Here is a 144179-nt window from a genome sequence, read left to right on the forward strand (position 1 = left end):
GTAAACTTAGGAATGAAACTAAATTTCTCTAGATCTCTTAAGTGAAATTAGAATGCATTATCTTTACAGTCCTTGGTTAATATAACTAAAAAATTAGTCCATGCACCAGGAAAGCTTCCACAGAATCACTGCAAGTTTTCCTCATGGTAACACCCATGAACCTCATCTTGGAAGCGAGGAGACAAACAAATTTGGTGTGCTATATGCTCAGTCTCTAGTTTGCGTTAAATGTCAAACATGGAAATTTGTGCTTAATTAAAACAAAATGATAATAGACAAGGCATTTACTGGGTATCTACCAGAATTTTAACATGTTTCAGTCGCTCAGGATTTCAGTTTTCAGTTACTTTGTCCAGCTGTAAAACAGTTGGCTGAACATGAACCAGCAGTGTGCCAAGAAGGCCAGTGGCATCCTGGTCTGTATCAGGAATAGTGTGCCCAGCAGGAGCAGGGAAGTTATTCTGCCCCTGGACTCAACACTGGTTAGGCCACACCTTGAGTCCTGTGTCCAGTTCTGGACTCCTCAGTTTAGGAAAGATGTTGAGTTGCTGGAAGGTGTCCAGAGAAGGGCAACAGAGCTGGGGAGGGGTTTGGAGCACAGCCCTGTGAGGAGAGGCTGAGGGAGCTGGGGTTGCTTAGCCTGGAGAAGAGGAGGCTCAGGGGAGACCTTCTTGCTCTCTCCAACTACCTGAAGGGAAGTCGTAGCCAGGAAGGGGTTGGTCTCTTCTCCCAAGCAACCAGCACCAGAACAAGAGGACACAGTTTTAAGCTGCACCAGGGGAGGTTTAGGCTGGATGTTAGGAAAAAGTTCTTCATAGAAAGAGTGATTGGCCATTGGAATGTGCTGCCCAGGGAGGTGGTGGAGTCACCATCACTGGAGGTGTTTAGGAGGAGACTGGATGAGGCACTTGATGCCATGGTTTAGTTGATTAGATGGTGTTGGGTGACAGGTTGGACTCGATGATCTCAAAGGTCTTTTCCAACCTGGTTAATTCTATTCTATTCTAATACTGAATGTGAAACAACATTTTACTCTCCAAGTATTCGACAGAGGTACAGTTTACAGCAATGGGTAAACTAAAGTGGTGCTCTAATAAATTGGGCAGATAGTTTGGATTAAATGGTTACCTAAAAAAGGATGATGATGCACAGTTACATTCTTTTATATACAGGCGTATATAAAATCATAGGATGGTAGGGGTTGGAAGTAATCTCTGAAGGTTCTATCCCCCTGCCAAAGCAGGATCACTTCAATAATCTCACCCTACAGTGGCAGAGATACCATGGGTACAACCAAGGGAAAGGGCTACACAGCATGTGGGAGATGACTGAGCGTAGGTTTTAAATGCCTCAGCTTCTGACCCGGGCTCACTAAGCAATGCAGATGGGTTGCAAGATTCACAGCAATATATGTTATGAGGGGACTACCTAGGACAAGTCTTAGAGTGAGCAGTGCAGGGACACTAGTGTCAATGCTAGCGCAATGAGGACACTGTGAAAATCCACCTGATTGCAGGGCTTTTATGCTTACAGTATGCTCTTGCATTGGTATGCGGATCGCACCAGAGGGAGGTTTCCTCCTACTGAATGTGAACAAACTATTATTACTGTTAAAACCTTAGTATTTTGGTACCTACCTATGTAGAGTCCCAAGTGAAATCCTTCTGCCTTCAAGTGGCTTTAAGGGTGAACACTTTCAGAAGAACAGACTACTACTAAAATAAAAAGGGAGATGAATACATATCTCCATGTCACCCAGTCACACAACCACTTCACGCGACTTTACAGGCAGCATGGTCTATAATTAAGGTCATTCAAGACTTGGCATCATAAAATTCTAACAACTTTGATGAATTCTTATTGTTGAGGCAGAAATGCACTGTACCAAGTGTCTGCCTTTGTTGGTACTTCCATTTTTAAGAGAACACTTCAACTGTAACAGCTTAGTTGTTTCAGAAAACATGATTAACAACAAAAATTCATAATTTCTTTCCTCAGTCTGTCATTATTTAAATAGTTTTTAAAATTCAAATACTCCTAGACATCTAAAAGCTCTGAAGAAATTAAACCAACCTTTGCTTGTTCTCTGGTAGTTCAATCAACTAAAGTAAGCAGAACAAATTCACATAAACTAAACTGAACTATCCTGTACAGTCATTAAGAGCATATCCTGACTTCCTGATTGAATAATTCAACATTATTAAGTGCTTTGTAGTCAATAGGTAATGGGATTCAACAATATCCTAGGCTTTAAAAGTGCTGACACAGCATAACTTCAGTCTATTCATTGGCCCAACTCAGCCAGTACAATTTATCCTTTTCTCTGCTTTTCTCTTTTCTAAGTAGGCTACCATGACCCCTTGTCACAGGCACATGTAATCCAGTGGTAGACATGAGGCTGAGATGTAGCAATAAGTATTAGGAAAAAGCTGAGGTACTTAATTACCTTCTTTGCTTCAGTTTTCAGTAATAAGAGCAGTTGTTTGCTAGATACTCAGCCCCCTGAGATGGAAGATAGGGATGGGGAGCAGAATGAAGCCCCCATACTCCAAGAGAAGATGGTTGGTGACCTGCTGGCCCACTTACACATACAGAGGTCTATGGGTCCATATGTCATATACCGAGGGGTACTGAGGGAGCTGGCAGAAGTGCTCACCAAGCCACTTTCCATCATTTACCAGCATTCCTGGCTAACTGGGGATGTCCCAGCTGACTGGAGATTGGCAAACATGACAGTCATCTCCAGGAAGGGCCAGAAAGAGGACCTGGGAAATGACAGACCAGTCAGCCTGACTTTGGTACCAGGGAGGGTCATGGAACAGGTCATCTTGAGTGCCACTATGCAGCATGTGTAGGGCAACCAGACAATCAAGCCCAGTCAGCACAGGTTCATGAAGGGCAGGTCCTGCTTAGCAAACCTGATCTCCTACTATGACAAGGTGACCCACATAATGGATGAAGGAAGGGCTGTGGATGTTGTTTATCTGGACTTCAGTAAAGCCATTGACACTACGTTTCCTGGGGAAACTGGCTGCTCATGGCTTGGATAGGTGAATGATTCGCTGGCTTAAGAACTCGATGAATGGCTGGGCTCAAAGAGTGGTGGGAAATGGAGTTAAATCCAGTTCGCAGCCAGTTACTAGAGTGGTGTTCCCCAGGGCTCAGTACTGGGGCCAGTTCTCTTATCTTTATCAACGTTCAGGACAAGGGGATTGAGTAAGTTTGCAGATGACACTAAACTAGGTGGGAAGGCTCTGCAAGAAGATCTTGACAGGCTTGATTGATGGACCAAGGTCAGTTGTATGAGGTTCATCAAAGGTAAGTGCTGGGTGCTGCACTTGGGTCACAGCCTGGGGCAAAGTGCCTGGAAAGTTGCCTGGTGGAAAAAAAACTGGGGGGGTTGGTGCCATCTGAACATGAGTCAGCAGTGTGCTCAGGTGGCCAAGGTAGACTACAGCACTCTGGCCAGTATCGAGAATAGTGTGGCCAGGAAGAGCAGGGAAGTGATTGTGCCCCTGTACTCGGCACTGGTGAGGCCACACATCAAATACTGTGTTCAGTTTTGGGCCCCTCACTACAAGAAGGGCATTGAGTTGCTGGATCATGTCCAGAGAAGGGTTACAAAGCTGATGAATGGCCTAATGAACGTGTCTTATGAAGAACAGCTGAGGGAACTGGGGTTGTTCAGTCTGCAGTAGCAGAGGCTGAGGGGAGATGTCATTGCTCTCTACAACTACCTGAACGGAGGCGGGTGTCAGTCTCTTCTCTCTAGTATCAGATGATACAACAAGAAGAAATTATCTGAAATTGTATCAGGGAAGTTTGGATTGGATATTAGGAAAAATTTCCTTACAAAAAGAGTGGTCAGGCATTGGTACAGCTTGCCCAGGGAGGTGGTGGAGTCATCATCCCTGGAAGTGTTCAAGAAATATGTGGATGTGGCACTGTGGGACACAGTTTAATGGCCACAGTGGTGCTAGCTCGATGGTTGGAGTCAATGACCTTAGAGGTCTTCTCCAGCTCATTCTATGATTTTATAATAGCCATACTGGGGTTAAGTTCTGTTACCAGTTACATGTCAGCATTGCCAGTCCTAGAAAAAAGGTAGCACAGATCTAAGGCAGCAAAAACCCTGCTGCAAGGGTTGTCATGCCCAGTGAGGGAAGGAGCAAGTATGCCTGTCATCCAATTTAGAAGAGCTACAATGACTGTCTGTTCACTTTAGCCTTTGCTTAAGAATATCACCCCTGTCATGGAAGTGAAGCAAAGAGCAAGACCTTGCCTCCACCACTCACAATTCAGAGCCAGCTTTACCTGCTCTGGTAGGATTCACTGCCTCCAGCTATCTACACCACCCTGCCACTCAACATATCTGCTTGGCAGCAGACACAGTAGTAAGAGGAACACATTCACCTTCCACCATCACAGGTCACAGATTAGCATCTTTATTCAAACTTCTGGGAGCAGCTAAAAATTGGCCACATGCCGCCTTCTTGCCACCTTGACTAGAGGGCAGCAAGACATGGCAGAGGAGGAGTTCAGACTGGTGGTGCTCTCTCTTATCTAGGCAGCAGTTTTGTACCTGCCTGGGGCAGTGGAAGAACCTTGCTCTGGCCCTGCAGATAGGCACTGTACGAGGTGATACACTGCAGCAGTGACATGAATTATTTTAGCAGCTCTTAGCGAAAATGTAAACTTTTTGCAACAGCCTCTAGTGACAAGGAAATTATTTTGCTACAAAAGCAATGACAGCCAGAAGTAACTATGCAATAGAGCCATCCTACTTCCGCAGAAAGGAAATGTGACACTGAAAGTGCACGTATAGCTAGAGGTTATAAACACAACCCTACTAGTATCATTCCCTGACATTTCTTGATTCTTTCTTCTCAGTACCATCCTACTGATTAGAAGATATTTATCATAAGCTAAGGAACAGAAAAATAAGCCCTTTGAAAATGCTTTCAGGAATAATTTCTCTGCACCATTTAAAAAAATTACTAAAATTGTGATTTTGCCCAAATGGGAAGCACTTGCACTGAGAACAGGTCAGACATTAAGTTTGCACTTGCTCCTCCTTCAGTGCCTCAGCTGAACCCAGAGCCCACCTTCGATACCAGGACTGCTCACTACAGAGCTGGTAGGCAGAAGACAGCAGGGGAGCAGGAGGCTGCAAGATTCATAGAATCATAGAATCAATAAGGTTGGAAAAGACTTCAAAGATCATCAAGTCCAACCTGTCACCCAACACCTCATGACTATTAAACCATAGCACCAAGTGCCATGTCCAGTCCCCTCTTGAACACCTCCAGGGAGAGTGACTCCACCACTTCCATTGGCCGCACATTCCAATGGCTAACAACTCTCTCTGTGAAGAACTTTCTCCTCACCTCCAGCCTAAACCTCCCTTGGCACAGCTTGAGACTGTGTCCTCTTGTTCTGGTGCTAGTTGCCTGGGAGAAGAGATCAACCCCTTCCTGGCTACAACCTCCCTTCAGGGAGTTGTAGAGAGCAAGAAGGTCTCCCCTGAGACTCCTCCAGGCTAAGCAACCCCAGCTCGCTCAGCCACTCCTTGTAGGGCTTGTGCTCGAGACCTCTCCCCAGCCTCGTTGCCCTTCTCTGGACATGTTCAAGAGTCTCAATGTCCTTCTTAAATTGAGGGGCCCAGAACTGGACACAGGACTCAAGGTGTGGCCTAATGAGTGCTGAGTCCAGGGGCACAATGACTTCCCTGCTCCTGCTGGCCACACTATTCCTGATGCAGGCCAGGATGCTGTTGGCCTTCTTGGCCACCTGGGCACACTGCTGGCTTATGTTCAGCTGCTGTCAGCCACTACCCCCAGGTCCCTTTCTGCCTGGCTCCTCTCCAGCCACTCTGACCCCAGTCTGTAGCTCTGCATGGGGTTGTTGTGGCCAAAGTGCAGCACCTGGCATTTGGACTTGTTGAATGTCATCATGTTGGACTCTGCCCATCTGTCCAGCCGGTCCAGGTCCCACTGCAGAGCTCTCCTATCCTCTAACAGATCAACTCCTGCTCCCAGCTTGGTGTCATATGAAAATTTACTGATGACTGACTCAATTCCCTTGTCCAGATCATCAATAAAGATATTGAACAGGATGGGGCAGAGTTCCTGGGAATTCAGGGTATCTCATGAATTTTGAACAAGTTATCCACCTTTAAGATCAAGGTGTGGGTGTTTGTGGTTTGGTTTTTTAGTTTTTAAGTTTTTTATTTAAATTATACTTTTATGCTATATATTTAATGTATATTTTTATATTGACACATCTCTGTGTGTATAATGTATAATCTGCTTGGGAGAAGTTTTGTGTCTTAAGTTACAAAGAACATTTTTTACATTGTTAAATCAAGGTTCAGTTTCGTCTCTTTGAGGATCCCCCTCTAAAGGGTTCAGGAAGTCAATCAGGAACTGTAACCTCTCCAGCCAACACAACTACACCTAGCACAGTATTTGCCTTTGCTCTTTACACCTGCTCTAAGGCTGCACCAATGCTGCAGACTAACATAAAGGTCAGTAGAAGGTGCACATTTTAGATTCCTGACTCTGGGCATACCTCCCTCCCTGTTGCAACACTGCTTGCAAAACTTTCCTGTTGGACTGCTAAAATAACATCTCCTCAGCTCTCACTCAATTGTCCACCTTTGCTAAGAACCATCCAATTTCGTTTGATGTTCAAAGCTTTTTTTTGATTTTATTTAATTAATAGACAAACCAGGAGGAATGCTAATCATAATCTCTCATCACTCTTCTTGAGGGACTGCTACACCTCTTCCTCTACTCACTATCTGCCTTTGGGCAATGATTTTTGACACAGACGTTAAGGATTCCTAAATCTGCACAGCAACAAGTTTATCACTGATTTCATACACATACCATCTTTTCATGAGCCCACAAAACCCTCTTCCTTGACAGAAAGCAGTAACCATTCCCAGATGCTACTCCACTCACATATCAGCCAACAGCATGAGCATAACATTCAGCATGAACACATCCCGGGATCATCTGCCTTCAAGTCAGGCTTGTGACAAGACTTCCCATATGTTGATGGGCCTACAGATTTTAAATGCACCTAAACTCTTCAGTGAAGAAGCTACAATTAACTGCCCACAAGCCTTATGGATGCATATTGTTGACTGGTACAGAGGCAGATGCAACTTAGGAAAACTGCTGCTATACTCTGAAGAAAAAGAACAAGCAACCAGATCAATCACCCCTGGTTGAAGGTAATGCTCTCACAGGAAGGAGCCTTCTACAAAGAGGGATGTGCACAAGTATAACCAATACCTGGTCAAGAAAGCAGTGGAAATTGACCAAGAGAGCACACAGGAATGGTAAGCAGCACACCACCTACATACTCCTACACAGGGCTTTGCTGCATACCAGCACAGATAAAATGCAAGTGAGCTTACTGTTATGTACACAATACATGCCACAACATTAAGCTGCCCCTGCTCAGGTGAGTTAAAAAATCCCACAACACACCTCACTATTATTTGTCTAAAAACACTAGCTTGACCATTGAGGGGAAGAAGGCAAGGGTGCATGCTCAGTTTCCCAGCTGCATCACACCTGTGTGGTAACCCCTGCCCTGTGAAGGAAACATGAAAGCAGGACTTGCCACCATCACCCTGTGTAGTGTCTAAGCAGGCACTTCAGCAGGCAGCCCCACAGCAGGGAAGCTGGCCTGGGAGTGAGGAGAAGCTGCAGCATGTAATCGTCTACAGACACATACTTGGAAGAAAAGTGTTTACTTTGCAGCTTTCGCTGGCAATGAGACACTTGCGATAAGAGGGACATACAAGACTCCTTTGTCTTCAGGAGGAGACAGAGAAGGAATCCCGGGGGCTGAGGGAGAGGTTTGAGAGGCGGGTGGAATAAAAAAAAAACCCAAAAGTATCCAGAAAAAATCCCCTATCTATTTCACCTGACACATTCAATGTCTTTAGTACAAATTGCTTTCAGATGTGTGAGACTGATAGACAAGGAAACAATGGCACATTCAATGCAAACATCTTGTCCATGAAATAGTCACCAAAACCCTTGTCTTTTGTGTCTCTGCATGCTGTGGGGACACTGTATAAATGTGGTATTTTGCATGCCTTGGCCACTTTAGTTCCAGTCTTCAGTCCTGTATGAAATGCAATTGTGAGCAAGCCATGTTTGACTGCTGTGAAATGCAGACTTTCCTACTGGTTTGATTTTCTAAACATTTCTCACAAGATAATGCAGATCGGAAGGCTTCCCATTAAGGTTTCTTGTCTCAATTTCCCACTCAAAGCAAGCTTCTCTGTAAGGTGTCAGATCACCTTGCTCAGGGGTTTATCTAGCCTACTCTTTACAGCCCCCAAGGACAGAGCCTGTACAGTCACCCTGGGCACCAGTCCACTGCCTGTCTGTTTTCATGGGGGAAAAAGTCTGAACCTCTTTTTTCAGTTTACACCTGCTGTTGCTCACCCTCCCATCACACAGTGCTGTGCATAGCCTAGCCCCATTAATAACCCCAGGCACTGAAGGACTGCTGTGCATCCCTCACAAAGCCACTTCTCCAGGCTGAGCAAGCCCAGATCTCTCAGCCTATTCCCACTTTCAGTTTCTTGTAAGCAGGAGCCCAAACTAGGAGGTAGCTCTTGACTGTGATCTAGCAAGTGCTGAGTAGTGAATAATCACTTTCCTTGATCTCCTGATTATGTGCCTGGTGATACAGCACAGGATGCTGCTGGCTTGCTTTGCTGCCAAAGCTCCTTTTCAGTCTTCACTCTACATGCAGAACACCTCACAGTGATCTTGCAAAACAGTTCTTCATAGGGCAAGCAAAAAAGTGATTATTTTTATCCTTTCTGAAAACTTCATATTCTTGAATCTCTTACAAGTCTGGGAAGGTGGAACTCACTCGAAAATAAGGTCCTGGTAAACACACATGGTCACAGCCTGGCTGGACCACAGCCCTGAATGAGCTCTTTCATTTCCAGCATGTTTGGTAACTTGGGTTAAACAGCAAATGGGGGTTTTGATAGAACATTTCAAACACAGAATAATGAGGCTGTAACCTTTACCTAAAAGAAATTCATACAATAATAACTGTATTTTCAAAGCATTCTTCTCCATACCTCCTAAAGTAAGCAAATGTGCTTCAAAAAACACTGGGAGCAGTGATACAGTTCAATCTGTCTAGGTACAAAGTTGAAAACAAGTGGGGGAAAAAAAGAGAGGTTCGCAGCAGATCAAGCAGAACAATTCATACATGAATCTGCAAGTGAAAAGATGTATTCATTTTCTGATTTCTCTCTATAAATCACAACATCACATTGTTGTTGGGCAAAACGGGAAGCACCTACTCCCAACCTGCATGAGATTGTAGACTGATGACCTTTATAAAGAGTCCTCTGTAAATTTAAAGATAATCAAGCTGCTCTTGGGTGTTTGGTCACAACAACCCCATGTAGCGCTACAGGCTGGGGTCAGAGTGGCTGGAGAGCAGGCAGGCAGAGAGGGACCTGGGGGTACTGGTTGATAGTAGGCTGAACATGAGCCAGCAGTGTGCCCGGCAATGTGGCCAAGAAGGCCAATGGCATCCTGGCCTGTATCAGGAATAGCATGGCCAGCAGTTAGGCCACACCTTGAGTCCTATGTCCAGTTCAGGGCCCCCTGGTTTAGGAAAGATGTTGAGTTGCTGGAATGTGTCCAGAGAAGGGCAACAAAGCTGGGGAGGGGTTTGGAGCACAGCCCTGTGAGGAGAGACTGAGGGAGCTGGGGTTGCTTAGCCTGAAGACAAGGCTCAAGGGAGACCTTATTGCTGTCTACAACTACCTGAAGGGACATTGCAGCCAGGTGGGGGTTGGTCTCTTCTCCCAGGCAATCAGCATCAGAACAAGAGGACGCAGTCTCAAGATGTGCCAGGGGAAGTTTAGGCTGGAGGTGAGGAGAAAGTTCTTCACAGAGAGAGTTGTTAGCCATTGGAATGTGCTGCCTAGGGAGGTGGTGGAGTCCCCGTTCCTGGAGGTGTTCAAGAGGGGATTGGACATGGCACTTGGTGCCATGGTCTAGTCATGAGGTCTGTGGTGATAGGTTAGACTCAATGATCTTTGAGGTCTCTTCCAATCTTGGTGATACTGTGATACTGTGATACTTGGTGCCATGGTTTAGTAGTCATGAGGTGTTGGGTGACAGGTTGGACCTGATGATCTTTGAGGTCTTTTCCAACCTTACTGATTCTATAATTCTATGATTCTAAGAATGCAGTTGTAGCATTGGTGTCTATATTCAGAAAAAATTGTAATGTAAGAAACATATGAAGTGATAAAATGCTACAGACTGCAAATCAAGCTGTCTGATCTCATCCTGAGAATGTGCTGATGGCAAGCCTACAGAAGTGAGGGATTCAGGAGTGTTTGTGGAATAACACACAGCAGAAAACCTCCATCCCCATCAAAGGCCAAACATTCAGAAAAGATTTGCAGGCACAAACTGGTGATTCCCATCCTTGAGGGAATACCTTGGAGCACCATTTGGAGGACAGCCTCCTAAATTTGAAGATGGACAAATTAAATCTGGCCTTAAAGAGCCTGCAAGGGAAACTCACACAGTAAGAGCTGAAAGTCAGCCCATCTGCTCTGTAATCCGAACAGAAAGAAATAGTATTTACTGAAAAGTATAAGCACGACTTGCAGCATGAAGCTGTTGGTGTGCAGGATCACGTTACATATTCCTCTTTACAGAATATTTTTCTCCTAGCCTCAACTGTATTTCTACAATTAAAAAAGTATTGCACAGTAAATCTTGGGTCAGCTGTTTAAACTATCACATATCTAACCAGAGCTTAAACAGGAAGTAAATGGGGAACACGAGGTGAATTTAACCTTTTCTGGCAATCCCAGGTAATTTTTTCCCAGAATGTCAAAGCCAGGGAAGACTATTAATAATTTAGCACCAATATTCCATCATAACTGTTTATTCTGGACAGATAAACCCACGTTTGGTGGAAAAACATCAATTTCCTTTCAGCATCATAGACTCGAACAGCACAAGCTTTATTTATAAAATGTCAGATAGCTTCTTCTCTCCAGCATGCCCACTTGGTTTACAAACAACAACTCTTGCTGCAGGTGACAGAATGACCATTTACATTCAATTGCAGACCATCCAATTTCTGCAATTAAGCTACACCCCAAAAAGCTTGACTTATACTGGATAAAGATTATCAAGGCTTCAGCATTCTTTTTCCTTCTAACATGAACTAAGTAGATTATTGACTTAAAAAAAACATTTGCTGTATTTATGGGAAGATGCTTTCATGAGATAGCTCAGAGAAACATTTTTGTTGTTGTGCAAAAGGCAATCTATATACAAGAGAGTCACTGGAGCTGGGGCAAGACCAGCTGCCAGGCATCTGGCAGGGTTGTCAGCATTGGCACACATGCTGGATATCTGCCATTTAGCTTTCGCATCTGTTAGTTTCAGCAACAGCCATGGCTACATCAGTAGCCACAAAGGCATGTCCTGGTTATTTTTCATGGTGTCTGCATTGATCTAACACATTCTAGGTGTGAAATAAGAGGGCAAGTACTGGCAGAGAACTGGAAGAGGTCCACCGTTAATATACATGGGCTTTGTATATAGATAGAATAATAGAATCATAGAATCAATAAGGTTGGAAAAGACCTCAAAGATCATCAAGTCCAACCTGTCACCCAACACCTCATGACTACTAAACCATGGCACCAAGTGCCACGTCCAATCCCCTCTTGAACACCTCCAGGGACCATATCCCTGGGCAGCACATTCTAATGTGAAGAACTTTCTCCTCACCTCCAGCCTAAACTTCCCCTGGTGTAGTTTGAGACTGTGTCCTCTTGTTCTGGTGCTAGTTGCCTGGGAGAAGAGACCAACCCCCTCCTGGCTACAACCTCCCTTCAGGTAGTTGTAGACAGCAAGAAGGTCCCCCCTGAGCCGCCTCTTCTCCAGGCTAAACAATCCCAACTCCCTCAGCCTCTCCTCACAGGGCTGTGCTCAAGGCCTCTCCCCAGCCTTGTTGCCCTTCTCTGGACACGTTCAAGAGTCTGAATGTCTATCTTAAACTGAGGGGCCCGGAACTGGACACAGGAGTCAAGGTGTGGCCTAATGAGTGCTGAGTCCAGGGGCATAATGACTTCCCTGCTCCTGCTGGCCACACTATGCCTGATGCAGGCCAGGATGCCATTGGCCTTCTTAGCCACCTTCTTGGGCACACTGCTGGCTCATGTTCAGCCAGCTGTCAATCAGTACCCCCAGGTTCCTTTCTGTTTGATGTATATTTATATGTGCATTTGTCAATGTCCTCTAGACACTAGAATGACTGTATTCAGAGGCAGCACTCCCCCAAAAAAAAAAACAACCAAAAAAGAGAGAGACAGAGAGAGGAAAACCAATTGTAATTATATAATTCTGTGTGGTTTATCTTGCCAACTTTTAGGGACAATTTTACCCTCCATTAGTGTTTAATAAACCTGTAGGCTTAGTACTGTGATGAAAGTTGCTGACTAGCCTAGAGCCACAAATGCTATTCCTTGAATACCGAAGAAGAAATTGAAGACTTCTGTATAAAACAGGAAACCACATTTTAGCAAATCTAAAGTCTAGGTTTGTGAGCATCTCGAGGGCAGTATAAGGCCATATTAATCCTGAATGCACAGTCTGACCCTGTCTGCCTGCTCACCCCTTGTTGAGACCAGCACAAACAGCCAGGAGGCTGCACAGCAAACCCAGAACTGGGAAGTTAATCTCAGAAAAAGCTAACTATGAGGACTGTATTTGCTGAGCTGGTTTCATTTGGATCAGTTTCCCAAGCTGGCTTCCAAGTATGTCTGTACCAGCACACACTGGGGATGTGTTTGGGGAAGGGAGAGGCTGGGAGTGCTTCTGGCAGTGGGTGCAGCTCAGGTGTCAAAGCACAGAACAGAACCACCTGAGGCTACAAGAGAGATATTTAGCCCTGTAAGCTTTGCAGACATGCTAAGGACCGCCCTGCTAGCACTTGCTGGTAGCTTCACATTGTGCTGTCTCCCCGCTTGTATCTCAGTCCAAAGGGAAGGTAGTGCCATGGCTCAAATCACACGAGCTGCACCTCTAAGCAACTGATGGCTGTGCATTTTCACTAGTGCAAATCCCAAATTCACCACTTCTTTGGGCTTTATGCTCAGGCACTCTCAGACTGAATAGTCCTCATGCTGCAACCTGTGCCATGGCTGGAGCAGACCAGGTCATAATCAGGTAGGGTGTAAATTATCCAAGGCTGAGACTTACTTTTGTGCCAAGGCAAAGTGCTGCACTGCCTATCTCCTGTACAAGTCTTGCGTGCAGAAAAGAGACTACCAGGAGATGTGGACAGCAGTTGTCCATCTACCTGCACCAGGTGTTCAAAATGCATGCAAAAGTTACTTTTCCAGTTATAGGCTGTTTTCAGAATCACAGACTGTTAACAATACTGCCTCAGCATACATCATCTGTCAAAGTTAAGGTTTAGGGGGTTTTTACATCTTTGCCAATACATCTTTGTCACTCATCTTATGAATTCTGCAATATTTTCACACTGACCCACTACAGGCTGGTATCTAGGGTGATTTGATTATGATGATACTGCATTGCTTATCATCACTATACTGCAAGGAAGTCTATTATGGCCAAATCTATGCTAAGAAAAGTGAAGTTATTATTGTTTGGTGTTGGATCATTAGGAAAATATATAACAGATTTAATATTTGCACAGAACTTGGAGAATATCTGGGAGTTAAAGTCAGAGGTGTACCCTCCCTGGTAATATTGGAGGATTAATATAGGCAGGGAAAAAAATAAAGATATGTAGTTCTTTTTTATCTTTAAAAAAACAAAACAACCCTAAACAAACACCAAAACCATCAACAAAAACCAACTACCAAACAAATATAATTAAAAACTAGTTTTCTATTTTTCTCTCATGGGAATCTGAAGCTCTTTGCTTCATGTATCTCTCACCCATTTCTCCCTCTTTATGACCGCCTTCCAATTCCCAGAGTTTGGACCATAGTGATGCTCCCTCTGACTGCCTGGCCCACTAAAGTGCCTCAGCAAGAATGGATGTTTTTTGCCTCATCCTGATGGTTCTGCCATATATCATAATCACCATCCTCCAACCAGCATCAGCCTGGGAACTGGGGAAAAGTGGCTCAAACCTTAAGTCAGACAACAGATAGCATTCAAGGATAGCTGTTTATACCAGCTAGAGCCTTCCAGCTGCAAGGGAATGAGTGTCAGGCAAGGAAAGCAAGGCTTTTAACAGCCACAGCAAGATCACACTCAACAGCTCAGGATTCAAAACCTGCTCCTCCAAAATTGTGTGCACAGGCATTCACTGCAGGTGTCTCACCATTTAACACCTGCAGTGGTGCCACTGGCACCACCTCAAAAACAGCTACTGCATTCATTTTATTCTCAGGCTTGTGGAGGATTCAAGGTCTGTCCGCCTATAAACACACAATGCCAGGTTTCAACAAACTGGTTTTGGCATCATGGATGGTTATAAACAAGCCATGCCAAACAATGTAAGTAGCTGAGAGACATTTCATTGACATGTTGCCACTTTTCATCTGTCTCTTCAGTGGCATACAGTTAATCACACCAACACCCCTTCCTTCTGTGACACAATCACAAGAAAGAAGTAGGCACTGTACATCCTTCTCACTATTCTCTTGCAAATAGAGCCACAGCAGAATTCAAAAGTAGTGTACAGAGGCCAACTAAATTATGCATTTGGCTCCTCTCAAAAGCCAAGGAAAAGCTCAAATGCCAGATTTTCTTAAAAGCAAAGCATCCCATCAACAAAATGACACTTACTGTCTGTACTGGGGGCAGGGGGATTTTTCTTTTCAGAGATAGCAGCCATTCATCTGTTGTTGGGTTTTTTCCCAATTAGAAAGAGTGATAAATACAAAACCAATGGGGGAAAACAAACACAAAAATAACAAAGACATTTATCTGCAAACAGGAAGTGGCAAAGAGCAGCTGTCCTTTAATGATCACCAGGATTGTGAAATTAATCCACATCTTTATTACAAATTTAAATAAAAAAAGTAAATTAAAACTCAAGTCAGGCCAGGAACCCAGGTAGGGGAGGAATAAGCAAAGCTCAGTTTGGAGGAAGGAATAAGCAAAGCTTAGCCTGGCCAGCTGTCTCTGCAAAAATAAGTACTTTTGTCTGCTGCCACCACAATTATTTTCTCATCACCATTGCTGAAGATGAGATAGGAAAGCCGCTGCCCTCTTCTGAACAAGGGGTACTTTACACCAGTGCAGTAAATGAATACCCCTAATTATTCATAGAGGCTACAGATATATGTGGTGTAGAAGTTTAGTTTTTAAATTTCCATTAAATACATACACTTAAATACAGCAGAGAGAACAAGAAACACCGAAGGACTTGGGACTTTTTAGCTTGGGGAAGAGAAGACTGAGGAAGTATCTTACTAATGCTTATAAAGGCTGGGTGTCAGGAGGATGGGGCCAGTCTTTTTTCAGTGGTACCCAGTGAGAGGACAAGAGGTAATGGGCACAAACCTGAACACAGGAAGTTCCATCTAAAGATGAAGAACTTCTTTACTTTGAGGGTGGTAGGACACTGGAACAGGCTGCCCAGAGAGGTGGTGGATTTTTAATCTCTGGCATAATTCAAATCCTGTCGGGATGCTATCCTGTGTAACCTGCTGTAGGTGAATCTGCTCTGGAAGGAGGGTTGGACTAGATGATCTCCAGAGGTCCCTTCCAACCCCTATAATTCTGTGATCTAGTACTTCCTCAGACTAAGTCTTTTCCATTAGTGGGATCCATTCTTGCACTGTCAAAATTCCCATCAAGTCCAGGGAGCTTTGTAAAAGGGAATACTGCATTGTCTAGCTACTTATCCCTCTCTGCTGTGTGCTCAGGAGACAGACCAAGGAGCTAAGGTGCTAAACAAGGCCCAAAACAAAGAAGTCACTGGTTGTACTGAGTGAAGGAAGGGAACAGCCTCTTCCTTGTTTCCAGTAGTACTGCCCTGCAGATAGAGATCACCCAAAAATGCTTCAGGGAGATTGGGGTGCTCTAGGGCTACAGCTGCTTCTACACCTTGTGCTCTAGGCTGCACCTACAGCCTAGCTTCTCCTTCTGCAATCATCCATACATCAAGGATCAGTCCATTTTTTTTCACTCTCTGACTGACTGATGACATTTAATACACTTAGCAAAATAATACAGGCTGTTTGAATACCATCCTGACAGGACTACCACAGGATTTTATTACTTTTGAGTTTCTTGGTTTTCAAACATTGGCAAAAGAAGCTTCCCAAAGTTTTTTATTACAGATGCCATTTGTGCACAGAACTCAGATGAACAATAAAAAAGGCAATATATTTGGGTACAGTCAGCATGGTTTCACCAAGGGCAAATCCTGCCTGACAAACCTGGTGGCCTTCTATGAACGGGTGACAACATGAATAGATGAGGGGCGAGCAACTGATGTCGTTTACCTGGACCTGAGCAAAGCCTTCGACACTGTCCCGCACCACATCCTGGTCTCCAAACTGATGACACATGGGTTTGATGGGTGGACCACTAGATGGATAAAGAACTGGCTTGATGGCTGCACCCAAAGAGTGGCTGTCAATGGGTCCATGTCCCAATGGAGGCCAGGGACAAGCACAGTCCCTCAGGGATCAGTCCTGGGACCAGTCTTGTTCGACATCTTTGTCGGTGCCATGGACAGTGGCATTGAGTGCACCCTCAGCAAGTTTGCTGGTGACACCAAGCTGTGTGGTGCAGCAGACACGCTGGAGGGAAGGGATGCCATCCAGATGGAGCTTGACAGGCTGGAGAGGTGGGCACAAGCCAACCTCATGAGCTTCAACAAGACCAAGTACAGGGTCAAGACAATCCCAGGCACAAATCCAGGCAGGACAGTGACTGGCTGGAAAGCAGGCCAGAGGAGAGAGACTTGGGGGTGCTGGTGGACGAGAAGCTCAACATGAGCTCTCAATGTGCACTTGCAGCCCAGAAGGCCAATCAGATCCTGGGCTGCATCAAGAGAAGTGTGGCCAGCAGGTGAAGGGAGGTGATTCTCCCCCTCTACTCAGCTCTGCTGAGACCCCACCTGGAGTACTGCATCCAGTTCTGGAGCCCCTATTACAAGAGGGATATGGACATGCTGGAACATGTCCAGAGAAGGATCACAAGGATGATCAGAGGGCTGGAGCACCTCGCCTATGAGGACAGCCTGAAGGAGTTAAGGCTGTTCAGTCTGGAGAAAAGAAGGCTCCAAGGAGACCTAATTGTGGCCTTCCAGTATCTGAAGGGGGCTACAAGAAGGCTGGGGAGGGACTTCTCAGGATATCAGGTAGTGATAGGACTCGGGGGAATGGAATGAAGCTGGAGGAGGGAAGATTCAGGCTGCACGTGGAAGAGGAAGTTCTTCACCATGAGAGTGGTGAAGCCCTGGAATGGGTTGTCCAGGGAGGTGGTTAAGGCCCCATCCATCGCGGTGTTTAAGCCCAGGCTGGATGAGGCTCTGGCCAGCCTCATCTAGTGTGGGGTGTCCCTGCCCATGGCAGGGGGGTTGGAACTAGATGATCCTTGTGGTCCCTTCCAACCCTGACTGATACTATGATTCTATGATATATGTCTCTCAATTCAGAATTAGCTGTGGCAGGAAGAGGAGTAGGATTACCTTTATTTTGTGAAACAACAGACATTCACACACCCAGATGTTTTTGTTCTTTGCAATAAATAAATAAATACATAAATAAATAAATAAATAAATAAATAAAAATAGGATAATTTTACCCTGTAAAAAAGTCTTTATTAAAACCTAGAATGTACCTGGCACAAGGGTCAGTTGTATAGAGTGGCAATTTTAATACACTAAAAAAAAAAAAAATCAACAGTAGAAAAGTCCTAGAGGAGTCTCTTCTATTTAAAAAAAAAAAGAAAAAGTTTTCCTAAAACTTAAGAATTCAGCACAAGAATTTGTATTTCATTACAAAAGCTCTGAATTTTATTATAGTCGGAATGAGATTTGTAACCTCCAGCTCATGTTTTTTGCATAAGCACAGCTGAAGGCAGCAGGACATGTTTGCATACGTAGAGTGAATGAGGCAATGGGAGGCAGCAATTAACATCCAACGGATCAAATGCCATTCCGTCCCCCTCATAATTTGTCTTGAACTGAAAATATCCACCCCCAGCCAATACATATTTTGTGTATGCTGCAATACTCCCAGATCCTAATCAAAATTAAGATCTCTTATGCTCAGCACAGTAGAATAGAATAGAATAGAATAGAATAGAATAGAATAGAATAGAATAGAATAGAATAGAATAGAATAATCAACTAAGCCATTGCACCAAGTGCCTCATCCAGTCTCTTCCTAAACACCTTCAGTGATGGTGACTCCACCACCTCCCTGGGCAGCACATTCCAATGGCCAATCTCTCTTTCTATGAAGAATTTCATCCTAATATGCAGCCTAAACCTCCCCTGGCACAGCTTGAGACTGTGTCCTCTTGTTCTGGTTCTGGGTGCCTGGAAGAAGAGACCAACCCCCACCTGGCTACAACCTCCCTTCAGGTAGTTGTAGACAGCAAGAAGGTCTTGCCTGAGCCGCCTCTTCTTCAGGCTAAGCAACCCCAGCTCCCTCAGCCTCTCCTCACAAGGCTGTGCTCCAAACCCCTCCCCAGCTTTGCTGCCCTTCTCTGGACGCGCTCCAGCAAGTCAACATCTTTCCTAAACTGAGGGGCCCAGAACTGGACACAGGACTCAAGGTGTGGCCTAACCAGTGCTGAGCACAGGGCACAATGACTTCCTTGCTCCTGCTGCCCACATTATTCCTGATGCAGGCCAGGATGCCATTGGCCTTCTTGGTAGAAGCACAAAAGAGCAAAACCCCAACAATGAGAAGTTAATCTCTGTTCTGGTGGGGTTGCAATATAAATTGAAGTTAGAAGATGACACCATTACTCCATTTCACATGAGCAGAGCCGAAAACCAGAGATTAAGGGTTTGTATACAGCAAGTCATTTCACAGTTTTGCTTTCTTCCAGGCTTTGTGTTGCTTGTTTATTTAGATTGCAATTAATTAAAACAGGATTATGTCTCACTTGTGTTTATACACTGTCTAACACAAAACAGCCATGAATAACTACAGAAAAGTTGCTTTTTGGATAGTCATAGCTACAGGTGATTAATAATGATGCAACTCCAAGCACGTAGCTGTGATACTGTGTTTTCTTTTCTGGGTTACAGAGATAAATACTTTGAGTCATTATCCATCAATACTTAGATAAACAATCTGCACAGAAGGGGACAAGACATAGTACATCTCTGCTCCTGGGAGGTGTGGGAGGACTGAACTACCTGACATACCTATTTTTGAGAAAATAAAGCAATAGGTCAGATGAAATGCCTTTCTGGAAGAAGGATAGAATACAGTAGAATTAACCAGGTTGGAAAAGACCTTTGAGATCATCGAGTCCAACCTGTTACCCAACACCATCTAATCAACTAAACCATGGCACCAAGTGCCTCATCCAGGCTCTTCATAAACACCTTCAGTGATGGTGACTCCACCACCTCCCTGGGCAGCACATTGCAATGGCCAATCTCTCTTTCTGTGAAGAACTTCTTCCTAATATCCACCCTAAACCTCCCCTGGTGCAGCTTGAGACTGTGTCCTCTTGTTCTGGTGCTGGTTGCTTGGGAGAAGAGACCAACCCCACCTGGCGACAACCTATGCACCTACCAACTTTTCCTTCTAGACTTATTAATCAGAGATATTAGAACAGGAAAGCAAAAGAAACAGGAAGGGAACTAATACTTAATTAACTAACACACATTAGCCATGAAGCATAGAGGACTACTGATATGCCGTCTTTACAATGCATGCTTACGTTGACATAGTAGGTAGCTTTTAGACTCTGTTTTCTACCAAACACACTGCCTGTACAAAAGACCAAAATGCATGCGTTCAGTGTCATTTGAGCTGCTCTGGGGTGTTGGGACATTTGCACAAGGCTAAGAGATACACCGTAGGAGCAAGCCTTTCTGGAGAAGCAACAGCAAACCAGCGCTACTAGGTTTGGCTGTTCTTACCCCAAGAGAGAGAAATGGCATTGCATGTTTGCACTCAGGAAGCTGTGCTGCATCCCCACCGTGAAGTCTGGGTTCTGGCTATGCAGTGCATGCCAAGAAATGTGGTCTCAGGTACGAGTCCACAGAAAAGAAAAAGCTACCTGCCAGGATGGTTTATCCAGCCTTGGTCCTTCCCACCCTGGGACATCCTGAGGACAGGGGTCCACAGAGAGTAGGCAGCACATTGGGGCAACACTTCTGCCAGCCTGGAACTAGCCCACAGGCCATATAGTTCTCACTGTGACCACTACTGTGAGCCCTGCAAAGATTCAAAAGCCTTTGACCCACTTAAAATCATAGAATCATAGAATTGTTAGGGTTGGAAGGGACCTCAAGGATCATCTAGTTCCAAGCCCCCTGCCATGGGCAGAGATCCCTCACACTAAATTAGGTTGCTCAGAGCTACATCCAGCCTGGTCTTAGAAGCCTCCAGGGATGATGCTTCTACCACCTCCCTGAGCAACCTGTTCCAGTGTCTCACCACCCTCATGGGGAAGAACTTCTTCCTAACATCAAATCTGAATCTACCCATTTCTATTTTTTTGCCCTTCCCCCTGCTCCTCTCATTACATGACACCCTAAAAAGTCCCTCCCCAGCTTTCCTGTAGGCCCAAATGCACAAAATGAACACTCAGAATGAGAAGGATCTCTTCTGCAAAGCTCTTGCAGTGCCAGCAAAGCAGCATTTAAAGTGGAAACTTGTAAGAAATGCAGATTATTAATCAGATTTAAAAGGGTAACTACACAGGGCACAAAAACACATATGATGTTCATTATGCAACTGGACTCAAAAACACTGTAGCATGATCTCTGCTATGATTTGTGGCTCAAACTCCCAGTCTCTACAAGCAAAAAGCTTCAAAAGAAGTTATTTATATAAGAATTGAGATTATAGACAAAGGGAATACATTAAAGAATGCTATTTCTTATTTATGACCAAGAGATCGTTTACTTTGAAATCAGGATTTGGGGAAGATATTTCACCATGAGCACAGCCCTGAGGAATGTTGAAATCATCCATCAATAACTCTTTTCACAAGACAAGCTCCCTGAGGGCAGAAGGATAATACCAAGCTGGGTGGTAGTTTTTAAGCAGCTGGACACAAATTGGGGCTTGTCAGTTGTTGTTCCCAGGCACTGCATGTCAAATTGGAATAACCTGTTGTGCTCCCTCTTTTTTTTTTCTGTTTCTTTTTTTTCCCATGACTGGCTGTAGAATGCAAAAGAGGCACCTGTTGACTCCTGGATTAGTCTCCCTGTGATGAACAGCTCTTATCAATCATCAGTCAATGAGAGATTTCAAAATAATAGTTTCTTCTCATTCTCCCCACAGTGCAAATGGCTGCCCAGCTGCAATCTGCTTTTCTGATATCTGAGCTTGGCTGAGAAAGTTTCTTCACGAACTGGTTTTGGAGGTCTTCTGCTGTTTTCCAGTATGATTTAAAGAAGCCATTCCAGCAGCCAAGTTCGGGAAGCTGCCTAGACAGAGTGTAGCAGCACAAGGCATGCTAACATTGGAAATATCCATGATATATCTAGTCCCCTAGTAGCATGCAGTAGAGAAGATGCAGGAAACTCACTAAAGCAATCTGTGGAGAGTGCTGTGCTCAATGTCGTGTGACAGAACACAGGTTGCCTTAGCCAATGGCTCACCTCATCACCCCTCACTTGGTGATATCTTTGATTTAGTTTTTTTGTAGCTAAAAGCTCCCTAGGACAGATGAGGACTAGGTGGCACCTTGAGCTCCAGTGCTGCCAACATGAGCTAACCTCAAGGTACCCTACATACACTCCAGCAGTCACATTTCTAATTGACCTGTGCACATACCAGCAACACAACCCAAAGAGTCCAAGCCCAGCATCTGCCCCTCTTCAATCGTTTAGGGTCTTTCATCTATCAAGAATGGACTTGCCCTTCCCTCTTTGCAACCCAGATCCACTTTCAACTTGGTCCTTGTGTCTTGTTCAGCACTTCCAAAACTCCTTCACTCAAAACAGGCTCAGTGTCTTCTTCATTTGCTTGGATCTCCTGGAGCTCCAAGATGTCTTGATAGGCAGCTGCTAAAATGATTTTCCCAAGTCCACTGTCAGCAATTTCTCAATTATGTGTTTTACATTTGGCATTATAAACACCTTAAGAAATGCTACGAAGCACAAGTTTCCAAAGTAACTTGGAAGAGATTTTAGCTGTTCTGGTTGTGTGTTGCAAAGCACTGCTGACTCTATATTGGCTGCAGAGCATGTAAGTCAAATTGCTGCCTGTCTGCCCGATTTAGTAAACAACTTAACCGCTGCCGAGAGAGCAAAAAAATGTGAACCAGCCTTTAGCATCTGGAAGTATAATACATAATACATCTCCAAAAGGCTACAAGAACTCTCCACTGAGAGGAAAACTTTAAAAAAAAAAGGTAAAAAAAAAATAATTTAAATTTACTGCAACAGCAAAATCTCTCTCAGAATGTTGACCCCTCGTATTTATTCAGCTACTACACAAACATTTCTCCTAAGATGAAAATTCTTCTCTGGTGACAAATTAGGAAGCTCTGCATGATTATGTAACTCTATCTAAAAGACAGCAATATTGCTGTATGAGGAGCCAACAGACAGTCTGACAGAATCTACCCTCCTTTGAGGATGGAGAGACTCTTTGAGGATTCAAGGGAAGAGTTTTGTGGCAGAAACAACCCATAGATGGAAACTGCCCAGCAAGACAGAGAACATGTACTGCTCAGTGATCCATTTCTCAGTATGAGCAAATTCATCTACAATTTGCATAGGTGCAACGGTTGGACTTGATGATCTTAAAAGTCTTTTTCAACCATGGTGATTCTGTGAATCTATACCTCCTTGACACTGAAGTAAGCTCTGTCAGATGAAGGTGAGCTCAAATGAGACCAAGTTAAATACCCACTGTGGCCTTAGCAAATAGGAGGAGAACAGCCACTCCCTTTTTTAATCCTCCAGAATCTCACATATAAAATATAAACTTTAATTAAGAAATTTCAAGGATGGTAAAATACTATTTGAAACTTTAAAAAGGACCAATCACTAAACACAGCTTGCAGTTTAAGTGCAAATTTCTGGGTGGTCTGCAAAGCTCTACGCTTGCTGTGCAGAAAGGAGCACTTTAAGAACAAATCGGTGGGGTACCTGAGTGTCAGAAAAAATGAATTTATGTTAGAAAAACACTTTGTGAAGTCATACATGGCATGCAAATGTTGAAAAAATAAATAGCAGCTTCCCTTACCTATTTATTTTCATTTCTTATGCCAAGGTCATAATTCCTTTTTATGTATTTTGAGGCTAAATATTAAGATGAATAGAACATCAACATTACGAAGGCTTAGTCTCTGGGACACAAGGTCATTGGGAAGTGAAGACCTAGTCCCTAAACAGAGTAATAATAAAAGCCAAGAACTCAACAAGTTGCTTTCTTTTGCCTTGGTTCCCAGAGGTTTGAAAGACTCTCACCAAGGCTTTGTAAATCAGGCTTACTTTCTGCATTAGTGGGTGCTTATGTAGATCAATTTAGCAACACTGAATGAAAGAAATAAATCTAAAAAAGAAATAAAAATCAGAGATATTTTTCTACATCATTGTCACTCCAGATCTACATGAGGCTTTCTCTCTCAAAACTACACTACATGCCTTTCCTCTCTCTCAGCAGAGTTGTCTCCAGCAACCACAGCTGGCTACTCCTACCTGAAAATGCAGTTCACAAGGTTTAGTTAGGCAAGGCAGTGCTGGAGGTGTATGCCTTTAAGAGCTGTACTAAGTGAATACACCAAATACAGAAGAGTGATTTGCCATGCCAAAAGCATTCCTTTGGTCTGTAGCTTTCAAAAAAAACCCCAACTTTGCAAAGGTCTTTATTGGGTCATTGACACTGAAGGGAATAAACACAAGGAAGGGCAAGTCTGTGCAAGACAACAACAACAACAAAAAGAAAGTAAAGAATTAGCAGCCTATAGTGAGAGCACCTGAATTCTAACACCATTCTCCTCTCTCCTAGACACAGAGTACAAATTCTGAGGAGGTGCAGATTCTCACCAGAATTGGCATTAGAAATACTGAGGCAGAAAATGAGAACATGAGCTCTTGTTGTTCCTCACTCTTGCACTAAATAACATCCAATGCTTTTGAAGACGATGCCCGTCAGGCAGAGGTTGGTCTCTTTTCCCAGGCAACCAGTACCAGAACAAGAGGACACAGTCTCAGGCTGCGCCAGGGGAGGTTTAGGCTGGAGGTTAGGAGGAAGTTTTACACAGAGAGAGTGATTGCCCATTGGAATGGGCTGCCCGAGGAGGTGGTGGGGTCACTGTCGCTGGGGGTGTTCAGGGCGAGGCTTGACAGGATGCTTGATTGCATGGTTTAGTTGATTAGGTGGTGTTGGATGATAGGTTGGACACGATGATCTTGAAGGTCTCTTCCAACCTGGTTTATTCTATTCTATTCTATTCTATTCTATTCTATTCTATTCTATTCTATTCTATTCTATTCTATTCTATTCTATTCTATTCTATTCTAACACAGCCTTCATAACTACAGACCGAAAGCAACTTCTGGTACAATTCTGATGGACAGATGCACCTCCTCTATGCTAAGGCAAATTACCATCTATGGAGTCCCAAAGCACCCCACACATGCTAATTGCTCCTGGAAGCAGCGAGAGTTTCCAGTCAGATGCAAATTTTAACAATTAAAATAAAGAGAAGGGTTTTTTTCCTTTAGCATGCCAGAACAAAGTCCAGCACCCATCACAAGTCATCCAGCCCAACACTAGCACACAGGCCACAGATGTGTTCAAATCAGAAAAGTAGGCTCCCTCATACATTAAGTTCCCAATAGCAAAGAAGAAACATGCATGATGGTCTCTGTATAGCCTAATAAATGACTGTACTCCCAAAACATACACCAGCTGAGTAACCCCTTACTAGAACTGACAATAACACCTGCAAGTCTCTCCACAACCAAGTAAATAATCATTGACAAACCACACTCCAATTATAGCCACCAAGCATACGAGATCTAACCATCCTCAGGTGCCAGAGATGAGGAATTTTGGATGGGAAGGGAGCTGAAGAGGAGAAACAGTGTAGTATCTTCTTTAGCTAACCTTGCTGAGTATAGCACTTCAGACCAACAGATGAATATTGTAACCTTGCCTGTGGATACTGGCTCCGTCACAGCCATCTAGGAATTAAGAGGCACAACAATGTCACCTCATCTCAGAAATGACACAGGAGCAACTGAATGTTGACCACGTCAACCACCACAGCTTATCCAAATAGAAACACACCTAAATCTAAGCCTACACCCAGTCTTTCTGATTTTTTCAACAGAACTTAACAAAAAATAAGGATGTAGCCTACCTGCTGTCTAATAGGAAAAATCCTATTATAAACTCATATATAAAGCTGCCTTCTGATGAAGGAAACCTTCATATTTGAACAAAGTAGTTTTCAGCTTCCTACACTGATGAAAGAAGAAAGAAAAGAGGAAAGAAGAAAGTCAGGACTGAAACCCTTGGACTCTCTGACACAGGACAGAACAAGGCAGAAAACTGATTCCTTAAGAGCTGTACCATGCCAAGCAAAGCCTAACTCCTCAGATAAGGTCATGATATTAATAATTTTGGGGCATGGCATGCATAAGTTCAACTATCCTAGGAACAAATTGCCTCAAGAATAACAAAGCTGCCACTCTAAATGACACCTGGGCAAACAGATATTTTTCTGGGGAGCAGAATCAGATGGCTGGCAATTACCAAATTGTTAATATACATTAATAGACAATCTCTTCTCTATGAAAATCCAGGATGTATGTACAGGATCTGCTGTCACTGAAATGCTTTTCAGTCACGGAAAGTTTGCCTTGCAGCTGTCAAGTATCTTCCCTACTTCTTCACAAATGATGCAGGATGGCAGGATTCTGATCTTGCTATTACAAAATACATATAAATTATAAATACACAATAAATATTGACCTGTAATTAAATATATAAAATATAAATAACACACATATGCATGTGCAAAGGTACACAGGCACACATACCACACATCAGCACAGCTAAAACACAGGCAATTCTTTCGTTTCTGCCATCACAAGATCAACAAACAGCTTTGCACAGCTTGGAACAGGGGGTGCGGCTTGCCCACTACCAAAATTTGCCGCTCCTGTAACTAACGCCAGGCTACACATTTTCCATGAGGGAAGAGGTAGAAAGACAAAGAACTAAGAACAACACATCGAGGAAGCTGATGGATATTAAATGGGAAGCCAGAGCAAAGACCCCATAAACTGCAGCAACTGCATTCTCTTTTCTAGCAACCAAATCTAATTCTGGTATGAGAAAGTTCAGTCAGTACGGGCAAAGACATACAGCTAGGAAGAGTCAGTGCACTTATGTGCATAGCTTAAGGCAAATCAAGTGAAAACAAAAAATGCTCCCATCTACATAGCAGATTATTTTTAACTAAAACAGGGCATTTACTCTATGGATATACCACAGCCATTACCTAGCTAACATTTGCTGAAGCAGTTTTGCTGTCATGCAGAGAAATTCACAAGGCTCTTTGGAGATATGAAAGTCACAGTTCAATGTATTCAGTGATGGATGGCAAGTGACCACTGAAGCTGCCGATTAAAGATACAATTAATTTAAAGATACAATTAATTTATTCCCATAAACAAGCCTGGATGGGAATATGCAGGAACAAAGCATAGTGGCACACATGAATGAAGGAAACCAGACAGCACGGGACTCCTATAGCATATGGGATCCAAGGACAACAGCAGGCTGTGCACTTGCTTGGAGGAAAAATACATAGTAGTGGTAGCATGCCACGAGAAACAGCATCTGGAGACTGTACTATCTATTGGAAGATGTACTTTGTGTGAGAGGGGGAATAATGCACCTTTCTCTATATTGCTTCCTGCCTTGGTGCTACCAGCTTGACACAATCCCTGCATAACAGAATATTTCTTCCCAGGCCCACCAGAAGAAGTTACAGCTTCCTGTGCAGCCACCAGCATGGCTCAGAACAGAGCAGCAGCTATGTAGAGGTGACATTTTTCCAGGACTGACAATCTCTGACCACAGGTAGCATCAAAAAACTGGGGTGGGAGAGGAGGACAAAGTCAGCAAAGAAGTTTGCCTGCTCAAAGGAATTTATTACTTTTAATTGCAAATTACCTTTCCCTTTTACTTCATACTTGGAGAGATTCTGTAAATAGTCCAGCAACACCAGAGAGAAAAAAGAATTGAGCATGTTTGAAGAAGATACCTCTACCAACAGAGCAAAATCTAGCATGACCAGATACAGGCAGCAAGTACCATGAACAAGGATGGAAAGCCCAAGCAGCATTCCCAGGCAGGGAGAGCTGAGTTACACAGAATTAGAGGTTCAGCTTAGATAAAAGTTTGGTGTTATGCAGCCTTGCTCATTTGCTTCAGTTTGGCTGGGAGCAGGGTGGGGAAAGGCAATAAAAATCTCAGAACAACAAAAACTTAACAAAGATCGAGTTTCTCCAGGATTTCCAGAATCTTCCAGTTCCCAAATGACTGCAGCCTACAGGGGCCCCTCCCATTCAGGTACATGGCAAACTAGAAAATAAATTAATGTCAGAAAAGTTAACCAGGGCAGGGCAGGCAGGGAGGGCCGGGGAAGTAGGGGAGAATGGCCAAAATGTACAGGTTTGTGTTCTCTCAGGGCTGGGTCTGAGTCCCTGTCAGTGTTCTCAGGGAAGTGCCAGCAAAGTGCTTGGGACTTCAACACAACTCCTGGCTCATTCTTTGAAAGCAGATTTTTCTCTCATTCCACTGAAGCAATCTTATTATCAGGTGTCATCAAATAAATCGGGAGTTCTCGTTCTTACTTTTCTTAGCCAAATAACCAGCTGCATACTTCTCATGCTGAGAAACCTTTACAGTAGGACTTCAGGCTGAAGAAGAAAACTTTTCTCTAAACTCAGATCAATCACTCCAGCACAGCTCCCTGTCCTCCACACCAGAATGCAAACTCAAATTCAAGAAGCCAGATGCACAGCTGACATTATGAAACACTGATGATGAGATAAGAGAGCATCATTGTCATGGTGCCAGTGCTCCCCTAACCTCATCCCAGTTACTACCAAGGTTTGTTCATAAAATCAAAACTTCCATTCCTCAGAATACATAAAATTCCTTAGAAAAGAACTACTGAAGAATCACATACTTACATATTTTACTGAAAAGCACAGCAGCACCTGGGGCTCATAGAGACAGGGCTCTGCATAAACATGAGGGTCACAAAGCAGGTTTCAGGAAGAACCTGACCTATGTTTCACCTAAAGCTCACTAGGACTTCTGGGCCTCTGCAAGCGATGCTGAAGCAGAAGTGTTTCCACTTAGACGTAACTGTCCTCATTAAGAGAACTGAAACCAAACTAACTCAGTGAGGTGGTTTCAGAATTGGATTCTGTTAGAGTATTTTAGTTCCTGGGAACTGTCCAAATCATAAAATAATGGACCATTTGCATGGTAAAAGCTAGCTCTGCTAACAGGTCATGGGATATTGAATGCTTTAGTGAGCTATTTCTTTCATGCTGGCTGCAGCACAAGGGGAAGTTGTATACAACAGAATTTACAGGTTTTTACTCTTCTCCACATGTACAATTTCTTTTACTCTTGTTCACACAGCCACAGCAACAAGGCTACCTACATGCTGTGGCTTCTAACTGACAAGATTCCCTCCTTTGCTTGCATAATGCTGCTACAATCATGAAATATTAAGTTCTTTGTTTTTCTATGTAATTGTAATCCTAACTGGCTGATTTTCACCCTCACTGGTTTCCCTTTTCCACTACTAGTTCTGGAGTTACAGAAAGTAATGGCAATGCCAATGACACACTTAGCATTTACTTTTCCATCAGGATAACACTATCTGCTCAGTCTCCATGAATTCCACACCACTTGAAAAGTTGCTCTTTCCAATCAATTTTTAGAGTTGTAAGCTGAAAACACTCCATGTTCTAACATGCTAGTTAACAAAACTTCAAAGAAACTCAGACAGGTTCTTCCCCCTTCTTACCTCCTGAATCAGCAGACGACTAAGAGCTTCACCTCACTGATGTTGTCACAATAATCATGCTCCTGCTGAGGTACCAAATTACAGCCCAGGAAACATCTTGACACAAGGGAAACATCCTACCTAGAACCAATGGTCACTCCTTTTAGGGCAGAGGGGTGAGCAGGACAGCCACCTGCACCCGGCAGGTTACCAGCTCTTCCAGGCTTTAAGGTGCACATTGGAGACGCCTCCGACACATCATGGTAAAGACCATGGCCAGCTGAGCTCCCAGAGCCCCTGCTAAATATCTGAGGCAATAAAATGGTTAAGTACTGGATTGAGATCCTCATGTCAGTGGTTTCAGGAGTAGTCTGTGCAAGGTTAAATCACATTTCTGAATAAAACAATTAAAAATCAGTCCAACCATATCAGTCTCTGACATGCTAGACTAACATTCACTCATCTTCTGCAAGGGACTGAGCAGGATCCTGCCCATCTTGGATTTATTGTCTCAAAAGGGTCACTCCAGATAAAATCCTAGCTATCCTGAGGCCAACTATTCCCAGTTTCAGGTGGCGAAAACAAGCTGGGAGCACAAACACAACCACTGCTCTCCAGCAAAGGCTGCAGTCCTTCTGCCAACAGGCTGTACCACTGTGAGAGCAAGGGCTTGAGGGTATGAAGACACAAACCTGAACACTGGTTTTGAGGATATAAAACATGCACCGATATTTCTGTGCTCTGAAAGGTTTTGGTAACATATTTTAACACATAAATCTCATCTCAGCTGACCATCTCTGCAGTTACTAACAGTGAATCCATAAAAATTCATTATCACATTTTGTGTGTTCCAATCAACATAACAGAACCTATTTTATATGAAACTACAAGTGACTGTTCCCCAGATCATTAGTTTAGGATTGCCTATTGCATATGGTGTTCACATTACCTCTTTGAGAACAGGTATTTACCAGTGCCTTGAAAGAATTCCTTTTTAAATTCCTCACCAATAGCCATGTAATAGCAGCTTGTACTTAGTAGTCAGGCTGGATTTCTGTAATTAAGAACATCGGTTCTTTCCACCAGATTCTAGTAATTCCCCAGGTGCTGAAGTTTGGGACATTCATTTTGGTCATACCAACCCAATCCACAGTTGTCTCCGATTGTGTACCCATAGCTACTATTACATGGGAAAATGGAGAAAAACTTCTTAATGAGCTGTGATCATCTAGAGATTTCAGGTCTATCATTCCTTCAAGTTGCTATGATTGCTCATTTGTGAAAGTCAAATAGTTCTGTTACTGGAAATATTCACTGGCCCCATGCTTTGTTCACATTGATCAAAACCCATTTATTGCAAATTTGACAGCCATTAAATGACAGCCTTACACTTTGGCTTGCCTTCTATTTGCAGATGGAGACAGACCCCATAAAATGAGATGCTTCTTACTTGCTTTACAACGTTCTTGCAGCCAAGAGTTTAATATTGACTTTTGTGCTATGAATTCTAAATTCCATCTTGTATTTCATGTTAAGATACAGGTTATTATAAGAAACATTTTGAGTAGACTTTGTGTTCATGTTGACACTATCCCAGAGCTGTGCACCACTTCCAGGCAAGGCAGCTTTTCCAGGCTTCCAGGCTTCTTCTTTGACACCATCTCGCCAGTCTCCCTAGGTGTACTTCCTCAAATGCAAACCAGCCAAACTGAAGCAAAATATTTTAGTTCGGCTCTAGAAAGCTCAACAGAGTTTGCTGAATGAGGCTTTGCCTACCCTGTGCCCTGGACATCATTTAGTACATCTTGGAATTTCAACCCTGTATGAAATAAAAAACCCACATAATATCATCTAGGCTGTGGTTTCACAAGCAGTTGCAATCAATATAAAGCAGCACCAATGCTGAAAGTGTGGAGGTCCAAGCCCCACATCACACACAAACTTATCCCTTGCTCATGCTTTCGTTCTAGGTCCACAAGGCCATGATATAAGTCCAGATCAGAGCACTAATCCAGTATAAAACAAATACTTGCCTTTTTAGAGATAGTGTTCATTTGGATTGGCAAATGGCTGCATTCCTCATACAACCTTCAAAAAAAAAAGGGGGGGGGGGGGGGGGGTTGTATTTGTTAGCACTGAATTAACCTCTAAAGATTTACAGCATGCTGCTCAGCATTCATAGCACGACAGCAGCAGATTCTCCCTGATTAGGCTGCTGTGCCACTTGTGCAACCTAGCCAAATGGCATCCAATGCAAGAAATAATTTGCCCTCATCTAGGTGCAGGCACACAACAGGCACAAACCGACCCACGGCTCTGATGCCCCAGAAGGAGATATCTGGGTCTTCCCTTTGACACATGTCCACCATTTCCATTTCCACTGCACTGCTGGCCAGCAGCAAAGTGCCAGAGCAGATACAAACCCTCTCAAAGAAGGTAGCTGCCTGGGACAGATTTCTCATCTCCCTTCCAATGCTTGCTCACTCCTGAGAAGAGTAAACCAACACATAGTGCCATTAGCTGGACAACAGCCCCCTACTTAGAAATTTGACAGTATTTGGGAGAGTCAGTGCTTCACGTGCACCTTCCAAAGCCAGCAAGAGCTCTGAAATCACTGCAGGGGCCACAGCTACCTATCATCCACAGCCAGCAAAGCCAGAATTTAAAATAAGTGAAAATTAGGGTGAAAAATGGCCAGCCATGGAAGAGTCAGAAGGTCCACAATATATACATGTGGATACAAGAAAGCCTTAATAATCACAAAAGCCAGTTGTTACTGCTCCTCTGCAATGAGGGAATGGTTTGCATGCTGCTATTCAGCTCCCTTTACATACAGTACTTGGAATTCATTGCAGACTTTTAGGCACAGTTGAAAGCTAATCAAGATCTCATAAGTTACCAGGCCTCTTACTGTTACTGAATTTTCCTCCATTTCTTATCCTGAGTAGCTATTACGATTCCAGGTATTCAAGTGAATGTCATTCAGAAGAGATAAGGTAATAATCCATTGATATAGGACCCTCGTATTTAGATTTCAGCATATCCAACTCCCTTGGTTATTAACCATAGCAGAAAAAAAGTGGGGTTAAATTACCCTGTATTTCCTTCTCCGATGGTGTATAGAATAGAAATTACTCAGCAAATGTCATCTATCCCTCTTCAACAACAGAGGGGATGTTTGTCAGGGTAATTTTGCCTGCTTTCCTCAGGAATACCAATTTTGAGGGAAGTTCACCCCAAAATGCCTCTATTAACACATCCATCATACCTCTTTGAAAGCATAGATGGAACCACTGGTATCTGTTTGACTAAGCATTGAGATAAAAAGGTCTTTTTTAAAGACGGGGTCCTCTAGACCTCAAAGGAAGAATCTCATTCCACTGCTCTTCCCATCAATATTAAATTCCTACTAGTAATAAAGGAATTAGACCTACAAATCAATGTTCTGCAGCGCATATGCTGCAAAAATTAGAGATACTGCTAAATCTATGCCAGCTGATAATAACTGTTTCCTTTCTCATACACAACTTCTCAGAAGATGCAGAGTTTTGCTACCCTGTCACTATTTGATTGCCAGTAAAACAGACAAAATACCTAGGCGATGCATCCACATTAACTAAGCCCTACCTTGATGCAAGTCTTCCTTTAAACATCAGTATTTTTTCAAACAGCAAAAGGACACATGTAAAGGAGGAGAAGTAGCAAGGCAGAAACTGTAGTAAGACAGTTATTGATCTTTCATAGCATAGCATAGCATCACTAAGGTTGGAAAAGACCTCAAAGATCATCAAGTCCAACCTGTCTTTCTGAATATCCACTAACAGATACCAAGTTTAAAGGGCACTTACCCAAATACCCAAGGTCTGTGTGAGTCATTCATAATCACCAATGCAGAAAAGCAGTTTTAACATTGACATACCATACCAAGAATTCCCAAAGAACTGTGAAGGAAACAATGTTTCTTCAAAATGAACAAAACCCACGCAGGAGGTATAGGCCAACCTAGCAGCTGGGTTGGGAGATCCCTTATCCTCTGGTCACTCCTATAACCTCTTGAACATGCAGGGCTATACTTCCTCCTCCTCCATTTAAGCAGCTCTGAAACCTGTCAGACTCCACTAATCTGCTTCAACTAAGCCAACTAAATCCTCCATTTCCCCCCTTTCTGCCTGGTTAATAAAATGCATAGACTCCAAGGCAAATGTGAATGCCAGAGCTGGCAGGGGGAAAGTGGACCAAGCACCCACCCACAGCTGTGTGGTGGAAACTGCAAGCAGGGTGCTGGGGTGCTCAGCTGGATCTGTGACCCAAACAGGCTCAGGGAGTGGGTCAGAAAGGGCCAGGGAGCAGAGTTGAGAAACTGCTGTCTTCTGGTTGGAGGCAACCTGCTACACGGGTTAGCTGTTTGGGTGGGTTGGACTGGTTGGATGCGATGATCTTGAAGGTCTCTTCCAACCTGGTTTATTCTATATGTATTCTATATGTATTTTCATTCCAAACCTGCACTGAGTTCTTTAGCAGATGAACACTTAAGAGGTCTGGCTGTGGTCACTCAGGATAGAATAGAATAGAATAGAATAGAATAGAATAGAATAGAATAGAATAGAATAGAATAGAATAGAAAATAATAGAATAAACCAGGTTGGAAAATACCTTCAAGATCATCGTCTCCAACCTATCACCCAACACCATCTAATCAACTAAACCATGGCACCAAGTGCCTCATCTAGTCTCCTCCTAAACACCTCCAGTGATGGTGACTCCACCACCTCCCTGGGCAGCACATTCCAATGGCAAAGCACTCTCTCTATGAAGATTTTCTTCCTAACATCCAGTCTAAACCTCCCCTGGCACAGCTTGAGACTGTGTCCTTTAGTTCTGCTGCTGGTTGCCTGGGAGAAGAGACCAACCCCCACCTGGCTACAACCTCCCTTCAGGTAGTTGGGAGACAGCAATAAGGTCTCCCCTGAGCCTCCTCTTCTCCAGGATAAGCAACCCCAGCTCCCTCAGCCTCTCCTTATAGGGTTGTGCTCCAAACCCCTCCCCAGCTTTGTTGCCCTTCTCTGGACACCTTCCAGCAACTCAACATCTTTCCTAAACTGAGGGGCCCAGAACTGGACACAGGATTCAAGGTGTGGCCTAACCAGTGCTGAGTACAGGGCAGAATGACTTCCCTGCTCCTGCTGGCCACACTATTCCTGATGCAGGCCAGGATGCCATTGGCCTTCTTGGCCACATTGCTGGGCACACTGCTGGCTCATGTTCAGCCTACTATCAACCAGTACCCCCAGGTCCCTTTCTACCTGGCTGCTCTCCAGCCACTCTGACCCCAGCCTGTAGGGCTGCACGGGGTTGTTGTGATACTCTCTGCCCCTCTGTGAGTGGGTACAAGACAGCTGCAAGGCTGGCAGAAGGGACAATGTAACTATACATCTGATGCAATAGAAGTGGGAAGCCTTCTCCTTAAAGCACTGAGGAAGTGATTTTAAGCTAAAGGGTCAGAAAGTCAAGTTTCCTTTCTCAGGGCTAATGTGCTGCTAAGGCCTGCAGGCTCAGCAGGCAAAACCTGAAATGTCCTACTTTACTGATGACAGGGCACCCCTGCCTGAAGCTCTGTCAAATAAGAGTCACACTCAAGGTGCAAGAAAAGACAGACCATGCAATTTTAAAAAGTAATGCAAGTTCCTTATCTTTGGTGCTATACTAGCAAAATGAGAAAAAAGAAAGTACACTTTAATCATAGCCCAAAGTGAGAACCTGAGCCCTCTTTGAAAATGAGGCTGTCAGATGCACACTTAAAAAAAAATAATAATCCAAGCTGCAGAGCTAAGGATGGGGTGGGGGCAGCAAACAGGAGTGCAATAATTTATTTTGGAAAATAATGTAAGCATAGCTCTGGACATTTTATTAGACATTGGACATGACACCACAGAAAAGGCCACATCCCTTAACAAGGTGTTTACCCACTGGGGTACTGGTTTGCTGCATTCTGCGATTTAGCAGCCCAGCAGAGAGGATCTGGCAGCTCCTCCACTGGTGATGTGCCTCTTCCACAAGTGACAGACTGTGCCCTAATTCCAGCTCCTACACTTGAACTGGAGGTGAATCTGGGGGTATGGTGAAATCAGCTCATGATGCACTAAGCAAACAGCAGCATTCCTGTGCCACATGGTGCACTGCTGGGAATGTTTTTGGTGGTGTGCAAGCTGTTCAGTTGTGTGCTGAATTGGGTTTAGCTTTTGTAATTAGCTTGGGTTAGTCAGCGAGCCCCAAAGCCCAGAGGAAGAAAAGGCTGTGAGAGTCACAGCACACCCACTCTACCTGAAGAAGGCAAACCCAAACAGATAAAAAGCCCCTAAGAAACTGAGAGGACTAAGGAGTAAAAATTAGAACTGCTGGTTTGATATGTTTGAAAACCCCCTAAGGATCATACCAAGATGCATTAAATCAATTCCCATTTTAAGATCTATTCCATTGTACCTGTTTCTACAAATGTAAGGATTTGCTACAATTTCTTTCAGATTATCAACTGAAGCAAGCATCTAAGACTCAGTCTTAACTAACAATTAGTAAAATCCTCATTTTCCATATTCCCCACCTCATTTTAAGTGCCCCCACAACTATTAAGAGAAATACCACACCCATAACAGGCAACAGCAGAGACTATAGTGCTCCTACTCAACCCCAAGCTCTTGAAGAAAAAGTTTGGGTTTTATGCAGGGTTTTATCAATTTATTGCAAGGCATCAGGAAATTTCTGAATGGCCTGACTAGCTTTACATGCTTAGTTGAATTTTGAAAGTAAAACAAAGAGTGCATGTGCTTAAATCAACATGTCACTGGTTTAAAGGTTAAGACTTGATTGTGCAGTGCAAGAAACAGGCACTTATCTTCCCAGTTCAAGGACTTCTGATGAACAGCAGAAGCACATAACACCGTAACAGGCTGTTCTGCAGTACACTTTTGCAGAGATACAAACAGAGCAGCGCACAGGAGGAGAGGCCTTAAGAGCATCACTTGCTTGGTCCAGGACAGAGGGTGGCTCAGGCCCCATTCTGCCCACACATTGGCACACCACTAGCCCATTGGGAGAAACTCATAGGCTGTCACCCATCCTGTCCTGGCAGTCTTTTCCACACAAAATGCTGGCGCTGATACCAGCAGGGTTGTATTTCACATGGGGCAGCTGCTATAAAGCTCCCAGAGCTCTTCCAGCCAGGAGACACCAAAGCCAGCCCTGGCACCCTCACCCAGATCCTGCTCATCCAACAGAGTCACATGGAAGATGAAAGTACTGCACTGATGGAGTACAGCTCTCCTAAACAAGTGAAACACAGCAATAAATAAAGTCCCTATCTATTGTGGTAAGAAAAAGGTGGGCTCGGGAGAAGAGGTAAGCAAGGGAAAGAACGGAAAAGCATACTTAGGGAAGACAGATGTGAAACTGAATGAGACTTTGCACTTCTAATTAATTGGTTTCAAAATCCCCGAAGAGAGTGAAGATGTAAGCTTCAGACACCAGTCAAAACAGCAGCTACTCTGCTTCCTGCAAACTATCAGCAAATGCCTTCTCCTTGCAGTCGTGGTATCTGTAACCAGGATCTGGCAGCGCTCAGAACTACTGCACAGGCAGTGCCAGAAGAGTTCTCCAGGAATTAGTTTGGGATTCAGGGCAAGCAATTTTAAGCCAAAGCATCAGACTAGTCCATAAAAAAAGAAAAAGGTGACTGCTGTAGCCAGGCTGTGTTGTCATACATTGCTTATGTTTTAATTTTAAACTGGGAGTCAGTCTAAGGTTTGTTACACAAACGTATGGCAGCGTTGCTACATTCCACCTTGTATTTATAGAAAGTACTGTGGCAGTCCGGGCAGCCCAGAGATGCCAAAATGTTAACAGCATTTATTATTAGTATAACAAAAGAGCAACAAAAGCCAGTTGAAATTGTGACTTAGTTCAAGGGAGTGATTGGAAGGGACCAAATAGTAGTTATTAGCTGAAATTCCTCCTGTACTAATGAACAGTCCCCAAGCTGCCAAGTATTTTGTTATACAAACATACCCTCAGAAAGGCAATTTGTTTAAAACCCCAGCCCTGAAAACTGATTAACACATTGAACCCTAGCCTGATTAACACCTGATAGGCCCTGAGTGGCAAGAGCTTTGAGGCAGAAGCCTGCATTCCTTCGATGAGGAACAAAGCTTTTGGGATAAAGGGTAAACCTTAATTACACCTTTTTGTTACAAAACTGCCAGTTCCTCCTTACCCCAAACAAACCAGGCACACTCATATAGCTCCATCAGCAACGTCTGTTTGATAAACACCGTTTTTTTCTGCTCCAGCTGTTAAACTACAAGCAGCAAAGGTCTGAACATTCACCCCTTTATAACAAAAAAAAAAAAAAAAAATAGTAAAGAAATGAAAACTGAGAACAAACTAAAGCAGGATACAGTGCACTGCTAGCATTGTCGAACCTTCTGGAAGGATTTATTAACTTTGGCTGCGAACCAGTGATTGCTGGAGGAGTGAACTGGAAGTGCAGTGCAAACTGGTTAATCTGTAGCTAGACGTTTTTTGTGATGGGGGGGGAAGGGAGGGAGGGGGGAGAGGTGGTGTTGGTGTTCAGCAAGAAATACTCACTGCCCGGGAGACAAGGTTTTAACATTCTGAAGGGTTACTTCTCCTTACATTTCGGGTTTTTTTCCAAAAAGTTTTATTGGGAGAACTACAAAACATTTACAGTACAAAGTTTACAGTCTCACAATCTGTAGTGAACTGACTCCCGAAAAATATATTACAACTCAAGTTGACTTATCCTTTAGTTACATTCAAAACATAGTTCTGTTAAAGTAGTCCAAAAGAGTACATAGTGCTCAATCTGTACCTATGTACAAACATAACTAAGCTACTGCTCATTCATCCACCGTCCAGGGAAGTTTTAGAAAACTCCTGCCTTTCTAACATAAGGAAAGAAAAATAAATTACAAGTCTTGGAATTCAATTAAACAAGACACGTTCATGTACTGGTATAAAGTTTCAGATCCAAAGATGGCCTCCATTCTTACACAAAATAAAGTGGCGAAATTTTGCCGTAGTTAAAACTCTTCCCTACATTCAAATTATCAAGCATTAAGAAAAATACTTATTTGGTTGAGAGATATTTAAGGCAAGCGTGGACCCTCAAGAAGGCACTTCGAGATGTAACACTAGCACCCCCAATTATTGCTACATACACTTCGAGAATATATCACAGTGTGATTGGTGGAGTTAGGCAACACAAAATACTTTTTGGTTATTTAAACAAGTCTGAATTAGATTTGCCACTTTTAAGTCTGATTGCTAAGTCAGTCTTCTGTTGTTTGTTTTTTCGTGTGTGTTTCAACTCGGACGGGCTACAACCATTTACATTCTAACAAAACCCATAGAAATTCCTCAAACTACTTCCACAGCATCGAGACCGATTTCTCTACAGAAACCATGCAATCTTTCAGATTTACGTAAACAAGGAGAGAAATTAATGAAATAAATATTACATACAATCTCTTAAATTAAGAATTTTACTCATTTACAATAAAATAACCAAGTGAAGTTACAAAAAGGCATATATTACTGTGAAAAGAACACGCTCCATGTTTCGCCGATTAATAATGGCAATCATAATTTAAACATAATAAAAGAATATATATCTATTGCTTTTCATCATACCCGATAAATACAGTATGAACAAATTACCAATGTATACTTTTCACAAGATAATAAATAAGTTAAATAGTTTCATATTGAGTTGTGTGCAGTGACTCATTCATGCAATCAACTCAAACAGCTAAAAAAAAAAAATTGAAAAAAAAAAATCAGCAGTTATTCTCCAACAAATTACAAACTAAACTCAGCTGAGTGCTTCCAAATAAAGCAACAACAAAATTGTTCTAAGCCAAACATCCACTAAGTGGTGGCAATGGAACCAATATTAAACTTTGGAATGAAGGTTTTAGCATTTGTTATAATAATATATAGATATATAAAAAAAGGAAGGTTATCAAGGCATATTCTTGGCAGGATGATGGATTTCTCTTTTCCTCTTTACAAAAAAAAAACCTTGTAGTTTAGTACGTTCTGGGTTTTTATTTGAACTCGATTGAACGATAAACTAGTTTGTAACTTTTTTTTGTACGTGTTTGGAGGAGCTGGACAGGCACAACTCGGGCTCCTCGGATTGTTGCTTTCTGGTGGTGTCTTTTCTAATGCTCACTCTTGTTTTGCTTGGTTTTTTTTTTTCGTTTGAACACAGATGGAATGGCTGCTGCTGGTGCATATAACAACTTGTCTCCAACGAACAACAACGATAAAAAAACACACCCAAACCAAAAATCCCCTTCTTCCAAGGTCTCTCTATAAAAATAGGTTTGTTCAGTTCGTGTCGTTTGCCCTTTTGCAAGATGCTTCGTTTTGTTCAGCTCTCGGTGTATATATAGAGATAGATAGATATATAGATATATATATTAAAAAAAAAAAAAAAGAAAAGAAAATATTCACTTTCTTCACTCGTTAACTTACTTGCTTGGCAGCCACAGGGCCGAGCGGCGGCAGCCCGGTATGCCCGGCCCCCCTAGTCGTCAGAGATGGAGAGGCGACTGAAGATGGGCAGGCGGCGGCCCGAGTCCAGGCTGGGCGACTCGGAGCCGCTGAGGGAGCCGGAGCTGAGGGAGCCGCTCAGATAGCTCTCCCGGTCGGAAAGAGAGTCCGGGGGACTGGGCGGCGCGTCGAAGACAGGCGACTCGGAGAGGCGGCGGAGGGGCTGGAAGCTGAAGGGCGGCGAAGCGGGAGGCGGTGGGCAGCCCCCGCCGGGCGGCGGCGGAGGCGGCTGCTGCTGGCAGCGGTAGTAGGCCGCGGCGGCGGCAGCCGCAGCAGCTGCAGCGGCGAAGTTCTGGGTGTGGAGGGCGAGTGGGGCGATGAGACTGCCTAACTCCTGCCCCGAGAAGGAGAATGCGTTGTTAGCGCAGGGGGGAGAGAGCAGCTCCTCGCAGTACGACGCGGAGGCGGGCGGCGGCGGCGTGCGCGACCCGCCGGGGCTCTCCAGCAGGGCGGCGTCCAGGCGACCGCCGGGTGGCGGGGGCGGCGGGGCGGCGCTGTGTGGGTGGTGGTGGTGATGGTGGGCGGAGAAGCCGGAGAAGCTTAGGCTGTGGTGCAGCTTGGGTCGCTCGCCGCCGCGCGGGTGCCCGAAGCTACTGCCGCCGCTGCCCAGCGGGTGGTCGCGGGGGGTGAAGGCGCGGAGGTCGCCGGTACTGCCGGTGGGGTGCGGTGGCGGGTGGTGGTGGTGGTGGTGGGGCCCTCCTGCAGAGGCGGCGCCGGCAGTGCCACCCCCTGGCGCCGGGCGGCGCTCGTCGGCGTTGTGGATGAAGTGGCAGCGGGGGCCGTAGGGGCAGAAGCCGATGGTGTGGAAGGTGCGGCAGAGCTCGGTTTTGTACTTCGGATGGCGGGTGAGGCTGCGCAGCTCGTGGAAGCCGTGCGCGAACTGGCACTTCTCGCCGTACTTGCAAGCGCCGCTCTCCTCGAAGGGGCGGCACAACTCCGTCTTGTAGCGCGTCGAGTTGATAGGGGCCCCGCCGCCGGAGCCGCTCCCCTTGCCGGCCGCCGCCGCCGCTTGCTGCTGCTGCTGGAGCTGCTGCATGAGGTGCTGGCTGCGCTCGCCGTTCTCGCTGAAGGAGCGGTCCCGAAACTTGTTCTCCTTGTTGAGTAGGGCCGTGGGGCTGCTGCTGCCGCCTCCGCCGGAGCCCGCCTCTTTCATACTGCCGAACGAAGACGAAGAAGAGGAGGAGGTGGAAGAAGAGCTGGAGCCGGTGGGGCTGGGAAATTTGGAGCCGCCGGCCAGCGCCGGCAGGTTGCTGGTGGAGTGCCGCCGCAGGAAGCCTGGCGCGAAGCTGGAGCTTGGGGGGGTCACCGGGGTCCCCACGGCCTTCTTATCCAGCATGCTGCTGAGGTTGGTCAGTGACTTCTCCGTCTGCTGGGACGGGGGGAGGAGAAGGGGAAGCGGGGGAAAACAGAGCGGGAGAGAAAAGGGTGTTGCACAGTGACTGCCAGCCCACTGCCACAGCTCCGTCGGGCGCCCAGTGCCCCCTCTGCAGTGCTGCCGGCGCGCCATGGGTGCCGGGGGGGGGAGGGGGGTGGTGGTTTGCACCGCCTAGCCCGCCCCCAAAGCAGGTCTGCTGCGAGGGGCAGCGTGCCACAGGGAGCGCGACAGAAACGGGGGGCGGAAAAAAAATCAACAAAAAGAGCCCTTAAAGGCTTTGCTGTATATGCAACTTTTATATAAAAGTTTCTCTTGGCAGCGCAACACTTGGGCCGAGCAGCTCCGGCGCTTCTGCACCTCTAGACAAAACCCACCCCGAACACCCCCGTAGCAACCGCGCACAGCACGCCGCTCCGACGCTCGCAGCCTTGCATCAGCCGCCTTGCAGCAGCACGCACACTGCTTTAACCCGGCCAGCTGTCAGGCGGCGCACACCCCGTCCCGGGCGGGCGCAGGCCTCCCGCCCTGCCAGGATCCGTCCCCGGTCCGAGCAGCCTGGGACACTATCTTGCACAGCGCGGCACCGGCAGCCCGGGTCGCGCCTGAGAAACTGCGCTCCTCCCTACCTTGCACAAGAAATCGATATCGTAGAAGGCGGATAAAAGTGTCGTCGACATTTCTAGATCCTGTAATGGTCGGAAATACAGGAAGGACCGAAAGATCCCGCTTTCCTCGGAGAGTTTGGAAAAGCCACGACTATATAGGAGAGGGCCGTTTTCTTGAGATCCGAAATGATCCCCGTCTCCTTCCCGGCGGGACGACGGGTGCCGAGCCGAAGCGGCGGCGACGGCGGCTGCACAGCAGCAGGCGAACTGCGGGAACTCCGCGGCTCCCCGCGCCGCCCCCATATAAACGCCGCCGCCGGGGCCCGCGGGGGCGGTGCCCCGCTCCGGCCGCCCCATGCCGCGTGCCGGGCCCGCCCCAGCCCGCTCCGCCCCGGTCCAGCCCGCCTTGCCTCGACCCGCCGGAACGTTGAAAGTTTTGTAGGAGGGTGCGGGGCGCGCTGGCGGCGACCTGCAAGCTTGTCTGTATTGCCCACCAACAGTCCCCGGTACTCCCGAGTCGGAGGCATCCGGAGCGGGACAGGGGCCTCGGCGGAGTAGCACTGCGCCTTACGAGCTCGCCCCTGCGGAACGCCGTTCTTTGCACCCCTCTCCAAACACCTAGCGCCCCCACGCCTGCTGCGGCCTCCAGCCCCGGCAGCGGGCTGGGGATTGTACGCGCAGCCGCCGAGCGGCCTCTCCCTTATCCCAGCGGGTGGGGGCCGCGGCCGGGCAGAGGCGGGCGCGCGGTGTGGCGGGAGAGGCGCGGCAGCGCCGGGGACACGTCTTCCTCACGCCCCACTGGAAATAAACCTTTACCACAGAATTAGTTTGAAACAAAGGTCGGGCCCGCGCTGCTCCAGTGGGATTGGCAGGCTGCGCGCCTCGCCGCTTCTCTCTTTTGGGGAGTTTTTTTTTCTGAGTTTGGGGGAGGTTGGCAAGCAGTCGCGGGACAGCACTGTATCGTCCGGGCTGATCTGCGACCCTCTACCCCGCAATCGTTCCCGCCCCGTACCGTCTCAGGCCTATGTCTCATGCTCTCTACACCTCACCCCCAGCTGCGGCCCGGCAGCCGCCAAGGTCTTGTGACCCGCCGGCCTGTGCCAGGTTGCCGCCCCAGCTCGCTGCTCCGGGAGCTCTCCCGCCGGGCAGCCCCCTCCCCCCCGCCGCCGGGAAGGGCGAAAGCAGCAGCAGGTCGGCTGGCGAGGTTCCTTCACCCGGCCGGGAGCCGCCGATCAAAACACCCCACCCCCTCCCTTCCCCCCGCGCCGATAAGGACGCGCTAACACGCCAAGAGAAAGCAGCGGAGGCAGTGGCTCTGTCCCCTCCCGCGCTTGGTGAGCCCCAGGAAAGGGGAGAATGGACAGACGCGCAAAGTTTTATTGCTGCTAAAGCCAGCAGAGGCGTTTGATTCTCTTTAGCTTCCGAGCCTGGCTGTCGGGCCCCGGAGGCCCAAGGGTGCAGACCTGACGTCAGCAGGAGCCCCGCGCTTCGAAAACACGTTTCCAAAAGCAAGCAAGTTGGGGACGGGGGCCTGGGCTCCTGGAGCACGTCACGCGGGCTTTCGCAAACCCCACACCCCCCCAAGTCGCCATGAGGCTCACGCTCCCGTTTGGTTCATCCCCCTCCTCCTCCCCAGAGGCTGCGTCTGGTGGGTGGTGCGCTGCAGGCTGGAGCCGGACTCCGCCACTAGCGCAGAGCCACCGCCAGTGAACCGCCGCCGCCGGCGGAGGGGCGCGCGGCCTGGGAGGCCTGAGCGGAACTTGGCAACAGAGATCTTAAAAACGCCCGGGAAAGGAGAGCTGGGGACAATAAGCCCAAACCTCGTTTATTTCGTATCCCAGAGCTTCATGTAGGTGAGTTCCCCACTCTCCCGGCGCTTTTCGGAACGGCACAACCAGCCCCGTTGCCAGCCTCCCGGCTGCAAACCCGGCCGCTCGGGCGAGAGGAGGTGGGCCCGCAGCGAGGGCCGACGACGATGCGCGGGGCTCTGACACCCCCTGGTGCCCATGCCCGCACCCGCGCAGAGCTGCTACAGCTTTCCCTTAAGGAGTTCCTACCTTTCTCTCTTCCAGCCTTGCAGAAAGGTTACTATTCCTGACCGACCAACAAGGGGCTGCCTCTCAAACGGGAACCCACCTGAAAGCCAAACCACGAGACCAGCGCAGATGGATGCCATAAGGCACACAATTTCCCATTACGATGCCTCTTTTGCTACAACTTTCTCTCTGGTCCACTCTGATTTGCTTGCATACTGACCCAAAATCAAACTCTTCCTCCTCCCAAGCCTATCTGTAAGGAAACCCATCACCTTCAGAGCACATCCCGCCTGCTAGTGAACTGAGTAAACAGTTCATGATAGCAATCACACAATGTGCTAACCATCATTTGGAAGAACACTTTGATAAACTGACTTTGATAAAGCACATGGCAGATAGTATGCCAGTATAAAATTTTGCTAACCCTCATCTGCAATTGATGCTTAAGGTTTAAAGGTTCTTGATTGAGTGGTTATAAAGTCACCAGCAGCGTATGGTGAAATGTCTATGTGCTGATAACTTGTTTAATTTGCTCTCTATAACCTAAGGTGGATAACAGAGGTTTCAACTACCTTTTAAAACCATAAGGAAGACAGCATTTTCAAGCCATTTGGTTTACTGATTAACCAAGTCTTCAAGGCTTCACAAAGTTACTAAAGTTTTATGGTCACTGTGCATCTACTACTATGGTGTTACCTGTCTGCATTTATCCATTTGTCAATATTGAATCTGTGTATGTATTTTAAATTCTACTCAATGGGGAAAAAACCCAAACCACCAAACAAGCAAACGACAACAACGAACCCACAACCACCCACAAACAAACCAATCAAAAAGAGCTGATTTATGCTAACCACTGACATGAGTGAAGTCACACAAGTATACTGGAATTCTGATACCACACAAAATTCTGTTTCTACTGTAAAAGCTGTTGCTACACTAGCTCAAAAATGTTGGGAAGGCATGGCAAAAGCAGCAGCTGCTAATTAGTTGTACAGGTCTTAACTATTTTTAAGAGTGGGTCCCAGACATGATCTGGGCTGTTCTTTCCCCAGGAGCTCAAAACAGATGCAAATAGATTATTTTTCAGCTGAACTCAGTGTGGCTTCTTGTTTCTGTGGAACATCCTTTCATCTCAGATTCCAACTTTTGACTTTTGTCTCCTGAACGTCTCAAGTTTCATTGTTGTATTGTAACCCTGAATACTGGAAATTTACAGAAAGCATTTAAACTTCTGTTCCAGAATTATCTTTCAGTGGCAACTTTGTCTTCTGCAGCTTTCAGGTGTCCACTAAACCTAATTTGGAAGCTCAACTACAGTAGTTTCTATTTGAACTCGAGAAGCAGGAAGGAACTGGCTACTGCGTACGACAGAGCCTAGCGACTGCATGCCACGCAGGCCCACGCCATATCCTAGCAAGGCTCAGCCAGCCCCTGGCACGGCTAAAGCAAACCCTGTCGAGTTCAAGCCAGCTCCGGACGACGTAAAGGTACAGGCCTGGGCGCCAGGCCGGACGCGGGGGGGTGGTGGGGAGCTGGGCCGGGCCGGGCCGAGCCCCTCTGGCCCCGAGGGCGTCTGAGCCCCGTCTAGGCACGCGGGGGCGTACGACGGCGCTGCATTGCCACCTGCTGGCCATGTGCCGCGACACGCAACGCCCTTCCCGCGGCACCGGCCATGGGAAGCACTGCTAATTACCTGTGCCATCATCGTCGACATTTACAACTAAACTGTGCTAATGTGCAATTACCTTAAGAGTCTGGACGCAAACAGGCGTTTATTGTACGTGTTACTCTTCCAAGGAGATGAAACAACAACGTAGACCCAGGTACACCTCTGTTTTGGCCATGCCCAGCTGCAATCTGACCAAAGGTAAGGTTATAGCTCTTAGCCACAGGAAAGTGAACATCTCGTTTTTAAGTAAATATTTAGAATGGATGCTTCATTTTAATACTGAAGCCCACTTTCAGTTCCCAGAAAAACACATCTGCAAAGCACGGCAAATATTTTTGTGTTTCAGATGGTGGCACTGCTGAGTACGCCGGTGTGTTCTCCACACTTGCTTCACCTGAGTGCTGCAGAGCAAGATCATTTCTGGGACACCTCTGGGGACCTAGCCACTGAGCAGGACCTTACTTTCTAAGAGTGCTTCCTGAGCAAGGTGTTCTGAAGTAAAGATGAAACTGTTTTCCTCACAATGGAGCAGCAGTCTTAATTTTAGAGCCATTTTATAAAAGTAGTTATTTGATTTATGAGAAGACAGAGGCATGAAGAAGTCTAACTAATGCTCTCGTCATGTGCAAAGCAAGGTTCCTACCAAAGTGAGAGTTCTTGCCTTCCTCCAGAGGAAAATGTGAAATGTAGTCTAAAAGTTGCCACAGACAGAGAGGCCAAGGTTTGTTTCTTCCTCTTTCCAAAACACATTAAAAGAAAAAAAAAAAGGTATAAAGGTATATTAATTTAATAACTTCCATTATATACCTTGAAAGAAGACCAAATCAACTTTTTCTTGATATTAAAATACAGGAGGTAAAAAAATGTGTGATAAAATGTAACACACAGGTGGCCTGCACCTGGGTGAATGGAAAATATTAGGTTTAGCTTCATTACTTCCTACAGTAGCTATTATAAACCATGCTCAGAATGAAATGAGCAAAAGCATTTGAAAGGAACAGTCTGCCACAGCACGTGACCAGAAGAAAAAAAATAATAAAAAAAATAAATCAGTGGACTCATATATTAAAAAAAAGTGTTAGGCCTGAACACTGAATGGTTTGCTGCAGGTTTACCAGAGCTGTTACAGCAAAGGATTATTCCTTGAATATTGTTAGAATTCAGTACATCCAAGTAAGATAGGCACAGCTGTAAATAATCCTGAAGACGACTGATGTGAGCAGAGCTGTTTTGTGTGCTGCACACATGGAAGATGGCACAAGGGTGAGCTTTCATTTTAGCAAGAATCATCAGATTTCAGCAGGTTTAATATTTTAAGGCAGACTGATAATCTTTCCTTTTCAATAGACAATCTTGTGAATTCTGCAGTTCTGGAAAATTCTGGAGTCCGAGGCAGTGCTCTGAGAAGATGTCCAACCATCTGCGCTTGATCCATTGTTATTCTTGACAGTCGATGGAGTTCTCCGTGATCTGGTAAAGTTAGATGAGTTACTGATACAAGCTGTAGAATGTGCTTACTGAGTTGCCTGACGTGAGTCAACTTCTCTGCCCAAAAATTGACTTCTCCTTTATCAAATAGGTGATCATCTTCTTCCTTAACAAAAGGAAAAACAACAGTGGCTAGAAAAGGGCTTGATAATAATCAGAAAATAATATAAGGTATTAAAGAATCTGTTAGAGAGAAACAATGGCAATACAGGTTGTTACAGAACTCCTTCTTTATATTAAATAGAAAAAGGTGAGAATTCATGTGTGTAATTTTCCAAAGGTTTGAAAAAACACAGTAAAAAAGGTTCCTGCTTTGCAAAAGAAATTTTACCTTGACAAATCAGGCAGTTATGATATAACTCCTGGGAAACAGTGGAAGTAAATAGTAGTACTAATCCTTAACATGTGCTTGCCTTCCCCTGTGAAACTGTCTTATATTTCAGAGAGACCTCTCTCTAACCAGTATGGTAATTTGCTGTATCATGGAGCATTTTGAGTGGATTAAATGAAAGAGGAAAATTGTATCAGTCAGTGAAAGATCAGAAAGGTGTACCTAAACCACAGGCTTAAGAGAAGTTTCGTAATGTATTTAGTAGGTCATATTAATTATCAACGAACTTCTCAAAGATGTAGCCACTCCTGCTCCTTCCGGTTTACCTTCAAGCATGACTTTGATTTTTGCAGTCTTTCAAAACAAAGAGAGCAGAGTGTATTACACAGTATTAGCTTTTACAGAACCAGTGTGGCAAAGCTTTTCTTGCTGTAAATAATCCTGAAGACAACTGATGTGAGCAGAGCTGTTTCGTGTGCTGCACACATGGAAGATGGCACAAGGTTAACAAACAGATAAATGACATCTCTGGAAAAGCTAGCAGTTGGAAGAGCACTGTTCTTGAATGCTAGAAGTGCCTGTCAGCAGGCACAGCAACAATTTAAATTCAGTGTCTGCAAAGCTACTGAATGCAATTAGTTACAGCCTCAAAATTTGCTAAATCAGCAGTGACTTGTGAAGTGTCTTCATCTATTTCAGTGTCTGTGTATTGGTCTCTTCAATGTCATTCTGATATTACCAGGAAACAGTCATCAAACTCTTATTTTTATTATAAATATTGTCCATGTGAATTTAAAAAAGCCTCTGTAATCAGTTAATAGGAGAGTAGTGATCATCAGGCTTCATCAGGTGAGATACTTCATTTGATTCCCACCACAAAACTGCAGAAATTTAGCAATCCTGACATGAGATGGCAACTGGTTGTTAAAATTACCAGGGCTGAAGTCGCAGAGTCTCTTTGCAGATGGCTGTCTCCCAGCAGCCACTCCAGCAGGATCGGCACACCAGCACGAAGCATTCCCCACTGCTGGAGCAGCTCACACAATATGCCAAAGGCTAAATCCAAGGCCATGGGAGCATTCACTATCCTAAGTGCACACTCTGTTGAGAAAAATATGCATAACAATGTATAGCAAGACCACAAATATTTTCAAATAAAATCAGCACAGAATGATTTCCTGCAAACAGATGTGGAATTTACACAATCACATTTACAATGAGGAACTATACTGCAAGTAAGTTAGATGAATGTTTACTTCTGTGCCCCTTGGGGCCTTTTCTCAATTCCAAAATAATACAGACAGCAACTGAAAGTGCTGATGCTTAATATTTTTTTTTCCTGCATATGAAGTGACTTTCATTAATTTGTGTGCAAATACACAAAGATACCTGTTAGACACATCTCCAGAGACAGTCCCAACACTACTGCACGGTGACTATTTTCACCAAACTGCAGCTACACCCTGAATCCAATTCTATGTTTCCACTGGAACTCAAATCCCACAGCTCATTACATGTTTTTAAAGGGCTGGGATGTAAAATGAATCATTATTGGGTGAGCAATCTCTTCATACTTATGTGTGTGTATATATATACACACACATACACACAAACATGCACACATAGAGATCAAGACAGGCTTAGAAAAGGTATTAAAGAAGGGAAAGCAGACATTGTTTACAGTATCATCACAGAGCTGTATTTGTACAGGTTTTGCTATCACGCCAGGACCATACACAAAGCCATCAGCCACAGCATACTTCTTTCCTGAATTCCCCTACATTTGGCAGATGCTATTTCAACTATGTGCTTCCTAGGGCTGCCCTCAATAATGGAGTACATAAAAATGCTAGAAGCCCCCTTTGCATGAGAACTCCAACCATTGTTTACAGGTAGGTGTTTCACCACTGCTAACAGGAACTCAATTTCATTTTTTTTTAAGGGGAACACAGAAGGAGGGATGGAGAGCTAGTGAACAGAGCCCTGTAAAATCCCTATTGCTGTAAGACAATTTTAGGCAAAATTCATCCTTGTCTATAGCCACCAGCGAATGAACAACTGTGCAGTGATATCATAAGGACATGTCATTGTTGAAGGCTGTCTCTTGTAAGCATTATTTGATAAAAATCCATACAGACATGGAAGGCAGACCCTTACTTTTTGTGCCTACTTAAGAGTTCCTCTTGAAGGAAAACCTTTACTGACATGACAGAGGCATGCATAGCAGTGCAGCCAACACCTACCCTTCGCAACCCATGTTCAGAGCTGCAGCACAGACCTCTATTCTGTAACATCTCCCAAAGCTTCATGCCAGCTGCAGGCTTCCTAGAGCACATTGGCACAGCACAGAAACATAGAGTGAAACACCAGGACTAAGCAAATATGCCTGCTAATGCATAAGGATCACAGGAAACAACTAAGGACCAAACAGACCAACAGAAAGATGGGTATGCGGTATTAGACAGACCAGGTCATGTACTGAGAACATTGGGGAGGATGAATTAGTATTTGAGACCATGAGAACAAAGGACTGTAATAAGGAAGGGAGTGAAGGAGAAAGAACAGATGGTCCCTTCTTTATCTTGGAGTTAGATGAGGGTAAATGGAAATCTCCTTGAACAAGCAACAGGAAGGCAGGCAGTCAATCTCTTGGTGACACTAACTATGTTACATATGCAGTTTGTCTCTGCTAGACAGTAAAATAAAATGTCCAAATCTGTTTTCCTCATGTCAGGACTTACCACTGTATCAGGCCATCCCTCACTTTGTTCTTGAGGGAGAGCTTGCAGGGGTGCAATGCAACATTCCCACACCCTTTATTTTAGGTATTGACTGGCTTAGGTATTGTTTTTGCTGACACTTCTTTCCAGGATTTCTTTTATTAAAAACAAACAAACAAACAGACAAACAAACAAACAAACACCCAGCTTGCTTTCTCTGCTTCTGTGCTCCACTCGGTAGCAGTCTGATACTCCAAAGATTGGGTGCAATGGTTGTCCTCTCTGATTTGATTTGCTTAAGGCTCAGACAGAAAAGAGTTTCATTCAAGTGCCAAGGGCAACTCAGAAATGCTGCAAATGCTCAGAGCTGGAAGAGTAGAAAGGAAAACAGAGTGTGGGGCTCTGAGTCTGAAACAAATACCCCATTTACAAATACTTGCAAAATGCAACATTTTAAACAGGTCTTTTGAATTACGATGATCTTTCATGTTTAACAGATGATTACTGAAAGTCTGTGACTGTCAATATTTATGTAACATCTCTTGCTTGTGTCACTTCATTTGTATTTGAATATTTAGCAAGTTTAATTAAGTGACACTGGGAGCTAAAAAACAAGCATTATTTTCTACTGCTGTCTTCCTGAAGTTAGCTGTTGCTTCTGAGGACTGATTATAGACTACAGATTATAGATCCAACTGCAGAGATTTAAAATACCTGCTATTTTCTGAGGTCTTTTTTTCTTTTAAGATTTATACTCCTCAAATATAAATATGGTGATGCTCTCTCTCTGTGAATGAGAACACTGGACTACTGAGAAAAGTTCCAAAACCTATATTGAGGCCTCTAATTCTGTTATTACATGAGCAGCTGAAAACTTCCAAGAGGTAGCAAAACAAGTAATGCTGAGGTACTGCTTAGACTGAACTTGCTTGCTAGCAGTTTTTTGACAGAAGAAAAGGCAGTTTCGTAGTCACACACAGAGCAATCTTGTAGGGAGTCCTTATGTCACAACAAAGGAAATGGGAAGGGCTTTTTGTCTTGGTTTTGGTTATTGTTTGTTTGGGTTTTTCTGAAAGAACGGAAGAGAAATAAAAACCCCAACCAACCAAAACAAACACACAGAGAGCAAAAAAGCAAACCAAACAACAACAAACCCCCAAACCAAACAACCAAACAAAACCAACCACAAACCAAAACACCAGAACAAAAAGCATAGAAAGGAGGTCTAACACACAGAAAAACATGAAGAACTGAACACAGTATTGACCCAAAAGGTGCTGACCACCCTTTTCTGAACTGCAGACACAACTTAACTGATCAACTGAACTTATGCATCAGTTCTGACATTGAGACAAGAGGAAAACACAGCAACACCACTTTGATAATGCTGAAACTTAGGCTTCAAAAATTTGGGCTAAAGCCTTCCTACCTTGGGTTTTGTATTAGAGAAGTCAGCACAGCAGCCTCCTGGTATTTGAGAGGTTGACACAGGTTCAACAACAGATTAAATTCTGGCAGAGGAATAATTTTCACTTCCACTTGCCCATCCCACCCCTCCAGTGCAGAGCATCAGGCATGGCTCCAAAGTTTCTGAACCACTTCCTCAGCTGCTGTTACTGACAGAATACACTGGCATTAACTGACTTTGATACCCATTCACAGAAATTTGTTGCTAGAATAGTTCAAAATCGGATTGGGGGACTACCACAGGGACAACAAAGAGATGGAAAAGGAATCCCAAATAGGTGTATCAACTCTCCACACTTGGAGTGCTGAAGTAATACAGATAAGTAACAGCAAAGTTACATACATACTCATAGGTTAAAAAACACTTTCAAAAGGGAAAATGTTCTATTGCTTTGACAACCCACAGCTCAAAAAGTAAAAGAAATAGATGCTGTAAACACATACAGAATCTTTAAGATATTCACAAAATATGTATGTTTTCTAAAAATAAATGCACATCTTCAATGATGCACGAACTGTTTACAAGAACTGCTCCTCACATCATCACCTGCCTGCAGAACAGGGCTGGTTTTCAAGAAGCCACATACTGGGATGATGCTGTGTTCATGACTCACACTATGACTTCAGAAAGTGTTCTGAGCAAGCTGGAAATTCACCAGGTGGCTCTCCTCTCCCCAAAACCTCCCTCAGGCCATGGGCTCCTGAGCTTACCTCCAGCCAGCTCAGGTACTCTGTTGATCACCTGGTAAATTAACACTCGTAACAGCAGAGCACGAATTTGGCATGCAGCTTGGCTTGTGGGTTCTTCTGCTTGACTGGAAAGCTCAGATGGTTACCCTGCAGTCAGAATTATTACAGATGGGAGCCAGGGAAGATCACAGGGCAGCAGGGGCACAGAAACAACTGAGGGAGAGCAAGACCTCCCTGTTCAGCAAGCTGTTAGCTCAGGTTATCTATAATTCCAGGACTTCCCCATCAGAGTCAAGTAAACAAGCACTAACAGATTATTCAAGTGGCTATTAATAGCCTTTCACAATGCAAGTAACCATTTAAAGTAAGTGAATAAAAATTTTCAAAGGAAAAGATTTCTAGAAGCCTCTCAGAGCTGATTAGTGTCACAGAAACTAAACCAGCAGAAACTGAACAAAGACATAACTACAACCAAACACTGAGAACACTTTAGTGCTCCTAACACCACAGTTCCACAGACTTTCAAAACCATGTTAAAATACCAGGGTTTTATAGTCTAAAACATGTATATGTTCCAACATGCCAATTTTTGAGCAAGATAAGCATCTTACTATATAAGCCACTATAGGGGCTGAAATACAAAAAAAATTCTCTGACTTAAACAAGTAGTTACAAGCAGGAATTAATACTGCTCCTTGAAATTAAAACCAAAAGATAAGAATCAGGCACTACATGCTTTTTTCATTCTGAATTTTCATAAAGGGAGAAGGGCTAAGTACTGCAGTGTTTTAGTCTTTGTAAATCCACCCACATAAAAATTAGACCTCCCACCTACACATTTATACATTCCAAAAGCTTTGATCATGCCAGATGTAAATATTTCTTCTAGCAGCCCATTACATCTCCTCCAACTACACAATTGTTCTCTGTTAAAGCCGCGGTGATACTATGGGGAACTGAAAGAATATATTAAGAGCATATACACAGATTTTAAGGACAACCAGGATAAAATACAGGCAGAACACATTCCTTGTCTAACAAAACATATTGTGATTGGTTTTATACCACTCACATTTACACATTTTTGTAAATGTATGCTGTGTTCAGAACAAAATAAAGAGAAATAAAACTGCAAGGAAGTTTGGTGTAAAGAGCAAGGATGTTTTCAGGGGGAAAACTCTCCACCTGAAATTACAGAAAGTATTTTACATAGGCCAGGTATACTCTAAACTGGCAAAATACTTTTTAGTTTTTTGTACCACTTGTCACCTACCTAGGTATAAACATGGCTATATCACTATCAATACAGTACCTCATAACAGCCTTGCAAAATAAGGTAGTGTTCTTGCATCAGATATAAACATGGACATATAATGAGCAATTGCTTGGCAGAATGAGATTTATCTTAGGTTTTCTGATGCATCAGCTGAACAAGATGGTTGTGGCAGACCAGCATCACTAATACATGTAATACTAGCTTTGCTAATGGAACATGTCACCTATTGAATTACTAATCACTTTTTGTTGCATTGAAGGTCGTCGCCTTCTTGGTGTTAAGTAATAATCAAGGCTGCCCCTATTCTCAACATAGCAAATGTAAGAAAACAGAGTGAGGCATTACTGCAGACATGTTTTTTTACTTAAAATATGTAGACACAGGCTTCACCAAACTTTAAAAGCCTTCAAATTTAAAAAAATTGAAAATCCCACTAGCCCAACCCAAGAGTTACATAAACTGGTACACATAAAGGGAGGTTAGAAAGTGAACTTCCCATGCTGAAAGAACCTGCCTGTACATTCTACTTTGTGCTCAATAGGAATTGCACAATTCTACAGCAGGCAACACACGGGTGTCTTGCCACCAGAAACACGACAGGACAGAATAAAAGCAGTAGCAGCAGCAGACAGAAAGTAAAGGCATGTTCATAACCACTAAATCTCCACAAATAATGTTACAGTGCATCCTTCTGGGTGCTAAGATTAAAAGAAAACAACTGAGAAGTAAACCAAACCAAACCAAAAAACACAGAAATAGTTTAACTGTTGTGTCCAGACTGTTGGCAGATGGCTTTTGAAAGGGGGCTTGTTTGTAGTACTACATCAATTGAAGTTACAAACATCAAACCTTCCAGTTCTTAAAATGACCATTTATGTAGAATCTAATATATAAGCAGATTCCTTTTTACAGTGTTTCAAAGGCAATTAGATAATTTCTATCCTGTCAAGAAGTATCATTCCTCAGATAACATACAACTGCTTCATCTGTTTCACATTTCCCTGTCCTGTCTATTTCATAGCCATGCTTCTTTCAGGACAGCTTTACAAAAAGGCCCTTCCTGACTTCATGCAAGACCATGTCAAAATACAACACTGTTACAAAATAAGCTAATCAAAACTAATTTCTTAACAGTTGTAGTCTGTGAGTAGAGTGACAGTAATGCTATTCTCTGCTTTAACTTCCATTATCACAGAATCGTAGAATCAATAAGGTTGGAAAAGACCTCAAAGATCATCAAGTCCAACCTGTCACCTAAGACCTCATGACTACTAAGCCATGGCACCAAGTGCCACATCCAATCCCTTTCTGAACACCTCCAGGGATGGTGACTTCACCACCTCCCTGGGCAGCACATTCCAATGGCCAACAACTCTTTCTGTGAAGAACTTTCTCCTCATCTCAAGCTTTAACTTCCCCTGGTGCAGTTTGAGACTATGTCCTCTTGTTCTGGTGCTGGTTGCCTGGGAGAAGAGACCAAGCCCCACACCTGGCTACAACCTCCCTGATTATAAACGGATCTGAGTTAATGCCTGATTATCACAGAAACTTACAGCTCAAGGCTGAGCAGAAAATTAAGGCTCCTTCTTGAACCAAAACCCAAAGATTCATAGAATGGTTTAGGTTGGAACGGACCTTAAATAATACAAACATTCATCATCTTTTGAAGCCCTTTTTTTGGAACGTGGTCAAACCAGTATTTTTCAATTCCATAATTAGGGTGGTTTTAATTTTTTTCTCCTTTTAAAAGTGATAGATAGGTATGCATATGTAAGCATTTCCCATGCAAACCATGTCTCCTGTACACAAAGGATTTTATTACAAAACTACCACAGTTCACAGATCTGTCAGAGGAAATGAGCATTTGAAATTTACCACTTGCATTACTGCTTTTGCAGAATCTCCCTCCTTGAAAAGCCATGTCCTAATTTGAACAGAAAAAAGCCAGTATTCCCTGCATCAACTCATGTAGCTCGTGCTTTTCCTTCTGAAAAATAGGAGTGCTTTTCAGTGAATAGTTTAAATCACCATCAAAGAGAATGTATGTTTTTAAACTCAAATTGTGTATTTATTAGGAAAATGAAGATAAATACATTTTTAAAATTAGCATCACTAGGACTAAGTATATGATTGAAGACTTGCTTTTGGTATGTTCCAACTAAGGTACTGTTTGCATAGCAGTGATGAAGATTACCAAATGTGAATGAGCTGTAGGTTACATCTGTGCTGCAGGAACACAGGAAACAAATTTATCTCTGTATCATAGATGGAATTTTATAATAATACCTGGAGAGTGGTGGTAAAATGTTTGTTATTTAAGGGTTAAAGGAGTAAGAAAAGGCTAGGCAGTCAGTGTAGAAGACTGTACACAAAATTCTTCTCCCCAGTGTATTTGAAAACTCGGTATACTTGGGGCAGAACACTCAAAAGCTATTTTAAAAGCAAAACCCCAAAGGCAAGCGTTCCTTCGTTCTATGGAGCCACAGCCACAACCATCACAGCTTGCATAAGGAACCTATAAAGATCTATAAGCTGCTGTCCTTTTACTCACTTGCAATTAAAATGTTGGTACGAAAAAGCCCATTTATTAGATTATTCACAAGAACACTCCATTTAACATCTACCACTTTCAGACTCCAGCACTGAGCACACACAATTATTTTTCATGTACTCTAATCTTAATTTTCAGGCATACAACCCATAACCTTTATTTAACAGTTCATGTAATTAATAGAGCTAAATGAAGCACTGTCAGTAAATAATCAGTAGCCAGTCTTTGATGGATGAGCTGATTCTAATTCAGTCCATTCACTTTCAATTTTAATTAGTGGCATTGTATTCTACAAAGCAAATGGTTCCTTCATCCATGGGATGATCTAATGTTGTGTAAGTGGGCTGAGAACAGCTTGTAACCTGTTGAAATAAATTTGGGAATATGGAGTAAAAAGTCACATATAAAAGACTACATATTCTTATATAATGCAATTCTTTAAAAGAAAATAAGTAATACAAAATTCCCACTGCAAAAGCCACTGATTTTAACAAGTACCATTCACACCAATAAATCTTGCTAAAATAACTATGACTTTTAATGCAGCAGTTCTCTCTGTAATTAAACTGGAGGTGTTTAGGAAGAGACTGGATGGCGTGCTTGGTGCCATGGTTTAGTTGATTAGATGGTGTTGGATGATAGGTTGGACTCAATGGTCTCAGAGGTCTCTTCCAACCTGGTCTGGTCTGGTCTGGTCTATTCTATTCTATTCTATAGCAATTGATCTGAATTACTAAGTTTCTGTTGGTGGGATTTTTTGCAAGACAAATATAGGCATACGAATGCTCTTTCCTGCTATGTGAGTACTGACACAGCACTATACTTAAATTATTTGGTATTAGGACCCTTGTTCTAGATGCATGCCTGTCGTTTCTGCTAAGCAAACTCTCTACTGTTGAATTGCTGGAATTTACAGTAATTTTAGATTATTGGGAAAATGTATAATTAACACATAAAAATTTTTACTACTCAAGGCCACTTAGGTTACAATATGCTTTGATGTTGTTCTACATTTTCTCCTGAACATTAGTTTAAATTAGTATGTCTCATCCTTCTTTCAGCAGTTCTGCTCTAAAAGGTGGGACAATGCAGAGTTGCAGATTCCTGCAAGCTGCGGTTACTGAGCACTTCCAAGCAGAGAAGACGCTTGCCAACTTACTACAAAACATCAGATTCTGATGTATATGCAACTTACTGAATGCCAAATTTCTTTTTAGCAAAATGACAAAAAAACCCCAAACCCCCACTTTCAGAACCTCAGCAACTCAATTTTTCCTATCTTCTGATACCTTACAACAAAGTCATTTGAGGAGAGACTGTTTTTAAGGTGTTTTATATGTAATTTTTTCCTCTTTGTTTCATATTATTAAAATAGGGTGACATTTGAACAAAGCAACTATAGAATTTTCCTTGTGGAAAGTGCCATAAGTCTTCAACTTAATAATTTATATCAAAAAAAGGTGCATAGTGTATTTTCAGCTTCTCTACTAATGTATTTAAAACTCCATTTACTCAGCATGTAGGAGCATAAAATGAGGAAAACCCCACAGAAACTGTTTACTATACAAACACTTCATGAAACCTACCCCACCATTACATCAAAAGCTTCCACTGTAGACGAGGCTGTCTGTCTTATTCAGGTGTTGTCTAAAAGGTGAAATTTGAGTGCAAAGAAAGGCTCACATTATTTTTATGTTTTTGCTGACATAGAATCATTTTGGTTCAAAAAGACTTTCAAGATCACCAAGTCCAACCATCATGTAACTCTATCAATCTGGTGCTAAACCATGTCCCTCAGCACCATATCTCTGTATCTTCTCAACACCTCCAGGGATTCAACCACCTTCCTGGGGAGCCTATTCCAGTGTTTAACAGCTCCTTCAGTAGAGAATTTTCTTCTAATATCTAATCTAAGTCTCCTCTGGTGCAACTTGAGGCCATTTCCTCTTATACTATCACTTGTTAGTACAGAGAAGACAGAGATCTTACCTCACCACAACCTCCTTTCAGGAGGAGCTTTCCAGACACTCTTCCCCAAGCCTGTAGCATTGCATAGCATTGTTGTGAGCCATTTGCAGGACCCAGTCATAATTATTGAATCTCATACCACTGATCTTGGCCCACTGATCCAGCCTGCCCAGATCCCTCTGTAGAGCATTCCTACCGCAAGCAGATCAATACTCCCTCCCAGATTAGTGTCATCTTCACACTGACTGTAAGTGCCCTCAATCCCCTCATCCAGATCACTGATAAGGATATTAAACAGAACTGGTCCCAATACTGAGCCCTGGGGAACACCACTTGTGATACAGACACACACAGATGCCGTAAAAATAGCCTTAAGTTTGCAAGCACACTGTAATGCTGCAAACTACTAGGACCATGAAACATTCACACTGCAAGTGCAGTAGTAAAGCATTACTGAGAAAATGTTCTTTCTTTTTTTAATTCCTCAGTCAAGATCCAAATGTTTTCCAATGCCAGTTCCAATGTGCTTTCAATGCAGTGTAGTATGACCACCTGTTACACAGTTTTCTGACATTCTGATGAAAAATGTCAGACTGACTCCAGTTGTGGTCTACAGACAGGCAGGTGCTGCCAGGGACCGTCCATTGTACAGTATGGTGCTGTAGATCACATAGGGCATGTCCTGCAAGCACCTAGAGATCAATAAAGAGCAGCTGCAAGTCTCAATCCTGAATGGAAACTACCTCAGGAGCATTTTCAGACCATGAGAGAATCATTTGCTCTTCACTGTGGGAATACAATGCACCCACCAATGATTTCACTTGAGAGAGAGTTGGTTTCTGGACTTTCTGAAATACTCTGAAATGAGATGAAGCACACATAGTCCTCACTCCGCTATACCAGAAGTTTTCATCTGTATAAAAGCCTGCTGATCCTAATTTGCCCCAGTGTGGCTGAGTATTTCTACTATCAGGATTCTGTGTTTCTTCCCAAGACAGTGTTCACATTTCAAATTAAAGCACAAAACTCACCTCGTTTTTCTTTCACACAGCTCTTTGCCTCCCCTGTGACTTCTGTATTTTGCACCTCCAGTGACTCGGGACATTTCTCTATACATGGGCAGGTCCACACCTCTTTCAAAATCCTCTGGCTAATTTATCTCTTACTGAAATACCTGAAGCTCTGGCACTTCCATACACCTGTTATCTAAATATGTAACAGCTGGGTCAAGTCTTGCTAGGAAATATCTAGCTGTCATCAGGGCATTGTCTAGCAGGGTTCAAGTGACTTGGATGGTATGTCTCTGTCCTGGACACCTGTGAGGTCGCTACCTGGAACTTAATTGCATCTTCATCAGATATAACACCATTTTGAAGACCTTGACATGCCCAGGTGGATCAGGAAATCTAACATCATTTATGTGAATTACTTTAAGGCCTTCTTCCAATAAGTTTACAGGAGAAGCAGGAGCTGCTTAGTCTTGCATACATGAGTATATACATACTGACTGACAAATATTCAACCACTGAGTTCTTCAACAGAAACTCTAACACAGGTACAGATACACTTGTCTCATAACAGATTTTACATTTGTCTTCCATTTCCTTCAAAGACCTTTGAGGAATTGGTTTGTGCCTTCTCAACTGAGAAGGAACTAAGCTAAGTGCTGTGAGCGGTCTCCCCAGTATACTGATGTGCTGAATGTAAGCGCTCATTGTACAAGAGACCACAAAAATGAAAACATTTGTGTCTTACAAACAGGCAAGGAAGACGGAATGGCTAAGTAACCTGTGACTCTGAGTCATTCATCATGCTCTGGAGTGCTTCACAAATCACTTCTATTTTTAACAATGCCTGCAGAAAGAAGAAATGGCACTATCTAGTCTGCAGACAGGGTAGACAGCCATGAAGATTAAAAAATCTTGAGTGATTTTAGATGTCTGATTTGAGACATTATGACTTGTTTCACTGAGGAGTCAGCACCCCAGAATGCTTTCAAAATGCATCTCCCTCAGGCTTCAGCTGTGTGTGCTCTGAACTCCTGCAAGTCATGCCTCTAAGGTATCTAGCTAAACACTCAGCAAAACAGTGACCTCCTTTCCAAACTGTGGTTGGAGTGACTTGCTTACCTGCACAAAATAGCTCTCTGGGAGAGGCAGGGATCGAATGCAAATCACAAAAGCAACACTATACGGCTTTGGCATCTCCCTTCTTGTGATCTTGGTCTTACTCATTTTATCACTTTCAATTTTGCAACTGAGGTAGTAGTACTGTTGTAGATGACAATCTCCTGTACTCTAAGTTCCTGATTCATCATCAGAGCAAATCTGTTCTGCCTAGTGAATTGTAAAAGAACTTCTGGAAGAGCTCATGAACAGTTACAGTGCAGCTTATCCTCACTTCTTAATACATGCAGCATAGTAAGGTTGAATTAGATGCTGCATTTCATAATTTGTGATCTTATGAATATTCCTCTTGTGGTGAAAGGGTGGAGGGGTAAGATGGCAATGTTTAATTTCCAAGTTTAAAAGAGGAAAAATACGTCTATACCTTGCCCATAAAACCACAGACCCTCAAAGGCCATCTTGTGAGCAGGGACACCTCCAACTAGATCAGGGTGTCCAGGCCCAAATCGTGTCTGATCTTGAATGTCCCCAGGGATGGGGCCTCAACCACATCTCTGAGCAACCTGTTCCAGTATTTTACCAGTATTTTAGTTCCTCTTTATGTCCAACCTAAATCTACCCTGCTCCAGTTTAGAACCATTGCCCCTCATCTTGTTGCTACAAGCCCTTCCCCAGCCTTTATGTAGGTCTCCTTCAAATACTGAAATGTAGCTGTAAGGTCTCCCTGGAGCCTTCTCCTCTCCTCCTAATTCTTTCAGCCTGTCTTCATAGGAGAGCCCTCTGATCATCTTTGTGGCCCTCCTCAGGACCTCTCCAGCAGGTCCATGTCTCTTCTTGTGTCGGAGACCCCATAGTGGGATGCAATATTCTAAGTGAGGTCCCATCAGAACAGAGTAGAGGGACAGAATCACCTCTCTTGACAGAATAGAATAGAATAAACCAGGTTGGAAGAGACCTTCGAGATCATCATGTCCAACCTATCATCCAACACCACCCAATCAACTAAACCCTGCAACCAAGCATCCTGTCAAGCCTCGCCCTGAACACCCCCAGCGACGGCGACCCCACCACCTCCCCGGGCAGCCCATTCCAATGGGCAATCACTCTTTCTGTGTACAACTTCCTCCTAACCTCCAGCCTAAACCTCCCCTGATGCTGCCTGAGACTGTGTCCTCTTGTTCTGGTACTGGTTGCCTGGGAGAAGAGACCAACCTCTGCCTCACTATAACCCCCCTTCAGGTAGTTGTAGAGAGCAATAAGGTCACCCCTGAGTCTCCTTCTCTCCAGGCTAAGCAACCCCAGCTCCCTCAGTCTCTCCTCATAGGGCTTGTGCTCCAAGCCCCTCACCAACCTTGTTGCCCTTCTCTGGACATGCTCCAGCAACTCAACATCCTTCCTAAACTGAGGGGCCCAGAACTGGACACAGTACTCGAGGTGCTGCCTAACCAGTGCAGTGTACAGGGGCAGAATGACCTCTCTGCTCCTGCTGGCCACACTGTTCCTGATGCAGGCCAGGATGCTAGCCATGCTTCTTTTGATGCAGCCCAGGATGCAATTGGTCTTCAGGGCTGCAAGGGTGCATTGTTGGTTCATGTCCAGCTTCCCATCCACCAAGTACCCCCAAGTCCTTTTCTGCAGGGCTGTTCTCAATCTCATCATCCCTCAGCCTGTACTGATAATGAGAATTGCCCCAGCCTAGGGGCAGGACCTTCCACTTTGCTTTATTGAACCTCATGAGATTCTCCGCAGCCTCTCTAGCCCGTCCAGGTCCCTCTGGGTGGCATCCCGTCCTTCAGTCTTATCAACCACGCCACTCAGCTTGGTATCATCTGCAAACTTGCTGAGGGTGCACTCAGTCTCACTGTCTATATCATCTATGAAGGTATCAAACAGTGCTGACCCCAATACAGATCCTTGAGGGACACCACTTCTCACCTGTCTCCATCTGGACATCGATCTGTAGGCCACTACCCTTTGGATGTAGTCATCCAACCAATTCCTTATCCACTGAACAGTCCACCCATGAAATCCATCTCTCCAGTTTAGACAGAAGGCTGTTGTGGGGGACTGTGTTATAGTCTTTAGAAAAGTCCAGACAGATGACACCTGTTGGTCTTCCCTTGTCCAATGATGTGATACCATCAAGTAAAGCCACTAGGTTGGTCAGGCAGGACTCGCCCTTGGTGAGGTCATGCTGGCTGTCTTGAATCACCTAACAGGACATTATATTGAAGCTCATGAGTTTGAGAAACAGTAGAGCCACAAGGCTCCACAGTATCTCAACACAGGTCTAAGTATCTTGGCAATGTAAGCCCTGAGTTTGAGACTCAGCCTCTCAGCTGCCTCCAGTCACACTGCATCCCAAAATGCAGTAAAGTACACCCCTTTTATCTCTGTTGTCCATTCTGCTTGTTCCCTACATCCTCCCTCTTTTGGATTCAGTTCAGTCTCCCTCTTGCCACAACTGTCACCAAAGATCTTTCTCCTCCCTAACGCCTTCCTCTCACATTGGCAAGAGTGAGTCTCCTCCTGTAACCAGATTGAGCATCACTGCCCTGTCCCTTACTCTCACTGGTTCAGCTCTATTTTTCTGATTTACCAGAGACCACCTGCAGGTACTATTGAAAGCACAAGAGTTTCCATTTCAAGTTCCTCAATGCAGCCTAGCCCAGAGCTGCAGAGAGTCCTTTAGAGGCACCATGATCCTGGCACAGAACATCTTCAGTAGCCCTGCTGGAAATGTAGGCATTTCAGAGCATAAAAACTTAAGCTGCTTAGCGAAGACAAAAAGTCTTCAGAGGTCTTAGCTGTTAGGCACCTTTCAGTCTCTACTGATAGCATTTTATAATCGTATTTCTCAGCCAAAATAGTACACATTGTACAAATATCTTGCTCCAAAGAATACTTTTATGACAGCAAACAAAATGCTTTCAATTTTTCTTATAGCTTGCATAAAGATAGCATTTCCCCTGACTTCCTATGTAGAACCATGTCTACTGTAAAAAACAACAAATAACAAAAGGAAAAAAAAACAGTATGGAAAAACCTCAGATCCAACTAGTAAGGATTAACACAAATAGCTGAAAACAGGATTATATAATGAGAAGTGTTAAGCATCCCAAGCAATAGGTCATCATCCCTCCTTATAACAATACACAGTTCACATAATTTGATTTTAACAATAAATTGTAAAGAGAAGATGGAGGCAGATAAGCAGATGTAAAGGGTTGGGGCAGACCCCCTCCCCACCACGGGCAGAAATAACGACTCAGGCAAACAGATTGTAAAAGTGATGGAAAGTTTAAATAGAAAACAGTGAGTGTGTACAGAAAGCCAGAAACACAGTGACAAGAGAAACCCCAAAACAGACCCAGATACATCCCATCCCCACCTGAGGGTGCACCCAAGACCCCCAGGGCTTCTCCTTCCCTCCACCCCACTGCTAGGCTAGTCTCAGCTGGCCATATCTGAGACTGCCCATCCCCCCATTGCCTTGGGCCCAGCCAGGCCCATGGCCGGGAGACATCTCCCCCAGTTACCGGGTGGCGGAGAGGAAGGAAAGAGGAAGTGCCAGACCCCACCGTGGATTTTACAGTGATGCAGGAATTATGGTAGAAATACCTAATTTCCTGTGTCCACCCACTGGGCTGGACTTCTGGAGACAGAAAACATCCCCGTAGCAGAGGGCACCCAGCCCAAACTACAACAGCAGAAGGCAGTGATTTACAGAAGTCCATTAAAGACCTGCTGAAAAGGTGCAAGAAACAGAGGATGAAGTGGGAGGGCAGGTAGAAATGAGGGGAGCAATCAGTGCACAGAAAAGAGTAACAGCTCCAGTATATTTTAGACAATCAGACTGGCAATCTACAAGAACAAGCAACATCAAAAGGATTCTTTAACAAAATAAAAAAAATCAGCAGGCATGTTTCTGTGTTTCCCACAACTTCTGAACCAGCTGTACAATTTCAATCCAACTGACAAAAAGCGTAAGAGAATCCAAAATATTAAGTCTTGTTTCTATGAAATTAGACAGCTGGGTAAAGAAAAGAGATCCTATTGCTGTTCTTCCTAGTGAAAGGCTGAGACTTCAGTCATCAGACATGAGAAAATCCACTTATCTGCAAAACAAATGCAAGGAATACTAATAAAATAAAACCTCACAGCTCCCTTTATTTCTCTGCTCATGGAACTTTGTTTTTTCCTTTTAGTTTTAAATAAATACTCTCCTTTGCATTTACACTGCACACTGGCATATGTCTTTAACATAGACATACATGTCTTTCACATAAAGACTCTGTCTTTAACAGCTTATTTTTCCATCTGTATGTTGCCAATGAGTTTGCTTCAGGAAAGGCCATATTCTACTTCACAGTGCCTTGGATGGCACTTAAAATCATAGAATCAATAAGGTTGGAAAAGACCTCAAAGATCATCAAGTCCAACCTGTCACCCAACACCTCATGACTACTAGACCATGGCACCAAGTGCCACGTCCAATCCCCTCTTGAACACTTGTTATCATACAATCGTATGATCCGTTCCAGGGCAGAAAGGACCTCCAAAGGTCATCTAGTCTGACCTCCCTGCAGTCAGCAGGGACATCCCCCACTAGACCAGGCTGCTCAGGGCCTTATCAAGCCTCACCTTGAATATCTCCAGTGAAGGCAACCTGTTCCAGTGTTCCACCACCCTCACAGTGAAGAGCTTCTTCCTGATATCCAATCTAAATCTGCCCTTCTCTTGTTTGAAGCCATGGCCCCTTGTCCTGTCACTGCAGGCACTTGTAAACAGGCTCTCCTCATCCTTCCTGTAGGCCCCCTTCAGGTACTGGAAGGCTGGAGCCTTCCTGGAGCTTCCCCTTCTCCAGGGTTGTTCAGCCTCCCCACTAACCATGAGATTCAGGTAAAATCCTCTAATTTGGAGAATTTACCTGTACTCTGTGACAGCCTTCCACAGTGTAGCGCAGATGATGCAAAAGGCAGCAGCTAACAAGCAAGTACTGCCTCTGTAACTTCTATGGATTTGAAATGAAACCCCTGCTGCGCTCTGCAGGCCAGCAGACAAGAGGGTTAAGTTTGTAGATCTAAGTACTATTGCACCCTGAGATCCCTTTATCCTTACGGTCTCCTTACACCTCAGTGTATTTGTACTCAAAGGTCTGGGCTGAACTTGCATTAGGGGACCATGAAGTCACTGGTTCCAAAGAATCCTCTGTACTTTAGTATAAAACACTAAGAGCCTACTTCCCATCTCAGTATGATCTTGCCTAAACTAATCCATGCAATCCATGTTCCTTTAGGAGAGGGAAAACACCTTTTCTGAAGGACCCTTGGCTTGTTCATTAACATAGTTGATTTGATTCCAAAGCTTCAGAGGACATGGCACATATCTGTTTTCCTGACAGTTCTGAGAGGTGGAGGTGATGGAATATGGGATGCTAGTATACTATATTGCAATATGGTGATTTATTCGAGTAATTTACATTGGGAGACTTTTAATTAAAGTGGAAAGATAAGCTGGAAATCTAATTCTTAGTTGTGTTTCCTAATGTCAGTACATCAGACAGAGAGCTTTTAGTAAATATGAAGACATTAAAAATAAACAAACAAATAAATCTTCTCTTACTTATAGCAAAAGCAGATCAATTCAAGCATCTAAGTGTACTATCTTGAAGTCCTAGTATTACAATACCCAGTACAGATTCTGGAATTAGGGAAGGTTGGGCTTGTTAGGGTATGAATGTAAAAGTACAGCAAGGAGAGATCTATGGAGTGGAATTGTGATCTGTAAAAACCCATGAAATCAATTTGTAGATGTCTGCATATGAGGCAGAGTAAAAGGGTAATTAATACAGTACATGAAAAAAAATGACTGAGTTAGTCCTGGTAACAAGATTTTCTAAGTCTAACCACCACTGTGATCAAGCCAAGTGTGTAAGTTCATCAAGACCTTCACTAAAGTATTTCTGTTAACACTTTCATCTTAGCAGTGGGAATTATTTATAAAGCTGTTCTCCACTGCTAGCATGACAAGGTGATTATTAACACAGCACAGACCATGCAAACAAAGGAACAAAATTAAAACCACGCCGAACTGGCATTACACTGGTACTGTAAGCAACTGCCATAAATAATTCTGACCCTCAAGGTGATTTCAACAGTCTTGCTCTAAACCTTACAAATCAAAAGCCCTTTATAAAAAGTCTTAATTCTCAAAATTGCGAGACTTCCCAAGGATATTTAACTTGACTTTCTCACGCATGAGAAATCAATTAGTTCAACAAAGCCAGTTCCGAGTTCCCCTTGTAAGTGCCCATTTGGAACTGATTGTAGGGGGGGAAAAAAGACATTGAGTTTTACACATCTTAGATTTTGAAATAAGAGCCCATTGTGTCCCATAACTGCTTCCCATCCCCCCATCAACATACCAGGAATTAAAGCAACCAGATTAGTCAGAAGGCTATGGCTCAGGGATTCAGAAATACAATAAAAACATCTTTCGTTCTAGGATGCCGCTTTGACTCTGGCACAGGTAGGTACTGTCTTAGTCACTAAAAATGCTAAGTGCTGACTTATGTGAAAACAAGCTGGTGGTTTAGGTCAGCTTGCAAAGTCATTTATATTCCCTACCTCCCTCACACCCACACATACACAAATGAAATTCAATATGCAAAAATCTTCTTTTAGAAGTGCATCATTACCTCCTTCTTGAAGTAACTCTCAGTGCAAAATAATATTACAAATAAGTATCAATATCCTACAAGCATGCCTTGAAATGGGACAAATATTTTGCACAGGACTCTGCACAGGATTCCAGTTATCATTCTCGAAGAGGTGATATCTTACGATGCAAAGGACCGACCAAATGGAAATTTGCACCATTGGTCTCTGCTGCTGAAAGACAGAGGCCATCAGTCTCCACAGCTATTGGTTAATAGTTTTCCTCCACAAAAAAATAAATGTATTATTTCCCATAGCATTGCACATGTACTTCTTTGCATAATTTTTTAGTATCACATAAATTTACAATTTTATATAGTTAGCTTAAATATAAACAGTTGACAAACTACACGTCTACAGTACTGAGATAAACTTTAAAAGCTTTGCGTATTTCGGGCGATGAGGTAATCAGGGATATGGACACAATTAACTTGAAAACTTGTCAAATTCTGTAAGCTGTCCAGCCCATGTCATCATTTCAGTAAGTACTCCATGGCAGCTTTTATAAACAATTCAATGTGTGTAGGGGTATGCCTGGCCAGGGCTCTCCCAGTGTTTCAGATCAGAACTTCTAGAAGGTGGTTCTCAACTGCGCGGTATGTGGAACTGGTATTCAGGATACCAAAACCATCGGCGATGATGGGCCATGTTCACTGAGACTTCTGTACCTTAAGTAATCTGAGGAGTGTGTAGCTGCAGGTTATGGGTAACTGAAGCCTTTTTGTGCACAGTCCCAGTTAGAATGGGACCTTGTTTGTTCCAGCTTTCACCTCTGCCAGGTAATGAATGATAGAAAAATTACCACCAACCTCCATACCCCGATTTTTTACCATGTCTAACCCCTGGGCAGATACTCTGAATGAGCTCATGATAAAAGAAAATTACTTTCTTTTCAATTGTATGCAACTGCCTTTCATTCTTCCAGTGTTGTTCTTTCCTCAGTTCCTAATAATTAAAAAAATGTTCTTGAAGTAACAGGATTTCTTTTCTTAAATAAAAAAAAATAATAAAAACTATGCCCTGCATCAAATTGCTCAGGTCTGTAGCCACTGCTCTTTCAAAAAGAAATCTCTTGGGACAGCACTACCCTTTCAGAGCAGCAGTGAAACAAAAGGAGCAGTATTAACAAAACCAGAGAACTGCAGTGACTGGCTAGCAAAACAATGCAGTTTGTGTCCAGATTCCATTTTTACAGAAAAAGGACAAGCTACAACATTATTATGGCAAGTTCGATTTCATGCTTTCAAAACAATAAAATAGGAGTCCATTTATTGAAATAAGACATTTGAACCTTGGTACAACAAGTGCTGAATACAGTAGCTGGACCTGCAGTCTTCACGTATCATGGAACCTCTACTACATCTCTAAATAGATCTGTCAACATCGCATTTTAGAAATGCAGGTACCATTTAAAAACTGAACATTTGTGTCATTCTTAGCATGCCCACAATTAGAAACACAAAATGCAAGCTACAAAAAGCAAACAAGAAACCAAACCAAGAGAAATCCACAACTCTTCATGACCTGGATGTAAAAACTAGTCAACATAAAGTGGACATTAGAATTCATTTTCACCTGGCATCCCCTGACATTCTTTCACACTCTTGTGAACAGAGTACTTCTGTTCCAAAGCACTAGCCCTTTTGCACTTCCAGCTTGTTCAGGGAAAGCATTAAGTGACTTAGTTCAGAAGAATGTCCTCTTTTCTTTCCTTCTTTTTTTTTTTTTGCTTCATTTTTTTTCTTACTCCCAGAGAGGCTGAGTTTCCTGGCCTGGCTTGCAAAACATTTTTTTCAGTGAAGATAATTAACACTATTACTTACTTTTCCATAATTAATCCAAGAGTAAAAAGCAAATCAATAAAAGGAACACACACCTTATTTATCTTTTAAAAATACTAAAATAGCAGAGACGTCTCTGAGAAATAAAGTGTGATGTTTTAAAAACAGCAGATGATAATATTGGTGCTATTTCCTTGTATCAAAAGTGGGACACTTTTTAAGCTGACAGGGACAACGCTTTTACAGCACGTATCAGAGACGCTGATTTCATAAACTTAGGAAGTTTCATTAAAAATGCAGGAGGGTGCAAATTCAATTTGACCTCAAGTAAATGGCTCTTCATTAATATTTACTCAGACTCAAGAACTCCAAGTTTAGTAGGTAAGCTCTGCAGGTAGCAAACAGCCTTCCTTTATGCTGGCTTGAGAAATAAAAAAAGAAGATGGTATATTCAGTGACAGACCTCTAAGCCCAAAGGTAATTACCCAAGCATTTTCTGAACAAGAATATTTAATCCCATTTTCTAGCTTTTCCATCCAACTTTTCCTCTTTATCTAAGGACAACTGCTAAACATTCAAGTTGCACCAGGAAACAATCAAAGTACAAGTGCAACCTAAACCCCACCAATTACTTCCCAATCAGATTTTCCAAAAGTTTTCATAATAACAGGTAGGGTAGAAAACTAAAATGTCAGGTACAAAAGAAATATTATTGCAAAGGCCTAAAGTCTATCTATTAGCATAAAAATGTGATACAGCTAGGCTACAGGTCTCATCTGCTCCTGAAACAGCTGTAAATTTATTCTAGCAGAGACCAGATTAATTTACACTCCTAGACCTCAATTCTTTCATCCTTGCAAGTGAACTGTAATTGTTACCTTTTTTAGAACTATTAGAGCAGATGTAAAAGACCCCAAATTATAGCTCCTAGCAAGAGTAAGTATTTAATAATCTCTACCACGTGCCACTTTGCTTTCTGGAGCAAACTTCTTAGAAGTCAAGTCACCATAGTCATCAATTAGTCACCAACTAGTATGAGTATTTACCACCTATGTAGTTTGCCAGGATTCTGATGGTCATCGTTATACATTTGCCTCCCTGGAAAAATCCTACTATGTACATAAGGAAGTATTAAGCATTAAAAGCAGGGAAGGGAAAAAAAAGATGCACCCAGGAGTGTGGTACCTTAAGCAGAGGGCTGAACATTCAACCTTTTAAGGAGACAGTGTATGTACATTACTGGTGATGCTACCTTCCACAATTTACAGTACCTATCAGTAACATCTAGTGCACCTCACTGTGCAGAGTGGTCTAGCACTCCTAAGTGGCACACCCACTGTCTCCCTTGCTAGGACTCAACTCAGAGGATTCACGGTTTAGTTGATTAGGTGGTGTTGGATGATAGGTTGGACATGATGACCTTGAAGGTCTCTTCCAACCTGGTCTATTCTATTCTATTCTATTCTATTCTATTCTATTCTATTCTATTCTATTCTATTCTATTCTATTCTATTCTATTCCTATTCTATTCTATTCTATTCCTATTCTATTCTATTCCCAGAATACACATGCAGGTGTGTGACCTCTCCTCCTGTCCTCAACATGCCTTATTTAACATAGCTGAAGAGATGTCATCACCTTACAGTGTCTCTGAATACAACGTCTTACATCACATTTGAATGTAACACTGCAAACTGCTGCCACTACTTGGTACCTCTCCACTGAAGCTGCAAGAAGTATTGCCTTTAACACAGGCTCCATGCACAATCTTTAGAATATAATTTTCACTTGTAGAAAATAATCTAATTCTGCAACAGGAGCAACCCTGCTTTGCTTTAATTATTTTCTGCTTTTGATTGTATGGCATCTTTATTATATTCTCTTCTGCTTCGATTGCTCTTGTCTATGTTCCTTTCTGTCTTCCACTGCTTAAAAGCCCTTTGGATAAATGCTACCTCCCATTTAAATCTTAACAGTCATCTCAAAAGATTCCTCTTTCATAGCAGGCTTTGAAATGCAGTTCTGTTTAGTGAGCTGTGCACCCAGTTACCAGAACACAGTTATCAAGAAAACTGTCAAGGCAGAAGAAATCCTGGAGCTGATTCCAGGGCAGGGGGGGGGAAAGTCATTAACCTTCCTTCTCCTTGTCCCCAGTATGAGGAACATCAATATATTTGTCTAACATGATTAGCAATTTTTCTTCTGGACTGTTCCCAAGCACCCATGGCATATCACAAGATCTGACTAGGAGATTCTCCTGAACTGACTCTAAAGTTGTAAAAGACTCTAAAAGTAGCTTGAAAATCATGGATGGCAGTTAAGTACTTTTGAAATGCTCTTTAAATTTGCTGTGTTTTCCTACCAAAGGTGGTAGGAAATACCTGAAATTGATCCAGTTGTAGGAAGCTCTTAACTTTCTGCAACATAACAGTAGACTTCACGCATATATAACAAAGATGTTCAGTCTTCTGTCTGCAGCTGGAACCATCCACAGCACTATCAACCAACTTCTGTTTTCAGGTTGGCTAGTAGAAGAGCTCCAGACAGCAGCTCTAGCACAGCTCTTTCTACAGACAAATTCTGAGTTTGTGCTTTTTTTTGCAACCCTCCATCAAATCTTAGAGAGAAGAAAATGTGTAAGTCTTACTTAAAGAAAAGGAAATCGTATCACCTATGATGCTACCACAGACTCCAGTTAATGCATCTTCAAACCAGTTTGCATGCATGCAGTTCCCTAGTTTATGCTCAGGTAATCACCACTTCTGAAAGCTACGCTGCTGCCAGAACTGGTTTTAAGAGCCACAACTAAAGGAGCTGTCTGGGGCCTCAGAGGTCTATTAGCCTAACCTGAACATCAGGGCAAGTCACCCAATGCATGAGAAAAGCTGAACTCTACACATTAATCTTTGTCCAGGATCAGAGTAACCTGACACTTCTTTTATTCACCACAGTCCTCCCATTTGCCTTACTGGAAGTTTACGCCAGCGCAGAGTACAGCAAAAAGTGGTGACTGCCCCAAAGTTTGGCAGGAGAATGAACACATTAGTCATATGAAAAGGAGAGCTCTGAACAGCTTGTTGGCATTTCTCCTTTATATGCTTCATCTAGAAAGAGACACAGCAACTTAAAATGTGAGTAGTACACACTGCAATGGTGCACGTTTTTTTAAGCTCAATGTATTTTCCATCTCCAACCCCACAGCATGAACTTAGCACTTAAGTGAGCAGGTCTGGGGAGAAGAGGGTTAACTCAACATGTTGATGAACTGAAGTTTGCATGTACTTTAAGGAATAGTATGAAAAGAAAGTTTCAAATACCAACAAGCAGTGAGGTAATGATTAAAGTGAAATACCTTCCTTTGCTCTTTCCCATGCAGTATGCAAGATGCTCTTCTCCTGTGGCTGAACACTACCAGCGACAATGGTATTTTCACCATTTTAAGTGTGCCCAGTATTTATTTTTAGCTATTTCACTAGCAACTGGAGCAGATTAAATCTAAGTCACTTGCCCTGAAATACTTTGGGGATCAGTTGTAGAGGACTTCTGGGCTACAAGTTTCAGGATCATGCCAGTCACCCATGATTTGCTGATATACCTGTGGTGTTAATGGTGAATGCAAACCACTGTGCTGCATTAACATCACATAAACTGCCTCAGCTCTTATTCAGTCAACTTAGAAGATCATTTCTTCAGGACAAGGAGACAGCACTGTTCACAAGGGGAAAGCCTCTACTCAGTCAAATACAAAACTCTAGAAAGGCATTCAAAGTCACCATGAAAATGTTTTAATTCTTTAATCTGATTAAATGATATTTTTTTCTTTTCTCCCCCTGAGCAGCACACTTGGTCTCATCTCCCAGGCAGCCAGCACCAGAACAAGAGGACACAGTATCAGGCTGTGCCAGTGGAGGTTTAGGCTGGAGTTTAGGAAGAAGTTCTATACAGAGAGAGTGATTGCCCATTGGAATGGGCTGCCCGGCGAGGTGGTGGAGTCACCATCATTGAAAGTGTTCAGGAGGAGACTTGATGGGGTGCTTGGTGCCATGGGTTAGTTGTTTAGGTGGGTTGGATTGGTTGATAGGTTGGACGCGATGATCTTGAAGGTCTCTTCCAACCTGGTCTATTCTATTCTAGAATCCATTCTAGTCTAGTCTAAGTTTCTCCTTTTCTCACATTTATGGTCACTGATCAACGTGCAAAAGAAAAGTTGCTGAAAGGCTCCTACATGCATTTAGTCTGATACTGTGAGATACAACTAAGATCATATGGATTACTGAAACAAATTATCACCTAGCAATGAAGACTCCCAGAAGACTCTCAAACCAATTTGCTCTGTAAAATAGTGCCACCCCCTTCCCAAGAGTATGCCCTTCAGAAAGGGGAAGTCAGCTTCTTTAAATCAGCCAGCTAATGATGTTTGTTGGCACATCAAAAAACAGGACAGCTGTCAATTTCATTGATTACTTTTTTTCTGAAGACAAAAAGTCTTCAGAATCTATCAGGAAGGAACAGCCATCAAGAGAAGAAGAGAGCGCTTTGTTTTGCCTTCTGTTCAGAAACTCCGAGTACAGGAGTATCATCTATTGCTTATTTCTTATGCACGTGAAATGGGAACAAAAGGAACAGGATTAGCACACCCGAATTTTTGGCAAGTGGAACAAATCAGCAATATGTTAAAAACTGACTACATCATTTATAGCCTGAGTCCTATTCTCAGAATTACTCAAGAAGTAAAGGAAATAATGACAACATTGGACTGATTTTCAAAAATGCTAACAATGCACCCAGAGATGGTGGTGCTTCGAGCAGAGCACTTACTCAGCTTGTGCTGAACAACACTGCCGCAGCCACACAGCTTCCAGGCCGTGAGCCAGGTTGTCCATCTCTATACCATACTGCCATTTCACAATAAATGTAGCGGAAAGTTCCTGAAGGTCTAAACTACATTTGAGAAGAATACTTAGTCTGCTAAAATATTCAGGCACTCTCAAAAGATTTACTCAATTTGACAATATAATTACTCATCTAAGATTCTTGATTCAGTTCAAGTCTAAAAATCAGCTAAATTTGTGCTAATGCTGACAACTAAAAATGCTCTTAAACACATTTAAGGTTAATTTGGTAATTTATCAACACTAAGATTAGGCTGACTAAAGGTATTTTTTAATAGAGAATTTTATAGAATTGCTCTGGCTTAGTTAAAATAGTGAAAAATAGTTTATTTGCACTTCTGTCATACTGACAAGCTCATAATTAGGGTAATGCTTCTCTAGATAAAAAAGCCATAGAGGAAAATTGCATGAATTAAATTAATACACTTTTTGTTCCAGCACTGAGTTACTTAAGGTTTTCATGATTTTCAGTAAAGCAGTCAGCAGCAGAGGAAGAAAATTTCTATTTCTCTGAATTAAATGATATTCTTCCCTGAAAGAGGTTACCCTCTTGGATAAGAAACGCTGCTGTGAATAGGACTAGACTTTACACAGCCATGGGTCACTAATTTAATTAGATTTCAAAGCAGCTATTCTACATTTACACTGAATACAATACTTCCTGTACCCTCCCTCAGACTAAAAGGAATAAAACAATCCCCTAGAAGTTTACACCTCAATGCATGAGGAAACAACAACAAAGCGTACATACAATACCCTGAGTTACAGATGGGGTTTATATTGTTCAAGTTATTAGGAAATCCTTAACTACTTGCTAAGCTGGTGTTTTTAGCAAAGAAAACTTTGCTAAACTTCTCTCCTTTCCAGTGAGTTAATTAGATTCTGTTTGATCAGCTCTGCTCAGAAAGTGACTGCTGCCAGCCAACTTCAGCAACTTCCCCTCCTTAATTCTGAGCTTTTACACCCATTACAAAAGTAGACCAAGCTTTGCTGTATGAATAAAAGAAATTTTTAAAATGAACTTCAGTGGTAACAGTGAAAGTCCTTGCCTTCTATAAAAAAGAGTAGGTTTTGTAGGGATTTTCTTGGAGGTTGAAGGGTAAGGTATGGCAAAGACAGAAGCCCTGCAATTTTCACAGGGTTCTTGTATCGCATTTGTTACCCTCTACTTCAGACTCGGCAAGGTTACTACTCTCATAATTTGATTGATCCAAAGCTGCATGGATTAATTACATAAGGAAACTGGGGGGGTTACACTTACTAAAAGGCATGAGGGAATAACCAGAAACCAAGCTGATATTCTTTTCCAGGAGTTCACGTAACATTTCAAGGAATTACACAAGACAGGAGCTGTTACTGGAAGTGAAATCACATTAACAGACGGGATCATTTGCTTCCAGTTTCACCATGTGTAAGTGACCTGAAAATACTTATTATTTGACACTATCACACTGCTACACATTTGTACTGTTATTCAGCAACAGGAATGTAAAGGACAATATCCTGTTACAACAATGTGCACAATCTATGCAAATAACTTTATTAACAACAGTCCAATTTCACACACTGAAAGCAGAACTAATTTCAGTCTCAGTCCCACAGTGACAAACAAGCACACGCCTTTTCAGACACTGTTCTTTCACAGAACACCTGATGCTACCTTGTCTCTTGCACGAAGGGCAGGGGAAGTTGTCAGGCTATATAGTCAGGGATTTCTTTGGATCTCACATATAAATGAAACGAAGATGTTGATTCACTAAGCTAACAATGTACTTCTGTAGGCAGCTACAGCACACCACCTTACACACTGTGTACACAGTGCGAGAGAGAATGTTGTGAAGAGTGCTCTGATGAAAGAGCAGACTTTCATGTTATGAAAACTGAGAAAAAAATAAGAAGATATTTGAATGTAATTTAGAAATTGCCAGGTGAGAGAGCACTGGTAATCCATGAAACATCTGAACCCCAGACCCAAACATACTGCATGCTCTCACAAGCACATGAGGAAAAAAAAGGAGGGTAAATGGAAGTAAAAAAACCCAACCAAATAAAAAGATCAAAACATTCAAAGGTAAACTTATTTTAATGCAGTTATAAGGAAAAGCCACAGGGGAAAAATTCCTTGTCCAGCTCCCTCAAAAGGTGAGCACAAAAAGTGAAAAGAGTTTATTGGGGAAAAAAAGAGATCACAAGGAACAATAACGTGAAAGAGACACGGGGAACGAACGGGATTCTATCTTTTCAAAGGCAGCATTCTTTGCTTGTCACAGTCGAAAGAGACTGATTTAATTAAAAGCAGTTCAGGTGAAAGAACAGGAAGGCACAACTAAGTAGAACTAAGGGGTCAGCGTAAGTCTAGGAAGGGGTTCCTTATCCTATTTAGGAACACAGCAAATAAAAAAGAATCATGATATTATTTCCTCCATTATGGCCACTTCTGCTTTACAAAGTGGTGAGTTGTAACAGCAAGTGCTGATAAGACATTAGCATTAATTAGGAGGACAGAGACCACACCCAAATACCGGACAGTATCCCTTAACACAGTGATGCTACAAGGAAAAAGGGAGAGGATATAAGGAGCCAGAAAGAAAATCCAGTATTGTATTCTTTCCAAAGAAAGTACTATTTTGAGATATTTGAGGATGCCCCTCAGAGGCTTCTGTGGCATTTAACAGGATGAAAGCTGTCTGTAACACATCCCACCTTTTACTTCTGCCCCAAAGCAGTGTAGCTTAAGAGTGCCAGCTCAAAACCACATCTGCCACACGAGCACATTCCCGGCTCCTTCTGACTACAGCAGTGGCAAACATACATTGCTATTGCCTTTTTTTTTTCCTCTTTTTTTCTTTTTCTCTTTTTTTTTTTTTTTTTTTTGTTTTTTAAACAGGATGCTTCATTTCCCATCTAGCACAATTTCACATGGAGACGGCTAACAAATTTGAACTGATTGTATACAAGTCAGTACAGGCATTACTGAGTTGCACGGACTGGTACAGACAACCAGCAAGAGATTAGCTTGGTAGCAAACTCTCATTTATTCACAACACATGGAAGAATGTGTCAGCAAAGACATTCAAAGTGAAACACATTAATTAGCTAAGCCTGCTCAAGTTTTGTGACTATTTTAAAATTGAGTAAACTAGGGCATATAGACAAAAAGGCCCAAATCCTCAAAAGCACACTGTGGGTGTGCTGAGGATCTAAGTGGATTTCAAGGTCTAATAATGAATCAATTTGCTGAATATTGTTTCCCTGATTTCTTATCTCTCTGTGATCAGGCTTCTGTAAAGACCTGGGATTCAGAGTGTCTTCCACTGCATTATATTAGACCAAAGCTGGTATTAAAGAACTTTCAAAATGTGGAATTATATGATAGTTGACTTATCACAACAAGAACCACAAAGCTGAACAGTCCTATTGCCGTTTTAACACATCCATGTAACCACATGCAAATTATACCAGAACAGCCTATGACAGTGGAACAGGAAAGCAAAATAATGAAGCATGGTGAAAGTCAAACATCATAACTTGCTGTTATGTTTCATAGTATGTGTTTCTAAGAGATGCATGGGTCACTTAAAACTTAGCAAGAAGTTTGTGATGAGAAGAGAAATACTTTTGTTTCCCATGTATCTGGTAATATTTAAAAGAGAAGCTGACATACCTGTTCCTTTAGTGCTCTTCCTTTCAGATTGTGCCACTTGTATAACCTCAGCAGCAGCATCTCTTACTACCAAATCTTCATTCTGCAGCAGTAGAACTACGCATTTCCACATAGCAAGGGTATCAGACAACCCTGCATTCAGTTATGGAGAAAAATTAGATTTCTATTTTTTATATGCATTCAAAGAAGTTATAGAGCTCTGTTTCCACACCTAAATACAACAAATGCAGTGAAACACTGAAGTATCAGGAGGAGAAATGCATTGGCAAACCACTGGGAAGACAACTGGCAACACGATCAGTATGTTTTCAGCTTGTGCAAGCTTTATATAGGTGGCTGACTCAGCTTGGTTTAAACAGTAAGCAACAGATAAGAGAACAGACCTCTCTTAACCAAGTTCAGCTTTAACTTGTGGAGGTCTATAGTTCATAGTGCAGAATCTTCACTGTTGCTGGAGGCTGACCAATGCACTGCAATCAAGGATTAGCTAGTGCAGTCTACCTGAAGCAGCAGATGCCAAACCAAGTTCTTTGGAGGTCCCTTCCAGTCCCTTACATGCAGTAGTGCTGCTACAAATGCCATTCCCTTCAGGAAACAGCAAGATCTCACCTCCCAGGGATCTACAAGTCATCTACTTCTCTCATATACACCTGACTCCACCACTTGTCAATATACTGTGCCAATCTCATAACAGCTATCTGTTGGAAGCAAGCCAAGTTTAATCCATGGGGTAACAGCAAACAGTTGAGGGTGATCACAGGTAACTACCAAGATGGAGATGTTCAACTGGTAAACCTCAAACAGGCTTGCAAATCCTTGTGCTACTTAGAGGTATCACACTAATGAAGACAACCTGAAATCATAAGGCTGTACTCTTAGGTTTGCTGAGGTATTTTGCAGCATTCATTGAACTTTCTTATTATGGGAATCCATTAGAAGGTTTCATTTTAGAGGCAGCCAGCATTTAGATATTACTGTATGGTGATCACAGAGAACAATGGAGCTAGTGCTTCATCATTGCACTGTTTTTCCTCAAGCATGTTATCAACAGGTCAATCAGAGATTTGTATCATAAGGCTAGCCAGATAATTAATTGTATTTCACTGCCCATTCAAAATTAATTGCTAGAGGCTTTACTACACAGGCAGAAGAAGCATTCCTGTATTTCATATGATTTCCCTATTTCCCTATGTGAGAACAACATGGAGTGTAATTATTTCATAAAGAAGTTGCCTTTTTTCCTAGCATGCTATACCCAGTCACGTTGAATTGGCACATCTAGGGCAGAATAATTATTCCCTTCTAGATACAATGGCTGCCTTTTCCACCTAGAGAAGTTTCTATCTTATTTCCAAGAGGGGTGAAGTCTGCAAATGGATTTTTCAGAAAGGCTGTTTCTGAACCCTCAAGCAAGATGATGGAGAGATGATGGGATCATCTAGAACATGCTGATTTTCATTTGCCCTCTTCCTCTTACAAACGTATTTAAAGGAAACTTATGGGAATGACTACTTTAACATCTACTTTCTGACATATGTGATCGAACAAGCTGATGCAGAACAAGGCGTAAACCCCAAAACTGTTAACATGCACATAATCCATTTTACTTTGAGGGAATGATTCTAGAGTCATATCATTATGACTAAACATCAGATCATGCCCTTAATTTTGTGAACTTCTCACTGGGGTACTGATTCTTTCACAGCTGCAAAGAACCTCAGATCAACAATTCTAGGTAGATCAACAATTCTAGCTCTGCATCTTCCCTCCCCTGGCCAAATTTTCAGAGCAATGTGCTATTTCAGATGGTTTGACCACTGAGGCCTTGGGGCTTTCTTTTCTGGACTGTTTGTTTGTGGTTTTTGTAGTTGTTTTTTGTTTGCTTTTTTGAGTTTTGAGGATTTGAGGTTTTTTTCTTTGTTTTATTTAGATTTTATGCAGGATAGCAACTGCTGCTATTTTTTTACTGCAGACCTTCATATCTACCCAATTGAAAAGTACAGAAACAAGCAACTCTTCTAACAAGATCAAAGAAGAAACTGCTTTCCATCAGCTATGGACCAGATACAGGGACAGATGACAAGTACAGCATTTGGGAGTTTTTCACTCCAATACCTTCACTGCCTTAATTTTATTTCAAATGGTAATGTCTGTGCTACTAAAGGCTTTAAATGGATGGTTAGAGGTTAGGATTTCCAGAGCTGATACTATGAATTCTTAAAAGAATGATGCCTGCAACAGATTTAGCTCTGTTAAATATGATCAGTACCTCTTAAGAGATACACCTCAAAATAAACAGCTGGTTTTTTAGAAACACCACTACCTGCAGTTTAAAAAGGATTCCATTCTTCTTGTCTAACAAAAAAATGTATCCAGACAATTTATACAGATTTAAACTACTCAAACTAAAATGATTTCAATAACTACTCTGGAATGCAGTATCACTGAAACTGAAGAATTTAAAGCTGCTTGCCTTGTTCAGGATGCAAAATAATTTCTTTATCACTTATCACTACCTATTTCTGTATATCTCCTCGCCCTTTAGTCACAAAATCCCTTTGTTCTCTGTTCCAGAAAGGCAGGAAAAAAGCAGAATAAAAAGCTAAAAGAAAAAAACCCAATGTCTTCTGCACAACAAGAGACTCTTGCACAACTGCTTTTTGTACCAGAATTTAAGCACCTGTTAAGTTATTAAATCCTATTGGTTTTTTTTTAAACCCTGTTTGATGCAATGATGTCTTTTGCTTGTGTTACATATCTATATATGCAATAAATTTTAAGATGTTGGCTAATGGCTTTTATCTAAAAAGATCCAGAAAATTAACATTCAAACTACTCACCAAGAATGAGCTTCTCATTGATCAGAAGGAACGATGTTACACCTTTAAGAACTTCAGCAATTGCTAACAGCATTTCTGTCTGTTGCTCATCTTCACAAAAATAAGCTATCAGCTGAACCCATTTTTTCAGGACTTCTTCTGAAATCTGAAGGCACAGAACATGCAGGAAGTATGCTGTACAATCTGGTGTTGCCACTTACTCTCACATTAAACTATGGACTGCTGAAGGGATACTACACATCAATGAATGCCCGTATTTTTGCAAGGTGGTGAACCCTCCATGTCCAAGCAAAAGCTGGCTTACAGTGCCACAAGTAGTTAAGATAGGAGATTTTCTTTTAGCCAGAGCAGTAGCAGCACCCATAGGCAATTCTTCTGCTCTGTCCCTTTTCTCTAGACTCATCACTGACTACACAACATCTTTGCATCCTTGGCACTTCTAAACATGGGAGCTGATGGAAGCTGAAGACAAATATACTGGACTCTAACAGAGAAGCAATTCTCAGAAGTATCCTGCATACAGACACATGTCGGAAAACCAACTAAAATCATGAACCATAGCATCAGTCTTAGGCTTTGGTAATGATACAATGCTTGCTAAATGTGGGGGATGCAGCTCCATCTCCTCCTCAGTATGGAAATTTGTTTAAATAGTATTGGTGAAGTACCCTGGGTTCTGATATCATGTGCATTCAAACACTAAAGGTACCTGCATGTTGTCTGATACACAGCAAAGCTTGCTGTCCTAAAGCATGGAAAAATTACCAAAAAAAAAAGTAGCAGGAAATAAAATCCAGTTGCCATCATTTGGAAAATACTTAGCCCTCAGACACATGCTACAAAAACCTCTACTTAGTAATAATGGGACAAAGCTACAACTATTTTTGATGTGTAGTAATGGCAGCTAAATGTTTTGTGTGGAGATTAGTAATGTGCATTTTACCCACAACTCAAACAGTGCTTCCAAACTCTTGATTTCCATTGAGGTATATGCAGCTACTTTTTATCTCCCTTTTTCTTTCATTTTTTACTTATTCTTAATTAAAGGAAGTGAAAAACAGAACAAGCAAATAAGGTAAAAGAATCAATGAAATGGTGAGTTGAGTTAAAGTATAGACATGCACTGAAGGACTCACTGAGGGATAAACAAAACCTAAGTTGGACTCTGCCTTATTATGCAATGGTACATGGCCATGTACAACGAACAAAAGGACAGGGCCAGATTCTGTAAGAGGTTTTAAAATAAAAATGAAATAAATAACAAAAATAATAATCTCCCAGAACAAACATGTGGATTATCTAGAAAGATAGAACTTGACCTCATGGGACAGGAACAATTCCTTCTACAGAAGGAAATACTGACTGCAAGCCCAAAGAGTTCAGATGGAAAACTGATATACTTGGTCTTTTACAAAGCAGAAGACACTCTCTGTTTGCAACTTGAAGTCCTTGTATTTTGCCTTTCTTAAACTGAGAGATTTAACAACAAAATTCATATTCTAAATTCTCGTGTGAAATCTGACTTCTTTTTTTTAATTTGATAATGAGACAAGGTTATTAGCATACAACAAGAATCAATTCTGCTGCACATCCAATAAAAAAAATAACAGCTATGTAAGAGAAAAAAAAAATCTTCATTGTAAAAGAGATCATGATAATTTTGTCTATTTTTATATCATAGAATGGTCTGCGCTGGACCATTAAAGGTCATCAGGTCCAACCCCCTCTGCAGTAAGCAGGGGCATCCTCAACTAGATCAGGTTGCCCAGAGCCCTGTCGAGCTTCACTTTGAATATCTGCAGGGGTGAGGCCCCAACCACCTCCCCAGGCAACCTGTTCCAGTGTTCCACTAGCCTTATGGTAAATAAACTGTTCCTAACACCCAATCTAAATCTTCTCCTCCAGTTTGAAGCCATTGTTGCTCATCCTGTCACTACAGGCCTTTGTAAACAGTCTCTCTCCACCCTTCTTCTAGGCCCCCTTCAGGTACTGGATATCCATTAAGAGGCTTTTGTGGCCTTGTATCTTTGAAAAACATAAAAATTGGAACTGTCTTAGCACTAAAAGCTGCCTTAGCACTGCCCTATGCATACATATGTGACATCACTGGTTGACAATTTAAATGAGAATAAATCTGAGCCAGTAGTTTGTGCTGGTATAAATCTAAATTAAATAGACTACAAACAGGAATGGAGAACAGAGCTGTGAATTTTACAAGGGTGATTATACTTACTCTAATGTTTTTTAAACAGATTGAAATAGGAAATTCAATGAGAAACTCCACACATAAAACAGGCACAGGCTGCTGTGCTCAGACAGTGATTTCAGGCTAAGACTTGGCAAGGTCATCCTGCTCACTGTGAGGAAGGGAAATGCACCTAGCCACTGCTTCAGCTTCATGCCTTCCCCTCAGATCTGCTCTCCTGCTGGCTCCCCAGTGAACAGAAACCACAACAAAGCTGCACTTTAGTAACTGGCCTGGATTCACTGCATGTGCTAATCACCGTAGGCACTTTTCTTTCCACATTATAGTGATTATTTTGGATGCTCTCAGAAGCTGAAATTAATCCATCACAAAATTTTATTTAGGTATTCAATTTGCCTTGGGAGGCATATACTGAGATGATACTCATAGCCATTTCATTTCAGAATGTGACAGTGTATTCAGAGAGGCAGACACAACACCAGAGAAGGCGCAATGACACAAGAAAACACAAGCATGAGGCTTCTATCTAATACAATCATGTTATCCCAGTCACCAAAACCTCTACAACTGCAAAACTATAAAATAACTCCATTCTCCCTTACCTGATGATGGTTCTGCAAAAGATGGGCAACCAACTTGGAAGCAAATTTGAGAGCTATGCTTTGAACTTCAGTGCTGAGAAAACAAGGCAAAGCCATGTAAAAAATCAGCTATTTCTGCAATTATTAAAAAGCTGCCATTATAGAAAAGAACCCCAAATGGTCAGCTCTTAATCATTCCTGACTATTGCCAATGGCTATTTTGCAAGCTAAGCATTCAGAATTTTTACATTACAGATCCTGATACTGGTCAAGTTTCCAGTCAATGTGCAAATGCAGTGTGCTCTTCCTTTCACTTCTCTTGTAATTTATTTTCTACCTGCAGACTTCTCATAGAAAAACACACTTGAAAACTGAAGCCAAGGAAAACAAACCAGACATTATTTTAATTTATAAACACAATCATTTCTTCAAGCTGGTGTTAAGCTCTAGGAGTATCTCTCCTACAGTTGCTAGAAATGTTACTTATACAGAATACACCAATAGCTGGCTCCTGAGCCCCCATGCTGCCTAGCAGCATCTAACGACACGGCGATTGGCACCGTGGCTCCTGACGGACTGGTCTCTCGGTGGTGAATGGCAACACCTGAGCATAAGGTCTACTACTCAGCTATTTACCTCTGACCACACCAGTCAGTGTTATTTTAACACAACTATCTTAATTAATTCCAGAAATAAACATTTCACATCATCATTTAAACTTGAAAAATTAAGTGTAAATCAGCAACAAATGTGCACTGCTATAAACTTCTGTTCTACACTCTCTGTCCTAACTATCCTATTCTACACTCTCTGTCCTAACTATTCTACATTGGTTACACTGCAGTGCAATATATGGCATAACAATCAGCATGGTCTTACTCTTCAAGCCCGAACAAGTTAACCTTGTCCATGCATTCATAGAATCATAGAATCAAGAAGGTTGGAAAAGACCTCAGAGATCATCAAGTCCAACCTATTACCTAACACCTAACACCTCATGACTACTAAACCATGGCACCAAGTGCCACGTCCAATCCTTTTTTGAACACCTCCAGGGACAGTGACTCCACCACCTCTCTGGGCAGCACATTCCAATGGCCAATTCCTCTTTCTGTGAAGAACTTTCTCCTCACCTCAAGCCTAAACTTCCCCTGGCAGAGCTTGAGACTGTGTCCTCTTGTTCTGGTGCTGGTTGCCTGGAAAATTATGAATGGAGGGACACTGCTTCTAATTCAATACAAACTACAAACTGGATCCAAATTTTCAGTGCCTTCTCTCTTACTTTACAGTCCAACTAAGGAGTGCAAACCCTAAGGACTAGGGTTAACCATTTCTGCCAATCCAACAAGTGAAATCAGATCTGTCACTCTTTCTACAGACAGTCTGCAGATAAACCAGGATAGGCTAGGTGGCAGATTCACAGTGTGTGTATGCTTGGATCATCAACTCTATGTGTTAAGGTGTTTCCCAGTGACCATTCAGGAACAGCTATGCTCACTGGCTATCATCTGACAGTCAGAGTAACTGTGCTTCAGGAACTGTATTACTGGACATTTAGAAGGTGCCTACCAGTATGATTTGTGAGCCTTTTTAATAATTCACATCCATGTCTAACTTCTCTGAAAAATTCTCATCAGGTGCTCACTTTATTCAAATAAGCCACACTCACTTCCATGAAACAGATTTTTTAAATCTTCAGAGAGCCCCAAAAAAGAATAAATTAAGGCCTCAGCATTAAAATACTTGCATTTAACAAACTCGAAATGAGCATGATAGGCCATACCTGTTGGAGGCATCTACAACGTTTAAACTCCAGTTTAAGAGCTTGTTTGGATTCATTTTTGTAGAGCATTCCGTCTTTGAAAGCACATTTCTGAGATCTGTGTTATAAAGAACTTCCAGCACCTGCACATACAGTTCACAAAAAAAAGAATTCACAAACAATGTCAACATGAATGCATATATTTGAGATCAGTAAAACAATGACATGAACACTACTCTAAAAAAGAAACAGGAAGTCCTTGCTTCTATGCAAGAACATCTGTTAGAGAATGTACACAGCTCCTGTTTAGTGTGAAACATAACAAAACCAACCCCCCACTCATGTACTCTTTAAAAAACATCATGCACATTTGAAAGATATTTTTTAAAAACAAGAATATTATTCAGTGAAAACATGGGCTGCATCAAGAGAAGTGTGGCCAGCAGGTCAAGGGAGGCGATTCTCCCCCTCTACTCAGCTCTGCTGAGACCCCACCTGGAGTACTGCCTCCAGTTCTGGAGCCCCGATTACAAAAGGGATATGGACGTGCTGGAACATGTCCAGAGAAGGGCCACGAGGATGAGCAGAGGGCTGGAGCACCTCTCCTATGAGGACAGACTGAAAGAGTTGGGGCTGGTCAGTCTGGAGAAGAGAAGGCTCCGAGGTGACCTTATTGTGGCCTTCCAGTATCTGAAGGGGGCCTGCAAGAAGGCTGGGGAGGGACTTCTCAGGATATCAGGTAGTGACACGACTCGGGGGAATGGAATGAAGCTGGAGGAGGGAAGATTCAGGCTGCACGTGGAAGAGGAAGTTCTTCACCATGGGAGTGGTGAAGCCCTGGAATGGGTTGTCCAGGGAGGTGGTTAAGGCCCCATCCATGGCGGTGGTTAAGCCCAGGCTGGATGAGGCTCTGGCCAGCCTGATCTAGTGTGGGGTGTCCCTGCCCATGGCAGGGGGTTGGAACAAGATGATCCTTGTGGTCCCTTCCAACCCTGACTGATACTATGATATCACATGTCAATAAAAAGAGCACCCTCCTACCTTGCAAAAACACTGGAGATTGTTTTCCTTCAGAGCCATTGTGAGAAGAGTGCCTTCCAAATCAGTAAGCAGATGCAGTACACCTCCTTCTTCTTCTGCAGCCTGCTTGGAATTTATTTGCTTCAACCAGAGCAGTACTGCTTCCAACGCAAGCAGACGTACCTCATGAAACTCACAGTGAAGCAGCCGATCTATTGACAATGACGGCTGGCCTCTTTGCTTTGCAAAACATGAACCTCTGCTGTGGATGTCAGGACCTGCAGTCACTGACAATACTGATATCGCAAGTTTGGTGATGCTCTGAAGATACTGTATCAGTCCTGGAACTGCAGATGCGTAGGGAATACCAGACACCAGTTCAGAATCTGAAATAATTCTGTTCATGTCTTCCCAAAATCCAAACAATTGCATTCCTGAAATGAGAATAATAATGTGACAAATTGATGAAGACCGTGAAGTGATTCTGAAACTGAGAAACATCTGTTATGCAAAAGTTACCACAAAGTAAATTCAGGCATGAAATGCAGACATAGTTCTCCTCCTTTTCAAACTGATTCTAAACTATACACTTGCTTTCCTAGATATCAGGCATCTTCCTATTTAAAGAAAAGAGAACACAGACTTTTCTGGAAGTTATAAACTGTTCAACCCTAGGAATGAAAGCCCCAAACAACCTAAAAAATTTTACAATACTTGTATGACTGTCATCTGTGCCGAAATGTCAAAGTCCATAAAAAGAAAATAAGAAATATGAAAGCAAATTTAGATTTCTTCAGTATCTTCAAGAAGACAATTCATTGCCATACACCTTTTTTGTTTATGATTATGTACTGAGTACTACTAAAAGCCTGGTCCAAAGGCTGAGGGAGCTGGGGTTGCTTAGCCTGGAGGAGGCTCAGAGGAGACCTTATTACTCTCTGCAACTACCTGAAGAGAGGTTGTAGTCAGGTGGGGGGCTGGTCTCTTCTCCCAGTCAACCACCACCAGAACAAGAGGACACAATCTCAAGGTGTGCCAGGGGAGGTTCACAGTGGATGTTAGGAGAGAGTGATTGCCCATTGGAATGGGCTGCCCGGGGAGGTGGTGGAGTCACCATCATTGGAGGTGTTTAGGAGGAGACTTGATAAGGCTCTCGGTTGCATGGTTTAGTGAATTAGGTGGTGTTGGATGATGGATTGGATGCGATGATCTTGAAGGTCTCTTCCAACCTGGTCTAATTCTATTCTATTCTATTGATGAATTTGACATGAATCTGCAACACAAATATGGATTAATTTTGTTGCCTTTGAAGACATTTCACTAAGCCTTCTATTTACAGATATGTATCTTGCCCTTTCATATTCAAATTATTCCAAAGTCATCTTAATTTGTTTGACATTCACATAGAAATGTGACATGGTTGTACAGTGTCTAGGATGTGAGACAGAAGCATTTTCTGAGTAAATCTGAACAACTTTAAAAGAAATTTGGTATTTGAAAATATTTTCTGACACATTAGCTAACCATTAGCTGTCATTCATGTTTTCACTACAGTTTCTTTTCTGAATGGCTTGATGCAGCCAGGGAAACTTGCAATACCACTGCTAGCCTATGTCACAGCATAATCTTCAGCATACACAGATGGCTTCCATCTGCTAACATGCAAGCTTGTGTATTTTACCTGCTACATTTGATAAAAGCCCTTCACACAGACTGGCATTACTTCCTGGCATCATAGCATAAACCAGCATTAATGCCTATGTCACACGACAAGTATCCAGCTGCCAGAATTCCCTAATTTCCGAACTGTCTGGCTGCCTTGGAGAGGGATTAGGCCTTTGTTTAAGTTATTACACAGCCTGACTCCATAGACACCAGTTTAACAACAGCAATGATCCCAGTCAGTTGAAAGGAAAAGTTTAAAGTTCAAGTACCTCGGTTTGAGAAGAGAACCAGCTTCAGTTTTAGAGTCCTGAACCCTCTCATCTTCCTGCATGCTTCCCTCCTCAGCTGCATTTCAGCAGAAGTGCTTTTATTTCCTATCGCTGTTGCTTTACAGTGAGGTATAGCTACTGTTATGTGCAAGCAGTAACATGAAAACCAACAGGATGGAAGGGTCAAAGCCCTAGGGCCAGGCAAGGAAGAGCAGTATTAGGTGGGGGAAAAAAGGGACAAACATTAAGGCAAAAGGGGAAGGCTGTCTCTCATTTTGATGGTGTCAACACTGCCAACTTTGCTCCAGCCTGCATTCCAACATCAGAGAGAACAGTGATTCTTATGTCGATTCCAGAAGCTGGTCATGAACCGAGTTTCTAATCCTGTTCAGTGAACCTTCACTTGAATTTTGCAAGGCCAGCATAACTTTACTGTGTCTTCATCTCTGAAGAGGTAAAATTATTTTCATATAAAAACAGGGCAGAGGTATTCACTCCTAGACCCACTCATTTGCAGAGAGTGTGATACAAGAGTCTTCTGCCACAGATCCTTTTTCTGTACATATTGGATATTTTGGAAGCCTTCTGGATGACTTCTGTTTTTCTCATGTAATTGTGCAAGACTGGACATCATGGCTCATCTATTTTACAGAAAGTCTCTTTAAAAAGAGATGTCTCAACAGCAAGGCTGTCAGCAAAGTAAGTCTGTCTGAATATGTGCGTAGTCTCAGCACACCATAAAGAAACTCCTACTTCATACATCTTGTGCTCCGTATGCTCTTCCCATCCCCCCCAAATATGTAGAGAAGGCAAAGAAAGCCCCTGAATTATTACAATGAAGTGGAACTATTCCTGCTTTCAACTTCATCACTAAGAAATCCTTCCTGGCTTTCATGTACATGTTTTCTCTTCTTCTTAAGTAAACTCTCTTCTTTGGCTTACATTAAAATACCCAACTAAAGCAAAAAAACCCCACTGGTTCCTAAAGTAAATGTCTGTGTCTGTTGTTAAGATACAGTAAAGACATACTTTTATTTACAAACAAGAATCACTGTACAGCTTGAACAACCAGCTGCTGTGAGAAGGAAGAACCATTTTTCAGTGACTAGACAAGGATCCTTGAAAACAGCAATCAGGTCCAGGATGCTAACAGATACAAAATGGCCCCCACAGAACTAAGTGCATTTTTTTGTTTGTTTGTTTTTCCCTCAAGGATTGCTTCACTTGTGGGACAGGAAGGCTCTCTTCTAGGAAGGGACACATCGTACACAACAGTTTGGTTTTCCTGAACACAGTGCATTAATATCCCAGAGTCTTCCTCAATCCCTTTATGTCCATTACATTGAGATATACATACAACCTCTATGTCACATCATCTCGGTTTTAGGCTCATTTTCTTTTAATCCTATTTGTAATCTAATTATGTTTACAATAAGTTATATAAAGTTAAATGGTATTTCATCATCTGAAAATAAAGAGGACAGGAGAGGAGCAGAATGGAATCAGAAGACCTGATAAATATCTAGCTATAAGCTCTCATTAAAGTTTAGCCAGCTCAAAAACCTTTCTTCTGCAGGCTTTCCTATGCTCCTCCCTGCATTGGCAGACTGGCAGTATCACAGAATCACTGAATATGGGATATCACTATATTGTAGTCCATTCTCGGAGTAAGTAGCTACAAACAGGAAGGACAGAAAAATTTCTATGCTCAGGGATTAACAAACTGTCAGATGATAGATAGCTCAGCTGATCTTTCGTTTCAGAGATTCTACAGTATGTTCCACAATGACAGAAGTTAAAATCATCTGAGTTCCTTTCATATATTAAAACCTAAACTTGTTTCATTACCTTGCCAGCTGATGGACAGGACTGATTATGTATTTCCATTGGATTTAGGTAATTCTATAGTGGATGTCTAGTCTAGTGCCAATTGGACAACTTTCTGCATCATCAAAAGTGAGTGGCTTTTTTTCCTGTATTTGTGATTATGATACATCTAAGTATTTGCACACTTCTAGATAAATACTGAGATCACATTCTGTATGCAGCCCTTCAAGCATTCATCTCCTCTACTGTCTTCCTACTCAAGGCTTCAGAAAAGAAAAAAAAATAATAAAATTGAAAGAGGGGATAAATTATTACCAACTTCCTTACTGACACTGCAAAGTCAGACAAAACATTACAAGAGCAGCAATGAAATGCTGCTGTGTCTGCAGCACGATGTTATGGGAAGAGGGGCCAAGCATCAAAAATCACAGTATTTATTATCGTTCGCCAAGACTTGCAAGAAGCTGCAATTATTTATGGACTAAGATTAAAATCCTTTGCACAAAGTATCATCTATCCAAGGGTCTCTGAAGAGATCACATAAATAGAGAAAAGGATGAAAGGTTGTCCCGGTTTAAGGTGGGACAGATCCTCTATTGCCCCGAGAGGGACAAAAGAATGGCACTCACACCAATGGATTGGATAGTGATGGAAAGTTTAAATGGAGAAGCAATTGGTGTTTAACAGAAACTACAAAGCATAGTGGCAAAGATATCCCAAAGCATACAGAGTCCCTTACACCACACCCAAAGGCCCCCCAACACTTCCCTTCTCCCCACCTGAGAGTATACCCAAAACCCCCAGGGCTCTTTCTTCCCTTCCACCCCAGCTAGGCTAGTCTCAGGCTGGCCAGGTCTGAGACTGCTCCCACCACCTCCTCCTCCTGGCATTAGGTTTAGCCAGGCCTAAGAGGCCTGAAATACTCCCCCACCATTACCCAATAAGGAGCATCTCCCATGGGTGCAGAGAGAGAAGAAAGAGGAAGACAATGACTTTGCAGGTGAATGTATAGGGCACAGGATTTATGAGTAGAAACAGGCTGTTTCCTGTGTCCACCTTACTAGGTTGGACACTCAGGACACTGGAGATGTAACTTATGTGGCATTAACAGGAGGCACCCAGCCTCAACTGCCACAAAGATAATCAGTATCAAGAAGGTATTTTCCCAGGCAGATATTAAGGAAAAGTAATTTCTTTTGCATTTTCACTTTTTATTAAAAGTGGGTAAAGCAAAGTCAGTGGTAAATGGAAAAAAACCAAACCAAACCAACCAACCAAAACAAAACAAAAAAACAAAACAAAAACCCACAAAGACAATGGAAAAGCACAACTATGATAGCTAGTGTTGATGATCAGGAGAAGGGGATGTTTTAAGCAGGATGTTTTCTTTTAAACACATCTGCAACATCTTTGACGTAAGAAATTAAGCATCAGTACTTACAATACAATTAAAAACTATAAACATGAGTGATTAACAGAATACAGAGATAATAAATTGCTAATGACAGAAGCATCCCATTGCAATTTGTCAGTATAATGGAAAGCTTTCAAAAGAAATCAAAGGAGAAAATATAACTAATTTGATCCGGACACAGAGACTGCTGTTTCGCTTATACCTTCTTTTTGGCACAGCACTGCATTTTCCACTCCTTTTGAATGCACATAAAACCATAAAGCCCATGGAGACAGTGCAAGTCAGCCAGTAGCACATACTAGAATCTGAAGAGAACCTGAACCAAGCTCTCCTAAGTACAAGCAGTCTGTCTTCACAGGGGAGCAGAATTTTAACTGCTAACACTAACAAACGCTATCAACTTCAGTCTCTGCTAGCGTCACTTCTTTAACATCTTTCCATACTCCCTGTTTGACACAGCATTCAGCAATATGCTTCACCACCCTCCTCCTTTCACTGTGTCTCCATGATCTTTCTGAAAACACTTTTACTTTCCTCCTCCCACATCTGGGCCCTGAGTTCTGCCTCCAACATTTCCTTAACAGCCTGCTGGTAGTGCACACTTCCACTTGCTTTTTCACAACACTTGTTCCTTTCAGCCTCAGTCCATTTGTTTTGTCCTCCTATCTTGCACTCACTTCTGTTCCTCTTTGGGGCCACTTAACACACACAGCACATCACTCATTTGATCTGCCTCTGGCATTTTACTGTCCTATGCAATTCTCAGTCACTCCTTGTCTCCTGGACATGCAGCAATCCCATTCTCAACCTCTTCATTCTCCTCCTGTCTGCAATGCATTAGAATATTAGTTGCCAGAATTTTTACTCATTTAATGTCAGCAGGCAGAGGCCATTTAGATGAGTCTATAAATACGTTCTAAATTTTTAGATTCCTTGAGCCAAAATCACAACATTGTCCAAGTGCCACAGCCCATACCCTGGCACACAAAGTTTGTATCATTTCTGACATCACAAATATTGCTTTCAGTCTGTTCAGATGGAATTTACGTGTAAGCTAATTATATCAAATAGACAAAACATGCATTAACAAGCAGCCAGCATTTCTGTTCAAGTTACTGCTCAGCCACAGTTTTTAGGGATCTAAGTAAAGTATGGAATGGAATGGAATGGAATGGAATGGAATGGAATGGAACGGAATGGAATTAGACCAGGTTGGAAAAGACCTCCGAGATCATTGAGTCCAACCTATCACCCACCACCATCTAATCAACTAAACCAGTCTCCTCTTAAACACCTCCAGTGATGGTGACCCCACCGCCTCCCTGGGCAGCACATTCCCATGGCCAATCTCTCTTTCTGTGAAGAACTTCTTCCTAACATCCAGCCTAAACCTTCCCTGGTGCACCTTGAGACTGTGTCCTATTTTCTGGTGCTGGTTGCCTGGGAGAAGAGACCAACCCCCACCTGGCTACAACCTCCCTTCAGGGAGTTAAAAGCTGAAGGGCAGCTAAAATAGTCAATCTAGTTATTCCTGTCCACTTCTTACCATTTAAATATAATCAGTATTTAAGTTCACCTGCAGAAAAATGACCTTAAAGATCATCTGGTTCCAATCCCACCCTGCCATGGGCATGGACACCTTCCACTAGACCAGGTTTTTAAGGCCCCTTCCAGCCTGGCCTTGAACACTTCCAAGGAGGGGGCTTCCACAACATGTTTCAGTATCTCATCTTCCTAATATCTAGTCTAAATCTACCAGCCTAAAGCCATTACCTCTTGTCCTATCATTACAAGGACTTGCAATTACATCAGTAATTACAAGTCCACGAAAACAGTTACTGTGGAGATAATATATCAGAGGTCTGCAAGAACTAATTCACTAGATATTATCAATAAGTAGTAATATTGACAATAGACATTAGCTCATTAAATAATCCTAGATCTGGTAAGAACTTTTGGTTGCTCTCAATAAAGGCAACAGTATTGTTATTTATAGATGTTAAGGGTTTTTTTTTTTTTTTAAAGGCTTACTTCATTTTTTTTTCTGAGTTCCAACTGCAACCGATGACTGAAAAAAAAATAATGTTCTAAATTTACATGGTCCTGGCACTATGCATTGCCTCTGCACAGCAGAAGATCCTAAGGCACATCAGGAGCTGGTAGAATGATCTAGGTTTTGCCTGTTAACTCAAGGAAAGAAAACTGTGTTTTTCCAGCGACATGAATCAGGAAACACTTCCATATAAACCAGCAAATCAGAATAACTATGGGGGGTTTGTTTTGTTTTAAGATAAATAATCATGATTTGGCCAGCAATAAATTTTTAGCTGGACAAGATGCTTTTGGTATTCATTACTCCCAGCCTTCCTTATCCAACATTTTAAATTGTTTTGAGTTTGTGAAGTAAATTCCCTGAGGGCTGTCCTGCACTTTAAGAGACAGATTTTATTAATTGAAGACAACAAATCACTTACAGAAAATAATTGTAATGTAGGAAAGGCCTAGGCAGGGCTGTACTCTGAAAATCTCTTTGTAATTGTAGCCCCTTTAGACAGGCATAATCAATTAGAAGTGGTCTGATTTTAACCAGTTGCAGGCTCATTACATTGCATTTCCCATTTCTATTGATGAAAATCAGTTTCAGCCTGTGGCCTGGAACTCATATACAGCACTTCCTGGGGCCTCTTAGATAAACACATCAAGAAGCAGTTTTGTTTGGATTTGTCCTTCACCCTTTATTCATCAAAACAACTTTACAAATCAAGATTTAAACAGGGAAAAACTGGCCCACAACCAGATACACATATAATGAGCAAGAGGTTTACTCTCAGAAAAGTATAACATTTCAGTTAATTATTATTCCTTGCAGAACATTTAAAAATGAATGTTTTGAGTCTCACTTTTAACTGCTAAGTTTAGTCTTTCTCTCACTATGTCATGGGACACTCAGTTTCATATTTCTCCTTCTGCCTGTAATACATAAAATTGTCCCTAATGTATCTTCAAGTTTTCAAAACCACATTCCCAGTCTGAGTTTCTACTCTCTGTAGATATTGCCTCCAATGTACAATTTTAAATCCTACACAGGAATGAAGCTTTCAGGCAAGATGATACTAATGAGCTACCTCTGAGCAGAGAAAGTCTGCAAAAATAATTACTTTCCTGCTGCAGAAATTGTACCTTATAGCACACAGGATTGGAACAGTTCACATGAGGTTTGAAAAATAAATGAACCCACTGGTTAGTAATCCTGCAACAGTGTGATGCAGTCCCTCAAGCTCAAAGGGATATTCAGAAGTCAGGGGCACTGGGCGGGGGGGCATTGGGAAGAGGGTAGTTTCCTCGTGTGAAGAGGTTAATAAAAGCCTTTGCAAATGTGCAGCAATCCTTTAAAAGACCAGAAAACCCCAAACAAAAAAACCAACAACCCTACAACACCACAAACAAGCAAACAAAAAACCAAACCAAAAAACCGCACACCTGAAGATAACTGAAAAAGGAAAGGGACTGATAAAGCAGATGTAATGATCACTAAATTAGTAAATGTGAAGTCCTCAGCTGGAACACTGTTCCTTCATAAAAGAAAATACAAAGACATTGTTGAAGGGTGAGGGATGAGAATAATCAGATGCAGAGAAAAAAAACTCCATATGAAGAGAACACAGAAAGACAGGGATGATTCACAGGATCACAGGATATTAGGGGTTGGAAAGGATCTCCAAAGGTCATCAAGTCCAAACCCCCTGCCAGCGCAGGACCATAGAATGTAGCACATACCACACAGGAACACATCCAGATGGGGTTTGAAAGTCTCCGGAGGAGACTCCACAGGCTCCCTGGGCAGCTTGTTCCAGTGCTCTGTGAGCCTCACAGTGAAGATGTTCCTCCTCATGTTGAGGTGGAACCTCCTGTGCTGTAGTTTATATCCATTACCCCTTGGCCTATCACAGAGTGCAACTGAGGAAGAGCCTGTCCCCTCCCTCCTGACACCCAGCCCTCAGATATTTATAAACATTTATCAAATCCCCCCTCAGTCTTCTCAGACTAAGGAGACCCAGGTCTCTCAGCCTCTCCTCACAAGGCATGTGCTCCAGTCCCTTAATCATCCTGGTAGCCCTTCACCGAATTTCTCTAGCAGATCCTTGTCGTTCTTGAACTGGGGAGCCCTAAACTGGATGCAATATTCCAAGTGAGGTCTCACCAGGGCAGAGTAGAAGGGCAGGAGAACCTCCCTTGATCTGCTGGACACACTCCTCTTAAAGCACCCCAGGATAATGCACCCCAGGAGCCCACTGGCCTTCTTGGCCACAAGGGCACATTGCTGACTCATGGATGACTTGTTATCCACTACAACTCCCAGGTCCTTCTTCACAGGGTTGCTCTCTAGGAGATTGCCTCCCAGCCTGTATTGGTTCAGTTTATTATCCCTTCCCAGGTGCAGGACTCTGCACTTATCCTCGTTGAACATCATTAGGTTCCTCTTTGCCCAGCTCTCCAGGCTGTCCAAGTTTCACTGCATGGCCACACAGCATTCAGCTCTATCAGCCAAGCCTCCCATTTTGGTATGGTCAGGAAACTTGCTGAGCAGACACTCTGTCCCCTCATCAATGTCACTGACAAAGATGTTTAACAGAACTGGTCCCAGCACTGATCCCTAGGGGACTCCACTAGTCACAGCTCTCCAGCTGGACTCCAGTTCCACCACTCTTTGGACTCTAGTGTGTAACCAGTTCCTAATCCAGCTCATTGTCTGTTCTTCTATCCCACACTTCCTAACCTTGCTCACAAGGATGTTATAGGAGAGTGTCAAAAGCCTTACTAAGGTCAAGGTAGACTACATCCACTGCTCTCCCTGCATCTCCCCATTCATTATCAGCTTAGTCAAGCATGATTTCCCCTTGGTAAATCCATGCTGACTGCTCCTGACCATCTTCTCTTCCAAGTGCCTAGAAATGTCCTCCAGAATGAGCTGCTCCATCATTTTCCCAGGGGTGGAGGTGAGGCTGTCTGGTCTGTAGTTTCCTGGAACCTCTTTCTTGCCCTTTTTGGAGACTGGAGTTGACATTGGCTTTCCTCCACTCCTCAGGCACCTCATCTGCCTGCCATGACTTTGCAAAAATGATGGAGAATGGCAGAGCAACATCATCAAGCAGCTCTCTCAGCACTCTTGGGTGCATCTCATCAGGGCCTATGGACTTGTGAATAGTCAGTTTATGTAACTAATCCCCAACCCAGTCTTCACTGACTAGTGGAGAGTCCTCCCTCTTCCAGGCTTCTCATTCATCCAGGGTCTGGAGTTCATAGGGGAGTTCAGTCTTAGTAAAGACTGAAGCACAGAAGGCATTCAGCTGCTCTGCCTTCCCTGCATCCTCAGTTCTCAGGGCTGCCTCCTCGTTCAGCAGTGGGCCCACACCTTCCCTATTCTTCATATTCCTACTGATGTATTTGAAGCAGCCCTTCTTGTTCTCTTTAACATCCTTTGCCAATTTTAGTTCCAAGAGGGCTTTGGCCTTCCTTGTTGCTTTTCTGCATGCCCTGGCAACTTCTCTATAGTTCTCCCAAGTGACAAGTCCATACTTCCATGAGCTGTATGTTTCTTTCTTCCATGAGATTTCCTTCAGAAGCTCCTTGCTCATCCATGCAGGTCTCCTGGCACATCAACCCCATTTTTTACTCAATGGAACACACCTATCTTGGGCTTGGAGGAAGTGTTCTTTAAAAACTGACCTGGGTTATTGGGCTCCTTTACACTCAAGAGTCTTAGCCCATGGGATCCCTGCAAGTATATCTCTGAGGAGCACAAAGTTAGCCCTGTGGAAGTCCAGGGTTCTACTTACTGCCCTGCTTTTACCCTGTACAATACTAAGCTCCATCACATCATGATCACTGTCACCAAGACTGTTCCTGACCTTAATGTCCCAAATCAGTCCTTCTCTATTAGTTAACACAAGCTCCAGCAGTGTGCCTCTCCTTGTTGGCTCCTCCACTCCCTGCATCAAGAAGTTATCACTGACACACTGCAAGAGCCTTTTGGACTGGCTGTGCCTGGCTGTGTGGGCTTTCCAGCAATTATCAGGGTGATTGAAGTCACCCATGAGTACCAAGGAGTGTGTTCTAGAGGCTATGTCCAGCTAACTGTAGCCTCATCAGCATCTTCTACTTGATTTGGTGGTCTATAGTAGACACCCACCACAGTTTCACCTCCCTTTCCACATCCCTTAATTCTTACCCAGAAACTTTCCACCTGTTCTACCTCCCCTCCCACCCCCAGGCAGAACTTGACATATTCCAGTTGCTCTCACATGTAGAGAGCAACACCACCACCTCATCATCTTGTTGGTCTGTCTTTCCTGAAGAGTACATAGCCATCCATGTCAGCACTCCAGCCATGGGAGCTGTCCCACCATGTTTCAGTGATTCCAATTATATCATAGTTATGCAGCCTAATGCAGTCTCCAACTCCTCCTGCTTACTCCCCATGCTCTGTGCACTGCTATATAAGCATTTCAGAGAGGGCGTTAATCCATTCGTTTTCACTCCTGCCTCTGACCACTCCTGGCCACCTCCTCGACCACCAACCTACCAGTGAGCCCTGCATATGCTGATGTCTCCTTGTTGGCTCTTGCATCTTCCCTAACACATGGCTCATTATCCCCTATCTCCCCTGAAGTAGCAGTGGAGTTGGCACACCACCTCTCAAGCATCCCAGGTTTGTTTCCAGCAAGCCTGGTTTTTCCCCTTCCCCCCCACCTAATCTAGTTTAAAGCTTCATACTACAAAGGATACAAACAGACACAGAGGATCATAGTTAACAGAAGTGTAATAATTAAGGATCTATCTCTAATGAAGAAGTTCTCAAATTAAAATAAGGGTGAGGAACCCAACTATGGTTGAAGGGGGCTTTGAAAGCTGGTTTTTATTTTGTAGATGTGATACATAGCTACAATTTTAAATACATGGCCAAGGATAATCACTAGGCCCAATGGCATATCAGGATTTAAGAAAGTTTACTTCGTATAAATAACAAAAATAAGTAAATATATCTTGTAACATAAGAATTATTGATAACAAACATAGTTTACTTAAACGTTAAAGAGCAGGGAAAAAAGGTATCCCTAGAGAAATGCTGTATTTACACTATTGCAATAGGGGGAGTGCATTATTTCCTGTAAAGCATGCAGCCCTTTCAAGACACAAACACTGGAATCCATGAGAGAGGAATGACTGCAGTGAATGCAAGAGTTCAGACACATCTCCTACAGTCCCTAATAAACTTATCTTCTTCTGCTACACTGGAATTCACCTCTCCCACATTTTCTGTATGCCTGTGCTTCTATCATAAGGGCTAGATCCTTCATTTCATAGGTTTATCAATTCATTTTTCTGACAACTGTTGCTATTTCAACTGTCCATTCACAAGAAATCACACAAATAGCAATTACAGAATGAAAATGTAACTACTTCTACCAAATGTCTAAGCAAAAACATAGGAAAGAGAATTAGTTTTAAAATTAAAAGCAGCCCAAACAAGACTATCTGAAATAAAAGATCTATTCTTTAATTGCCTTCCTGGGCTGCCAAGGTAATTTATTACTCACTTGTTCATAAGAAATGAACAAAAGAAGTGCACAAGGAAGTTAGCTACAGCTGACTGAAGGTTGCCTCTGCACAGTCACACTTGAAAGGGTATCCCTTCCTTCCGTATCTTTGTTTTGCTTATTGTTTACAAAGTGTTGCAAAGCAACATTCTGCACCACTAAAACCCCCTATAGTTCTGACTGCTCTTTCAAAAGCCTGACAGTGATAAAAAAAAAAATCAACAGAAGTCGAAGAAATATAAAGAATCTCTCAGAATTCCTTATACAACTTCTAGAGAAGAAAACACAGTTTCTCTGAAATGCTTTCAGGTGTCCCCTGAGGGAACCTCTCTGTGGTTTTCAAGAAAAGTGAAAATAGCAATATTCTGGGCTTTGGATTTTGTTTATATTTACAACTTTGGATGAGAAAACCAATATGAAACACTAGAAGGATAAGGCTTTGTTGTTACACAATTCTAGGATTAGGAATACTAGAAGATTATAGCTTCAAGCTTTGACATGGAGCTGTATCTCATTCTTCTCATAAACAATCCCCCAGAATAGCTCTACCCAAGGCAGCATAAAGGGTTTTTTTATAAAGAGCAGCTAAAGGACTCCAGCATTCAACAAATGCCATGACTACAAGTAATGTATTATTGTTTCTCTAGATTCAACACAGCTCAGAAATTTCATCACAGATATTCCATCCATTTTACAGAAAGTATGGTGAACTTACCTTGCTTTTGAAACTTTCCCAGATGAGTACACAGCATCACAAGGACATCAAGGTAGGCAGCTCTGGTCACCAAACATGGATTTGGCCTGGAAAAATCAAATTACTAAAGATTATATCATTGTAACACCCATGCCCAGAAACAGCAGTGAAACAAACCAGCATGGTGTCTATTTTACTTTATTAGTGGAGATCAACTACTGATCTTCTGATTAGACTACGTATACAAAACAATTAGGCCAGGTTGTCTAAGCTTCAGTCCCTAGTCCAGTCTGAACGACAGTTTCTCTAACAGGATGGCAATACCTTTCCTCCATCCCTTTTGCCAAATGGCAGTTTACACATTTCAATAGTATTGGCTGACTTAGCTTGCCCTGGCGACTGGCATGTCTTTGTTTGGTTTATCAATCATCTGTGTAACTAACTGCAAAAACAAAAAATCAGTCTTCAGGTTGTATTATTGCAGTTCAAAGAAGACAACACTCCCTTTGCAAGGTACATCTTTTAATGGCCATAGCTCTCTCACTGTTCTGCTGAAGATCACAGAAGCATGTATGTTTTAAAAATTACTTTATTACTTTCCTCTGGACAAGAAGAGTAGGGATTTTGGGTGTAGAATGCTACTTTCTGCCCTAACTCTTCAAGTTCCAAACCATAGCCATTTTCTCTATGTTATTACCAGGTAACATCTTATTTTTTCTTCGTATTATTATCAGGGTACATTTCAGGCAGGAAAGCTTTTCTTACAATATAATTTAATATGTGAACAAACAGGAAATCCAGCTCAAAACACAGAACTTATTCTAATGAGTCCACTGGGAATTGCACAGAAACAATAACTTCCAGAATCAAGCAGCACAAGCTTAAAGTATGACTAATTCCATTCAGTATATCACTTTTATTTTATCTGGCACTTTCTTTGTGGGCTTATCTTGACATTTGAAATGGTTTCAACAATTTTTTAATTAAAAGTGTTCCAAGAAACACTCTTGACTCGGTACCGTCTTTAAAATTCAAGAACAAGTCCATTTCAAATCAGATTATGTGATCACAACATAAAAATGACAAGTCTAAGGCAGCTGCATAGAAATCTGGCAGCTGCATTTGCCCACGATCCTGTTAAGAGACAACTTGTACCAGAAACACTGCTCACACCTTCAGTAATCAACTCCATAATAAGCCTAAATTACTTACGTACTGGTTTATGGCCTACAATATCAGGCCATAACACACAGTACTACATGCAACCAAGCTCTAGCTTTGTATAAACAGAAGCTTTTCAGACACTTTCTCATGAACTAATACAGAACCTCCTAAAACTTCTCTACGCTTGCTGCATACCACATGCCTTAAAATACAAGAGCCTGCAAAGGAGATGCCTGCCAATAAGAAATGATACCATAAGAAGCCAAAACAGTTTTAAGATGACCTATTTTTGATGGGCTGTATCAGGAAGACTAAACTTTATTCTGCATTAAGTGAACTTCTCTTCTGTGCCTCAGAAAGCCACTTGTTACCCAAGTTGTTCTTCACAAATCTGTGTGAAAACACCACTAAGAAATACTCGAAGGCTCAGGAGTTCAACCCACGAGAGTCATCAGTCAAAGGCTTTGCTGTCTACAACTACCTGAAGGGAGGTTGGGCTCTTCTCCCAGGCAACCAGCACCAGAACAAGAGGACACAGTCTCAATCTGCACCAGGGGAGGTTTAGACTGGATATTAGGAAGAAGTTCTTCACAGAGAGATTGGCCATTGGAATGTGCTGCCCAGGGAGGTGGTGGAGTCACCATCACTGGAGGTGTTTAAGAAGAGACTGGATGGGGTGCTTGGTGCCATGGTTTAGTTGATTAGGTGGTGTTTGGTGATAGGTTGGACTTGATGATCTCGAAGGTCTTTTCCAACCTGGTTAATTCTATTCTGTAAGAAAAAGAAACTGAGAGACCTCTCACAAGTATTAATAAAATGGATGAAAGCCTCCATGACCAATTTCAGTTAAAAGGTGGAATACGATGGGCCTATTGCACTTCAGCCTAGCTGAAAAATGGAAGACTCATTAGTCAGTTACTTCACCTGAAGGAAAATTTCCAAAGTACAAACTGTGCCTTAAGAAAAATATGGCTGATGAAACCTTTACTGAAAAGGTGACAACCACAAAACTGACATGTTTTCTTATTCTGGTCCAGCTTTTAAGTATTCACCACTTATTTTGAGTATGCACACATGCATGTTTTGATTCTGAAATGAAGCTTTTCTAGCATAAAACAGGCCAAATGTTTGTTCTTGGCTGGCTCCATTGTTCTGGTGATGCTAGTGAATTATCAGCTGTATGTTGCAGATGGACACAACAGGAAATTCACTTTTCCAAAACCAAGAAATTGTAGTGGTGTTCAGACTCTAGCAGAAAGCTCAGTCTTGAAGACAATTGAACTGTGATTTGTCTAACAGACCTGACAGCCAAAACCCACATGCTGAACATCTCAAATGATGCACTGCACAGTATTTAAGGTGACCTGTTCGTGCACAGCTTCAGCAATGCGTGGGAAGAGTACAAGATATTTATTAACATAGATTCTCAAATAAAGTGGTGTTCTGATAAACAAGGTTTGAGGAACTCTGTCTCCAAACATTAGTCACAGCAGTAGCAAGGGTGGGAGCCGCAGGCATCTGGAACAGCATTCCTTTTTTTGTCCAAATCCCCAAATTAGTTCATTTTCCTTCCAACCTGGATATTAATGGAAACAAATACATCATATACTCAGTCCAAATGATAAACTGTATGTGACTCCTAGCAGGATAGAGCTAGAGATGGCTAGTGCTCTCATATCTAAGGGTATGTCCACACAGAAATATAAAATGGCTCTCGAAACAGTATTCGTACTTCTACACACAGGAACTAAGAGCAGGCTAGTGATGTCATCACTGAGATCCATACCAAAGTCAAGTTTTTTCTACCTCAGCAGACGTAGGTTGGTGTGTCAACAGCCTATCTCTGGAGTCAAACAACTGGTACCAAAGACTCCACCCCACCTACTGTATCCAGATACTTTAAAGCACAGTTTTCAGAAGTTAACACTGTTTCCTTCCCATTGGATACAGTGTTTATAGCCAGTCCACTCCAGGAACCTTACTGCTCTTAGTATCTCATCCCACAGTTTCTAGCACACCCTCCTCATGCTGTACTTGGACCTTTACTTTCATGTGGAAATAAAAACCGGCTCACAGATGATCACTGAGTTAAACTGTGCCAACAGCCAATACTGCAGAATACTTCAACACATCTAACTGAAGAGAGGTCAAAGGGTATCTGCCCCAAGTAACATGTACAGAATAAGCACCATCACAGTCTTGCTGGGCAGAGGGGAAAAAGACACCTGCAACCTGTAGAGGACAGGTAGTTGGAAAAGAAAACTGCTCAGAAAGAACAATGCCCAGAAGAAACACGTAACTAATTTAATTAAGGAGAACAAACACTGACAGGAGGAGCTGTTGTGTCCCTACTAGATCATTATGAAGCTCCACAGAAGATATAAGGTGACTGAAAAGAATACAAGTCGAAAAGGTTGAGGGACTGAAGGTTTTAAAGGGTCTACATGTACTTTTTTTTTCAACTGTCCAGAGCTCCAGCCTAAAAGTATCTTCAGCATGGGGGTTGGAAACACTTTTTATGAAGAAGTTTTATTTTAGGTAGGTGTGGCTGAACAGTAGCCAAACCTGGAAACACAGGTGCCAGTTCCCCATTTTTACACATTAAGACTGATTTCTCAATTAGATCCTGAAAAGTCGTAGAGCCATAGAAGAGAAGCTTGGAAGGGACATCAAGTATCATCTAGTTCAACCTTTCAGGGTAAGAATATAATTTAAGTAAGATGGCCCAGCACTCTGTCAAGCTGGGCCTTGAAACTGTAGGGGAATCCATCACCTCCCTTTTTATTCCAGTGTCTAACACTTTGAATGGTGAAAAAGAATTTTTCTGACATCCAGTTCAATTCTCCCCAGCAGCAACTTGTGCTCATTACTCATGGTCTTTGCCATGAGACTCTGTAAACAGGGAGTCTCCCTTCTTGTGATAACTGCCCTTTATGTACTTGTACATGGTTATGAGGTCTCCCTTAAGTCTTCTCAAGACTGAACAAATCCAGTTCTCTCAGCCTTCCTTCATATGACAGGTTTTCCAGTCCTCTGATCATTCTTGTAGTCCTTTTGTGGACCCTTTCCTGCATATCCACATCCTTCCTGTATAGTGGGGACCAAAACTGTACACAGAATTTACATAGAATTACATAGAATAGACCAGGTTGGAAGAGACTTTCAAGATCATTGTGTTCCACCCATCAACCAATCCAACCCACCTAAACAACTAACCCATGGCACCAAGCACCCCAGCAAGTCTCCTCCTGAACACCTTCAATGATAGCAACTCCACCACCTCCCCAGGCAGCCCATTCCAATGGGCAATCACTCTCTCTGTATAGAACTTCTTTCTAACATCCAGCCTAAACCTCCCCTGGCACAGCCTGAGACTGTGTCCTCTTGTTCTGGTGCTGGCTGCCTGGGAGAAGAGACCAACCTCCGCCTGTCTACAACCTCTCTTCAGGTAGTTGTAGAGAGTAATAAGGTCACCTCTGAGTCTCCTCTTCTCCAGGCTAAGCAACCCCAGCTCCCTCAGCCTCTCCTCATAGGCCTTGTGTTCCACACCCCTCACCAACTTTGTTGCTCTCCTCTGGACTCGTTCCAGCAAGTCAACCTCCTTCCTAAACTGAGGGGCCCAGAACTGGACACAGGACTCGAGGTGTGGCCTAACCAGTGTAGTGTACAGGGGCAGAATGACCTCCCTGCTCCTGCTGGCCACACTGTTCCTGATGCAGGCCAGGATGCCATTGGCCCTCCTGGCTGCCTGGGCACACTGCAGCCTCATGTTCAGCCTACCATCAACCAGCACCCCCAGGTCCCTTTCCACCTGACTGCTCTCCAGCCACTCTGACCCCAGCCTGTAGCTCTGCATGGGGTTGCTGTGGCCAATGTGCAGAACCTGGCACTTGGATGTGTTCAATCTCCTGCCCTTGGCCTCTGCCCATCTGTCCAGCCTGTCGAGGTCTCTCTGCAGAGCCTCTCTACCCTCCAGCACATCAACTCCTGCCCCCAGCTTGATGTCATCTGCAAATTTACTGATGATGGACTCAATCCCCTCATCCAGATCATCAATAAAGATGTTAAAGAGCATGGGGCCCAGCACTGATCCCTGGGGCACACCACTGGTGACTGGCTGCCAGCTGGATGTGGCACCATTCACCACCACTCTCTGGGCTCGGCCCTCCAGCCAGTTCCTAACCCATTGCAGTGTGCTCCCATCCAAGCCATGGGCTGACAGCTTGGCCAGGAGTTTGCTATGGGGGATGGTGTCAAAGGCCTTGCTGAAGTCCAGGCAGACTACATCCACAGCCTGCCCCACATCCACCAGGCAGGTCACCTGATCAGGTTGGTCAGGCAGGACCTACCCTTCCTAAACCCATGCTGGCTGGGCCTGATCCCTTGGCCATCCTCTAAGTGCTGTGTGATTGCACTCAGGATGACCTGTTCCACAATCTTGCCTGGCACTGAGGTCAGGCTGACAGGCCTGGAATTCCCTGGCTCATCCAACTGGCCCTTCTTGTGGATGGGTACCACGTTGGCCAGCTTCCAGTCTTCTGGGTCCTCTCCAGTGAGCCAGGACTGCTGAAAAATGATGGAGAGAGGCTTGGCCAGCACATCTGCCAGCTCTCTCAGCATCCTAGGATGGATCCCATCTGGTCCCATGGACTTGTGGGGATCCAAGCGGCTGAGGAGAGCTCCAATCTCCTGCTCATGGAACATAGGGAAACTATGCTGCTCCCTGATTCCTTCTGCCAGCTCTGCAGGCCAGCTGTCTGGAAGACATTCTGTCCTGCTAGAAAAAATTGAGGCAAAGAAGGTGTTAAGTAACTCTGCCTTCTCCTCATCCTTTGTTACAACATTTCCCTCCATGTCAACCAAGGAGTGGAGGTTGTCCCTACCCTTCCTCTTGCTATTAATGTATTTATAGAAGGACTTTTTGTTGTCCTTCACAGCAGAGGCCAGTTTAAGCTCCAAATGTGCTTTTGCCTCCCTAATTTTCTTCCTACAAGACCTAGCAACATCCTTAAACATTCCATGGGTTGCCTCACCTTTCTTCCAAAGGTGATACACCCTCTTTTTTTCCCTTAGTTCTATTAAAAGTTCATTACCCATCCAGGCTGGCCGTCTGCCGCAGCGGCTCATCTTCTGGCACATTGCACAGCCTGTTCCTGCGCCTTCAACAATTCTTCCTTGAAGCAGGTCCAGCCCTCCTGGATCCCTTTATTTTTAAGGGCTTTTTCCCAAGGAACCCTCTGAATTAGTTCCTTGAGCAACCAGAAGTCTGCCCTCTGGAACTCCAGAGTGGAGGTCTTCTTGTTGCCCCTCTTAGTTTGACCAAATACTGAAAATTCAATTATCTCATGGTCGCTGGCCCCTAAACAGCCTCCGACCTCCACATCACCCACCAGCCCTTCCCTGTTGCTGAAGAGGAGGTCAAGCATAGCCTTGCCCCTGGTAGGCTCTCGGAGTACCTGGGATAAGAAGCTGTCCTCCATGCGCTCTAAGAACCTCCAAGACTGTCTCCTCTCTGCTGTGTTGAGATCCCAGCAGATGTCAGGCAGGTTGAACAAGGCATGAGAACAAGGTCAGGTGATCTTGAGACAGCCTTAAGCTGCCTATAGAATGCTTCATCGACATCTTCTTCCTGGTTGGGTGGTCTATAACAGACTCCAGCCAGGATGTCTGCCCTGCTGGTCTTCCCTCTAAGTCTTACCCACAAGCACTCAACCTGATGATCCCTAATCTCCATCTCAATGGCATCTAGTGCCTCCCTGATGTACAGGGCCACCCCCTCCACCCCTTCTTCCTTGCCTGTCTCTCCTGAAGAGCCTGTAGCCCTCAATTGCAGCTCTCCAGTCACGTGAGTCGTCCCACCATGTCTCTGTGACAGCAACTACATCATAACTTTCCTGCTGCAGCAAGGCTTCCAGCTCCTCTTGTTTGCTACCCATGCTTTGTGCATTAGTATACATGCACTGCAGCTGGGTACTCCAGGTGCAGCCTGACCAGCACTGAGTAGAGTGGGAGAATGACATCTTTATCCCTGTTTCTTGTACTCTGTCCCAGATTGCACCCATCCTTCATAGGGGCTGAAAAGAAACCAGCCCCCAGGTGGACAAAAGAAACCTGATCCAGGTGGGCAGAGAGAGATTGGGGTTTTCCCCCTCTCACAAGAAGGGGTCCTATGGGTCAAAGGTCTATTCTACTCCCCCTTCCTGTCCAGGAAAGCCCATTTAAGAGGGCCAGTTCTCTTGGATCACTGTCCTTTCCCCGTGCCTCGCCTGCTCAACAAGTCCTTGCTGCTCCTGTTTCCTGCAGCTACGATGTGGCGTGGCCTACCTCTGTGCTGCATCCAGACTACCTCTGAAGCACTGCATCCCCTTACATCAAGGGAATCCAGTTCCAGCTGGGCCTGGGTTTGTATATTTTTCTATTTACCCTTTTCATCATATCTTTGTAACCTTACCTGTTACTCAAATGCTATATATATTTTGTTTAAAAATTGCCTTCTACACTGATTCCAGACCATTTCTTTCATGATTTTTACCTCTTCTTTCTCCTGCTTAATTTACTTTTACCCTACCAGGAAAATGCAAGAGGGGGAGAAAAATCTAAATCTCTTCTTGTTTGGGCTTTTGGACTCTAAACCATCACTGTCCACTCATGTTGAGCCTTTTGTCCACCAAGACCCTCAGGTCCCTCTCCACAGTGCTACTCTCAAGCCAGGCAGCTTCCAACCTGAGCTGCACTCCTGAGTTATGTGTTCCCTACATTTGGCTTCATTAAACTTAACACAGTTCTGTCTTGGGTTTACAGGGATGTGGTACAAAAGCATACACAATACACAAACCCAACTAAGCCAACATCATCCAACACCTTTCCCCCACAAATGCTGCAGGCCAAAAAACCTCGAAGAGTCACCCCTACGCCCCCCTCCATTCCCTCCTACCCAGGCCTGAATAACACAGTAAAAATCAGCTTGCCAGATCAAGGCCCTGATCCCCCACACAACAGAGAGAAGGGAACCCACACCAGGAAGGGAGCAGGGAGAAGGAAAGGCAGAAACTACAATTGTGCACCGTTATATATGGGAGTAGATGCAGAATTATGGGAATGGAATAATAAAAGATTACACTTTCCAGTCCATCCCTGGACCTCACCACCTGGTACTTGGGAGGACTTTCAACTCCATGGTTTAAGACATCCCATAACAATTTCCTTCTTGCCCACTTGACCATCCTGTCAAGATCTTCCTGGAGGGTAGCTCACCCTTGTGGGGTGTCAACTTCCCCACTCATTTTTGTGTCCTCAGCAAACTTTATCAGGGTGCTCTGAATTCCAGTATCTAAATCATTAATGAAGATAATCATTAATGAAGTCTTCCAAACCCAGCTAATTTCTTATCACTAATGATGAACAGGTAATTAGGGATAGGGTGGACAGATTTCTTTGCAATTTCTTTTTCAGTTCTGGCAGGAGGAAATATTTTGTTATCCATTAGAATCCAGGCTTTTTTTGTTTTGTTACATTTGGGTTTGCTTTGGGGTTTTGGGTTGTTGGGGTTTTTTGTTTAAAGAGAAAAAGGTTAATGGAACTAAATTGTCCTTTTACAATCACAGGTTCCTGTTCAAATGACTTTGAAGAGGTCTGGGTTAAGCACTTACAGACTGGAGTAACAATAAGCTATCTGTTTTCAACAAGGAACTGCCTGGTAGGTGAATCAGGAAGTGTACCCCCTTCAGGGGATATTCCCTCTCTGTAGATGTAAATCCAACTGGGCAGGTTCTGAAGTTCCGTGTGCAATACTGCATTTTGCTCCAGCTGGTTTGAGCTGCCTACAGAAGCACTGAGACCACTTTGAGCTCTGTTCTGCATTTACTGCCTTTACTGCACCGATTGCAGCTTAGGTCTTCGTAACACGGAATCAATCCTACGCTTGTGCGGTTTGGAGCTCTGCAAATATTGTTGTTTGAAAGTTGGATTCACCTTTTATAGTTAAGTCATGCCGAATTTGGATGGCACACCTGATGCAAACCAAACTGCTGTTTATTGATGAAATCAGTAATATGTGGTCACAGCCCTCCTGTGTACCCTGCTCATATACACGGTTTCAAATCTATCAGGAACACATGGCTTAACTTCTAAACTTCAGTTTCTCTTCTATTACTGTTTATTTTAAGGAAGCTCAACATTAATGAATTATGGAGCAAACTACCTCCTCTTCCAAGGAAAACAACAAGAAGCAAAGAACATGGAAAGCTCACACATTTGATCTTAATTCCATCAGAACACTGGGGAAAAAAGATTTAAACAAACTAAACATATCACCCCTTGCTCCTCAAACCACCTAGGTCTGCAGAGGTCCTTAAACATCATTACAGGACAGCATTTATAACCATCAGATTTCTACATATAAACAAGGATGTCAACCCACCTTTATGCAGAGCATGCATCAAAGAATTCTGATGCAGAGCTTTAGCAGACTCTCACTCTTTTCTCAGACTCCCCATTTTCAATAGCACTAAGTAAGATGACTTGAAAACATGACAACTATTTTCTCCTGGATTATTCCTTTTTCCAAAAGAGCATCACCTCACTTAGAGATGAGCAACAGTAACATTAATGTACTGCATTTGTTACATAAGTAAGACAGACACAAGTCACCAATTACAAAATCAAAGCTGGCTGTGTTGATGTTTTATAACACTAGGTTTTGGTTATTCAATGTTTTCCAAAGAGGTAGCTTATTTTGCTCTTATTTTTCCTCATTAGGAAACAGATGTTGCAAAAGATTAGAGCAAGCCCTATAAATATACAGCAACTTACAATATTTACTAAACATTTAACAACGTAATCAAAGCTTATTTGCCCAAACTCTCAAGAATAACTTAACAAATTTCAAATGCAACCTGCCAATCAATACCTGTTAAAAGACTACCCATAAAATCTCTCTAGTGAATTAGTTTAGCTATAGCTATCCTAGTATAGTTGGCAATCTTAGAAGTATCTAAACCAAAACTTTTGTAAAAGGTCTCAGAAAAGGTTTATGTTTTGCAGTCTCTGAGCTCTTAGAAGAGTCCAAAAGATTTCATATCTTTTAGCCAATGCTGCTTCATGAGTACAAGCTAAACTTACTTGTCAGACTAAAATATAATTTTATTAAACAAGTAACAGAATTTCCTCCCTAACAATATGCAGCATGTACATCACAGTTGAACAATATGCAACTACACAGGGTGTCAACCAACATTTTTTTCAAAGTGCAGTGTTTAAATGACTGTTAGCTACTTCTACAGGCTCCAATTGGTTACTCTCAGCTCCCATATCTGAAAAATGGGTGACAGAATGTGGCTCATTAATCAAACTAATGTAGAACTTCAGTCAAAATTATACAATTTACATATCCACCTAAAAATCCCCTGTGTTTTGTCCAAAGTTTTCACAACACACTCTTAAGCATCAAGGTAAAGAAACCAGTGCTGGCAAGATTACAAGGGCAACTCTTTCAAAGGCCATTTCATAACTGCCTTGCAAATAAGATGACAACTGTCCTTATGATTTGTGTGACTGCTTTCATTTCACTTCCAAAATTATCAATTAATTAAATTAACTGCCTACTCTTTCTCTGGTCTCTAATAAGATCTTACTCTGGTGGCCAGATTCTTCTAATACCTGACCTGCAATTGTATCAGCTATAGTATCTTCCAAGTGCAACAAGAAGTGCATCTTCTGTGTTTTGAGTCCTCATATAGCAAAACTCTATATAATACTTTGGGGGCTATCCATAAGGAGTTTATTCTTAGATGGTTGCCTTGCAGGGACCCCATTTCACCTGCAGAGAGATTTGTCACTGGTGGAGACAAAAAAAAGGCTTATGCACATACAATAAGCAGCTGATTAGAAAATTAAATCTCCCATTGTTTTGGTTATTAGCTTTCAATTTCTGCAGTACTCTAAAGACTGAAGGTTTTGGGGTTATATTTGTTTAGAAAGCAGCCTTCACATTTTAATGTATTTTCTCTCAAAGCCCACATCTGTAGTAGTGAATCAACATGCACAGGCTGCCTCTTGTCTTCTTGAGGGGGCATTAATAATGGATTTAATTATTAAACTTTGTCCATAGCATTTTTAATCATGTAATACAAAACCAGCACATCAGTGCACATCACAGCCAACAGATCTACATTTAATGGAAAGCATTTAAAAAGACAATAATGAAGCCTACACTACCAAGTAAACCTTGCTGAGTTCCTGGAAGTGCAGGAACATCCGCACAGAAATACAAACATCTAGTTACAGCACATCTGCTTGTCTTCTTGGGTGCTGTTGAGATCTTCTTGGAGTAATTACCATACACACAATCCACTTGTCTTGCCCAGCTTATCCTACATTATAGCTGGCATTTTCTCCAAAGGGAAAGTCACAGATCTGGTGATTTAAGTTTTTCTACCAGCTCCAATGCCAGACTATTAGGTTGCTGTTTTTTTTCCCTGGTAAGGACAGAGAATCTTTTGCTTCAAAAAGAAGCAACAGATATTATTTTTTCCATTGTGATACCACTAAGAACATCCTGAGTTTCAGCTATTAAGAAAAATTGATTTGTTCTCTGGTTGTCCTTGGTGAATGATAATGAAAGGCTGTGTCTTGTTGTTGTTGCTTTTTAGCATACCAGATTGATAAAATAATCTTGTCTGTTCTCTTTCTTGTTCTCTTAATGAGAACTGCATGTGATCCCACAGCATTCTAAAAAATGTAGAGGTCAAACTAATCCCATGTGCAAATTGAATGAATTTTACACCATTTACATAAGAGGTTTCACCTATAAAAAGGCAAGCTAATAAAAGTTTTATTTGCTGGAAAAGGTTTTCACATATGAGTGAGGATTTATGTCCAAAGCCAGTAATTGCACACTTTGTGTGCCTACTTTGAATGTTGCACTGGTAGATGGAAAGTATCTTAAAGAACCTTATTCAATTCTTAATATCCCCTGAATATTCATATTTAAGTTAGGAGTATGTCTGTAAACCAGAGTGAAATAATTCTTTATCTTATGCAATGTACATCCTAAACTTCAGTCTAAAGTTTAAAAGTCTGATACCCAGAGCAAGTGTTCCAAAACAAGCAACCACCAACTGCCTAAAAAACAATTTGTAGCTAGATACTGTTACCAAATCTGGTGAAAGAGTGGACTTGGAACAGCACAGAAACCTGAATTAGCCTGATAGAAGCATGTAGGATTTAAATGAAGGCTTCCAAGAATACATTTATGAACAATGACATAACTGTTGTGACTCACTCTCAAAAGCCAAGACGAAACAGGCTAAATCGGGCTCATGGGTGGACCTGATATGCAGTAACTGCTTATACTTGTATGCTTCACATTCAGCTGGAACTGGATAAAATTTGCATGGGTTGGTTTTTTTTAGGAGCACACACACAAAGGCTCCAGCCTTGGAAGGACAAAAAGGTTCATTTTGCTGCAGTGGAAGAAGAAAAAGGCAAGGGAACTATCTGAAGGACCAATATGCCAAGGAGGATGATCCTACATTCTCCTTGGTGGTTGCTTGCTTATTGTTTTCAAAGTACATAAAGCTCCTTCCAACTTCTAAATAATGCCCTACTTCAAAAAAACACACAGATCTTGCTTGCAAAACTGCAGAGTCATGGACATCTTGCATCTGTATCTAGATAGGCCTGCATGCCCCATTGTTTTAATAGCCTGCTCACTAGAAATTACCACTGCCTCTTCAAAGGGGCAATGAGAAGAATAAGGGCATATTCAGGTTGTACTCTTTGAGCCACAAAGTCCTGAATTCATCATAAGACATAGATTGCCTAAATATATCTCACATGAAGTTCATTCTAGGAAGGACCTAGGACTGGACTGGTTGTCTGCCTGCTGTCACCCACATAGTACTGTCAAAAGCAGAGGGAAGAAACAGGACACGACAGGCTTGATGGAGTGCCAATATTCTGTAGTATTATGAAATACCTGTGAGATTTCCCTCCACAGCACTGCAGAGCATGGGATATTTGGGTTATAAAGCTAAGTGCACACGTGGCAGGTAGTCTGTTCCAGACAAATTCGTGCTGTTTTGCAAAATGTAAAGCCAGTTCATTTCACACAAGGCTGTTCCACACAAGTAGTTTCACAAAAACAGCCTTCTAAGAAGTCAACTTTCCCAGTTCACACAAGCTCTCAGCTAAGAAATGACACAGGCCCAGCAGTTAGCAGAGTATGTTACTTCATTTCTGGCAGAACTTCAAAGACTCTTTCCCTGTCCTGTGGTCTCCAGTAAGAAGGAAGGTGGATAAAAACCCAACAAAACAACTAAAGCCACTGGAAGACAGCATTCTACATCAGAGCTGTGCAGTGACATGATTTCACAAATTTTCCAATACCAGCACTTTGCCATGCCAAAGGCTACAAATGAAACAAGACAGTTATTCCCAGGACTTCTGTAGAACAAATTAACAGCTCCAAAGGCTGCCCTTTTAGCTTTCTGAATTACCTAGAGTTAGTCCTGTAACTTCTTGGTTGCAGATGAACCAAAACCATATTTTCCCCCCCTAATTTGTATGAACAAGCTTTGAACTCTTTCAAAGGCTTTAGCTTGAGATATTTACCAATTTTTAAAAATCAGACTAATTTCCATCACTTCATTCTATCACCTAAGTTCTCCAACAAAGCGCATTTAATGTGTTTGGGGGTGCTGGTTGATAGTAGGCTGAACATGAGCCAGCAGTGTGCCCAGCAATGTGGCCAAGAAGGCCAATGGCATCCTGGCCTGTATCAGGAACAGTGTGGCCAGCAGGAGCAGGGAAGTTATTCTGCCCCTGGACTCAGCACTGGTTAGGCCACACCTTGACTCCTGTGTCCAGTTCTGGGGCCCTCAGTTTAGGAAAGATGTTGAGTTGCTGGAAGGTGTCCAGAGAAGGGCAACAAGGCTGGGGAGGGGTTTGGAGCACAGCCCTGTGAGGAGAGGCTGAGGGAGCTGGGGTTGCTTAGCCTGGAGAAGAGGAGGCTCAGGGGTGACCTTATTGCTGTCTACAATTACCTGAAGGGAGGTTGTAGCCAGGTGGGGGTTGGTCTCTTCTCCCAGGCAACCAGCACCACAACAAGAGGACACAGTCTCAAGCTGCGCCAGGAGAGGTTTAGGCTGGATGTTAGGAAGAAGTTCTTCCCAGAAAGAGAGATTGACCATTGGAATGTGCTGCCCAGGGAGGTGGTGGAGTCACCATCACTGGAGGTGTTTAAGAGGAGACTGGATGGGTTGCTTGGTGCCATGGTTTAGTTGATTAGATGGTTTTGGGTGATAGGTTGGACTCAATGATCTCGAAGATCTTTTCCAACCTGGTTAATGCTATTCTGTTTTTTTTAGTTTCTGTTCTTCTCTAACACCCTGCATCTCCCTGACTTGCAAAAAATGAAAGAATCTGAGAGAAGCTGTAACATCATTAAACCAGTTTAGACAAAAAAACAACAACCAACAACACTGAAACAAAACCAAAACACCAACTTAAGTACAAATCTGCAAGTAAAGTGGAAAGTTTCAGGCATCACCTCGAGACATGGATGGAAGGCAGCTTGCTTTTGAATACTCCAAATAAGTTAGTACTTTGAAGATATAATAAAAAAAGCAAACAACAAACAAAATCCAAGAAAGGTGGAGGCATTTTTTTTTCCATCTGTTGTCTTCACAACAGACAGAAAGTATCAGTTGAAAAAGTGAATGTTTTACAAAACTCAGTTTGGGGAATGTATGCCATCATTGTAATCCCTAAAGCAAAGTCAGGTGGGGGATTGAAGGAGAGAGGTTAGTATGTCAGAGGGAATGTGCAATAAGTTCTTGAGCTGTTCTATACCAGAACATTTTGATGGAAGGAAATGACATTCTGGCCCTGAAAATGCAAAAAAACCCCAAAGCAATCCCAAACTCAAAGAAACAAAAAAATCTCACCCAGTTCAGTGAAGAGCTGAACAATAATCTATCCTCCAGAGGCATACACATGGCAACTGAGCTTCGTTGTCTAAGAACTACTTACACAATCCAAAATTTTGCAACTTTTCTCAGGGATGTTTGCTTTATAGCACACAGGAAGTGTGTAGCTGAAAGAATAACTTTACAGGACTGCTACAGAAAGGGGAATGAAGACTGATGTTTGGAAACAATTCCACAAACCATTTTCCTGTTAATTTTTTTTTTTTGGTACCCATTTAAGATTAACAGCGAGTGCCTCTAATACTCTCTTTGCAGAAGAGAAACAGCAGAAGGCAGAAGAAACAGATGGAGACTCATTAATTTTTTTCTGTGGTGCCTACTCGCATTGCCTGAAAAGGGAGAGTGTATAAATGACTGTATATGGACCAAGGGTCCAGCCAGTCACCAGCAGCAGATGCATACCAAGAAACCTAATAGGGCACAGGTGAAGTGCTAGTTTCCTGAGAGGTTCTCCCAGCAGCCCAAGAACTGCACAGATGGACTTACCGAGTTTTACAATCCAGTTGTCAAGCAACCTCATGAAACTCCTTTAAAACAAGAAAAATGGAAAACAACAAAATCCCTTATAGCCACCATTCATCATACAACAGGTGTTGAGCCCCACACACCCAAATACAAATCACAGAATCATAGAATCAGTGAGGTTGGAAAAGACCTCAAAGATCATCAATCCAACCTGTCACCCAATACCTCATGACTACTAAACCACGGCACCAAGTGCCACATGCAATCCCCTCTTGAAAACCTCCAGGGACAGTGACTCCACCACCTCCCTGGGCAGCACATTCCAATGGCCAATCTCTCTTTCTGGGAAGAACTTTCTCCTCACCTCAAGCCTAAAGTTCCCCTGGTATAGCTTGAGACTGTGTCCTCTTGTTCTGGTGCTGGTTGCCTGGGAGAAGAGACCAAGCCCCTCCTGGTTACAACCACCCTTCAGAGAGTTTTAGATGGCAATAAGGTCTCCCCCTGAGCCTCCTCTTCTCCAGGCTAAATAACCCCAGCTCCCTCAGCCTGTCCTCACAGGGCTGTGCTCCAGACCCCTCCCCAGCTTTGTTGCTCTTCTCTGGACATGTTCAAGTATCTCAATGTCCTTCTTAAACTGAGGGGCTCAGATCTGGACACAGTCCTCAAGGTGTTGGAGTTTGGGGTCAGAGTGGCTGCAGAGCTCCCAAACAGAGAGGGACCTGGGGGTGCTGATTGACAGCCAACTAAACATGAGCCAGCAGTATGCCCAGGTGGCCAAGAAGGCCAATGGCATCCTGGGCTGGATCAAGAATAGTGTGGCCAGCAGGAGCAGGGAAGTCATTGTGCCCCTGGACTCTGCATTGGTTAGGCCACACCTTGAGTCCTGTGTCCAGTTCTGGGCCCCTCAGTTTAGGAAAGACATTGAGACACTTGAAGGTGTCCAGAGAAGGGCAACAAGGCTGGGGAGAGGCCTTGAGCACAAGCCCTATGAGGAGAGGCTGAGGGAGCTGGGATTGTTTAGCCTGGAGAGGAGGAGGCTCAGGGGTGACCTCATTGCTCTCTACAATGACCTGAAAGGTAGTTGTAGCCAGAAAGAGTTTGGTCTCTTCTCTCTAGCAACCAGCACCAGAACAAGAGGACACAGTCTCAAGCTGCGCCAGGGCAAGTTTAAGCTTGAGATGAGGAGAAAGTTCTTCACAAAGAGAGTCATTTGTCATTGGAATGGGCTGCCCAGGGAGGTAGTGGAGTCACTGTCCCTGGAGGTGTTCAAGAGGGGATTGGACATGGCACTTGGTGCCATGGTCTAGTCATGAGGTCTGTGGTGACAGGTTGGACTTGATGATCTTTGAGGTCTCTTCCAACCATGATAATACTGTGATACTGTGTGGCCTAACCAGTGCTGAGTACAGGGGCAGAATGACTTCCCTGATCCTGCTGGCCACACTATTCCTGATGCAGGCCAGGATGCCATTGGCCTTCTTGGCCACCTGGGCACACTGCTAGCTCATGTTCAGCTTACTATCAACCAGTACCCCCAGGTCCCTTTCTGCCTGGCTGCTCTCCAGCCACTCTGACCCCAGCCTGTAGCTCTGCATGGGGTTCTTGTGACCACAGTGCAGCACCTGGCACTTGGACTTGTTGAATGCCATCCTGTTGGACTCTGCCCATCTGTCCAGCCTGGCAAGGTCCCTCTGCAGAGCCCTTCTACCCTCTAACAGATCAACACCTACTCCCAACTTGGTGTCATCTGCAAACTTAATAATGGTGGACTCAATCCCCTCATCCAGATCATCAATAAAGATATTGAACAGGAATGATGAAGCTGCAGCAGAAAAGACAATTTATTTTAATATTTTTACTTGTTTTGTTTCCTGAGTTTTTTTGTGCCTTTTACAATCAAACCAAACAGAATATATTTATCAAGCACTAAAGTGAAGAGGCAAGCAAAAGTTTTCAGCTTTATTATTAATTGTAGTCTTAACTTCAAAACATATATGGAAGTTAATTTGGTTACCATATAGGTCATGTATATTTTACTTGCCTTTTTTAGACTCTGAAATTAAGGGGGGGGGAAAGAGAGAAAGGAAAGAGAAAACACGCCTCAGCTCAAAGTGTGCCAAACAACACAGAGCTGTATGGGCTCGGAAAGAACACTGAAGTATATTACACATTTCTAAAAAGAGTTTCTGTCTGTAAAATAACCCAATGGTCCAACTTGCAAACCTGTATGCTTGTTTTTGTGACAAATATTTACACATAGGATTAACTGCATGACTGAGAATGACTGAATATGAAAAGGAAGCTATAAAAGCTGACAAAACGAAAACATGCTACTGACGGAAGGTTAATATTAGCATATACAGCTGTGGCTTTTTACAGGAAAGTGGAAGATAAAATTTATGTCTTCAGATAAATACCTATACCACGTACTAAGGTTTCATTTCGGCAGATCATAATATACAAATGTTAAAAGGCAGAACTGATATGAGTGGAATATGGGTATGACAAAGTATGACAAGGAATAATGGACATAAGCTAGGACACAGAAAAGTTCCACTTCAACATGAGGAGAAACTTCTCTACTGTGAGGTTGATGGAGCACTGGAACAGGCTGCCCAGAGAGGTTGTGGAGTCTAGTTCTCTAGTGACTTTCAAAGCCAACCTGTATTTGTTCCTGTGTGGCCTGCCCTAGGTGATCCTGCTTTATCAGATGGGTTGGACACTATGACCTATGGAGGTCCCTTCCAATCCCTAACATTCTGTGATTCTGTGTGACTGATGTATTAAAAAGGCTAGTTCTAAAAAAATACTTTGAAAACAAGAGAATTTATTTAAAATCTGTAATCAGTAGAGCCTGTCCCTCACATATAGAATAGAATAGAATAGAATAGAATAGAATAGAATAGACCAGACCAGACCAGACCAGACCAGGTTGGAAGAGACCTTCAAGATCATCGTGCCCAACCTATCATCCAACACCACCTAATCAACTAAACCATGCAACCAAGCATCCTGTCAAGCCTCGTCCTGAACACCCCCAGTGACGGCGACCCCACCACCTCCTCGGGCAGCCCATTCCAATGGGCAATCACTCTCTCTGTGTACAACTTCCTCCTAACCTCCAGATTAAACCTCCCCTGACACTGCCTGAGACTGTGTCCTCTTGTTCTGGTTGCCTGGGAGAAGAGACCAACCTCTGCCTCACTACAACCCCCCTTCAGGTAGTTGTAGAGAGTACTAAGGTCACACCTGAGTCTCCTCTCCTCCAGGCTAAGCAGCCCCAGCTCCCTCAGTCTCTCCTCATAGGCCTTGTGCTCCAAGCCCCTCACTAACTTTGTTGCCCTTCTCTGGACATGCTCCAGCAACTCAACATCCTTCCTAAACTGAGGGGCCCAGAACTGGACACAGGACTCGAGGTGTGGCCTAACCAGTGCAGTGTACAGGGGCAGAATGACCTCCCTGCTCCTGCTGGCCACACTGTTCCTGATGCAGGCCAGGATGCCATTGGCCTTCCTGGCTGCCTGGGCACACTGCAGGCTCATGTTCAGTCTACCATCAACCAGCACCCCCAGGTCCCTCTCCGCCTGGCTGCTCTCAGCCACTCTGACCCCAGCCTGTAGCTCTGCATGGGGTTGTTGTGGCCAATGTGCAGAACCCGGCACTTGGATGTGTTAAATCTCATGCCGTTGGACTCTGCCCATCTGTCCAGCCTGTCGAGGTCCCTCTGCAGAGCCTCTCTACCCTCCAGCAGATCAACTCCTGCGCCCAGCTTGGTGTCATCAGCAAATTTACTGATGATGGACTCGATGCCCTCATCCAGATCATCAATAAAGATGTTAAAGAGCAAGGGGCCCAGCACTGATCCCTGGGGCACACCACTGGTGCCTGGCTGCCAGCTGGATGTGGCACCATTCACCACCACTCTCTGGGCTCGGCCTCCAGCCAGTTCCTAACCCATCGCAGTGTGCTCCCATCCAAGCCAGGGGCTGACAGCTTGGCCAGGAGTTTGCTGTGGGGGACGGTGTCAAAGGCCTTGCTGAAGTCCAGGCAGACTACATCCACAGCCTGCCCCACATCCACCAGGCAGTCACCTGATCATAGAAGGAGATCAGGTTGGTCAGGCAGGACCTGCCCTTCCTAAACCCATGCTGGCTGGGCCGGATCCCTTGGCCATCCTCTAAGTGCTGTGTGATTGCACTCAAGATGACCTGTTCCACAATCTTGCCTGGCACTGAGGTCAGGCTGACAGGCCTGGAATTCCCTGGCTCATCCAACCGGCCCTTCTTGTGGATGGGCACCACGCTGGCCAGCTTCCAGTCATCTGGGATGTCTCCAGTGAGCCAGGACTGCTGAAAAATGATGGAGAGCGGCTTGGCCAGCTCATCTGCCAGCTCTCTCAGCACCCTAGGATGGATCCCATCTGGTCCCATGGACTTGTGGGGATCCAAGTGGCTAAGCAGATCACCAACTACCCCATTCTGGAACAGAGGAAGACTATGCTGCTCCCTGATTCCTTCTGCCAGCTCTGCAGGCCAGCTGTCTGGAAGACATTCTGTCCTGCTAGAAAAAATTGAGGCAAAGAAGGTGTTAAGTAACTCTGCCTTCTCCTCATCCTTTGTTACAACGTTCCCCTCCGTGTACACCAAGAAGTGGAGGTTGTCCTTGCCCTTCCTCTTGCTATTAATGTATTTATAGAAGGACTTTTTGTTGTCCTTCACAGCAGAGGCCAGTCTAAGCTCCAAATGTGCTTTTGCCTCCCTAATTTTCTTCCTACAAGACCTAGCAACATCCTTAAACATTCCATGGGTTGCCTCACCTTTCTTCCAAAGATGATACACCCTCTTTTTTTCCTTTAGTTCTTTTAGAAGCTCATCACCCATCCAGGCTGGCCGTCTGCCCCCAGCAGCTCCTCTTCCGGCACATTGGCACAGCCTGCTCCTGTGCCTTCAAGAGTTCCTCCTTGAAGTAGTCCCAGCTCTCCTGGACCCTTTTGTTTCTAAGGGCTGTTTCCCAAGGAACCTTCTGAGTTAGTTCCTTGAGTAACCTGAAGTCTGCCCTCCAGAAGTCCAGAGTGGAGGTCTTCTTGCTGCCCCTCTTAGCTTGACCAAATACTGAGAATTCAATTATCTCATGGTCGCTGGCCCCTAAACAGCCTCCGACCTCCACATCACCCACCAGCCCTTCCCTGTTGCTGAGGAGGAGGTCAAGCATAGGCTTATCCCTGGTAGGCTCACGCAGCACCTGGGATAAGAAGCTGTCCTCCATGCACTCTAAGAACCTCCTGGACTGTCTCCTCTCTGCTGTGTTGAGATCCCAGCAGATGTCAGGCAGGTTGAAGTCGCCCATGAGGACAAGGTCAGGAGATCTTGAGACAGCCTTAAGCTGCCTATAGAATGCTTCATCAACTTCTTCCTGGTTGGGCGGTCTATAACAGACTCCAACCAGGATGTCAGCCCTATTAGCCTTCCCTCTAATTCTCACCCACAGGCACTCAACCTGATGATCCCTGATCTCCATCTCAATGGCATCTAGTGCCTCCCTGATGTACAGGGCCACCCCTCCACCCCTTCTTCCTTGCCTGTCTCTTCTGAAAAGCCTGTAGCCATCAATTGCAGCACTCCAGTCATGTGAGTCGTCCCACCACGTCTCTGTGATGGCAACTACATCATAACTTTCCTGCTGCAGCAAGGCTTCCAGCTCCTCTTGTTTGTTACCCATGCTTCGTGCATTAGTGTACATGCACTTCAGCCGGGCTGCTGGTTTCACCTCTGGCTCAAGCTTATCACCCCCAGACTCCTGCCTGGGGGGACTGGTTTCAGGTCCTTCCCCCTTCAAATCTGGTTTAAAGCCCTATCTATGAGACCTGCCAATTCCCTTCCTAGAATCTTATTCCCTTTGAGGGATAGGCCATTTTCATACACTCTGATCTTTCCCCTCCTCTGGGACAGATGTGCTCCATCTGTTGCCAGCTGACCTGGTGCAGTAGAAAGTTTTAATATTTGCTGCCATAAGACAGAAGTTTGAAATATTTAGCATTGCTATTTTCCACTGAATTTAGTTTCCCGTGTTTGGGTTTGTTATGTTTAATAGTATCAATGGATTTAAGTAAATTAACATTCCCATCTTAAGACTTAAAAATAGTTATGCTGAGTCAAGCCAAAAGCCCCACCAAATCCACCATCATGTCTCCAACTAGGGCAGAAAGCAGATGCACAGGCAACAGAAGAAGATGAACAATGATGCTTGCTAAAACCTCTCTCTCAGCCTTCAAGGTTGTTGAAGAATTTCTTGAGCCATCTCTGATATGTACATACTTAAGTGACCCCACTGGGATTTTTATCCATGACTCTGTTAAAAATTCAGTTATATTTAAAGCAAACAGTACCTTGTATCTTGGGAGTTCCATAGCTAAACTAAAACAACACAAAACCCCTTTATTATTTTGTTTCATTTTACTCTGCCATCTTGCATCTGAAGGGATGCTAATTACCCCTCCCCTTTCACAGAATCACAGAATGTTAAGGGCTGGAAGGGACCTCAAAAGATCATCTAGTACAACCACCCTGCCAGAGCAGGATCACCTAGGGCAAGTCACAAAGGAATGCATCCAGCCAGGTTTTGAATATCTCCAGAGAGGGAGACTCCACAACCCCCCTGGGCAGCCTGTTCCAGTGTTCTGCCACCCTCATAGTGAAATAGGTTTCATCTTCCACCCATTGCCCCTTGTCCTGTCACTGGGAATCACTCAGAAGAGCCTGGCTCCATCCTCTTGGCACTCATCTTTTACATATTTATAAATGTTAATGAGGTCACCCCTTAGTCTCCTCTTCTCCAAGCTAAAGAGCCCCAGCTCCCTCAGTCTTTCCTCATAAGGAAGATGTTCCACTCCCTTAATAATTTTTTGTGGCTCTGTGCTAGACTCTTTCAAGCAGTTCCCTGAGGTCCTTCTTGAAGTGAGGGGCCCAGAACTGGACACAATATTCCAGATGCAGCCTCACTAGGACAGAATAGAGAGGGAGGAGAACCTCTCTCGACCTGCTAACCACATCCCTTCTAATACATCCCAAAATGACAGTGGCCTTCTTGCTACAAGAGCACACTGCTGGCTTATGCTCAACCTTCCATCCACTAGGACCCCCAAGTCCTTTTTCCCTTCACTGCTCTCCAGCAGCTCAGTCCCCAACCTATCCTGATCCATGGGGTTGTTCTTTCCCAGGTGCAAGACTCTACACTTGCCCTTGCTGAATTTCATTCAATTTCTCCCTGCCCAACTCTCCAGCCTAAGTCTTGCTGAATGGCAGCACAGCCCTCCTGTGTCTCAGCCACTCCACCCAGTATTGTGTCATCAGCAAACTTGCTGACAGTGCACTCTGTTCCCTTAGCCAGGTTCCCTCATTCCATGTGACTCATGGCATGTTTTCTTTCTGTGTCATCCCTCTGCTGTTGCTTTTCCAGGCTAAAAAAACCCATAACCTATTTAGGCATTCCCCATCTAGAAACTATTCTATACTTGTTTGCTGTCATGTCTTTTTATTGCTCCTCATTTTTACTGTATCTTCTTTGGCATTTACACAACATGCAAAAACACAACATGGATCAATACACAAACATAACTGTGTTTTCTGCTTTGCTGTATTTGCTCCCTTCCCTCTTAGGCTCTACCAAGTATCAGGATGATTTTTTCCAAGCAAAAAAAAGATCTGCCTGGTCAGTGACTCTTTCCCCAAGAGCCCAGATTGCTTTATTCATGCGCATCATTTCACAGTTACTTACATCAAGCTTCATCTGCTGCATCAGCACCCCCACCATCTCAGGAGACACTTCTGTAACTCTCCAAGATCTACTACATCTTGATTACTCCAACTCAGCTGACACTGGCAGAAAAACTGAACCCACTGGTCACTCCCCTGCTACGAGTCACTTAGGATTTTGCTTCTGATGATCCGTTTAACCAGAGATCCACCCTAGACTGCACCGTGACCATCCCCTCACTGTGCAAACTGTATTCATCTGCACCAGGACTTCTGCTCTCTGAATCCTTTAAAGGCTTTGATGGGAATTTTTGAAAACATTTTTTAAAAATTAGAGTACATTTAAAAAATTTAAAACTGAGGTATGTAGGTAATCTGAAGTATGGCAGTATTGATTGCAGTTAAGTCACCTGAAGATACTTCTGGAGAAACCTATTTCCAAAAAACTACCTTGGATTTTTCCAATAGATTATCTTGGATTGTTTGAAGGCAGCTGAAAACTTTTGATAGTTTCAACAACTGCTATGACATTTTTCTAGTAACTTTTTTAAAGGTCAAAGAAAAAACAGTAACATAAAAGCCTGGTATATGCAGCATGTTTTCCTTACCCCAGCTGCAACATTCATCCTCAAAAAGGTTGCTTCTGTAGGCATTTTCTCTCATACTTTAATAAAAAAAACACCACCAAAAAAAGCCCCTAGACTATGAAATATAGCTGAGAATCAGCTAAGAGAAGACTGAAAGCCAGTAATGCACACAGGTGAAATATACTTAACATTTTTCATCCTTGCTTTTTAAAAAACAAACAACAACAACATTTCAATTAGAAGAATCAGCAAGCCAATAAGGCATCTAAATGTCATGTATTTCCAGAGAAATAAAACTCTTCACCTTGCCAAAAAAAATAATTAAAAAGCTTCCTCAGCCCAGACTTGCGTATGTATAGAAACATAGATACCTTGGTGTTCGATCTTACCGTTTAGCCAACCACAGTTTGGTTCCTACACAGGTAATGATGTCACCCACTTTTTGCCGGAGGTCTGAATTTACAAGCTGGCTTGATCCAAAGTATGACTGCAGCAAGTGAAAAACCTATTAAAAAAAAATAAATTAATGAATTGAAGCTACAGTTTCTAGCCACTGCTTTGCCTCCTCCAAAGAACTGTAAGATGAAACAAGCCGCCCGCAAAATGAACAACTGTCACTCAAGGAATAAACCTGTATTCATTTGGCATAACTGAACAGAGAGAATCCTTTAATGGCCTGCTCTTCACAATCCATTGTTCACAGCAACTGAACAACAGAAGAGAAAAAATGCGGGAAGACATCAGTCTCTGTGAAGTGAGCTGAGGACAGCCACATGAACACGACTCCTACAGGTCCTTGCCAACTTAAGCATCCCTCAGCTTTCAACTTCCTTGTGGTGCCATCTGCTCACCAGTACCAGAATGTTATCAGATCATTTCTGAGAATTCATACATGAGCATTTTATATGGAAACACAAGTATTAGCACTGCATACTTGGAATGTGACAATTTTATGACTAATGGCTCAAATTGAGGCCTTCACCTCTTTTGGGAAAAGAAAAAAACTCTATATTCAGACTTTTACATCTCAGATCTTGGTTTCCTGCATTCCAGCTGTCACTTGCTCCCAGGGTTATGTGGGTTTTTTTTGTTGTTTGTTTGCTTGGTTTGGAAACACAAGCATGACCACATAGCATTAACTTGACACAATTTCATCTGGGTTGTTTTTTGTGAAATTATTCAAATGGAAAAACAGCTGCAGTGGTTTCAAATAAGCACAGAAAGAGAGCACAAGAGATGTCAAGAGACTATCTAATCCATACATACACTGAGGCAGGGTCTAAATGTTCTCAGATGAAACAAATGCCTGACTGTTCCTAATCCTGAAAGCAGATTCCATATTTGTGTACAATCTCTTCCAGTGTTTCCTCCTCAGAATCCAAGATCTTGAGGTAAGGTGTTGCTCTCCCTTTCCGTCATGGCAAACAACTGTTCTCTGGACACCCTTCAGTCAGTCTAGATTTTTTCCTAGTGAGGTACTTATTAAACACAGAGATCCCACTGGGGCCTCTTTGACAGGAACAATGAATAAACTCTCATCTCTCTGTGCTAGCAGGTGCTCTACAGGCAAGAAAGACCCTGGGAAGACAGATGTTCTCTTGTCTTTCTGGGTTTTTTAAATCTTTTGAAGTCCTCCCTACTGAACATCACTTGGCTGACGGCAGATGATCTTTCTAAGGTGGTCTCTCCAAAAGCTTTTTGAATTTTGATTTTCTGCAAAGTGTTTTGGAAAAGTGCAAACTTGCAAACACTTGAGAATGTCACCAAATATTTCTACCTTGAATCCTCTTCTTTACCCTACTCTTGCCTGCATAAGTGTCTACTTATTAAAACAGTTAACATAAATATCTACTCAAATTAATGTTTTTCATGAAAAACAATGCACAAAATTGCCACTGCTATTAGTTTCTCTGTATTTTTTGTGGCTTGCTCTTAATACCTGCTAAGTAATGGACACCATAAAAGGAAAGGGATGAAAAAGGCAAATATATGCAGAAGCTCATCTTACCGACTTTTGTATACTCTATTAATTGAAAACCATTTGGTGCCTTAACCTGTCTGACTTTTTTTCCCCCCTGTACTTGTGTTCATTTCCAGGAATGAGAAGCAATTTACCTCTGTGCAGTAATATAAAATCTGTTCCATGATTATGAAGTGGCTATAATATTTTTTTCCTAAAAGCTTAATTTAACCTCTTCACCTTTGAAAACAACTCGAAGTGCCTCCCTCATTGATACACAGGAAGCCTAAGTAGTTTGCTAGTTCAAGCAAAGGGTCTTGAGAGAGGTAGAACTAAGTAGGTCAATTTGTGGATTTAAATTAGTCCAGGTAGGAAACTCAGTATTAAAAACACAATCAAAACTCCTCTGCATCTCAGTTCTTTCAATCCTATTCAGAAGGCAAAAATCATAGGACACAAGCCATATTTAATCAGTAGAATTAGAAGGTGCAACTTACCTAAGAGTTCCATTCACTCATGAAAAGCCTTGCCATACATAAAAGACAATATTCAACTACTACAGTTTATCATGTTCTGACTTTTGACAAGCAAAATCATGATTTTCTCATTATTTCAGTGAAAGCCCTCTATCATTTAATCAGGTCTCCTCACAAAATTTTAAGCCCTAGAAACCTTTCCCCACAAATATATACATATATATATATATATATCAGCATAAAATTTTAGAATGCCCAAACTAAATTTGAAACTGTAATTAACATCAGCATTTTTAAATCAAAGCTTTATTTTATGTAAGCTAAACCTGGAGGCAACCAAACACATCATTTCAAAAAGTTCATTTCAGTAGTTTTTGACTTCCATCAAGTGTGACACATCATTCTTTGGTTTATAGTAATATTGCTGTAGTTTCCATGACTACAAGCCAGGCAACATTTGCATGGGGTGGCAGTAAGTTCCATGAGACCATTTGATATTGATAATAAAATAGACAGGCTTCCCAGTACATGGCTGTCCTCCAGTTCAAAATACTACCCAGATTAAAATCCTCTGCTAAATTCCTCATAAATATTAATGAGGTCATGGTGTTACTATTGTATGTGGGGTTGGTTTTTTTACTACACTGAGGCAATATATTAGTGATTCTTTCTTAAAGGGAGTTTTACAAAAGATTTGTGCCATCTATAGGGAAGGTTTAGGAAGATTTAACAGAATGACAAGAGTTACCTCTAAATTCGACATGAACTAAACAACCAAAAAGCAGCCCAAAAGCGTATTTCAGATGTTAGGAATCTTCTTAGCAGGACTCCAGACACAACACTCAAAAGGTATTGAGTGTAGTTCTGTGGAATCACAGCATGTGATTGAACACATCTAAGTGCCAGAATCTGCATGCTGGCCACAACAACCCCATGCAGTGCAACAAGTTGGGGTCAGAATGGCTGGAGAGCAGCCAGGCAGAAAGGGACCTGGGGAGACTGGTCGATAGTAAGCTGAACATGAGCCAGCAGTGTGCCCAGCGATGTGGCCAAGAAGGCCAATGGCATTGTTGTAGTTTGAGCTGGGTGCCCCCCTGGTGCATTTACTTCCTGTGTCCAGAAGTCCAGCCCAGAGGGATGGACACAGGAAATTGTGTATTCCCTACCATAATTCTTTGCACCACTATAAGATCCAGTGCGGAGTCTGGCACTTCCTCTTTCCTTCCCTCTCCGAGACTTGGTAACTGGGGGAGAGATCTCCCGGCCATGGGCCTGATTGGGCCCAAGGCCACAGGGGGATGGGCAGTCTCAGGCCTGGCCAGCTGAGACTAGCCCAGCAGAGGGAGGGGGAAGAAGGAGCCCTGGGGGTTTTGCATGCACCCTCAGGTGGGGATGGGATCTTTCTTTGTCACTGCGCTTTGGGTTTTCTGTAACATTCACTGCTTTCTATTTAAACTTTCATCACTTTTGCAATCCGTTTGCCTGAGTCGTTATTTCTGCCTGTGGTGGGGAGGGGACCTGCCCCAACCCATGACATTTTTTGGCGCACCAACGTGGGGCCAACTGCAGCTCGGATTGCAAAAGATGGAGAGTTTAAATTTAGTTCTGGGCGTCGGTTTGGGTTTGGAAAGTTGGGGCTCAGGTTTTGTGTTACCGGGGCGACTGTGTGAACTCCTGTGGGCTGCAGAAGGATAGCTGGTGCGTGGCTGATGGCATGGAATTCCCTCCTGTTGTTTGGGAACAGCGAGGGGTGGTTCTTTCTGTGACTTTCTGCCCAGGGTAGCTTAAGAATGCTCCAGTAGCCTAAGAAGGCGAGACCTGCCTTCTCCTCGTTCTCTGCGGAGCGGCAGGGAGCGGAGGAGGGGCAGCGGCAAGCAGAGTGTGGTCGGCCCGCGGCCGCTGCGGGGAGCGGACACCCGCGGCGAGCGGGCAAGCGACTGCTGGAGGTGACTCGGACTCTGCATCGCGGCGACAGAGACGGCGGGGGCCGGGCCGGGCCGCGTTCAAGCGGCGGCGGCGGCACCGCCCGAGCCGGGCTGCGTTCAGGCGGCGGCGGCAGCTGTAAATCTTTCCCTGGCGTTTTCGGACGTGTTCCGAAAATGGCGCCGAGCACCTGGCTCCGCCTCCCTGCTTCTTCAGCGGGCTGTGGCGCAGCTCCTCCCTCTGCCGGGGGTGGAGGTTGTGCAGCCGGATGCTGTCCTGCCTCGGTACGCGAGCGCCCAGCCGGGGGGTGCGGAGTGCCTCTGACATGCATCCGTGTAGCTTTGGTCCGCGTGAAAGCGGTTGGCTGCGGCACCCTGGATGGATTGAAAAAGGCAGTCGTGGAGCCGGATTGTTCCGACTGGCCTGCCCCAGGGGTGGAGAATTTGCCGCTGAATATGAGAGTAAAGGCTTGGCTGAGAAGTTGTGAGGTATTTCCAGGTGACCAGGATGTCCCAAGGAGTCCACAAGGAATTCACACTGCAGGAGAAGGACTGCGTCGCTGGGAGGTTCCATCACATGAGGAAGAACAACTGGAATGGACTGATGTTTGAGCCTGAATGAGAGACTGTTTGAGTGGACGCCCAGATGAAGATATGGACTTCGCCGGACATGTCATCAGAAGTTTTCTGGTCTGATGATGTGTTTGGGTGCAAGGATTATGGTATGAAATACAGGGGTGGCATGTTGTAGTTTGAGCTGGGTGCCCCCCTGGTGCATTTACTTCCTGTGTCCAGAAGTCCAGCCCAGAGGGATGGACACAGGAAATTGTGTATTCCCTACCATAATTCTTTGCACCACTATAAGATCCAGTGCGGAGTCTGGCACTTCCTCTTTCCTTCCCTCTCCGAGACTTGGTAACTGGGGGAGAGATCTCCCGGCCATGGGCCTGATTGGGCCCAAGGCCACAGGGGGATGGGCAGTCTCAGGCCTGGCCAGCTGAGACTAGCCCAGCAGAGGGAGGGGGAAGAAGGAGCCCTGGGGGTTTTGCATGCACCCTCAGGTGGGGATGGGATCTTTCTTTGTCACTGCGCTTTGGGTTTTCTGTAACATTCACTGCTTTCTATTTAAACTTTCATCACTTTTGCAATCCGTTTGCCTGAGTCGTTATTTCTGCCTGTGGTGGGGAGGGGACCTGCCCCAACCCATGACAGGCATCCTGGCCTGTATCAGGAAAAGTGTGGCCAGCAGGAGCAGGGAAGTCATTCTGCCCTGGACTCAGCACTGGTTAGGTCACACCTTGAGTCCTGTGACCAGTTCTGGGCCCCTCAGTTTAGGAAAGATGTTGAGTTGCTGGAAGGTGTCCAGAGAAGGGCAACATAGCTGGTGAGGGGATTGGAGCACAGCCCTATGAGGAGAGGCTGAGGGAGCTGGGGTTGCTTAGCCTGGAGAAGAGGAGGCTCAGGGGAGACATTATTGCTGTCTACAACCACCTGGAAGGGAGGTTGTAGTCAGGTGGAGGTTGGTCTCTTCACCCAGGCAACCAGCACCAGAATAAGAGAACACAGTCTCAAGCTGTGTCAGGCGAGGTTTAGGCTGGAAGTGAGGAAGAAGTTCTTCACAGAGAGACTGGTCATTGGAATGTGCTGCCCAGGGAGGTGGTGGAGTCACCATCACTGGAGGTGTTTAAGAAGAGACTGGATGAGGCACTTGGTGCTATGGTTTAGTTGATTAGATGGTGTTGGGTGATAGGTTGGACTTGGTGATCTCAAAGGTCTTTTCCAACCTGGTTAATTCTGTATGGTGAATTGCTGGATACTGAAAATCCATTTTTTGCCCTGAGAAGGCCATTCTGGAGTCAGGCTAATACACCAGCAAGACTGTACAGACTGCCTGTCAACCTGGGCAAGAGGTGTTAAGGCAGAGTAAGCCATGGGAGTCCTCATGGGGAACTGTGGTCATGACTGACCATTCTGAGACCCTTTGATCTGTGAGCCAGAATCATCACGGGAGGACTTTGGTGTAGAACAACACAGCACCAAGCCAGCTCAGGTGTGATACTGTATCCAAATTCACAAAACTCAAAGACCTGATCTGTCAAAGAATGGAAGCCATGTTCTGCTCTCTGGTCCTTCCCAGCTTCCAGTACCTTCCCTCCCTTCCTTGGCACTGTTGAAGCCTCATCCCTGTTCTTCAGAAGAAGAACAAGGAAGCCTAAAGAACAGGGGAGAAAGCAGAGAAGGGCTAGGGAGGGAAGAAGCAGGAAATGAAACAAATGGCTTGGTTCCTGGCTGGTTGATCAGCACATATATCCTTCTATCATTTTGTCCTGTTCTCATTCTTCCCACACCAAACAGACTTCTGTGTCTCCCCATTACGACACAAGAAAGTTGTTTTCTTTGTACCCAAGAAGACCTTAAGACATAGTATCTGCTATTTTCTAAGTGTTCATTTGGGATGATCAGGTGAAAAAAATGCACATTACTTTAAAAAAACAACATCAAACAACTTAACTTAAGTAGACATGTGTTAAATAACTAGACTTCAGTCAAAAATATATGTTCATGAGAAGCAGGAAGAGACATTTTTGTCCCCTGCATCATCTTTAACATGTAATGAAGCTGATCCTTATCTTTATCAGCTTTATATCAGCTCAAGATGCTGTATTCAAGTGAAATACACTACCAGAAAAATTCAGCAATGCTTCATTAAAACTTGAATAAACCACAAAATTTTTTTGATGCCAAGAGCTCTCCTGCATATGTACAGAGACACTGCAAATATAACATGAACTTTTCATAGCCACGAGGTTGTTCTATCCTGACACACTTTCTAACAAATTAACTTCTTGAAGATTAGAATTATGTTTATAGAAGGAACTAAGGTTTCTCAAGTTTACAATAAACTTTTAACTTAAGACATGAAATCACCATGAATTGGATACCTGGTGTGCACATGTTTGCCTTTAAAGAAAACACCGCTTTCCACATGTTGCTGCACAAAGTGCCTTCTTTAAACAATCAGATTTTCCAAAACCATGCTGAAGGTTATACAATTGCACACTCCTCAGTGAAGCAGCAGACTTAAACTTTTCTCCCCTTAAGCTGACCTGAAGCAATAAAAACTTCTGCATGCATGCCCTCAGCTACATTTGGATGAAATTAAGCATACTATACAAATATTCACATTCCTAAGTGCAAGGCTGAAATAAAGCTCCAGTGTTCATTCCAGTGCTTCTTAAAACAACAACAAAAAACTCAAACCAAAACAAAAAACCTGACATCACCCTAGACTGTACCTTCTCAGTATAGATCATGTAACTTCCTAAAAAAGAAAGAAAAAAAATATGCAGATGTTTCACCAGCTGAAAGAAAACGCCATGTAATTACTAAGCTTGGGCAAAAACGCCACTCACCAAGCTATGGAGCATGAACCAATAAAGAAAGCTACAAAATGGCAGCAGTAAGGAGATTGCTGCACTGAGAACTGTGGTTTTTCAGAATTGTTCCATCAAAAGCTTTTACCTGCATATTAACAGGCTAATGAAAAAACCTCAAGCAGGATTTTTCTTTTCTTCTCTCATTTAAAGGCACATAAGACTTCATTCTCATTGTATGATAAATACAACTGCCAAGTTACCGCTGTATGCTGAAAGTGAGGCCAAATTTCTCAACTTTTTACTACAACCATGTAGATAAAAACTGGCAAGCTTTTGAGACAGGTGAAGGCATTTTTACTATGATAATAAACAGTTCAAAGTTACAGTAATTATTTCTAGATAAGAACAAACCCTTAAAATCCCTTTTTTCTTTGAGATGGAAAAGTGCCAGTGTGACCATTACAATGCAACTAAAATCCTCAACAACCATCTCCTCAGTTTTCCAAGAAGCTATCTATATAAAAATAGATGGGAGAGTTTATAACGATCTGGTAAACTTCTAATATCATCCTGGTCTGTAAAAATTTGTATTTGCAGAAAATCATAGAATCAATAAGCTTAGAAAAGACCTCAAAGATCATCAAGTCCAACCTGTCACCCAACACCTCATGACTACTAAACCATGGCACCAAGTGCCACGTCCAGACCCCTCTTGAACACCTCCAGAGATGGTGACTCCACCATCTCCCTGGGCAGCACATTCCAAAGGCTAACAACTCTCTCTGTGAAGAACTTTCTCCTCAATAAATATTACATTTCGACAACAGCAGCTATAGTGTGAACATAGTCCCTGTTTCTGCTCCTCTCATAAAGAAAAGCAGCTACACAAGTTGTAGGGTAACAGTTTAAAATCAGTTCAGAACCACGGCACGGAAATGTGTTGCACCAGACAGTGCCGGTGGCATGCATGTGCCCTGTGTTCTCTCAGCAAATGGTTCAGCCTCTGCCACACTGAGGTTTAGCAATTGTGTGCACAGACCAACTCTATTACAACATTAAAGATTTCCTTCACCTGAGGTATTTAATCATGAGAAAAACAGAGAAAATAAGGTGTTTGGGAGGGCGAAGTAAATATTCTGAATTCATTTCCACATTCAAATAACAATACGTTGGAAAGGAACTTCAAGTATCTATTAACTCTCTTGTCATCTCCATCCAAATGTGTTAGAAAAGTGATCATTTATTACATTGTTTCATAATCCTGGAATTTATATGTTCCAGATTATTACAGGCATTACTCTTTGTTCTTATCACCTCTTTTCTTTGAAGTCTTTAACTCCTTGAAGGTTATTTCACAACTAATATATCAGAATATTATTTCTGACAAGCATAAATGACATTATTGTTATATATGATTACTGTATATGAATAGTGCTTCCTCAGATTTTTGTATAAAATAATAAACTCAGTTTGAAGTCAAAATACTGACAACATGAATAGATGAGGGGCGAGCAACTGATGTCGTTTACCTGGACCTGAGCCTTCGACACTGTCCCACACCACATCCTGGTCTCCAAACTGGTGACACATGGGTTTGATGGGTGGACCACTAGATGGATAAAGAACTGGCTTGATGGCCGCACCCAAAGAGTGGCTGTCAATGGGTCCATGTCCCAGTGGAGGCCAGGGACAAGCAGAGTCCCTCAGGGATCAGTCCTGGGACCAGTCTTGTTCAACATCTTTGTCGGTGCCATGGACAGTGGCATTGAGTGCACCCTCAGCAAGTTTGCTGATGACACCAAGCTGGGTGGTGCAGCAGACATGCTGGAGGGAAGGGATCCATCCAGAGGGACCTTGACAGGCTGGAGAGGTGGCCACAAGCCAACCTCATGAGGTTCAACAAGACCAAGTGCAGGGTCCTGCATCTGGGTCGAGGCAATCCCAGGCACAAATACAGGCTGGGCAGTGACTGGCTGGAAAGCAGCCCTGAGGAGAGAGACTTGGGGGTGCTGGTGGACGAGAAGCTCAACATGAGCTCTCAATGTGCACTTGCAGCCCAGAAGGCGAATCAGATCCTGGGCTGCATCAAGAGAAGTGTGGCCAGCAGGTCAAGGGAGGTGATTCTCCCCCTCTACTCAGCTCTGCTGAGACCCCACCTGGAGTACTGCCTCCAGTTCTCGAGCCCCTATTACAAGAGGGATGTGGACGTGCTGGAATGTGTCCAGAGAAGGACCATGAGGATGAGCAGAGGGCTGGAGCACCTCTCCTATGAGCACAGACTGAAAGAGTTGGGGCTGTTCAGTCTGGAGAAGAGAAGGCTCCGAGGTGACCTAATTGTGGCCTTCCAGTATCTGAAGGGGGCCTGCAAGAAGGCTGGGGAGGGACCTCTCAGGATATCAGGTAGTGATAGGACTAGGGGGAATGGAATGAAGCTGGAGGTGGGGAGATTCAGGCTGGACTTGAGGAGGAAGTTCTTCACCGTGAGAGTGGTGAAGCCCTGGAATGGGTTGTCCAGGGAGGTGGTTGAGGCCCCATCCCTGGAGGTGTTTAAGACCAGGCTGGATGAGGCTCTGGCCAGCCTGATCTAGTGTGGGGTGTCCCTGCCCATGGCAGGGGGTTGGAACTAGATGATCCTTGTGGTCCCTTCCAACCCTGACTGATACTATACCATACTACGATACTACACTGTATTTCCCTTTGCAAGTATTTTCAGGAAAACTCTATTCTATTTTTTTCTCCTTTATAGTAACAACTGGTTCACAATTCAAATCTTCCATAATTTCAGCTTTGTTTTCTCAGCACATTTCATCATCTAATTACATAATTTTGGGTTTATTAGTAATGAGAAAGTAAGGGTTTAAACTCCTTCTCCCATATATATCCATCAAAATTCATAATGCCAGGTTTGTAAAGGAATCAAGTTGTTTTAATTAAAATGCAGACAAGGATGTTTGGAAGAAATCGTAGAATAACACACGAAAGTCTAAAGTTATGAATAAAAACACAATTCCAGTTAACTGCACAGAACTGAGCAAGAATAACACAGCTGATTAATAATCTGCAAATTACGAACGTGTCATGACTAATGAAAGGTACGAAATGCTGACAAATAGCAAAGTGCCTTTCCTCTCAGGCTGTTATTAAACTTGAAGATAAACTCCTGCTTTTGGTTAAACCAAGCCAAGGAATGTGAAATGTCACAATTTCCTGCGATATCATTTGCAATGCCTTTTTTAGGAGGTTTTTCTGCAGGTATTTTATCCTACTTTGGTCAGGGTGAAATTGAATTCAAGCTTAAAATTTGTGCGTGCAACTCAAGCTCTATATGGGGAGAAAACAAAACAGTGAGAAGTTTGCTTCCAGCTATCATACTGATTAGTGTAATTTACTTCAACAGCAGATGAATTTTCTCTTAAAAGCACATGGTTTGCCTGTCTGCAAAGAAACCTAATACCAGGACTGATTTAATAATTATTAGGACTATTTTTAACACTAGGATTTAAAATACTTTTAAAGCTATCATGCTGGCCAGTGAACCCCAACCATAAGACCTACAGAGAGATTGGCTGATAAGAAAATAGAAACCCCCAATAAGGTGACAGTGCTAAGAGAAGGCCAAACTGACTGACCAGTAAGGGTCTTGCACACACAATCCCTAACCAGCCAGTTTGACCAGAGATTGAAGAGGTTACTGTGGAACTGGTGGCATTAGCACTCTCTGAAATCATACCTATTATCTTCACAGCAGATCTGGAAATCTAGAGAAATGAGCACACCAAGACTCTGTTGGAAGCAGTTAAAACCGGGCTCAGTGCTCATTTCTGATCAGAACAACAAACAGCAGGCAGGATACAATGAAGTGTCCTCTTCCAGGCGTATACTGTGCCATTATAAAATCCCACCCACCACTGTTTTAATCCATCTACCCAACACAATATAAAGCTTTTCCCCTACTTTAAACAGCTTTTCTTTCCGGGTTGCTTTTGTTTGTTTGATTGGTTTGGTTTTTCTGGGGAAGGGTAGTAGTGAAACAATCTGAAATTATTCTTTCCTGACATACATCCCTGTATTTCAGTTATCTTGCACATGTCTATATGAAGGAGACAAATGTAAATATAAGAGCATGGTACACACACTTGTTTACTGAGGGATATTTACAGTAGAATAGAACAGAGTAGAGTAGAATAGAACAGAGTAGAGTAGAGTAGAATAGAATAGAACAGAGTAGAATAGAATAGAGTAGAATAGAATAGAATAGAATAGACAAGGTTGGAAAAGACCTTTGAAATCACCAAGTCCAACCTATCACCCAATACCATCTAATCAACTAACCATGGCACCAAGTGCCTCATCCAGTCTCTTCTTAAACACCTCCAGTGATGGTGACTCCACCACCTCCCTGGACAGCCCATTCTCTCTGTGAAGAACTTCTTCCTAACATCCAGCCTAAACCTCCCCTGCTGCAGTTTGAGACTGTGTCCTCTTGTTCTGCTGCTGGTTGCCAACCCCCACCTGGCTACAACCTCCCTTCAGGGAGTTGTAGACAGCAATGAGGTCTCCCCTGAGCCTCCTCTTCTCCAGGCTAAGCAACCTGAGCTCCCTCAGCCTCTCCTCAAAGGGCTGTGCTCCAAACCCCTCCCCAGCTTTGTTGCCCTTCTCTGGACACATTCCAGCAAGTCAACATCTTTCTTAAACTGAGGGGCCCAAAACTGGACACAGGACTCAAGATAGGAAGAGTACCAAAGGGTAGAGCTACCTCACTGACACTAAGAAGCTAAGTTAGAGACAGTCAGTATGAACATGTTTAGAAGAAGTGCTCAGAAGTACACTGCTACTTGACCCTGTAGCTTTGCTGGTTTCAACAGAAATGATCTTCTGTCTCAGAAATTTCTGCACCAGCACACAAGCTAAGAAAATAATTAGATGTAAACTACAATAATTTGAAGCCTTTATTTCCTAAATTATCATAGCACAAAGTGAAATATAATTCCAGCTTCAGAAAACAATTCTCTCAGCTAACAATTTTAAACTTACAGAAGAAAAAGAATACATATGCACTCTTCTCAAACAGAAGAAAAACATTCAGTATTTTCAGAGTCTGAGGAGGATTACATGAAGTACACATAGCTATACCCATGGCGGGGGAAAGAAAAAAAGTTAAAATAAAAAGTGGTGCTCTTCAGGGTCATATTACATCTTCCAAAAGCTCTTTCCTATTCATACATTAAATTGGTCAGAATCTTTCACTGTGCATGCCTCTGAGTATGAGGATCAACTTCCCCTTCCATTGCTGCATATTGTCATTTTTTGTGGCTTCATTTAGATCTGAGGGACTCAGTATTACCAGCTACACTCTTTTGGCAAAGACAGCTTTATAAAGCCTGCTGAATTTAAGATTGATTATTCTTACATGGCAGGGACTTCTGCACCTCTCTGTGTGTAAATAATAGGGAAAAGGTCCCTCTAAAAGAAAATTCTCACACAATTAGTTGCTGATAACAATGGGGACATTAGGGGTTACATCAAACACCATGCATGGTGGTGCCCAGATCTTGAATTCCGTATTTCTCCATCACAGAGTAACACAGCTGAATGTAGATAGAACTCTCAAGAGTTTTCCTCTGACAAAATTATCCCTACAAAAAAGGACTACGCAATCAAACATGCAATACAAGTAACTTTGTTCAGACAACATAGCTATTGTGTGGGTTTAACTTGTAGATAAGTCAAACTGAATTCTAAGAGTAAACATTAATAATGAGTAAACATTAATAATGAGTAGTTCAAGGCAGTCTACAGAACAACAGCATGCAAACTATGTATTTGTTACAGTAATAATATCTACAAAGTAATTTGTGCTAAGAGAGACAATCCTCAACCAAACAGCCCTCCTGTATTTATAGTTTCATTGTACTACGAGGTGCTAGTATTCAGCACAGGAGGATGTGGATACAGCCTCTTTCCAAGAAGGATGATCACCTAAAATACACATCATCTTTTTACTTGTTTTCCATGAATGATGAAGAAATAGAACTTTTACTTGTGTGATGGCATAGTGCTCCTCAGTTTTTGCAGTCTCACCCCGCCTCCCCCTCAAAGCACTCCCCTGAATCATTCCAAAAAGATTGTTCTTTAACTGAAAACTTGCAGGCAAGGAAACAGATTAAGTGATTTAACTAAAATCTTCAGGGGATGTATCCAAGACAGAGACTTAAGTTTAGGTGCTTTAAGTTTCAGGTCACAGATAGCAACCATGTGCATAAGAAATTATGGGAGAAAAAAAAAAACACAACTAAAATATACTTTAATTACACTTTCCAGAAAGCACTTTGCTCTCCAGAGAAAACAGAGGGAAGAACACAGATGTGCCAGTAAGATGTAGACTGTACCACCAAGAATACACTGAAAATATAGACAGTATTTCCTCAGAGTTCTTCAGTTTTAGACTCTTGATCTTCTGGAATTTTTCTACTGGTTTAATAGACTTTTTGAAACAATGAACTTCATAAAGATAACTTATGATGAAACAAGCTACAGCGAATACATGAATCACGCTACTGCTGAAACTCAGCAGATTTTGCCTTATGCATATGGAGAAGCTATTTATAATTTTTCACTTCCCATCAGGCTCAGCATGATGTCAGCTTACAATAACAAGTTAATGTTTTCCAGTAATTTTCACAGTGCCCTAGCCAAGGTATACTTAAGGGCAAAGAAAGGGCTTACTGCATGATCAGAGAACAACATTAATGATTTTTGCATCTCTGCTTTGAACACTTGGAATTGTACCTGCCATACATTTATCTTTTTTCCCCAAAATTTAATCTTGCAAGCTAGCTGATTACATCTCCCCAGAACAGCTCAAATATTCCTTTTGATTTTAATTAGCCACAAAGCTTCATGGCTTTTTTCCCCAGAAAAGCAAGCGTCCTACGCTATCACAGAAGGTGCCAAACTCAAAGCTATCCATCGCAGTGCTCACGCACTTTGTTCTACAATTGGCAGTACCATGGCAGATCACCAGCAACAGACAAGTTCCAAAGAAAAATGATGACAAAAAGAAAAATTATGAAAACTGCTGGGGCTCTTCAGAGGCATTAGAAGCTGTTCAGGAAGGTCTGTTCTTTATTATTATTATTTTTCCCCGTCTTTTTTCCACTCATGCAATTGGTAAGCTGTTTTGACAAAAAGGAATGCTAAAAGCAACAGCTTTTAAGACAGAAATGTTTTCTGGAAAAGTTCTTCAAACATGTTTCCTTAGTCAAGACAACCTCCTCCAACATTTGCACAAGCTTGTCTTTGATTTTATTATCCCAGAGGAGTACAGCTGTCTGTCTCTAAAAACCCTTCTAAGAACAGTCTTTTAAAGCTGATGTAGCTTAACCCTTCATTGGCTTTGGATTTTGAAGTGCATAAAGATTGCCTTCTAAACACAGCAGTGCCGGGGCAGATGTTACCATGCACACTACTTGTTCAATGCTGCTCCTCTTAAGTATGATAACTTCAAACCTCCTAACTAGGTGTGGTGGGTTGAGGCAGATCCTCCCTTGCCTCTCACCGGGGCAGAAAAAATGAGACTCAGACAAATGGACTGCAGACGTGATGGAAAGTTTAAATGGAAAAGCAGTGAACGCTTTACAGAGAACCACAAGCACAGTGACAAAAGAAGATCCCAAAGCATTCCCAGAAACCTCCCAGTACTCCCCTTTTCCCCACTTGAGGGTACACCCAGAACCCCCAGGGCTCTTTCTTTCCCCCTCTCCACTGTTAGGCTAATCTCAGCTGGCCAGATCTGAGATTGCCCTTCCCCCTTCTCATCCTGGCATTAGGCCTAGCCAGGCCCAAAATGCCTTGAGATAACTCCCCTTCCATTACCAGATAGGGAGCATCTCCCACAGGGGCAGTGAGGGAAGAAAGAGGAAGCGTAAGACCTTGCTGGTGGTTTTATAGGGAGCAGGACGTTACGGATGCAGCTTCCCGCGTCCACCTACTGGGCTGGACGCTCGGGACACCGAGGGTGTGCCTTCTGTGGCTACAGCCCCAACTGCTACACAAGGCTTCTCACGAAAGCAAACTCTCCACTCCTGCAGTCACATGAGTTAAACAGCAGGCCTCTGGTAATCTAAGTTGAACGAATCTTACTTGTTTTTACTGAAATGGCCCAGGGAGGACTTGTTGAACAAGTGAAAAGGTCAACATAAGTCACTTATAAATGATATTATGGTTTTCCCTACAAAAATCTGTGATAGCACCGCACTACAGATAGCACTGTGTACAGTGCAGTAATAATACTGAGTATGAATGTTTTGTATTACAAACCAGGACAGAAAAGAAAAATGTCCTCAAATTTATCACTCAAGTTCAGTCACTGCATAAATCAGACAAATATAGTATCTGCCACCAAAAATCACTGTTTTTTCCCTTTTGTCATAGAGGGAAGTGAAGCTCAATGTAAAGAAAGGCCTACACCAAGCTTCTTCAGGAATTCACTTAGGAGTATGTGACAATGAACACCACCTGCTCATGACACCCAGACTGAATAGCATTGTCCATCATCTAGGGACATCTTTGACACGTTTTACTTTTGTGGGATTCTGATGACTAATCATGGTACTGTAATTCTATTCAACATTGTTATTTCTGTAAAACCACAGGGATCACTCATGTAGAGAAAGCCATTACAAGTCCCATTTGCGTACTGACCAAATGAAAACTTATCACAAAAACAAAGACTAAATCCCAACTTCTCAGACTTTCTAACTGTTGTCCCATGTAATCTTCATGAACACCACCAAATAAAAACTGAACTAAAAGATAACACTCATAGACTGTAAATTCCCCCGAAAGGAAAAGCTTAGTGAAATCTAACTAGTCAAAGAGTTGACGGATAAAAGTATCAATGACTACAATAGTTGTAAACATCTCTCTTTCTGAGGAAATCTGACAGTTAATAACAAAGCCAACTGCACTCCTGAAGAGGTAAAAACCCCAAGAAGTTACTGTAGTAATAATTTGAGAGCTAGGCATGGTAAATTCAACAACATCTACAACTTGAATTAAGGAGTATTTAGGATAAGGTGATTTAGACCATGTGATCATGAAAGTTTGCAAATTAAAGTCCTTAAGAAATGAATTTCTTATTAATCTTGTTCAAAAAGTACCAAATTATACAATACTGAAAATATCTAAATGTCACTAGAACTATTAATGCTTATGTCAGATTGCATTAAAATGACAGTGCTCCATACTCAATGTATCTCATAGACTCATTTTCAGTTGGAAAAGACCTCTAAAATTATGGAGTCCTATCATCAACCTAAGACCACCACAACCATTAAACTATGTCCCAAAGTGCCATACCTACACGTTTCTTGGAACACCTCCAGGGCAGTGACTCCACCACCTCCCTGTTCCAATGCTGACTCTTCCAAACCTCCAACCCAAACCCGTCTGGAAGGTTTTTCATTTAAGTTCTTACCTATATAAGATCACAACCTGGCTTTTCAGAAAAATGGAAATTGAAGACCATGAAACAACTCGCTAAGGGTTTCATTACTTTGGAGTTACATTTCATTCTTTGTTGTCGTGTATCTACCACTGTTGCAAACAGTTCCCTTTTTTTTTTTTTTAGGGAAAACAGTTTATGCTTTTATTGCTAGAAGGTTACAAAGATAGCTCTTTCTCTTCCCCAGCAATCACTTGAGTGCAAAGATGCCCTATTTCAAATACTTTAAAACTAGTTAAACATAAAATGCTACTTTTGGTTTTTATACTCTCCTTCTTTCACTTCTGACAACAGAAGGTACCTGATGCCCCAATATAATTTTGAAACGTCTCACAGGGAACAATAATCCAAGAGAAATAACAACAGTCAGAAGACTGTCACCTCATCAGATCCTGTCTTATGGATAACTTATTGTCCACCCAGACTCCAAGATCCTTCCCCATGGAGTTGCTTTCCAGCAGATCAACCTCTAATCTGTACTGGTGCATGGTGCTGTTCTTCCCCACGTGCAGGACTACACCTATTCTTGTTGAATGTCATTACACCTCTCTTTGCCTAGTTCTCCAGTCTGCCTGTATCTCACTGTATGGTGGCACAGCCTTCCAAGTATATCAGCTGATCCTCCCAATAACCTAAAATGTGTATAGTACATAGCACATAGTGTTTGCATCAGATACCAACCATTTAACATTTCTCATTTATCTTAAGTCTATCAGAGCCCAGAAGTAATTCTGTTCCCAGGAGCAAAAGCTCTAGATGCTATTTCTTGTAGCCCAGGATGATTCAGAAGATACAAAAAAAAAAACAAAACAAAAAACCCCCAAATATCCCAAGTGAGACATGCACTCAAGAATAGCTCCATTAGTTTTTCTGTTGAAAAAACATAAGTGATTATTATTTGCCTGTTCTAATTGCCAGTGGTGTCTGTTTCACCAATGAAACAAGACAGTGAGAAAACCAGAAAAACAAAGACAAGATTTCTTGCAATTCCAGATGTGAAGTGAGCATGTAATACACATTTTTGTTTGCTATGTATGTGCTCTGAGGGGAAGAAAGGAAGCTCTAAGTTGGCTTTTCCTGCCTTGAACTATATTTTATGTTAAAGAGTAGCAACTTCATATTATAAAGCTAAACAAATGTATGCATTTGGACTGTGAAAAGGAAGAAAAGGTGCTAAGAAACTTCAACTGTACTAAAGTCAAACTCACTATGAACTATAAATGGTCCTCTAGGTCAGATATTGAAGTGATGAATACCTAAGTAAGTTCTCATAGTAAAACAAGTTTTATCCTTATTCTTGGTGCCTCTGCACCCAAAAAAAAAAATAAATAAAAAAATTATTACTATGGCTTAAAGCTTTCCCAGTACCCATTTCTAACACACAAAGGCATATCTGTGTACATTTGAGGAATAAACTAGTCACTGTTGCCTGTTTCCCATTTCCCTCCAGAAACTGGAGGGAATGAACTACTATAATGTGGAGAGGTCTCCTGCCAAAATCAGACTAAGACATTCAGTGTGGTTGTGAGGATGCACTAGATCTGAAGTGCACACTTTTGAATAAAAGTGACCTCAGAGATACATTTGACATACACTTCTGACAGCATTGTAATAACTCTATTGCAATAAGCAGCAATGATACCAGGACAGCATCTACACTTTAAAAAGGATGAGGTCCAGAACAGAGGTACAGAGGAGTACCTGAAACAAGAGATGACAGGAGGGACTTGATGATGAGGATGCTAGGGAAAACAAGGAGAAATTGCAGAGGTGCAAGCCTAAGAAGGAATGAGGGAGGACAGAATAGAAGCACCTGCTGCTTATCATGTCTTCAAAAGCCTTATTTATTCTTTGCTTGCTTGAAGCTGTGTGGGAGGTTTCCACACTCCCAAACCTTAAGGCGACTTTGATGATCCAGAGACAACTGCACCTTTACTGAAGGAAGAAGCAGAGAAAAGGAGGGACCTCGACAGATGACAAATTTAGAAGCATCCCTATCACTCTCTTGACATCTTCCTTGCCCTATTCTGCAATTAGGCCACACCTAGATGTTTCCAGGGCTTGACGAAGGCTCTGCAGGGTACTTCAAGTCTAAGAGTCCCCTGCAGCTCCACTGGAAGCCACATTTTTGGGGAATTCAAGTCAGAATCCACTGTAGTTGTTGAAGGTTGTAGCAGCAATGCCCCAGAACTGAGTGATTAGGGTGGAAATTCTTTCTGTTGAGCACTGCTTCCTACATAGCTCCTGACCTAAAAGCAAAACATACAGATAGACTCTTATAGTAAGACACCACCCCTACTCTTCCAAAAACAAACCTGTTCACCAACTGATACAAGTATAACACAGCTACTTCTTGTTAGTTCCACCCTCACACAAGCTTCCTGTTCCGTTTACTGTCTTTATGTCAGCCAAATTTCTGTACAATTCTTCCTTAACCTGGATATCCATTTCCCATTCTCTTCTGGACCATGAATCAACTGCATTAGAGGAATAAAATCAGAGGAACACATTTCTAGAACATTCCATCACTTCAGATTCAGAGTCATTTAGAGGCTGAGTAAGAAAAAGCATTTTGTCAAACAGCCATGTGAAAACTGTTCCTAGAAAATTTTAGCATCATCATAATTAATTACTTCAGAAAACACAGATATTCTAAAATAATTAATAAACCTAAGGGAAAAAAACAAACCAACAACTACAACAAACCAGTGGTAAAATAACACTACTGCAAGAAATTACTGTGACATAAAAAAAATGAAGTGACATGCTTTAAATTTGTTGCAGAAGGCAAAAGTGCACTACATTCATTCATAAAATTGCAATTTGAATTACGAACACTCTGAAATTCATTTTTTGCACCTTTGAAAAGTGGCTTATTCTTGTTTTATCCTTCCTTTCATCTTCTTAGATTTCCATTTTTCCCCCATTTTTTTCCTCCTCCTTTCAATTTTTTGTTCCACTATTTCATATTTTTTAATCCTGGCCTTTCCCATTTAAAGCCACCCCACTTCTTTCACTTCTTTCACTTCTACCACCCAGCACTCTTCTAAATCGCCATTTTTTCCCCAACTTCATCCTCATTTCATGGTGAGTATGTTACTGCTTTGTAAACAGGCTGAGAAAGCATCCAAAGAAGGCACTTTCCAACATTTTTCACTATAGATCAAACTTCTGAAAATGCAGAGCATAGTAAAAAGCCCTCATTGTTCCTAAATATATTCTATACATCCTCAAGCAGTCAGAACTTATCATGGAGGGGTGTTTTTAAAAGTATATCCAGGAAGTGTATCCAGGGTTACCTTTATTTTGGCTATGAAAGTTTTAAAGACATGGCTTCTAGATCAAAAGGACGAGAAAAAGAGTCTGTGTGTGTAGGATTGAAAACACATTTTTGGAGAAGAAAAAATGAACTCCATAGAGTACAAAATTAATCCACTGCACCACCTAGGAGAATATTGTACCTTCAGTACACTTTACAAGTTTCAACTTTTCCCTGCCAACTGTAAAAACATCTTCTGCCTGTGACAGAGTGATAGGATTGCTTTCCTGACCAATCATGAGGGATACTTAAAGATTCATAATACAAAACAGGTGCAAGAACTATGCATAGAATCAAACACTTGAAAAATTTAGCCTTTACAAGAGTTCAAATGCTGTTCTGGGAGGTCTAAATCAAGTTAACCAGCCAGTGCCTAAATAGTTTAACTCTCTCCAAAAATATTTAAGCAGCAAAAAGTACAACACTAAGCCAACAGTATTTGTTTCTGACATCCACATTGTCTCAAAATAAAAGAATCTGTCTGTTTTGAAAACTGTTCCTACAGGAGGCCTTCCTTTCCTTAGTTTAATCCTGCCTCCTAATAAAAGTTCTTCTGTAAGACCACATT

The 144179-nt window shown here is 42.9% G+C and overlaps 2 protein-coding genes across 3 annotated transcripts; both read right to left on the minus strand.

Moving 5' to 3' along the window:
• Positions 1 to 37917: 37917 nt before the first annotated feature.
• Positions 37918 to 42239, minus strand: ZFP36L2 (ZFP36 ring finger protein like 2). Of its 2 annotated transcripts, none has more exons than XM_054168488.1 (2): positions 41862 to 42239; positions 37918 to 41229 (listed from the first exon to the last, which is right to left on the minus strand). In XM_054168488.1, exons 1-2 carry the CDS (start codon positions 42195 to 42197, stop codon positions 39835 to 39837), a joined length of 1731 nt encoding a protein of 576 aa, XP_054024463.1. In that variant the 5' UTR covers positions 42198 to 42239; the 3' UTR covers positions 37918 to 39834. The 2 variants fall into 2 exon arrangements, with proteins under 2 accessions (XP_054024463.1, XP_054024464.1); XM_054168489.1 differs by having other exon boundaries at positions 37918 to 41226; positions 41862 to 42237.
• Positions 42240 to 46586: 4347 nt separating this feature from the next.
• On the minus strand, positions 46587 to 86035 carry LOC104296786 (thyroid adenoma-associated protein homolog). Its single transcript, XM_054168624.1, has 7 exons — positions 85814 to 86035; positions 84632 to 84753; positions 82870 to 82942; positions 80062 to 80206; positions 77222 to 77353; positions 48302 to 48468; positions 46587 to 47142 (listed from the first exon to the last, which is right to left on the minus strand). Exons 1-7 carry the CDS (start codon positions 86033 to 86035, stop codon positions 46825 to 46827), a joined length of 1179 nt encoding a protein of 392 aa, XP_054024599.1. The 3' UTR covers positions 46587 to 46824.
• Between the last annotated feature and the right edge of the window lie 58144 nt (positions 86036 to 144179).

This window comes from Dryobates pubescens, chromosome 16 (genome assembly GCF_014839835.1).
Source record: "Dryobates pubescens isolate bDryPub1 chromosome 16, bDryPub1.pri, whole genome shotgun sequence".
NCBI lineage: Eukaryota > Metazoa > Chordata > Aves > Piciformes > Picidae > Dryobates > Dryobates pubescens.

What these genes read in the sequence shown, in the direction of transcription:
- LOC104296786 (XM_054168624.1), bottom strand. Translation starts at nt 86,035, where the DNA reads ATGAACAGAATTATTTCAGATTCTGAACTGGTGTCTGGTATTCCCTAC. An exon ending in CAATGAGAAGCTCATTCTTG is followed by an intron (nt 77,354 to 80,061) that starts GTGAGTAGTTTG and finishes AACTGAATGCAG; the next exon opens with GGTTGTCTGATACCCTTGCT. An exon ending in ACTCTGCGACTTCAGCCCTG is followed by an intron (nt 47,143 to 48,301) that starts GTAATTTTAACA and finishes CCTTTTGTTAAG; the next exon opens with GAAGAAGATGATCACCTATT.
- ZFP36L2 (XM_054168488.1), bottom strand. Translation starts at nt 42,197, where the DNA reads ATGGGGCGGCCGGAGCGGGGCACCGCCCCCGCGGGCCCCGGCGGCGGC. An exon ending in ATATCGATTTCTTGTGCAAG is followed by an intron (nt 41,230 to 41,861) that starts GTAGGGAGGAGC and finishes CCCCCGTCCCAG; the next exon opens with CAGACGGAGAAGTCACTGAC.